This window comes from Eutrema salsugineum, unplaced genomic scaffold, assembly GCF_000478725.1.
Source record: "Eutrema salsugineum unplaced genomic scaffold, Eutsalg1_0 scaffold_14, whole genome shotgun sequence".
NCBI classification, from domain to species: domain Eukaryota; kingdom Viridiplantae; phylum Streptophyta; class Magnoliopsida; order Brassicales; family Brassicaceae; genus Eutrema; species Eutrema salsugineum.
In genome coordinates, this window is record NW_006256877.1 from 3,401,116 (window position 1) to 3,543,848 (window position 142,733).

The 142,733-nt window shown below is 35.4% G+C and overlaps 18 protein-coding genes and 1 non-coding gene across 21 annotated transcripts in view; 12 read left to right on the forward strand and 7 right to left on the reverse strand.

Annotated features, from left to right (window-relative positions):
• Positions 1-16,438: 16,438 nt before the first annotated feature.
• LOC18022441 (cyclin-dependent protein kinase inhibitor SMR6) lies at positions 16,439-17,253 on the reverse strand. The gene has a single exon (XM_006405428.2). The coding sequence runs from the start codon at positions 17,003-17,005 to the stop codon at positions 16,685-16,687; it is 321 nt and encodes a 106-aa protein (XP_006405491.1). The 5' UTR covers positions 17,006-17,253; the 3' UTR covers positions 16,439-16,684.
• Positions 17,254-42,067: 24,814 nt separating this feature from the next.
• On the forward strand, positions 42,068-51,645 carry LOC18022442 (microtubule-associated protein futsch). The gene is given in 14 exon segments (XM_024159016.1): positions 42,068-42,322; positions 42,840-42,893; positions 42,895-42,997; positions 43,086-43,267; positions 43,357-43,509; positions 43,590-44,021; positions 44,112-44,378; positions 44,608-45,504; positions 45,586-45,876; positions 45,969-47,288; positions 47,550-50,474; positions 50,571-50,663; positions 50,771-50,902; positions 51,022-51,645. Coding segments are annotated over 14 exon segments (7,353 nt in total). The 5' UTR covers positions 42,068-42,277; the 3' UTR covers positions 51,481-51,645.
• Positions 51,646-55,294: 3,649 nt separating this feature from the next.
• On the forward strand, positions 55,295-59,361 carry LOC18022443 (transcription factor MYB115). Its single transcript, XM_006405430.2, has 4 exons — positions 55,295-55,398; positions 55,548-55,674; positions 55,981-56,448; positions 58,888-59,361. Exons 1-4 carry the CDS (start codon positions 55,295-55,297, stop codon positions 59,359-59,361), a joined length of 1,173 nt encoding a protein of 390 aa, XP_006405493.2.
• Positions 59,362-61,592: 2,231 nt separating this feature from the next.
• LOC18022444 (oleosin 21.2 kDa) lies at positions 61,593-62,973 on the forward strand. The gene is made up of 2 exons (XM_006405431.2): positions 61,593-61,850; positions 62,369-62,973. The coding sequence occupies exons 1-2, from the start codon at positions 61,692-61,694 to the stop codon at positions 62,804-62,806; spliced, it is 597 nt and encodes a 198-aa protein (XP_006405494.1). The 5' UTR covers positions 61,593-61,691; the 3' UTR covers positions 62,807-62,973.
• A 138-nt stretch (positions 62,974-63,111) lies between these two features.
• Positions 63,112-64,851, reverse strand: LOC18022445 (pentatricopeptide repeat-containing protein At5g40410, mitochondrial). The gene has a single exon (XM_006405432.1). The coding sequence runs from the start codon at positions 64,849-64,851 to the stop codon at positions 63,112-63,114; it is 1,740 nt and encodes a 579-aa protein (XP_006405495.1).
• An 84-nt stretch (positions 64,852-64,935) lies between these two features.
• LOC18022446 (mitogen-activated protein kinase kinase 3) lies at positions 64,936-67,845 on the reverse strand. 2 transcript variants are annotated; one of them, XM_006405434.2, is made up of 10 exons: positions 67,739-67,845; positions 67,416-67,529; positions 67,067-67,324; positions 66,747-66,965; positions 66,491-66,628; positions 66,230-66,397; positions 66,025-66,138; positions 65,728-65,835; positions 65,549-65,640; positions 64,936-65,445 (listed from the first exon to the last, which is right to left on the reverse strand). In XM_006405434.2, exons 2-10 carry the CDS (start codon positions 67,515-67,517, stop codon positions 65,085-65,087), a joined length of 1,560 nt encoding a protein of 519 aa, XP_006405497.1. In that variant the 5' UTR covers positions 67,518-67,529; positions 67,739-67,845; the 3' UTR covers positions 64,936-65,084. The 2 variants fall into 2 exon arrangements, with proteins under 2 accessions (XP_006405497.1, XP_006405496.1); XM_006405433.2 differs by having other exon boundaries at positions 67,697-67,837.
• LOC18022447 (pentatricopeptide repeat-containing protein At5g40400) lies at positions 67,066-70,199 on the reverse strand. Its single transcript, XM_024158854.1, is given in 5 exon segments — positions 67,066-67,324; positions 67,416-67,529; positions 67,697-67,857; positions 68,012-69,975; positions 69,978-70,199. Coding segments are annotated over 3 exon segments (2,052 nt in total). The 5' UTR covers positions 70,054-70,199; the 3' UTR covers positions 67,066-67,324; positions 67,416-67,529; positions 67,697-67,845.
• On the forward strand, positions 69,981-70,101 carry LOC112088759. The gene has a single exon (XR_002900696.1). It is a non-coding gene; the product is annotated as a U6atac minor spliceosomal RNA (small nuclear RNA).
• A 1,592-nt stretch (positions 70,200-71,791) lies between the features above and the next one.
• On the reverse strand, positions 71,792-75,713 carry LOC18022448 (probable galactinol--sucrose galactosyltransferase 5). The gene is made up of 5 exons (XM_006405436.2): positions 74,652-75,713; positions 73,776-74,151; positions 73,516-73,693; positions 72,987-73,354; positions 71,792-72,557 (listed from the first exon to the last, which is right to left on the reverse strand). Exons 1-5 carry the CDS (start codon positions 75,506-75,508, stop codon positions 72,000-72,002), a joined length of 2,337 nt encoding a protein of 778 aa, XP_006405499.1. The 5' UTR covers positions 75,509-75,713; the 3' UTR covers positions 71,792-71,999.
• A 4,014-nt stretch (positions 75,714-79,727) lies between these two features.
• LOC112088578 (putative cytochrome c oxidase subunit 5C-4) lies at positions 79,728-81,003 on the forward strand. Its single transcript, XM_024158984.1, has 2 exons — positions 79,728-79,855; positions 80,560-81,003. Exon 2 carries the CDS (start codon positions 80,570-80,572, stop codon positions 80,765-80,767), a length of 198 nt encoding a protein of 65 aa, XP_024014752.1. The 5' UTR covers positions 79,728-79,855; positions 80,560-80,569; the 3' UTR covers positions 80,768-81,003.
• Positions 81,004-81,079: 76 nt separating this feature from the next.
• LOC18022449 (cysteine-rich receptor-like protein kinase 42) lies at positions 81,080-83,921 on the reverse strand. Its single transcript, XM_006405437.2, has 6 exons — positions 83,145-83,921; positions 82,899-83,012; positions 82,337-82,687; positions 81,972-82,212; positions 81,741-81,885; positions 81,080-81,653 (listed from the first exon to the last, which is right to left on the reverse strand). Exons 1-6 carry the CDS (start codon positions 83,866-83,868, stop codon positions 81,291-81,293), a joined length of 1,938 nt encoding a protein of 645 aa, XP_006405500.1. The 5' UTR covers positions 83,869-83,921; the 3' UTR covers positions 81,080-81,290.
• A 3,432-nt stretch (positions 83,922-87,353) lies between these two features.
• LOC18022450 lies at positions 87,354-89,014 on the forward strand. Its single transcript, XM_006405438.2, has one exon. It carries the CDS (start codon positions 87,354-87,356, stop codon positions 88,986-88,988), a length of 1,635 nt encoding a protein of 544 aa, XP_006405501.2. The 3' UTR covers positions 88,989-89,014.
• Positions 89,015-102,227: 13,213 nt separating this feature from the next.
• LOC18022451 (F-box/kelch-repeat protein At5g49000) lies at positions 102,228-103,431 on the forward strand. The gene is given in 3 exon segments (XM_024158886.1): positions 102,228-102,979; positions 102,981-103,132; positions 103,134-103,431. Coding segments are annotated over 3 exon segments (1,176 nt in total). The 5' UTR covers positions 102,228-102,253.
• An 11,244-nt stretch (positions 103,432-114,675) lies between these two features.
• On the forward strand, positions 114,676-116,356 carry LOC18022452 (glutaredoxin-C2). Its single transcript, XM_006405440.2, has 4 exons — positions 114,676-114,883; positions 115,167-115,255; positions 115,818-115,916; positions 116,024-116,356. The coding sequence occupies exons 1-4, from the start codon at positions 114,828-114,830 to the stop codon at positions 116,104-116,106; spliced, it is 327 nt and encodes a 108-aa protein (XP_006405503.1). The 5' UTR covers positions 114,676-114,827; the 3' UTR covers positions 116,107-116,356.
• A 425-nt stretch (positions 116,357-116,781) lies between these two features.
• LOC18022453 lies at positions 116,782-118,283 on the reverse strand. The gene is made up of 3 exons (XM_024158611.1): positions 117,636-118,283; positions 116,994-117,551; positions 116,782-116,877 (listed from the first exon to the last, which is right to left on the reverse strand). The coding sequence occupies exons 1-3, from the start codon at positions 118,281-118,283 to the stop codon at positions 116,782-116,784; spliced, it is 1,302 nt and encodes a 433-aa protein (XP_024014379.1).
• A 3,099-nt stretch (positions 118,284-121,382) lies between these two features.
• Positions 121,383-124,211, forward strand: LOC18022454 (transcription factor MYB24). The gene is made up of 3 exons (XM_006405442.2): positions 121,383-121,530; positions 122,634-122,763; positions 123,845-124,211. Exons 1-3 carry the CDS (start codon positions 121,383-121,385, stop codon positions 124,209-124,211), a joined length of 645 nt encoding a protein of 214 aa, XP_006405505.1.
• Positions 124,212-133,637: 9,426 nt separating this feature from the next.
• On the forward strand, positions 133,638-137,236 carry LOC18022455 (glutamic acid-rich protein). Of its 2 annotated transcripts, none has more exons than XM_006405443.2 (2): positions 133,638-133,831; positions 134,007-137,236. In XM_006405443.2, the coding sequence occupies exon 2, from the start codon at positions 134,017-134,019 to the stop codon at positions 137,002-137,004; it is 2,988 nt and encodes a 995-aa protein (XP_006405506.1). In that variant the 5' UTR covers positions 133,638-133,831; positions 134,007-134,016; the 3' UTR covers positions 137,005-137,236. The 2 variants fall into 2 exon arrangements, with proteins under 2 accessions (XP_006405506.1, XP_024014366.1); XM_024158598.1 differs by having other exon boundaries at positions 133,640-133,831; positions 134,011-137,236.
• A 221-nt stretch (positions 137,237-137,457) lies between these two features.
• On the forward strand, positions 137,458-140,183 carry LOC18022456 (zinc finger CCCH domain-containing protein 59). The gene is made up of 7 exons (XM_006405444.2): positions 137,458-138,597; positions 138,685-138,870; positions 139,001-139,102; positions 139,207-139,359; positions 139,463-139,642; positions 139,746-139,843; positions 139,940-140,183. The coding sequence occupies exons 1-7, from the start codon at positions 138,055-138,057 to the stop codon at positions 140,070-140,072; spliced, it is 1,395 nt and encodes a 464-aa protein (XP_006405507.1). The 5' UTR covers positions 137,458-138,054; the 3' UTR covers positions 140,073-140,183.
• A 1,720-nt stretch (positions 140,184-141,903) lies between these two features.
• LOC18022457 overlaps positions 141,904-142,733 on the forward strand; it is a 1,181-nt gene continuing 351 nt past the window's right edge. Inside the window, exon 1 of the mRNA XM_006405445.2 lies at positions 141,904-142,733. This exon is cut by the window's right edge and continues 351 nt beyond it. Coding sequence (XP_006405508.1) covers positions 142,114-142,733 — 620 coding nt within the window. The 5' untranslated portion in view covers positions 141,904-142,113.

Below are 142,733 nucleotides of genomic sequence, written 5' to 3' on the forward strand. Positions count from 1 at the left end.
AAAGTAGATATTTTGATCAAAATGATTTCATGGAAGCTGTAGTTGGAACTCGGCCTTCATATGCGTATGGAGAAGCATTCTTTTTTGGAAGAGAATTGCTCTCTCTTAAAGGTCTGAAAATGATGGTAGGCAATGGTAAGTCTTTGAGAGTAAGGAGCAGGTTTGGTCGCATCCTGCTATGCTTAAAATCAAAGCTTTTTTTATGGAGAGTTTTATGTCGAGCCCTTCTTGTGAGTTGTGAGATTAATATTGAGTAAGAATATATTCGTAGGAATGATGTAAAGAAGTGGAAAGCCCCTGGTGAATTTTGGGTTCAATGCAATGTAGGGGTCCCTTTGTTCTAAGGAAAAGAAGTTGATAGGCTGCGTATGGGTTCTAAGAAATTCGGAAGGAAGGGTCACCATCCAGTTTAAACTCGTATTTGGGGTTATTAATTAAGTTGGGCTTTTGGGTCCAAAAACACCAATGTACAGATATGAATTTGAATTATCCAGAACTGACATTTTTTCTTCTATGATTCTTTTTTTTCTTTGGTGGATTAACAATTTCTAGCGTAATTGACCAATTTTTCATTTATCTATCTATTCTATTAAAACAGAAGCATTTTTAGTGCTTATTTCCAAACACAAATAAAAAATTTTAAAATATTTTATATTATATTATATTTCAAAATTTAGTTATTAATTTAAATATTATTAAATTTCCTTAAATATAGGTTATATTTAATTTAAATTTCAAATTATTTGAAATTTATTTAATTAATTTTAATTACGAAAATCTAGATTCAATTTAATATAAAATTTTAGAAAAAATTATAAATAAATTTATTACGAAAATTTAGATAATAATTTTAGTTACTTGAGAATTCTTTGAATACAGATTATATTTAATTTAAATAAAATTTTCAAAATAACATAAATGGTAAATGAATATCTTATTGTATTTTATCATAATCAATCGGTCCAAAGTATAAAATATTCAATATTAATAAATATTTATATTATGTGTGAGCCAAAACTCGCACAACCAAAAATTTGCTAAAGAAAACCTTAAGGGATCGGAAACTTCTAGGGTTTATCACAAGAACAGTAAGATCGAAAGAACAGTAAGATCGAAAGAATGTTTTTATTGCTGTGAAAGTGTGTAGGTCTTATTGCTTAGGGTTGCAAAAGTTACCGAATGAATTACATACATTGTCTATTTATACTAACTTTCTAAACCGCCTAGCCGAGAATCTCGGGAGAGATTTTAGGAATATTTTCTTATCGCTTCGTGCGGCCACCGCCTCGAAGCATCGCCTAGGGTTTTTATGGGCTTTCTTCCTTCAAGGCTTCGGTTCGGCCCACTTTCCCTTGTGCACAGCTCGGCCCATCTTCTCTTATGCACGGTGCGGCCTATCTCCTCTTATGCACGGCGCGGCCCATCTTTGCACGGCGCGGCCCATCTTTCCTTATTCATGGCTCGGCCCATACTTTCTTCCTCCTCACGGCTCATGCGCGGCTCGGCACTTATTTGATGGATCGCCGGTTCTCCCTGCCAGATCGGCTCTCCAATGTTCTTGAGATGGTTTAAACCGATTGGGGTGAAACCGACCCCAACAGTTAGCCCCCAGCTCGTCAGTTTCGGAGGCGAGAGTGACGAGATTTATCATTCCGTATCAAGAACAAGATTGTCGAGCCGTTATGGAGGCGAGGCGACCGACATGAGGAACAATGCCGAGCTGTTTTGGCAGAAGTTGTGCCGAGGCGTTCTGGCATAGGCAACACCGAGCCGCGTTCCAAGGTGTCGGCGAGGCGTTTTTCTTAGTAACGCCGAGCCGTGTTTCGCGGTGCGACGAGGAGTCTACGTTAATGACGCCGAGCCATGTATCAAGATAGCGACGAGGCGTCTGTGTAAATAATGTCGAGCCGTGTTTCAGGGTAACGACGAGGCGTTTTTTCTAAGAAAGTTGTCGAGCCGTGTTTTCAAGATAACGACGAGGCGTTTACGTCAGTAATGCTGAACCGTGTTTCAAGGTAACGACGAGGCGTTTATGTGTCAGTAATGTCGAGCCGTGTTTCAAGGTAACGACGAGGCATTTGTTCTAAGAGAGTTGTCGAGCCGTTTCGCGTCAACAATAACGACGAGGCGTTGTTATGAAATTGTCGAGCCGTGACGACAAAGCACGGCTCGGTTCACACAGCTTGATGAGATATCCTTGGGAAAGAGTGTAAGCGAGGCGATTTGATAACGGGGACAGGCGAACTGTTTTTCCCAGAGTTTCTTTTAAAATGACAAGGTGTTTTTTTGAAAACTGTGTCGAGCTGAATAAACGACGAACCGTTTTCCGAAAACTGTGCCGAGCCGAATAAGCGACGAGGCGTTTTGCAAAAATTGTGCCGTTCTTAATGACAAGACGCCCATAGTGCTACGGTGCGCAGAAAGACCTAAAGCTTTTCCAGAAAATACAATGCCGAGGCGTGTTAGATATTGTCGGGGGAGAGTGTTACGCCGACGCACGTGATCTAGATACGGCTTGTTACTGGATTAAGTCAAAAGATGCCAAACCGACAAAGTCAAAAGATGCATAGACGACAAGGCAAGACAGTGCCTAGAAGATGAGCCGAGACGATGGCTAGGACACAAGGCAAGAGGATTCCTAGGCGACGAGGCAAGATGACGCCTAGCCGACGAGCCGAGATGATGGCTAGGCGACAATGCAAGAGGATGCCTAGCTGCCGAGCCGAGTTAACGGCTAGGCGACAAGACAAGAGCATGCCTAGGCGACGAGATAAGATGATGCCTAGGCCCACGAGGCAAGATGACGCCTAGCATACGAGCCGAGATAGAGGTGATAATCGGGCCTTTTGTCCGCGGGCCAGGCCCGTTAAGGCCCTAATGGACGCGGGCTTGGACAACATATATTTTGCCCAATAAGAAGTGGGCTTTATGGGTTGATCCGCTGCGGATCGCGGATTAAACGGGTCAACCCGTTGCGGACATGCGGGTATGTGGGTTGACCCGCAAATATATATATGTCAAAGAAAAAAAACGTTTCAGAAAAAATTAAGATATTTTGTTACTACTAGAATCTCTTATAACTTAATTAAAAACCCTAAATATAGCAGCCAAGCAGGAAACTCAAAAGTTAAAAAACCAGAATATTAAAATTGAACAAAGCTTCTCAGTTCTCCCATCAAAGACAACATCTGCTTCTAGTCAATTATTTGCAGAAAACAAAATTCAACAGTTCAGTCACCTTTGTAATGGTAAGTTGTTTATTTTTTTAATATTGTTTATGTTTTATCAATTTTATAGAATCTGCCATGCTTATATAAGTTTTTGCAGTAACTAAAATTGAATTCTCGATGTATAATTCTTTTTAATGTATCTTGCATACTCTATATATATTCATAGGTTTCTCAATCAATAAAATTATAGAATTCCATAAACTTCATATGGTAAACCCTAAACCTTATAAATCTTCAATAAAATTAAAGATTAATTTTCAGCCCGCGGGCTAGTCCGTTTACCCATTGGGCTTGGCGGGGCGGGCTTGGACATAATTTTTTTGTCCGCAATCTTAGCGGGCCAGCCCATCAAAGACCGCAAAAATAAAAATCTGCAGCGGATGTTGCCCGTTGGGCGCGGGCTGGCCCGTTTGACACCCCTAAGCCGAGATGATGGCTAGGCGACAATGCAAGAGTATGCCTAGCTGCCGAGCCGAGTTAACGGCTAGGCGACAAGGCAAGAGGATGCCTAGGCGACGAGGCAAGATGACGCCTAGCCGACGAGCCGAGATGATGGCTAGGCGACAATGCAAGAGGATGCCTAGCTGCCAAGCCGAGTTAACGGCTAGGCGACAAGGCAAGAGGATGCCTAGGCGACGAGGCAAGATGACGCCTAGCCGACGAGCCGAGATGATATGTCTAGGCGACAATGCAAGAGGATGCCTAGCTGCCGAGCCGAGTTAACGGCTAGGCGACAAGGCAAGAGGATGCCTAGGCGACGAGATAAGATGATGCCTAGGCAACAAACCAAGATGACGCCTAGCCGACGAGCCGAGATGATGGCTAGGCGACAATGCAAGAGGATGCCTAGTTGCCGAGCTGAGTTAACGGCTAGGCGACAAGGCAAGAGGATGCCTAGGCGACGAGGCAAGATGACGCCTAGCCGACGAGCCGAGATGATGCATGGACGACGAGGCGTCTTCGTTTAGACGACGCCGAGCCGTGTTTAGCGATAACGAAGAGGCGATTTTCATTGGCAATGCCGAGCCGTGTTTAATGATAACGACGAGGCGATTTTCATTGGCAATGCCGAGCCGTGTTTAATGATAACGGCGAGGTGATTTTCATTGGCAATGACGAGCCGTGTTTAATGATAACGGCGAGGCGTTTTCATTAGATGATGCCAAGCCGTGTATAACGACAAAGCGTTTTCATTATATGGTGCCGAGCCGTGTATAACGACGAGGCGTTTTGTTTTTTATTAACCAAAGATGATTTCGGGCCGTTCATTGAGATTTATCCATTCTATCACTGAGAGAGGTCCTCATTGAGGTGAGCTGTTTTAGATTGTTTTGAGAAAGAATCTCCAACTAACGCCGAAGTATTTTTCAAGTAAGTTATGTGTTTTATAGGCCTTGTTCTCTTTGAGAGACTGATCGTTCGTGAGGAAGACTCGGGCGTTGCAGCCAAAGTGTTTAGCTTGAGCCTGTTTTTTCTTGCCGAGGCGTTAGCCCAAGGTTTCTCATTGACGAGGCAAAAGTTCAAGAGGATATAGTGTTCTCTTTGGAATATGACTATAGACCGGCGTTCCCGAGAGGGTGAGTGTGTTTTGCCGGGTTTTAAGAGTTCACTTCGGTTTTAGAGAAAGCGATGTAGTCTCGACTTATAATCTCGTGTGCGATAGTGAACTGTGGCGACCGATACGTTTTTGGTCTGAAATTTGTATAACACGCTTAAATTTTATCCATAGAGGATGTAACTTGCACCCTCGTCCTAGGAAAGGTGGTAAAAGTCCGTTTGGAGAACTTTGTATTTGTTGTCCCGTTATGGCCAGCAACGAGACGAGGCGTACGGTGTTTGGATACCAAAGTAGAACTTTGCCGAAGCAATGCATGATCAATGAAAATAAAGTGCTTTGTAAAACAAGTAAAATGTTTAGCCGACGTAAAACAAGTGAATAAAAGACTAGCCGAAGCGAAAGTAAGTGAATGAAAGTTAGCCGAAGTGAAAGCAAGTGAACGAAAAAAAAATGAAGTGAAATAAATCTAGAGATACCTGACTTGACGAGCTAAAAATTTAAGAAATGGTGTAAGTATGGTGTATACGTACCTACTCCCTCTCTCCCCCCCTTTTTAGGAAGGGGGACAGCTGAACCTGTCCGAGGACGGGCTGCCCACGTACCCTTTGCAGGGATCAAGCTGTTCTGTAGTTCATGCTGGTCGTGGTGCATCCTTAGTGATAGTATTTCTTCAGATCCAGAGTTAAAATCAAGCTCCGGATTGCTGCTTTCGTCGCTTCGTACTGCTCGTCTAAATTCTTTATTTCTTCCTCATTCACGATAAAGTCTGATGATCGATACAGAGCGTCCTGAATTGTTTGCGGCGTGTTCAGCGTCATCTCCCTTCGAAACTCTGATTTGTACCATAGGGATCGTTTTAGGGCTTCAAGGGCGGCCTTGTCACTTATTCCTTCTACTTTGGACACAACAGCTTTGAACCTTGCCATGTAATCCCAAAGTGGTTCATTAGGTCCTTGAGATAACGTCCATAGATCGGCGTCGGAGGTGCCTCGGTCCGTGAACATCGAGTACTGCTTCAAGAACAAGACGGAGAGCTGTTGATCAAATTACGTTCTTGCCTTGAGAACCATTCTAGTGCGGCCCCTTTGAGATGCTCTACAAACAGAAGACAATAACCGGCGTCTTTTTCTTGCTTGGTCAGATTGGCAGAGTTCCTCGTGAAGGCTCGTCCCATTGCTATGCGGAACGTCGTGATATGAGCTTTCGGGTCGGTGGTTCCTTCATAGAAAGGGATCCTGACTTTTCCGGGCTCGGGGATCCTAGCCTCTGTGATCCTCGTCGTGAACGGGGTTCTTTTAGTTTCCTCGAGAATTCGATCAATCTCCGACACGGCACTTGTCGTATTATGCACTTGAGATTTCATGGCGCGTATCTCTGCCACTGTCCGAACCATTGAGGCTCGCAACTCTTCGATCTCCAAGGTCTGCGTGCGGGTCATTCTCCTAGGTGCGTGAGGTCGATCCTGGTCTTCTCTCCTCGGCTCGTCTTTGCGCTCCGCCTGCTCAATCTATTGGAGGTTTTCTTCTTCTTCAGTCGGGTTGACGCCGCGAGCCGGATCGGTGATTTCGTTAGTCCGGACACCGTTTAGTGCCGAGGCGAGCTCTTCTTGGCTTATTCGCCGAGCCGAGCTGTTTTGTTGCGAGTTCGTGGTTCCATCGTTCTGCTGGGCATCCACGTCAATCGCGTCATTCTCCTCTTCGCCGGCTCGTCGCCTTGAGTTTCGATGGAGTGGAGGCGGCTCGGTCATGTTTACTCGGGTTGCTGCGGGAGTCTGTTCGCCGAGGGGACGAAACATGGGTGGAGCCAAGGGGTTTCTCGTGGCGCTCCCTGAGGCCTCTGCAGGCGTTGAGAAGTCGAAGCGTCTCCGGATTCCTTCCATCGGGTCGGGAATTTCGGCTCTCCAAGTTGGGTGTTGTTGCTCAGCCGCCATCGCGTCGAGCCTCTCCGTAATCACCTCGTTTCTTTTGTCCTGCTCGTCGATTTTCTTCATCAACGCAGCCATCATGTTTCGCATCTCCTCTTGGGTTTCGGTCGTCGCCGTCGTTGTGCCTGATGCTGGAGCGTCCTTCTCCACGCCGTTATCGTTGTTGTTGTTATCGTCGAGGGTGTTGCTCGCCATGTTCTTCAGATCTTAAAGTCTTGTCGATTTAGAGTAAGAAAGTTTCGATTCCCCACAGACGGCGCCAAATTGTGTGAACCAAAATTCGCACAACCAAAAATTTGTTAAGGAAAAACTTAAGGGATCGGAAACTTCTAGGGTTTATCGCAAGAACAGTAAGATCGAAAGAAGGTTTTTATTGCTGTGAAAGTGTGTAGGTCTTATTGCTTAGGGTTGCAAAAGTTACCGAATGAATTACATACATTGTATATTTATACTAACTTTCTAAACCGCCTAGCCGAGAATCTCAGGAGAGATTTTAGGAATATTTCCTTATCGCTTCGTGCGGCCACCGCCTCGAGGCATCGCCTAGGGTTTTTATGGGCTTTCTTCCTTCAAGGCTTCGGTTCGGCCCACTTTCCCTTGTGCACAGCTCGGCCCATCTTCTCTTATGCACGGCGCGGCCTATCTCCTCTTATGCACGGCGCGGCCCATCTTTGCACGGCGCGGCCCATCTTTCCTTATTCATGGCTCGGCCCATACTTTCTTCCTCCTCACGGCTCGGCCCATTTGAGTTTGGCCAACTCCCCTCATGCGCGGCTCGACCCTTATTTGATGGCGATTCGGTTCTCCCTGCCAGATCGGCTCTCCAATGTTCTTGAGATGGTTTAAACCGATTGGGGTGAAACCGACCCCAACATATTATACAATAATATGATGGAACAAGTTAGAGTTATGTATTTATAATTACAGTCTTATTCGGATTAGTTTGTCAAAACATGTAAAATATTAAAAAGTAATTTGAGATAATTAAACGGATCGGTTAGCCAATTCATAGATATATAGATTGTTTATGTGTAAATTTAAATTTACAAGATAACAAAGTTCATAATTAACATTATATCAATATATACTTAATTCACTCATATCTTTATTCTACTAATATAGAAATTTATACTTTTCAAAGTTAAAACATGATAACAAAATTTTGATTTAAAAAGAAATAAATAATAAAATGAAATTTTATTAAAAAATTTTATATTAGAAATAAAGATAAAAAATTCTCGTGTGGATGCACGGAGTTAGAATCTAGTGTCTCTTATTATATGAATTCTACTAAAATTTAAAGGAATGCAAATTCAAATTTTTAGAGAAGTCCAAAGAAGTAGTTAATTCCGGTGATTTTTATTCTCTAAAGTTTCAACCATTAGCATCCAAAATATTTATTTATTTGTTTTTTTAGGCAGAAAGCTCTATGAATTCTTTTTTTGGATAAATGTCAAATTTCATACCACTTTTTGATTTTTTTTATAGATGATATAGAGATATAACAAAAAAAGTAGAACACCGAAATCTACTACAAATGAAAACCGACAAAAAACAACAGAAATATAAAATAGAATAAAGAACAGAAAATGAGACAAAGAAGATAAAACCGAAGCAAAATAAGATGAGAAATCAGTAATCATATGCTAAAACATGTACCATCATGTCTTTGCCGCAGCTCAAATAATTGGAGTTTACATCATAGTTGCCACTAGCATTTTTCTGAGGCGTCCTCCAACCGCCGAAAGAAGATACTTATAACTTTTTTGAGAATTGACGCAATTTTCAAAATGTGTAACAGATTAGATTACAACTGTGAAATTTTAGATATAAATTTTAAAATTAAGTATACTTCTTTTTACATTATTTAAGTATAGATAAAATAATTTGTTTGTTACAATATAGAAATGTGTTCATCGTTTACTTATTATTTTCAGAAAAAAATATGATAAACTGATGAAATTTATTTTGTGATATTGAAATATTAAAATAGTATTTCTAAGAAAAAAAATGTCTTTTCGTTTCATGTTAACAATACTTAGAATGCAATTTTTTATGTAACAAAAATGTCAAAAACGAAAATGCACATTTCAAATTTAAACATCCTCTTCCTGTCGCTCAAATGTAAACATATTTGTTGAGTTTTATTTATTTTATATATAAGTAGAAAAAAAGGATTTTTAATAAATTTGCGGCGTCATATGTGACGAATGACTCGTCTCAACATTCATGAAAGTCATTAAAATTACAAAATGGATCCACATGATGATGTGTCATTTCTCTTCTGCAAGTGGGTCAATTCAGACAGACACGTGTTGCTGACGATGACGCGGACCAAACTCCCACACAAACACAGCTCAGCCGCCACAAACAAAGCCCGCTTTTCCCGGGCTGACTCTCTTCGCGCCCAAATATTCGATTTTCTTCTTCTTTTTTTTTTTAATCTCGATTTCGTTTTTTTTGTAGTTTCAGGGGTTTTTTTTTCTCTTCAATTTTCCCGCCATAATTAGCGGGCAGGACGGGCAGGTGAAGTCAAAACCGCGTTAAAGGAGAAGAGTGGACAAAAAAGTCATTTGCTTTATTAAACTAATTGTTTTAAGGCAAATTAAAGATTTGTACGGGAACTATATTTTATTAGTAGTAATAATCACACGCTTTTTAAGAGATGTTATGTTTTAAAACTAAAGCAAACCGGCTTCTGGATAACCTGATCAATGGTTCACAATTTCATATATACACGGCTGGTTCACAATTTCATATATACACCGAGCCGTGCTTACCATGTAGTAAAAAAGGTTTTCGCCTCAAACCCCCAAAATATGTTAATTTTTCAGGGCCCCCATTTTCTTAAGAGGTGGTTAAGTGGTTTATGGTTGACATGATGTCCTTTTTACATAAGATGTTTTCTTATTTTTGTTTATAAGAGAGAGAAAAAGGAATAGATATAGGAAATAGATTAGGATTACCTTCTCCCAATAGTTTTAGGAAATTGATTAAGATTTGTTTAGATTATCGGCTTTATAACATCCTAAAATAAGACTAAAACCCTAAAGCCCAAGAAAAAAAAAATTCATAGATTGCTTATCAGATATTGCTGACGATTCCAGTTTCAGTTATCTTGGCTGAAAGAAGTTTTTCAAAGTTGAAGTTGATAAAGTTTTAGTTGCGATCAACTATGTCACAAGAAAGATTGAATGGCTTATCTATCATATCTATAGAAAGAAAACTAGTTAAGGATCTCGATTATGAGAGTTTGGTGAAAAAAGTTTATTGAAAAAGAAGGAAGAAAGATTATGTCTTAATTAGTTGTTTTAGATTAAAATTTTATTTTTGAATATTTTATATGATTTTAAAATTATATTATATTTTTTTGTTAGAAAACCTTTTTTAAAAATAAAAAATGCTCTATTTTTTAGTTTGCCTTAAGTCCCTATAAACCTTCGCACGGCACTGTATATACACACATAAATTTTATAATATTACGTTCTATTCGTGGTTTGTATTATTGTTGTAGAAAACAATTATGTGGTTGCACAGATTCTACTTTAATCCCAAAATCAAACCAAATAATTCAGTGGTATTCTCTGGGATTACTATCTGGTTTTATCATCTGTTATTAGCGGTTTATTTAAGTTTTTCTGGTTTGATTCGTTGAAACTTTTTAGTAATTGGATCATTGGTTTACAATCTAACCAGCCGGTTCAGATCAGGTTTAAAACAGAAATAACATTTATATTATTGGGGAGTTAAGTCATTACATCTACTCAAATATGCTACGGTACATGTCCTAGTTGATCTAATTAAAATGAGTTTAAAATATTATTTCAATTTTTTTACAGAATCTAGTTTCGGCCTTTCGGGCATAGGATACCTTTTGGCGGCCCATGTTACGTGTCCAGTGTCTTTTATTTTTAACCTACAAAACTGGGAAAAAAACTCATGCGTAAAAAAAAAAACCTTCACTTGCATTGGATTCGTTTTTTCTTTCACTTCTTATTAGTACTTAGTAGTACTATTATATGTATTTATGTACATAAAACGAATATTTTAGTACAAATATAGCCCGCATTCCCATTATTATCCCCTCGAAGTTTGCTTATTTATAGTTAGTAACAATATGATCTCAACAAGTATTACAAATACACATTAATTAAGAAAATGAATGTACATTTTTGTGTAGGAAATTTCAGATATATTAGTGACAAAGTTAAAGATTAACAAATGAATAATTTTGTTAATCGGCGAGATTTTCACTTTACCAATTAATAAGAGATGGGTTTGACGGTTAAATACTTTCTATTAATTTGTAAATTTCATAGTGAAGATCTTCTCCATCGATAGCCAAGTATAAACAATAAATGTTTTATCCATCGACAGCTAAATATTAACTTTATTAATTTGCTTACAGAAACAATAAGCATGTGTTTGGTAAAATCTTATCCATCGAGACGATAGCCGACTATAAACAATGTTTTTCAAATTTTATGCGGACCAGTGAAAATTAATAATGTATTTACATGAATATATAGGAGTAAGTGTATTTTGATGGTAAATAAGCGTTTTGAACGAAGGTTGACTATAATTTCATTATTTAATGGACGTCTTTTTTTTGGTGCATGCAGTTAATGTCCGTTTTAGATGGGATTTGGGCAACAAAAAGGTCAAAACATAGAAAATACACATCCCCAATTGATCATAAAGACGAGGGTTATTTAGTAAATACTCTAAGTGTTGAAAAAGGAGTTAAGTATGTATGACAAAACAAATACAAATTTCACACATGATCGCTTGCGCTAAATACTCTATTAAAGTAGTTGAGCAAGATTACTAATCTGAGATAAATGAATTTTATTAATATTGAAATATATAAGGAATTAATGGATATTGCTAGAGCTTAGAGCTAATAAAATCACATGTGTCACATTCTTATAGAAACAATTTAGGGTATTAAACGTAAAGTTTTTTTTTTCTATTTTGTTATTATTTATAAATGGCTATTATGCAACAACACCATGCTGATCAAAGTTCCCCAAGATTTATATAATAATAATCACAACTAAGTTTGATAGAAGTTTTATTTAATTAAATTTGATGTCTCTATTTTGTAATTAAAATATATGTAACACGTGTCAGTCATGAAATTATATTTTAATATGTGTAAAAAACTTCCAATTATATTTTGTCACGTGTAATTTTTTCTTTAGCTGTTAAAAGAATTTTATTAATTTTAGAAAATGTGATACTGTTATATCTTTAGATAAAATTACACAAACAAAGATCACAATGGGAAATTCATATTTGCAGGGCAATCAAAGATCAAACAAGTCACATCATGTTTACATGTCGAAGCTATGAGATTTCTTCATGTTATCCAAACACTCTGGATACAAGGATGGAGGATGATTTGGTTTGAAAGTGATAATTTGGAGTTAACAAACTTAATAAACAGTGGAGGTACAAATACTTAACTCAACAACATCCTATTTGATATAAGGCATTGGATATTGAAGCTGCCAATGTGCTCGTTGAATCATGTCAATCGTGAACATAACCAAGCAGCAGATCAATTAGCAAAACGTGCTCATTCCATTGATGTAATTTTTACATTATTAGATCGGCCACCTTCTTAGCTTGTAAACTTCTTGTATTTCCCGTTTACAATTTAATAATATAAATAGATGTTAAAAAAAAAACACAAACAAATTATTTATATATATAATATAATTTTTATTTTTGCTGATAATTTAGTTTATTTTTTATAAATCCGCATATACAATGAGTATGTGTTATATAGAAAATATGTTGTGAGTTATGTTTACATGTTTTGTTAAGATTAGAAATAATACTAAGAAGTTAGAGAGAGAAGGCATCATCGGACGCACGGCACAACTCAATGACACAACTTCTCCTTCGAATTGAAAAAGCCATTTAAACAATAAATATAATATAATTGGAATTGTATACTATTTAAATTGACGTTAAAAGTTTGAAGATTTCCACGTAAAATGGAGGGACGTGTTAAAAGTTGGTAAATTAAAATGAAAAAAATAGTTAGTATATATAATATTTTACATATGCAAAAGCTAATATATTAATGGTAAGAAAAATTTAGTTGGTGTATTAGAATTTTTTTTACATAATATACGGATTAAACTAAACAAAATCATTTCTGTCGTATATAATACCTTTTTCTTTTAAGAGATTTTTTGATTACCTAAACTTAATGGATTGGTCCCTGCAAAAGCACATGTATTGTTGATCATATCTATATAGACAGAGAACAAGTCACATATGTATGTCTTTGTCGAGAACCAAAACTTCGATGTACAAAAGAATAATAAAACCAAAATATAAAATTGTCTATTAATATGTCTGCACATCATGTCATCATGTTCTAACGAAATGGTCATATATATACACAAAATGGACAATACGAAAGTATCTAGAACATGAAGAATAAATTTTCAAAATGCATAAAACAATGTATAGAGAAGAAACAAACGTGATTAGTTAGAGCTAGTTAGAAGATGGTCATTTCGGATACGTCATTACGTTTGGGAAGAATGATCTATGAATTGTGAGATCATCACATAATTACATATATCATATTAGATTCTAAATATAAGATTGATCACCATTCTCTAGGCTAAAAAAAAATATGAATTGAAATCGTGAAATGTTTTGAACAGGAAAAAACATAATAGTAGATTACGGCTAATCAAACAGTTGTCGGTGCATAAGATATTGGATTCAAACCCTAAATCTGTTTACTTAGATATAAGTTTATTTTATGATATCAATCGAGGCATTTGCGTCTAAAAGTAAACACAAATGCTACTACATTTTTTATGGTGAAAAATTCTACCTCAATAAAATTAATAATACATATATATATATATTTATATAGTAGAAAGGAAATACAAATGGCAGCTTTACGATTAGAGGGATACACGTTACATTAAAAAAACTTTGTTCAAAAAAATAAATTAAAAAAGCTTTATCAAATATCCACATTAGTGACAGTAAACTGACAAATGTAAGCTATGTTTTTCTTTTGTTTGTTCTAGACAAATGTAAGGTCTAGAATTATGCAGTTGCTACAGTTTTGGTCTAAGCTTGCTTAAAAATTTATCTTAATTCCTTTCATAATAATTTTAACACTTCTTTAGTATCACTTTTTGGATTTGATTGAACTCTAATTCATTCTTCATTTTACTTAAAATTAACATGATCTTAAGTAATTAGTTTTGAAAAATGTTTCTCTGTGTTTTTTTTTTTTTTGGATTGATACAAAGAGAATTGAACAAAAACATTATTCAATTATACATGTGTTGGGAACCATATGTATCTCGCAACGACCTATTTTTGTCTATCCAGACATTTTTAATGTAATAGGATATCAGCCAGAACTTTTTAAAAATAACCGCATATTGTTATGAAATGAAACCATGGACCCTTCATCATAGTTCCACAAACGATTAATTACTCGCTCGATTTTCTCCACTCAACATTCTAAACAACAATATATCATATTTGGCGGACACGGTAATACAACTCATCGACACAATTTCTTCTTTATTCTTATTTTTCAAATCAACAAGATTAATTCGCAGCAGAATCACTTGGTCGGCACCACCAATCTCCTTTCCTCCAAACACAAAAACAAAGATGGATCGTAGGAGAAGCACAACGTGATGTTATTAATTCTTCTTTCTGGCTCATCTTTAATTTGGAGATAACAAAATAACTGGTTTTGTTTCTAAAACTCTTTTTGGGACTTCTATTGTAAACAATTGTTACACAAAATGTAAAATTTCAAAAAAAAAAGAACTTGATAATTGATCCTCATTTCTCCATTAATCTACTTCACATGGCAGTATAAATACTAAGTTACTAAATATTTTGAATTGAATGCAAAAACATAAGACTGACTTTAGTGTTGGTATAGCGGATTCAGTTGACAAAATTAAAATATTCAAAGAAAGAATATTAATGCACTAGTTCCTTAATATTTCAAGTCATGGCGGTGAAATATAAACTCGTTCACAAGAATGACCCAAACTCGTCGAATGCAGTCGTCATAGACTCATCATATTCAAGTATTTTTTTGTCCAACCCTCTAATTCAAAAAAAAAAAAAAAAAAAAAACACGAGATTGGTCGCTGTCGCGTAAAGGAACAAAACAAGGCCTTAAGTCCCACATTGGATTCTCCTATCGCACCGCTATTCTCTGAACCCTATTTTGTCCTTTTCAATTTTCATGACTTCAATCCACAAGAACACAACAAAGAGAGTGAGAATTAGTGATTTACATGCAACACATAAATTTAATACTATGTGTGCTCCCCAATACTACTGGTGCGTAGCATGAATAATTACTAATCATAATGTTTTAGCCGTTTATTAAAATAATTTATAAATAAAGTTTTGGCAAAGTAGTCAATAATATAAAGAGAGATTAGTGAGTGTGCAATTGTGCACGTAAAAAGCTCCTTAACCTGAAAAAAAAGGAGAATCGCATTTGTTATTGGATGACTTTAGAAGAGGCCTCCTTAAAAAGAAGCATGCACTGGAATTCTTCCGAATCCTTTTAAGTCATAAAATAAACCTTCCATGCATGTGTGCATTATAAAAGTGTTCATTTTTCTTCTCCTTTTTAAATGGTTTCAACCATATAATTTATCTTTTTCTTTAAATAAACATATGATTTTATAGATCCCAACATATTATTTGTTAATGAGAACTATCTTGTCCCACATCTAGAACCTTTGATAAAGTAAAGCCGTAATTACATGTACATATTAGATTTGCTGAGAAATACCTTCGTTTGAGACTTTTGTATATGAAAAAAAAAATTTGTATGAATTTTCAAACATTGGGACAGCAATCTTATGATACTTAATTATTTATTAATTTCTTAATATCATATAGATTTCTGTTTATTGGGGAAAAAACTAGAAGTATCGTACGGTTCAATCTAAATTTAAACTATACCCAAAAAAAAACAATCCAAAAGCTGATCAACGTCATTGTGTTCCATCAAAAAGTTGATATGAACTAAAAAGAATAAAATAAACCGATTGAAACTATATTCTTTTTAAAAATTCAAAAATCAGAACCGAAACTGAATGAAAACACTTACAAGTACATAGTGTAACACTAACAAATATGTACAGAACTACAGACACATAACTAGTCTAATATTACAATTGGTAGGCCAAAATAATTTCAACCTAGCTATGAGCATATCGAATTTCTTACGTCAAAATGACATAGATCAATAAACGAGTACAGAGGAAGACAAAGGCTTTGACGTGTGGACTTCTTCTCTTGTGTGAAATTATTGGTAACTTTACTAATATTATATTCGTGGTTGAGGTTATTGGTAAGATTTGCTCACGTCACTTCCTCTCCGGTCTTCATAGGCAATTAGGCATAATTGTCTAAATTCAAATTAGTATTTTTCAACTGTGCACTCAAATTTGTGCATACATATGTATAGCCAGAATATTCATGAAACCGAGACATAGCTAGAACCAAATGTGATGAGCTATATATGGAATTAAATCTAATTTAGAAGCTAGCCATTATCATCATTAGATTCACATCTTTGTAATATGGATTTTCATTTATAAATTATAATAATTATAACAAAAAGAAAAATAGAAACTAGTCTTCAAGAAAATAATTGAACTAAGTGATGATATACATAGATAGAACTAAATGTGATGAACAAATTATGTAATTAAGCTAATTTAGAGTCTGACCATTATCATCATTAGATTCACATCTTTGTACACTAAACTCTCTTTCATAACAAACAAAAAAAATAACTAAAAAGCTAAGAGAACAAACTGAATATTGAAATCCAAACACTCTTAAAAAACCTAACTACTAATATTGTAACCGAAGTTTCATGGCATGTAATTAAAAACAAACTCAAAAACTCACTAAAATGTTTACTTTTGTTATTTAACGGCGCCGTAAAAACACCGTCTCTAAATCACGAGGAGGCGTAAAGAACTCTCTAACGGCGTTACTCCGACATTTTAACGCCGACCGTCGTTTCCTAGGCGTTGGTGGACATTTCAATTTCTCCGGTATCTTTGCTTCCTTCGCCGTCGGCGTCATCGAACATTCTTCCTCTTCTTCAACTCCGGCTTCGATCTCCGGCGCTCTGAGTTTCGTCTTCACCGGTTTCAACGATGCCCGAATCGAAATTCCGGCGATAACCCATTTCTTCCCGTCGGTATCTAAACCTCCGTCTAATTGAGATTTCTTCGAAAAACCCATATCTTTAACTAACTCTAACCAAGATAAAAAAACAGAGTAAAAAAAAGTAAGAAGAAGATAAAAACAGAGACTTGTTTCCACTTGCTTAGGAAACACGACGACTGGAGAAATTAGAAAAGATATAATATATTCTTTGAATCAAATGATAAGAAGAGGAATCGGAATAAGGAACATGAACAAAAATGGTTAGAGAGAATGGAAGGAAAGTGGGAAAATGATAAAACTTGTGGTTGGTCAATTTTGTGTGTGTGAAAGGGAGAAAGATTTTTTTTTTAAGAGAAGAGGGAATATAAAATGAGGGGAAAATTTATGATAAAGAGAGCTTTAAATAGTCGGAAAAAATATTCTGTCTTTGACGTTTTGCAAATGCCGACTCTGATCAGGAGAAAAATAAAAGGGGGAGTTTTTGAAGAAGATGAAGAAAAAGGGGTATACTTGGAAATTTAAAAAGAATAAACTTTAGTTGCCCGAGAAAAAATTACGGGCAGTCTCTGAATCACCGTCTTTTTTTGGCGCCATAATTTGAGAGTTTTGGTTCGCAACGGCTCTTTTTCGCGCCTTTGATTGTGTTTTATTGATTTCCGATTTTGCCCTTAATATCTGTTTTGGAAGATGGATTTTATTTTCCCGCGAAATTTAATAAGCCGGGCCTGGGCTTGATCCGCTCGACACACCTACTTCGAATATGTTATTTTATAACGGTAATCGACTTTTGTGATACACTAGATATACCTAATATTTTTTGAATTTCACAAAAGTTTCACATACAACCTACTTCGAAGATTAAGAGTATATAATTTCATTTGTCCATCGACTCTACCTTCATAAACAGAACAACATATATGCACGCTCGAATTTGGAAAATAAGGCTATCACTTTAATAGATTATAAGTTATCACATTCAGCGTATTTAGAACCAAATTTGGTTAGGGGTAAAATTTTATAAATAAAAAAAATAATAAGTTGAAGGCAATATTTTATTTTTTACCACTAAATTAAAATTATTAAAATTAAATTAAATTAAATTATTTTAAAAAATAAACTAACATATGACACCATATAATGCTTATTACCTTCGCCCCTGATCACACTGCTCATTTGTGTATAAAGTCGTATATATACGGAATACGGTGATTGGTGACTTGTAAAACTATATGTGACTCCACAAAAATGAAGATCCATGACACTTGAAGTAGAAGTTGTTTCATTTTAAATCCTTCAATCAAAGACTGATATAATTTTTAAATAAAATCACAGTTTCTTTAAGATTATACTATATGTATAAATAAATAAATAAATGTTTTTGACAAAAATAGTCCTATATTTTTTCCTTGGAGAAAAATATGATGTTATCAAATCTATTGTTCAGGTTTGCGATTGGCTATTTGATAAAGATTTGAGCCATTCTTTATTTCTTTATGCTAAAAAAGTGATCAATATTCAATTATTAGGCGGTAGAATGAATGGACCCTTGAGAGATGTGAATGGTGAAAGAGACAAGTTGAACTTGAAGATCGGGACTAGCTAGGGTTGACATGGTGTCACATATACATTAGAGTTATGCGCATTCAAAACGTTATGAAATCACAAGATGTACAAATGGAGAATAATAATTTTGAAATATACAAAAACTGAACTTGATGGCGTATATGTAGATCATAATGGACCCACAAAAGAGCCGGCCCTTATCTATTTTAGTGTGGAAGAAATGGGACCCTTTTGCTTTGCTAATTCTATTATTTACTTATCCAATGTGACCAAAGGTCCAACCCAATAAATTCTCGATAATCTCTCATCTACTACTATTGTATTCAATTCGGTTATTTTGATCTATGAGGATTTTTATTTTATGATATACAAAACTGAATCTAAAGTGTGCCAGATAAGGATGATTCACAAGTTTGAGTTGTTTTTCAAGTAATTTCACATTTTTTTAGTTTAATTTTCCTTCCGATATCTCCCTCTCGACAGTTTTCCGTCATTTATGTTTAGAAGATATACCAACTAAAATTACAAATCGCTCCAATGTTTTTTCTTCACTTAGTACTATGAAAAATCATACTTTAGTTAGCGAACCATAAACTGTTCTATAAGAGTTTACTTTGTAAAACCGGTGAAACAGAGACTTGTGTAGCACACGATAGAATTGCAAAAAACCTTTTGCCTTTTATTAGAAATTGCTTAGACAATCTATTCAAGATCTGTCTAATCAGAATTACACGATCTTGCTTAACAAGCAACTCGACACTGACCAATTCCTAATCTACCCAAGTATAACCCAACAACAGTTGTGTTGCACACACTTAGAACACTCACCAAGAAACCTAATCCTCTCTCTAGTTTTCTTGTGAACTCTCTCAATAATTCTTCTAAAGTGCTAACCCAATCCCTAGGTTAGACTCCCGTATATATACCACTTTGCATTACACAGCTAGTGAATATACACTTTCCTTTTGTTGAGATCTTCTATGATTCTTCAGTATCAGATCTTCCAAATATCCTTTCATCGCAATCCTGCTTGCTCCTCACGAAATCTCTTTGAGTCGTCCAATCAGTTACTGCCACGTCACTCTCACAAAGCTCTTCTGTCCACGTCATCTTTGTGTGTCACACACCATCCAAAACTTGGATCTTACATTCTCCCCCTTTTTGTCTGAATGTGTCAATTCAAGCTCCCTGCAAGAACCATGACCAAAACAGCACGCACACAAGCAATAGCCAAGCATACACACAAATCCAAGATAAGATCAAGGCAAGGCATCGTCATTCCAAATTCATCCATAAGTTCTTTAGAAAAAACGAGGAGAAAATAAGAGTCAAACACACACATGTGGTGCCAACATAACAACCAGAAAATTCAACCTAAACAACCAACAACATCAAAACAATGATAACTCAATCACTCGTCATCATCCCCCTCTTCCTCTTCCTGCTGCTCCCCCTCAGTGTCAGATTCCATAACAGGATCACATGACGAGGCCGATGTCCCATATTCTCCCCCTGCTTGAATGCACATTTAGAGAAAAAAAACAAGAGAGCACGGACCAAGAAGGAAAATCAAGAGCACTTACCTTTGAGACGTAGCTGAATGCGGCGTATCCAACGGGCAAGTTGATCGAGATCCGCAGCCATGGTGGGAAGAGTAGGCGAACCCTCATCCTCAGAACCTTTCCCAGCTTTCTTTTCCAAGGTGATCCGTAGAGGAAATCCTTGCATTGGTAGATCGCCACAATGTCCAGGAATGATGCGTTGAAACAGCAGCATCTGATGAATGAGGTTGGGGAACATCAGCTTGAGATTCACCGACTCCGGAGTACGCGCAATGGCGACGATCTGATCATACACCAGACGGCCAAAATTGAGCGGATGACCACGAATGAGAGAGGCCACGAACTTCACTCGATCCTTTACCATCGTGGTATGGTTGGAGGAAGGAATCCAATTCCTGCAACAGAGCTTGTAGAGAACCCCATACTCTGGTTTGAGATGTTTGGACGCAAACCCTTCCCACCGATGTTTCCTTTCACCGGAGACAACCTGGACAGCCTCAATATTCATCTGATCCCAGTCTCCAGTCGGAGAATTCTCATCCAACAGAAACATCCGATTGATGATATCAGGCGTGAACTCATACATCTCACCACGGATGAACACCAGATTAATCCCATTACGATACTCCAAATCCGGCAAATTGGCATAGAATTCGTGAACCACAGTAGGCCGATACGGTTCAACGTCCAGAACCGTGTAGGTCATGTTCACGGCATCCAAGAGGCGGCGCACTCCGACGAGCTGAGAGTCATCCAAAGGAAGAAACTTCTGGTCATGAAACGAACGAAGCCGGAGGGAATCATACCTCTCACGAGCGGCAGCGGAAGTAAAGTTGTCGCGAGAGTATCGAAGAGGACGAGCGAGCTCGGGTTGCATGTGGTCGCGAGCCAGCGTAGTCTCACGATTAGCGCGATAGCGAGACTCAAGATCGACATATGAGTTAGGAGGACCCTCTCGCTCATCACCAGACCCATCAAGCATCTCCTCATCACCAGATTCAGCAACGGGATTGGAGAACAGATCTGCAGGATCTTCGAAGTGCGGCGGAGGCTGAGAAGAACGACTGGAGTCGGAGCTGCGGTCTTCGTCATCAGACACGACGACGACAGACTTGCCATGGCGTTTGCTCGCCTTCTTCTTGGCAGATTGACGGCGGAGAGCGGAGGCAAGGGTGTCATTGTCATCAGGTTCCTGACGAGAGGCCGCAATTGCAGACTCCATCAGCTTGGAGGCTTGAGATCGTGTACGGCGAGACATAGATCGAGCTCAGAGATGGACACGGTGTGAAATTGGAGAGGATTGCGTCGCACACGGTTAGGGTTTGATGGCACACCAAACGTCAGCACAGCATATATTCAAGCGGGAAACTGTAGCATGACCTAACACACACTCAGAGACAAGATAAGCCCGATAACAATGGGCTAGAGGCCCAAAAAAAAAAATCCACAGAGTGACACAAACCCAAGCATGAGTAACATACAAGACATCACATAGAAACTGTGATCGAGTGACCCATGAACATCACTTAGGCACACCAACACCTAAACACCAAAATGCAGAATTAATGCGGAAAAAAAACTCTTATTTACAGCTCACATAAGGAGAGGTGATTACCAAAGGTGGCAGATTGAAGGAAAGAAGCAAGAAATCAACTCGTGAGCAAGTGAGGCAGCCATTCCTTCAGCTGAAGTGCTTTCACCTCACTCATTCTAAGCAGGAGATGTCCCGGTGCGATCCAGACGTTTATGGCAGATGGAATGAGGTTTGTGTGGAACACGGGTATGAGATAGATGAGTCACGTGTCCACTTCGCCATCGGATTCAGGGGGTACTATGCCATGACAACAACAAGGACATTTTGACCACACTGTGTTTAACATAGTGCATGTGCTGCGTACCCTTAGCCAAGGAGCATTCACACATCCTTTTTTTTTTTTTTTCGCAAGAGAGCATGAAGCATTAGTGGATTGTGTCCCAGTTGTTGTCACTGTCTATTCATTTGTGCTGCCATCCCTCAGTTGAGGCGCATTCACACACTACTGGAAACGACCCTTGACAGGCATAGAATTACTCCCCTTAGCACATGACACCCAGCCCATATCCATGTTCAACCATTCCTGTCAGTGATCATAACCAGACTGAAATGTGGTAGCATCTCAATCCAGTATGAGTGACGCTCATCATGGCAACGTATCAGCCTTGCACACGCCCTGGATTACACACAGACCATTCCCTGACACAGAACTTGCTCAACAAGAGGTGTTAACACAGACAAAACTGTACAAAAAAACATACACCTTGATAATCACCTCTACAGATATGAATTTAATGTTCACAGACTCCCAACGCCTTTCTAAGATACAGAAAAGTATTGAGATCAAGAGGTTTTGTGAAGATATCCGCAAGTTGGTGCTCAGATGCTACATGCTTGATGATGACAAGTTTCTCCTCAACTAAGTCCCTGACAAAATGATGCCTAATATCTACATGCTTGGTGCGAGAATGTTGGACATGATTTTTTGTCAGATCTATGGCACTTTTGTTATCACAATGCACAAGAAAAGGGTCATTTTGAATACCGTAGTCAGCCAGCATTTGTCGCATCCATAAGAGTTGTGTGCAACAGCTTCCAAGTGCAATGTATTCCGCCTCTGCTGTGGAAAGAGAGACGCAATTCTGTTTTTTACTGTGCCACGAAACCACATTGTTACCCAGAAAGAAACATCCTCCAGATGTGCTCTTCCGATCATCAAGACAACCTGCCCAATCTGCATCACAAAAGCCTGCAAGATTTGTGTTAGTCTCAGTGGTGTAAAACAAACCATAGTCCAGCGTACCTCGTACGTATTTGATGATTCGCTTGACCGCAGTCAAGTGTGACTGGCGAGGACATGCTTGGTAACGAGCACACAGACCCACGCTAAGACACAGATCAGGTCGGCTAGCTGTCAGATAAAGTAGGCTTCCGATCATTGCCCTGTAGAGCTTCTCACTCACTTTCTCACCTTCTTCATCTCTTGACAGTTTGCTGGTTGTACTCATTGGAGTTTTGGCAACTTTGCAGGTCTCCATCTCGAATCTCTTGACCAGGTTTCGAGCATATGTGCTTTGAGACACAAAAATCCCATCCTTGGATTGTTTAACCTGAAGGCCAAGAAAGTAGCTCAGCTCTCCAACCATGCTCATTTGAAACTCCTTTGTCATGATTTTGACAAAGGTATCCACAAGGTCTTGGTGGGTTCCTCCAAAAATGATGTCATCAACATATATTTGAACCACCAGAAGCTCAGACCTCTCAACTTTAATGAACAGGGTGTTATCAACACTTCCCCTCAGATATCCAGCACGAAGAAGAAACTGAGTGAGTCTCTCATACCATGCCCTTGGAGCCTGTTTCAATCCATATAAGGCTCTCTTCAGCTTGTATACATGGTTTGGAAACTGTGGATCTTTGAAGCCTTTAGGTTGAGCCACATATACCTCTTCCTGCAGAATCCCATTGAGAAAGGCACTCTTCACATCCATCTGGTAGAGCTTGATTTTGAGTTTACATGCGATCCCAAAGAGTAACTGAATGGATTCAAGGCGTGCCACAGGAGCAAATGTTTCATCGAAGTCAACTCCCTCTATCTGAGAATACCCCTGAGCAACCTGTCTTGCCTTGTTTCGAATGACATTCCCATCTTCATCAGTTTTATTTTTGAAGATCCATTTAGTACCAACAACATTCACGTGGGATGGTTTTGGAACTAGATCCCAGACATCTAGTCGAACAAACTGCTCTAACTCCTCATGACATGCAGCTACCCAGAATTCATCATTCAAGGCTTCGATCACCGTACTTGGTTCAACAAAGGAGATGAAACAAGCCAATTTTGCCAGCTCTTTGAAATCAATCTTCTTACCACGTGTGACTCTTCTCTCATCCAGGTTACCAATTAGATCGTTTGGAGAGTGATTTCTATGAACCTGAACTGGGACTTGAGGTTCGTCAGCCACCTCTACATCTTGAATCACTTCATCCTTGGTGTCCTCGATAAGGCTCTCCTCTACATGAACTTCTGAGTCACACAATGGAACAGAGGCAATCTCATCCACAGAATAACTGCTTTTGTCATCAAAGACAACATTGATGGCATCAGAAATCATTCTGGTACGTTGATTGTAGACTCGAAAGGCTCTGCTATGTGTCGAATAACCAAGGAACATACCTACATCACTTCTGGAATCAAACTTTCCCAGATTGTCTTTGTCATTAAGTATGTAACACACACACCCAAACACATGAAAGTAGTTCACATTCGGTGTTCGACCATTCCAGATTTCATATGGAGTAGTCTTGGTCCCTGGCTTCACATAGACTCGATTGATGATGTAACATGCCGTATTAATGGCCTCAGCCCAGAATCTAGTTGGAACATTATTACCCAGCATCATGGCCCTTGCCATCTCTTGCAAAGTCCGATTCTTTCTTTCAACTACCCCATTCTGCTGTGGGGTTCTTGGGGCAGAGTATTGATGTCGGATTCCCTGGCTGTTGCAGAATTGTTCAAACAGCTCATTCTGGAACTCCCCTCCATAGTCGCTTCTAATTTGCACAATGTTTCCTTTCTCAGTTTTGAGCTGAAGAGCCAAGATCTTGAAGCTATTGGTTGCTTCAGATTTTTCACGCAGAAACCTCACCCAGGTAAATCTTGAGAAGTCGTCAACCAATACAAAAATGTATCTTCTTCCTCCAATGCTCTCAGTCTGAACAGGACCCATTAGATCCATATGGATGAGTTCGAGAACTTTCTTTGACCTGATTTCGGAGACTGCCTTGTGTTGTACCTTAATCTGTTTCCCACGGTTGCATGCTTCACACACACTATCTCCTGGAGCACCCAGTTCTGGTATTCCTCTTATTGCCTCAGCTTTTACAAGACGACTTAGTCCATGAGTGTTTATATGACCGAGTCTCTTGTGCCACAGTTCCATGTGTGATTCTCTTGCTGAAAGACATTGATCGGACTGACTCCACATGTAACAATTATTCCCTGACCTGATGCCCAGAAGAACAATGTTTCCATTTTCATCCACTGCTTTGCAATCCACACGGGTGAAGATAACTTTAAGCCCTTCGTCACACAATTGGCTCACACTGATGAGATTTGCTTTGAGACCGCGGACATAGAAAACATTCAGGAGTTGGGGTTGATCGTCTCTCTCCAAGTTCCCTACTCCTTGTATTTTTCCTTGTCCTCCATCACCGAATGTAACATTTCCAGCTTTGACAATGCTGATTGTGTCAAACAGGTCACAATTCCCGGTCATGTGTCTTGAACATCCACTTTCAAAGTACCAAGCATCACCTACATGTCCTTGAGATGACGTGTAGGCCACATTGGCTATGTGGTTGGTTTATTCAAACTGAATTCGTGCAAGATTGCACACAACTACAGCTGTTACCTCCTTTGAAGCGGAATTACAAACCACTTCTGCAACCCCTTCTTCTTGAGCATGATCAAAGACAACTTCTGCAGGTATTGTTCTTGGTGACGGTGTTCCATACAGATCGCGCTTGTCAATCCACACTTTACCCCATTGCTTAGGCTCCAGATACGCACCATTTCGTCTCCATGCGCTTCTGATCTTGTTCCTGAACTTGTAGCATCTGAATTTTTTGTGCCCTGGTTTCTTGCAGAAGAAACAGCATGGTTTGGTGTGTTTAGCACGTTTCACAGGAACTTGATTGGCATCCGTACCTTGATGTGCCTTCTGAGTCTGATTCGCTTGAGGATGATTCTCCTTAACCTGTACCAAGCTTTCTCCAATAGGCTCAGGTTCCACTTGGACAGGCTCACTTCGGGATGTACCTCCATGGACAAAGTTAGACATGTTTCCATATGCAGTTCCACTGTTCCCAACAGCACCTTCATATCCCAGACCCCAGTTCTTCTTGGGAGGTAAGCCCATGGAAAGGATTTGATCAAGATTCTCCGCACCTGTGTTCAACATCCTTATCTTTTTATGATTTTCAGTTAGTTGGGACTGAAGATTGATGCTCTTATCTTTTTCTAGCCTGCAAACTTCCCTCAAATTCTCGAGTTTAATTTCCAGTTCCTGATTCTTGATTTTTTCAGCCTTCAGAGCATCTAAATTGATTTTCTCATCTTTGAGATTCTCAATTTTCTCCAAGACATCCTCCACTGGATCTTTCTCCATTTCAAGGATGTTAATTTGCGCTTTCATCATTGCCTTATCCTTTATCAGCTGAAGATTATCTTTGCTCAGCTGAACCCAGTTGTCATACAGTTTTTGGTATTCAACCTTGGCATCAAACTCCACATCCTCATCGTCACTTTCTGAGTCCATGACCTGCTAAATCTCTTCCTTGTCGTCCTTGTCACCAGTCGCCACAAATGCAACAAAGTTCAGCATTTGATTTTCGTCATCTTCTTCCTCTTCACTTTCAGACTCAGACTCACCCAAGGCCACGAGTGATTTCTCTTTTGATCTGGATCCATTTGGACATTCACTTCGCATATGGCCAAAACCTCTGCATTCAGTACACTTAAGTTCTTTCCGCTTAGTTAGTGGACATTCATTTCTGAAATGTCCATAACCTTCGCACTCATGACACTGCATCTCCTTTTTCCTACCTGTTCGATCCCCATCAGAACGGAAGTTGCGAGAGTTTCCTCTGTCTGAATCAGTTTTCTGAAACCTGGAGGACTTGTTCTGTCCTTTCTCTACCCGTTTCAGCATTTTATTGAAGTTCTTAGCTAACAGACTTAGCTGCTCCTCCATCTGACTCACTCTGTCATTTTCAGTTGTAGCTGCAAATGCCAGATCTTTCTGTTTGACCTTTTCATCTGCCGTAGCTTCCAATTCTTCGGCCTTGAGCATGCCAACCAGCGTGTCAAACTTCATGTCATCTGAATCCATGGAATACTTTACCACTGTCTTCTGTGCTGCATACTTAGGTGGAAGACATCGGAGGAGCTTCTTGACAAGCTTTTTGTCTTTGTACTTTTTCCCAAGAACAAACGCTTCATTTGCAAGAGTGCTGATCTTTGTGGTGAAACTAGTGATCGACTCATCCTTTTCCATCCTGAGATTTTCGAATTGAGAAGCCAGATGATCCAGTCTCGATCGCTTCACACTCGTATCTCCCTCAAAATGATTCACCAGTATATCCCATGCTTCCTTAGCAGATGAGCACCCTTGTATCAGACTGAATTCATCCAGCTCAACTGCTTCACAGATAGCATAGATGGCCTTCGAGTTGAATTTTGAAGCATTCTTCTCAACATCTGTCCATGTGTTCTTTGGTTTGGGGTAGTTCTTAGTGATTCCATCGTCGCCGACTGTAGCAATAACCAGAGCAGTCCACCCTTCTTCCACTGCAGTCCATGCATCCTCATTAATTCCTCGGATCACATGCCTCATGCGAGCTTTCCAGTGACCAAAGTTTCCAGCATCAAGACGCAGTGGTTTCTGCACAGCAATATACTTAGTAGTCTCCATTTCGTCCTCAGACCTCCACCTGTAAGAAGGCGTTAAGCCTAAAGGTGTTCCGCTCTGCTACCAAATGTAAAACCGGTGAAACAGAGACTTGTGTAGCACACGATAGAATTGCAAAAAACCTTTTGCCTTTTATTAGAAATTGCTTAGACAATCTATTCAAGATCTGGCTAATCAGAATTACACGACCTTGCTTGTTAGCAACTCGACACTGACCAATTCCTAATCTACCCAAGTATAACCCAACAACAGTTGTGCTGCACACACTTAGAACACTCACCAAGAAACCTAATCCTCTCTCTAGTTTTCTTGTGAACTCTCTCAATAATTCTTCTAAAGTGCTAACCCAATCCCTAGGTTAGACTCCCGTATATATACCACTTTGCATTACACAGCTAGTGAATATACACTTTCCTTTTGTTGAGATCTTCTATGATTCTTCAGTATCAGATCTTCCAAATATCCTTTCATCGCAATCCTGCTTGCTCCTCACAAAATCTCTTTGAGTCATCCAATCAGTTACTGCCACGTCACTCTCACAAAGCTCTTCTGTCCACGTCATCTTTGTGTGTCACACACCATCCAAAACTTGGATCTTACATACTTACTAATTATTACTTTTTCTAAGTTTTCTTGCATGCACCACTATTTTCACGTTATTCCGAAGGTGTGAGTTCATAGTGTTTCACTCTTGTCCATATTCAGTGTCCATATTACGTCCTGATCGCTCGTCTCTAACCCACGTATTTTATCCTAAAACTCAATATATGTAAATCACTAGGATTTTTTTTTATGTGCTTTATTATTTTCGCTTGGTACCAAAATCATTTTCCTACATTTCATCCCTTTTGAAATTACTATGTGAGGTGTTACCAACTTTTATTTTTATTTTTTTCGTATACATTCTATTGAAAATAATTTAAGAGCAATGTACTGTATGTATCGCGTGAAGATCATTTTTAACTATGAAGTAAAGTTTGAAAGAAAAATTCTCTGAATGTCGATGTTATTCTTAGTGTATTCTCTTTATATGTTTAAATAAATTTTTATTGTGTAGGTGTAAAGTGTGAGTTAAACAAAAACGAAATGAAAACTTGAAATTTTTATGTTTATTTCTCAAAAGCTTAACCATTACATTGTTCATAGAGAGGTTTATATAGCAAAATGTGAAAACCCTAAAATACTACACGACAATGAAACTACACGACATCATCTCCCATGCTTAATGCATTAAAACGGTTCTGCAGCAAGACTCCTTTTTCCGGTTTTGTAGCTGGCTCTTCCGTACTCTTGTCTGCTTTTACAAAAGCAGAGTAATCCTTGTTACCGTTATACAGAGTTTGAGGATACTGGGCTTGGCTGGGCTTTACGTTTATATCATAGCCCACTGATGTCAGGTTGATCGTGTGGGCTTCGCTTATGTCTTGTTTGTGACCTTCTGAGTGAGGCAGAAGTTTATCTGTACTGTTGTTAATACACCCCTTCAAACTTGGGGTTGGAGGGATATCCACACCAAGTTTGTACCGAAGCTCACAAAACTGCTCTTGAGCTAAAGACTTAGTGAAAATATCGGCAAGCTGGAGATGTCGTGGAACATGTTTAACCACCAAAGCCCCATGAGCAACTCGCTCTCTGACATAGTGAAAGTTCACATCAAAATGCTTAGATCGTGAATGTAAAGCTGGATTTGCAGTGAGGTACACTGCAGACAAGTTGTCACAGTAGAGTTCCGGTGTCTCAGGTTGAGTATGACCAGTGACTTGAAGTAAAGAACTGATCCATTTGAGTTCCGTGGCAGCAATGGACAGGGTTCTATATTCAGCTTCTGTTGATGGTCGTGAAACCGTAGGATGTCTTTTGGCTGACCAAAAAATGATGTTATCACCAAGAAAGGTACAAAAACCACCTGTGGACCTCCTTGTTTCTTTACACCCTGCCCAATCACTATCGCTGTTGGCTCGAAGAGTGGAGTCTGTGTTGGCATTGAGATTGATTCCCATTTGCGAAGTCCCTTTCAGATATCTTAGGATCTGCTTGAGAAGACTAAAATCAGCCATTGTAGAAGAGTGCATTTTCTGAAAAACCAAGTTGACACTGAATTGAATATCTGGACGTGTTAACGTTAAGTACTGCAGCTTCCCTGCGAGACTTCGAAAGTTTTTGGGATCAGTAAATGGGATATCTTGACCAGACACTATGTCGAGCTGCAGAGGTAATGGTGTTGGCATTGGTGCATAGTCTGCCATACCAGCTGTGGTTAGAAGGTCCAATGTATACTTTTCTTGACACAGGAAAAGACCTTCTGAGTGAAATGAGCTTGTATACCGAGAAAATAATGCAGAGCTCCCATATCTTTCATTCTAAATTCAGTACTCAGTTGATCGAGAAGTTGATGTATTAAATCATTGTTGTTACCGGTCAGTATCATGTCATCATCATAGAGGAGTAGTAGAATGATATCATCGCCTTGAATGTAGAAAAAAAGTGATGGATCAGGAATGCTGCAAATGAACCCAAACTTGAGCAAGAAGGTGCTGAAACGATCAAACCATGCTCGTGGTGCTTGCTTGAGGCCATAGATTGCTTTTTTAAGTTTGCAAACATAATCCGGCCTATCTTGATCTTCAAATCCTGGTGGTTGAACCATATAGACTGTTTCTTTTAAATCACCATGGAGAAAAGCATTTTGAACATCTAATTGCTTGATGTCCCAATTCTGAGTACCTGCAGTGTGGAGAACAGTTCGAATGGTTGCAGTTGGAACCACAGGGCTAAATGTCTCAAGAAAATCTATCTCTTCTTCCTGATCATAGCCTTTAGCTACTAAACGAGCTTTTTGTCTGTCAAGAGATCCGTCTGACTTCAACTTAGTTTTATAAATCCACCTGCAGCCAAGAATGTTGTCTGCTAAGTGAGGAGGAATGAGGTCCCATGTATCAGTTTCTTTTAGAGTGCCATGTTCAACTCCCATTGCAGCGGTCCAATTAGGATCCTTTAGAGCTGACTTCACCGTTTTTGGCTCAGGGTAAACATCTTTAACAGTAAACAACACAGATCGAGGGTTTGGTTTAGCAATGCCAGCTTTTGCTCGGGTGATCATAGGATGATCATTGTGTAAAGGTTGTAATGACACGAGAGTCTCAAGATGAAAAGGAACACCCCCTGAGTCCTGCAATAGAGGTGATGGCTCACTGCGGTTACTTTGAGTATTTGTAGAACGAGTTGTAGAAGATTCTGCAGTCATAGTACGAGAAGGAGATGGAGTAGCCTGTGAGGAATCTGTCCTCCCTGGAGTAGTGTGATGACTGTTGCCAATAGGAACAGGATCACAGCCTGCCGTACACTCAGAACCATCAACTACCCTGGGAGTAGACTCCAATGTGAACTGAACAGCAGATGTAGCAGGGACTGCATACGCAGTATCAGTTGCAGGAGTGGAAGATGTTTCAAAAGATGGAAGCCAGGGAGAAGTGTGTAAAGGAGGTGAGTCAGGTTGAAGACGAATGGGGGCTTGAGCAAAAGGAAATATTAGCTCATCAAACAGCACATGTCTGCTAATATAGACTCGACCAGTTGGAATATGCAAACATCTATAACCTTTATACTTCTCATTGTATCCAAGGAAAACACAAGGAAGAGATTTTGGATCAAACTTGGTTTTGTTGTAAGGACGAAGGTAGGGATAGCACAGACAACCAAAAACTCTTAGAGCCGTATATACTGGTGGCTTGAGATATAAACATTCATAGGGACTCTTGTGACCATCAAGAGCTGTGATCGGTAGAAGATTTCCCAAGAAACTTGCTGTAAAGAAAGCTTCAACCCAAAGCTTCTGTGGTGCTTTGCTGTGAAAAAGCATGGACAGACCTAACTCAGTAATATGTATGTGTTTTCTTTCAACAAGTCCATTCTGTTGTGGCGTGTGTGGGCATGAAAGAAGATGTCTAATACCCTGAGACTGTAAGTGAGTTAAGAAGGGAGTGCTGATGAATTCACCTCCCCCATCACTCTGAAAAGTTTGTATCTTATGTTGTAACTGATTCTCAACAAGTGCTTGAAACTTAAGAAACACCGAGAAGAACTCAGATTTGCTTTTAAGAGGATAAAACCAGGTGAATCTTGAGAAATTGTCAACAAAGATAACATAAAAGCGAAACCCTTGAGTCGAAGTTACAGGAGAAGGACCCCATAGATCACTGTGAACTCGCTCTAGAGGTTTAGTGGCTACATACTCAGAAGATAAAAAAGGAAGCCTAGAAAATTTTCCCATTTGACAAGCCTCACACAGATGAGAGGATGCCTAATTCACGAAAATCAAACTACTGTTTGTAAGCCGCTGAAGGATCTCCTTATTCGGATGACCAAGTCTTTGATGCCACACTTCAAAGCTTGCACCTTGTTGCCGGTTTGAGTAGAAGGCAAAGCATTTGGGATTCTCCAGCACATACAAGTCATCACGTCTGCTGCCTTGGGTTAGTGTCTGCTTTGTTTTCTTGTCCTTAACAACCACAGAGGTAGAGTCAAAGATAAATTCACACGGGTAGTCTGAGGTTAGCTTGGAGACAGATAATAGAGACTTAGCAATACCCGGACAAAAAATAACATCAGCAAGAGGTAAAGTACCTTGAGATGAAGGCAGAACAGCTGACCCAATGTGCGTGATAGGGAGGAAGTCTCCATTGCCAACAACAACTGAGTCGTTACCTGTATAAAGATGACCCTGAGACAAGTGTGATGGTGAGTTGGTGACATGGGAAGTGGCGCCCGTGTCAGGGTACCATTCCTGTCCTGAAGACTGATTTCCATCCGAAACTTTCATTGCAGCTAGAGCATTGTGCAGAGTTGAAGAGGAATAAGCTTGATCGAAGCGTTTGTAACAATCCAATGCAGCATATCCATATTTGCCACAGATTTGACAAGTTGGTCTTGCGTCTTGAGAACCAGATGGAAACTGTTGTTGGAAACCCCTTCCTCGGGTGGAGTAAGAGCCTCTTCCTCTGTAGTTATTTCCTCTGTAGTTGCCTCGACCTCGGTTGTACGAGAACCCTGTTTGTTGCTCGGTTTGCTCTTTGTGACCTTCTGATTTTTATGATTGAAAGGCTAAGTGTGGTGTGACAGAATTGGAGGCAGCAACATATGATTGAAGCTTCTCATCAAACCCCATCAACTTATGAACCACATCTTCAAGCGAGCATCCATATTGAGAGTCTATAGAGTTCTCAATGAAGATGACTATGGGGTCATAGTCTCGACCTAAGCCTCTCAAAATGCCATAAATCTTTTCCTGCTCTGAGATGGGCGCTCCTACAGCTTCCAGTTGGTCACAGAGATCTTTGACTTCAGCCAAATACACAGATAATGGTCTATCTCCTTTGACCCTAGTTTGTATTCTACTCTGAATATTCAGCTTGCGAGTAAGAGAGACCCGATTGTATTTTTGAGCCAAAGAAAACCAGACATCTTGAGCCGTCCTCAGACCAAAGACAGATCTTAGAGCTTCCTCAGATAGTGAGCCAAAAATCCAACCCATAACCGTCTGATAATTCTGAATCCAGACAAGAAGTTCAGGATTTGGTACCTCAGATCTCATGTTCCCAAACATGACTGTAGTCGTAGCTGATGGTCGTGGTGTTCCTCCGGTGACATGACCCACAAGACACTGAATGGACAACCAGATCTCCATTTGTGACTTCCACATAAGATAGTTGGTGGTTGAGAGGCGCAGAGTCACGAACTGAGTAATGTTTACCGGTGACGAGTGGGGTTGAGGTGTCTGTAGTTGAACCGTAGGAACCTGAGGCATTGTTGGTGTGAACGTTGGAGCTCGGAGAGGCGGTGGAGCAGTCGTGTCTGGCGTTGGTAACACTCGATCTGCAGACATATTAGCTCGATCTTGGCCCTGTGTATTTCTTGTTGGAGCCGGTGGAGTCGGAGCTGGTGTAACTCCTGGAGAGTGTGAAGGGGTAGACTGAATGTTCGCGTCGCTTGCCATTCTTGTCGTCGGAGCCGTCGTGGCTCTGATACCATGTGAGTTAGACAAAAACGAAATGAAAACTTGAAACTTTTATGTTTATTTCTCAAAAGCTTAACCATTACATTGTTCATAGAGAGGTTTATATAGCAAAATGTGAAAACCCTAGAATACTACACGACAATGAAACTACACGTCATCATCTCCCATGCTTAATGCATTAAAACGGTTCTGCAGCAAGACTCCTTTTCCCGATCTTGTAGCTGGCTCCTCCGTACTCTTGTCTGCTTTTACAAAAGCAGAGTAATCCTTGTTACCGTTATACAGAGTTTGAGGATACTGGGCTTGGCTGGGCTTTACGTTTATATCATGGCCCACTGATGTCAGGTTGATCGTGTGGGCTTCGCTTGTGTCTTGTTTGTGACCTTCTGAGTGAGGCAGAAGTTTATCTGTATTGTTGTTAATATAAAGATTATGTTAATTTGACCACTATATATTATAGTCTCTTATTCAAAGAAAACCGTAATAATACAATATTCTATTCAATTATATTCGATATGATTTATTATACCCATCTATCTTTATATAAACAATATATATATATATATATGTATATATATATATATATATTATTTTCAATTTCTTTCAAAATGTATTAACCAAAGAGATCATGACAAACTTGACAAAGGAAAAAGCACTGAGGTAAAAATGAAGATTCCGACGAAAAAGGTGGCAGAGACAAATCTACGTGAAGCAAATAAAAGAGGCAATTATAATGTAATGCTCTTTTTTTTAGGTCATCCCTTAATCTGATTCATACACTGTCCAACATAAAGACAATCGTTTGTGTAGTTGCGGGTTTTAGTTTCAGTTTAAAGTCTTTAATCTTTAAACCAAACCAAAATGACCAAAATGACCATAAGATCTATGAATGCTCAAGCAAAATCTACTGTCCAGAGGGAAAGTATGAGATTAGCTGAGCCTGATTTGGGTTCTAATAAGTTTGCCTCCTTGATTTCTCATGAAGAAGGAAAAGACTCGTCTGATTCAGAAAATAATTCGGATTCGATGGATCTTATGACACCTTCGGAGAAGAGAATTTTTCGAGAAAGACCGGTGAAACCATCAACAAAGGCTAAGGAGATGAATTGGCAGTCCACAGGTCGTGGACGTGGAAACCGAGGACGTGGAAATCGAGGTGGTCGCGGCTAATTGTCTTTTATCCTGAGCACTAAAGTCAATCAAAGCGAAAGATTTGATTGTATATGGGTTCATTTTATGTACCATACACTTTTTCTCTTCTTTTTATCCGCTTTCTAAAAATTGTATGAATTCGGTCATAGTTTGTAACGGTTCTTCTTTTCTTAAATAAAGATTGGTTAAAAAAAAAAAAAAATGACCAACCCTACATCGAGTACTTATGACTTAATAGACTTAGATATTTCAAAATTAATCGCTAAGGAAAACAGTCCTTACATGTCAAAAATGGAAACTATTTGATTTTCATTTGTGATTTTGTTTCTAACCATCTATGCAAGTATCATTATTGGTGAACCCAAAATTAATTTCGTTGCAAATTTGGATCCTTTAAACGAATCGAGATCATTTTCTTTTCGAAATTTTATCACACACGGACAAACCAACCAATCGTATACGCAATATAAGTTATACGAAATTAAAGATAGCTACATGCCTACATCACACCAAAGCATATTCCATTGTATATTAATTTGCATGCCTTTATGATATATCACTACCTTAAATTTATTATTGGTATAGAGTGGCAAAAGCAAACTTGGAATTATCTCGATCATCTTCTTTTGGGACGGCGACGTAAGGCTAAGAACAATAATTTTCGGTTTGGTCGGTTTGATTGGAGCCTCCTTTTATCAATTTGCATATACATTTATTAATTTAATTTTCAGTAATAGCAGTTTTATTTTGTTCAACGGTATAGCATATATTAAGGTCATACAATATACACGGATACGATAGACCCACTTTGATGTTTATATGCAGATGTAATACATCAGGATCGAGTCTTATTAACACCCTTTAACCAAAAAAGAAGAAGAAGAAGTTGTATCAGTATTACCACTAGATCAATAGCTGCACGTTTTTTTTAAGAAGAAATATATATATATATAAAATACCACTAATTTATGCATACTTTGCAAAGGTATCACAATTGTTTTTACAAATTACTCTAATAAAGTTGATAGAAATAACTAAAAATAAATAAATACGTATCAACCATCAAAATAGTAGAAAATGTTCAAAAATACAATTTTGGAAAACTTTTTTTCGAAAAATTATATATATGAAAATAGGAGAACTCTCTCCATAGTTTGCCACATCAGCAATTGAGAAGCTGACTCATATCCTTTCACATAATTATTAAATCATAAATTTTAAAAAGAAAAGTCAAAAACTAATTAATACCACTAGTTTTAACATAACTTTTCTTTTTAATGTTTATCTCATATATATTTATGCTCTTCATTATTAAGTTACATTAAAATTAAGGTTTTCCACATTCCTAATAAAAAAAATATTTCTAACTTTTTGGTATTCGTCTAAGATTTTTTAATAATTTTTGTACTAACTTGATACTTTTTCTTCCGGCTTATCCTCATCATGAACGGTTTTTTCGAATCTTCTTCTATGAAAAAATGTAAAGATGTAGTGTTTTCTTCATTCAAAGATTTTGCAGTTTTTATGGGTCAACTATGATATTATTATAACTGCATTTCATTGTGAAACATTAAGTATGAGGTGGTTTTTGCAGAATCATGGTAATTATGCATGTCATAAATATGAGAACATTAAAAATCAGAAGTAATTATATGCTTCCAAGCAATTCAACCCAACAAAATGTGGCTTTTATCTACGTCTTTTTTATTCATATCATATTTATGATTTTTAGAATAGTAAAATAATTTTCCTACATACCCTAATTCCAATTCTTAAAAAAAAAAACTAATACCAAACAATCAAATAAATTATGACATTCTTATAATTAACTATATATATATATCAACACAAACATATTTTTAAATATGTGAAACAAAATCTGCGGGTATGCGCAGTTACAAGCCTAATATCATTAAAAGAAATTAAATTATTTCCAAATGACCATCTTAAAACTTGCCTTTATGAAATTTTATAGATTTTCTGCATTTTCAAACTAATTACTACATTTTCCACAGCTCTCTCAATAAATTCCACCCTAAACAAATTGAGTAATTAAATAATTAAGGTACATCTCTCAATAAAGCAGCTAGTTATTTTGTATTAGAATTTAGAAATCTCTACAATTCGCCTGGTTAATCCTAACAAGATGTTTTCACTTCTGATTAAATCTTGTTTTCACTTCTTTATGATCCAAGATCTCACAATGATTTCAAACTGTCAAAATCTAGTTTATCTTTTGTGATTATTGTAATCATTTTCATTAATATTAGAAAAATCTTGTAAACATTAAAAAATTAATGTTGCTTTTTTAATCAATCCTGCTTTTTTTAACCGACGTTAAATCATTGTGTTTATATGTACTTTAAATATGAGGTTCTATGAAAGTTAGACCAAATATTAATTTTAGATATTTTAATTTGGAACAATTATTTTAGATATTTTAATTTGGAATAATTATTTTAAGAAACATGATATATTATGAAATTTGGATTAGCTCGTTAGATAAAATTAAATTATTAAACTATGATCTACTAAACTAACCGATTTTATTGCAAAAACATTATTTAAAATTAAAAAGGCAAATATGTGAAGCATATCTCCATTTGGCGGTGCAAGGATATAGTTAAATTCGCCAAAGCTTCAGACTTAATTCCTCTATCGAATAATCGAGTTGCTCGTGAAGTATTTCATATATATCTTTTTTTTTTTTTTGAGAAAAGGCTTTATTTCATATATATCTTATACTTCAAAGATATATAAATCGAGTTGCGAAGTTACTTAGTTACATATAAAGATCTTGAAAACATTATTCTACAAAAACAACATTTCGAAAATGTTATTACAAAATTTGCGTGGACGAGGGGCTTAATAACATCACCTGTTTAAAAAATTCTTAATATCATCTGCATAATAATGAAGTTTCGTTTGTCGGTAAATTATATTTTTAGTATTAGATACATGCTAAATTTTTGTATGGACCCTGAAAGAATTAATAAATATTCTTTATTTGATAATCCCTAAATAATATCTACTGTAGTGAACATATTAGTGACTCATTCAAGTCTTTAAACTTTTTTTAATGGTTTTTGTCCAGATTAAAAGTGTGTTGATCCAGCTTTATGCTCGTCGTGATTTAAATATAGAAAGCATATATTATACAAGTTGTGGATAATTGGGTCGGTCCTCCTAATGGCGGCCAGCTTTTTTTTTGAAATTGAAATGGACGCTGTCTTATTAACATTTGCAGAAGAATCCACTAACGTTGTGATCAATGATGATGATGTGATTTAATTCATAATTATTGCTACCTTACAGTTTCTTTTAGAAAAGAAAATATGATCACAGCAATCTAATTTTTATTATTACCCTGTACAATATATTTATGCAGAACTTAGTTTATGATGAAAGGAAACAAAACAAAGAGCAGACAGGTTAATCACAAAATACTTTACTCAATTTTCTGAATTTGAATTAATTGCGTTTAGTCACAAGAATAAATCACTTTGGGAAAAAACCAATTTTCTACTATGTGGCATAGATTAAGCTTAAAATCATGAATATGCACGAAAGGTTAGATACCAGAAGAAATCAGGATATATTTGTATTCGATCCATATTCAACGGGTAATAGATCTCGTTATTTGTATTTGATCTTAACATCATGAATATTTTTCCGATTTTGGATATTTGAATATCATGAATAATATCTGAATGAATCTAGTATTCTGTGTCTGATCTTAATTGTGAATTTCTATTTTTGTGGTTAAGAAATCATATGAAGTAACCTATCATTTCACTTTTTCACTTTCTTTTGTTGGCAAATTTTATCATCTATTATATTAAAATAATAGAAGCACATTTAGTACTTGCTTCCAAACATTCCTAATTTTTTTTAAAGTGTTTAAAAATAATTTTAATAATTATTTATATTTAATTTCGAAAATTAGTTATTAATTTAAATATTTTTAGAGTTCCTTAAATTTAAGTAATTTAGATTTGATTTGATTTGATTAAAAATAAAAAATCAGATATTAATTTAGATTTGATTTAAAAATTCTAATTTAAATAATTTCTATACTATTAAACATTTTTATCAAAAATATCTAGAATTTTTGAAAAAAAAATTCACATATGAAAAATAATGATCATATTTGAAATATAAAATATTTATAATGATGTAAATGATATGATATTTATGTTGCTTATATAATATATTTACGATTATGATTTATTTACAAATTAATAATAAAATAATAAGTAAAATTCAAATGTATAATTTAAATATTAAAAATATATTTTTTAAAATTCATAGAACTAAAAATATATATAAAAACCCGGGTTAAAAATATTTTGGTAACTAAAATCACTAATTTTGAATTATACATGTATATCGAAAATATATTTTTCATACAAAATCAAAACATAAAAAATTAAAAATTATTGCATACACTATAATGTGGTTTGAAAAACCAGTTGTACACTCCCTTCGTTGATTAAATTTTAGAAAACTATAATGCTAAATAATACTGTTTATACATCTCAAACTTTTAACAAATAATTATATTATACGGTAATATGAACGGAAAAGTTAGAATTATGTTTTTATAATAGTTCATTATGAATTAATATTAGTGGATGGGTTAAAATTATGTTTTTATAATTATAATTAATTTTAATACTATAAAAATATATCTAAACACAAAAATCAATATTTTCACTTATTAAAAAATATATTTATAAAACTAATTATATCTAAACTCAAAAACACAAATTATATTATAAAATTCGTTAAACAATAAAAAATATTCTCGTGCAGATGCACGGGGTTAGAATCTAGTTTTTTTAAAGAGAAGTACAGTATTACGAATTCACGATCCGTCAATAACAACCATGCAGTAATTAAGTGTGCATGCATTAATTTTTTTTCTGATAGTACGTAGCAAAATTAATTTATACTGTCTTTTATTTTCAAATTTTGTATATTTGTCATTAAAAATTCTAAACTTATAAAACCAAATCAGATTTCAAATCAAAGGTTTGTACAGCTTTTTGTTGAACTTTTTATTTTGGGTTTAACAACGGTTAATATAATTACTAAAAAATATGTGTTTAATAACATAGGTTTGAATCATATAATAAGATGTATGTCTTATTTAAATAAATAGGTATATTGTAAGTTAATTTTTTTGTGGCTTCATGTAAGAAACAACTTTTAAAATTTTCGAGAACATTCTTGTTGTAGTTAGGATACTCTAGGATATAACTAAATACTTTGTTAGTTTGTCGGATGAAACTATCAAATGTTCAATCTTACATAATGTTGTAAAAGTCCAGAATTTGTGAAATATTATATAAAAAGTAAGGATTAATCTATCTATCGCTAATTAGTTTTGAGTTGGAAATCCATAAATTCATATTTAACATGATATCAAAGCCATCCGATTTTGGGCTTTTTCTGTAAATGTTTTTTTCTACAAATTTTCACGCTTCAATTCTGATTGGTTTGAGCGTGAGGGAAAATTTTGTGAAAATGTCACATTGGTAGTTGGAAAATTTATGAAATATTATATAAAGGATAAAGACCAATCCACTTATCGCCAATAAGTTTTGAATTAGAAACCCATAAAATCATATTTAACATGGTACCTGATCTTTGGGTCCTCTCCAGTTGGGTCTCCCAGGAGATGGCTCTAATACAAAGTTAAATAAGAGTTTATGGACTTCCAACTCAAAATCAATTGGTAATGAGTATATTAACTCTTAATCTTTTATATACTACTTACCGATATGTAATTTTCATAACACATGATAAGTTCCGAACGTTGATTAATGTCTTAACAGAATTTTGAATATTGATTTTTATTCAATTTTATAATATAAAAGAAGATGCATTAATAACAGTATATTATAGTCACAAATTACAAAAAATTGTTTAATTTGTTAAATATTTTTTTCAACTATATACTTATTTGTGTAGTGATTTCCTTACGTGTCACGCTCACAACGAATTTCACACATTTTCGCTTACGTGTCAGCTTCAGAATGAGTTTCGACTGCAAAAAGATTGTTTAGCCCTATTTAGCAATTACATGTTAATTTTTAATTGGTTCCTAACTAATGATATGTCAAAAATAACTTAAAACAAACCGGTTTAAATTAATTCCATAGTCAACCAAAGCGTTTTTGAAATTATATAAAACAAAAAATTAGATTTTTTTTTTAAAACATTTTTCTAAAAAAAAATTTATATCTCTGAGTGTTTAGCATTTCTTATGTTTTCAAAATTTAGAATGTTAAAAGAAACAAAAATGGAATCTATTTAAAAGCTATAGAATGTCATTTTTAAAATTATATAAAACCAAAATTTAGAAAAAAATTTAAAAAATATTTTACAGCGAGTTTCACAGTTTTTCGCTTACGTGTCAGCTCTAAAATGAATTTTGGCTATAAATAGATCATTTAGCCCTATTTTTGCAATTACGTGTCACTTTTTGATAAAATTAAAACAAATTAACAAAAATGTTTTTTTTTATAAAAAAAAATAAAATTTACATTTTACCATTTCTTATGTTTTCGAAATTTCGAAAAAAACTAACAAAAATGTTAAAAGAAACAAAAATGGAAATTATTTAAAAAATAATCGAATGTCATTTCAAAACAAACAAAATCTGAAATTAAAAAAAAAACTCTAATAAAAAAGTTAATATATATATATATATATATTTAACTAATGGAATGACGATATTTGTGATGTTTAAAACACATAAAACAGTGATCATAATCGAATAAGTTCATACGAACCTTCAAAAAATTACGTCTAAAATATAGAACAGTGATCAAAAGATCTCAAAACTATTTAAACTAAATTATTTGGATACTACTATGTTTTTATTTACTCTTTTTTCTTTTATACTGTTTTCACGATAATGTCTTCCAACATTAAAATACAAGGAAATCTAACAAACAAATATACTCAAAAATAAAAAAACAAATAAATCCAAACTACTATTACATTTTCAAACAATCAAATAGAAATTATGTCAATCCGCGCGAGGCGCGGAAAAGTTAACTAGTATTATATATGCAAGCGATGTTTTTCTCTCAAAATGATATATTATTTCTTTCTTTTATTATGTATTTTTTTTTTCAAAATATATTACCTTTTTGCTAGAAAAATATGATAATTTATGATTTTGTTCTATTTTTGTGATTGCCTTTCAGAGAATAATAAAGCTGTAATTGAGGATCCTACCAATTGCATGTGGAATGATAAATCAAAAGGCCCACCAAAAAGATTAATCTAAAAGCCAACTCAGCCAACCCCATTGAACAATTGTGCTTCGTTTTGTCACTATTCATCATCTACCTGTCTTCTCACTGACTTCAAATCTTTTTTCTTCGTATAATATCAAGTGATCATATATTATATATCTGTTTTCATGTGTAATATAATCTGGTGATTCAGAATCAGTACTTACAGTAGGTTTCTTGCAGAGAAAACAACTGTTCGAACCCTAAACCTCTAAAATCATATTGCTTCCCTGCATGAAAGATGGAAACTGGAGTTGTCATCATCCAAGAACCAGTCTTGAAAAAGGTATGATGATGATGATTTATGATACATATATATCCTCTTTCTCTCTTTCACTCTATTTTAGAATTTTGATTTTACAACTAGGCTAGATTATTATAACTTTCTATATTGGGTGATCAGTAAGTTTAATTAAAATGAAAAAGTATGTTTCCTTTTTTTTCTTTTGCAGTCTGATGATTGAAAACTTTAAAATGATGTTAGAGATCTTGAAAACAAGATTATGTAAAATCTGTAATCTGTTTTACTCTCTGGCTACAGATTGTGTATTTTAAAACACCTTTTTATCCATACACACAGAAAAGATAGATCTTACAAGAACTTGATCAGTGTCTGAGAATTGCATCTGAAAGTTGATAATTTTCAATACAAACTTTTCTGACTTAAAAGATAAAATCTACGATTTGGGATATGTCTGATCATAGTTTTGTTTCAAGTTTTTGGATTAAGGCTCTGTATAGAGCAGATTTGTGATAATCTGAAATTAAACGTTTTGAGATATTAACATGTTTCTTATATGCAGACAAGTGTTGAAGAAGCTCCTGCAGGAGTGATACTTGACCACTCATCCATGGAAAGTAGGTAAGGCAAACCTGAGTACTGTTCTTGATGATGAGATCACAAGCCGAGATTGCAGAAACAATATTATTTCGGGAGAAGCAGATGTTGTAAATGGTTCAGGTAATCGAGCAAGAAACTGCCACACATTCAGAATGTTTCAAAGTTCTTGCATGAAAATTTATGCTCTAAAACTGTTCTATATGATCAGGGAATAAAGAACGCGAGAGATCAGAACTCGAAAAAAGAGAAGCCATAAAGACTAATTCGGTTGTAGAAGACAGTAAGATCGTTAAAGAGAAAGCTAGTGAGACAGATGATTCTGAGATAGTCTTAAGTGATGTGATTTCAGAGAAGGAGATAGAAGATGATCTTACCCGTAAACAAGAAGAGGTATTTTTTTAAGTTCCTTGACGTTCAAACATGAGAGATGCTCAAAATTCACTGAGATAGTATTAAATATTCTGTTCTGTTTTGTGCAGGTAAGTATCGAAAAGCCAATAATAGAAGAAGATCAAACTGAAACCAAACACTCACCAGAGCAAGAAGAGAAGATAAGTACCAACTCTAAGGTATTGAATGATACTGCACCAGTTAAAGTCGATGAAGACAACGTAAAGAAGAGCTTACTCTCGGTAAGTGTCTCGTTTTTACGTTGCTCATGTGTTTTCCATGTTCTCTATCTTCAGAACTAAGAAACTGTAATCTATTGCAGACTGATCAAATAAAAGAAGAAAAAGATTCAAGAACTGTTGAGACATCTGTAAATGGAACAGAAGCTGAGCACAATGCAACGGTTTCTGTAGAAGACATTCCAAGAAACAGTGAGAACATTGTGAAAGAAACAGCTCCAGAAGAGACAACAACAACAACAACAACAACAAATGCTGAAACTGCAGAAAAAGCCCTTTTTGAAGAGGAAAAAGATGCAGAACCGAGGCCGGATGCAAAAGAAAAAGATGAAACAGAGATCGTTAGTAATGAAGAAACTACATCTCATCAATCTGAAATATTGAAAGGAGATGATCGACAGAAGGAGACTGCAGAACCAGTGGAAACAATCAAAAACTCAGACGATTCAGGGCAAGTCTCAAGTGAAGTGACTGTAGACCATAAGGAAGAGGACACAAACCGAAAAAAAGAAGAGGTTTTATATTGATTCCTCCAAGCTTAAGATCAGTTTTGAGCAAAAACTTGTTTCAGACAATTAACACTACTTTTATCTTTTCCTGTGCAGGTGCTAGGAAGTCTAACAGTTACCGAAACGCCGACAATACAAGGAGAAGACACTGCATTGAAAGCTTTAAAGGATAATGAGGAACCTGAACATGTGTTGGTAAGAGACATACCACAAGCTGAGACTTCAACAGTACAAGAATCTGCAATCTTGAAGACTTTGGAGACGAAAACTGATGAAACAGCTGCAGAACCGAGTTTGGACCTGAAAGATGATAAAGAACATGAGGAAGCAGAGACGGTAAAGACCATCGTATCATCTGAGGAGGTAAGGAAATTTATCTTCATAGATATTAAGAACCATTAATGTAGAAGTTAATTAGTCAACGGCTTGAGTTTGTTATGTTTGTTAAGGACAAAACTACTTTTGTCTTAATTTATCAAACCTGAAAAAACAGAAGAGGTTTTAATCTTAATTTTCTCAAAGCTAAAGATCAGATTTTAGCAAAACTCATTTCAGAAAACGTAATAAACTCTATCTATCTTTTTGTCTGCAGGTGCAAGAAAGTATTCCGGTAATCAAGCCGCCACAAGTCTCACCAAAAGAACTTGAGGAAGAAGAAGATCAAAGCTCCAAAGATACTGAAGGAGATGAACATGTCTTGGGGAGAAACATGCCACAGAGTGAGATATTTGTAACTAAAGCTGAGACTTTGGAGACCAAAGAAGATACAGAGCCGATTATGGACCTGAAAGAGGATAAAGAACAAGAGAAAACAGAGAAACTTGAAGAAATTCCATCAGATCTTGCGTTGAAGGTTGATAAAACGGAGCTAAAGGATGAAAAGATAAAGGTAGATAAAGTTGATGGAGCTCAGACTATGGAGCAACAGAGAGGCTTAGACGTGAATGAGTCAGAGGCAGAGCCAATTGATGGAAACAGAACCGATGAAACAGAGGAAAGCCAAGTTGAAAAATTGGTTTCTCTTCCGGATGTATCAGAGGCCAAAAGCAAAGATGTAGCACTGCATCAAGAAGATCAAGAGGAAGGTTCCTATGGATTTGAGACAAAAGGTAGTGAGCTTGGAGAAAAATTAGTCATGGAAGAAAGGAGTGTGACTGATCTGACTCCTCTGCAAGAAGAATCATGCCTGAGAAACATGCAAGAAAACGAAACAAAAGTGGAGAAAGAAAAAATAGACAAGCATGAACTAGCAAATGAAGAAGTTTCTAATGACCAGCAGAGTCTTTTGGAAGAAAATTCTGATGAAGTTTCATCTGCAGCACCTTCAGGTGAGGCTGTTGTTGAAACCAAAAAGATTGAAGACATAAAAGCGAATGAAGAAGAAGAACAAGTAGGAGACAAGATCCAGAAAACTGTTGAGACTGTTAAAACAGTTGATGTCGAACCTGTAAAGTTTAATGAAGACGAAATAGAGGAGAGCTCAAACTCGGTAAGTTTTCAGTTTTACATTATTCCCTGCGTTTTTTGCGTTCTCCTATCAGCAGAACTAATAAAGCGTACTCTAATGCAGACCCGTGAACAGATACAGAAAAAGAGCGTGGATAAAGAGAATGTACCAATAGGTGAGACTAATGAAGTAAATGAAGAAAAAGCTTCAAGAACTGCTGAGACCTCTGTAAACGGAACAGAGGTTGAGCATAACGCAGCGGTTTCAGTAGAAGAAATCTCGAAGAACACTGTGAATGAAACAACTCCAGAACGAGTGGAAGCAATCAAAAGTTCAGACGATGCAGAGAAAATATCACATGAAGTGAGTGGAGACAAAAAAAAAGAAGAGGACATAACACGAAAAACAAAAGAGGTTTTGTCTCAGTTCCTCAAACAGATAGATCAGATTCGAGCAAAACATGTTTCAGCCAAGAGTATTTCAACTATCCATCCTTTTCCGTGCAGGTGCAAGAAAGTCCTACGGTAATCTCAATACAAGGAGAGAACATCGACTTGAAAGCTTCAAAGGATACTGAGGACCATGAACATGTGTTGGTAAGAGATATGCCACAGTTTGAGACCCTTGTAATTGAAGCTGAGGCTGTAGATGCTTCAAAAGTCCAAGAAGCTGCAATTTCGAAGACTTTGGAGACCACAACTAATGAAACAGACGCAGGCCAAGAGACAAAAGAAGACAAAGAACCGAGCCTGGACCTGACAGAGGAGGTGGAAGATGACGAGACAATGGTAGATAAAGTTGATGGAACTCAAACTACGGAGGAACAGAGAGGCCTAGACTTGTATGAGCCAGAGGCAGGGCAAATTGATCTAAACAGAACCGATGAAACAGAGGAAAGCCAAGTTGAAAAGCTAGTTTCTCTTCCGGATGTAGAATCGGTTGAGAAGATGCAGAAGCCATCTCCGGAGTCTCATTCTGAAGTATCAGAGGAAACAAGCACAACTGTCGATGAAAAGATCGAAGAAAAACCACAAGGAGAAGACTTAACACTGCATCAAGAAAGTCAAGAGGAAGCTTCATATGGGTTAGAGACAAAAGAAGAGACTCCATTAGTAGCAGAAAGTAGTGGCCTTGGAGTAAAAGCCCAGGAAGAAGAATCATGCTTGCCAAAAGAAACAGAGTTGCAGAAAGAGAGAACAGAGAAGCATGAACCAATAAATGAAGTTCCTAATGACCAGCATAGTCTTGTGGAAGAAAAATCTGAATACATTGAAGACATAGAAGCGAAAGAGGAAGAAGAAGTAGCAGATAAAATCCAAAAAAGTCTTGAGACTATCGAAATAGCAGAACCTCATAGTTCATTGCCATTATATTCAGAGGAGCAAGATCATGAAGCTGCTTCCGAGAAGATAGATGACAAAAAAGTGAAGGAGGAAGAACCGATAGTCCAAACATTAAGTGAGGAAGATGTAACAAAAAGCCATGAGAGACAAGAAGAAGTTTCTAAGACTGGAGATACAACAGTCGTTAAAGAGGAGCAGACTCAAGCGGTGGAAAAAGTCAAAGATGAGCAAAAAAATGTTACATCAACAACAAATGGGGAAAAAAAAGCAAATGAATCTGCAACTGAAGCTGAGACTGTAGACGCTTCAACAGTACAAGATGCTGCAATTTTGAAGACTTTGGAGAACACAACTAATGAATCAGAGGCAGTTCATAGCCCAATTGGTGGAGAAGAAGAAGACATAAAATCGAGTCTGGACTTGAAAGAGGATAAAGAACAAGAGGAAACAGAGACGGTTAAGACTGTCATCTTATCTGATGAGGTAAGGATATGAATCTCCGTATATATTGTTGGTTCTTTGTGTGTGTGATATTGATTCAAAATCAATGGCATGAGTTTTTGGTTACGGCCAAAACTACTTTTTTCACTCTAGAGCTAACTCAAGTTTACTCTACAAGCTTCTGAATCGGTTGCATCTAATAATGAAAATTCATATTTTATAATTGAAAGCTCTTAATCTTCTCGCCTGTTCTTGTATTCAAAGTCTCTGCATTCCTAAAAATTTGTTTATTTCAATGAACAGGTGAGATCGTCTGAGAGCCAGGGAAGAGAAGAATCTGTTGAGGTCAAACCTAAGGAGATTGTTCAAGACGAGAGCACTCATGAGAAGGTTGAGAATCTTCTTGATGTACCATCCCTAGAACCTTCTTCTAAAGTATCTGAGGAAACAAGCAAAGCCGTAGATGAGAAGATCAATGAAAAACTAGAAGAAGAAGTGACACTGCATCAAGAAGGTCAAGAGGAAGGTCCTGGTGGGTTAGAGACAAAAGAAGAGACAATTTCATTTCCACAAAGTACTGAGCTCAGAGAAAAATCACAGGAAGAAGATTCATACCCGTCAAATGAGCAAGAAAAAGAAACAAAGTTACAGGATGAGCAAATAGAGAAGCATGAATCAGCAAGTGAAGAAGATACTAATGCACATCAGACTCCTGTGGAAGAAAATTCTGATAAAGTTACACAAGTTTCATCTGAGACCGTAGTTGAAGCTGAAAAGATAGAGAAAAGTCTTGAGACTGTTGAAACAGATGAGCCTCATAGTTCATTTCCGTCATCTCCAGAGGAACATGGGAGTGTTGCAAAATGTGAGAAGATAGAAGACGGAAAAGAGAAGGAGACAGAACCGATGGGAGATATGACCGAGAAAGGTCCTGATATTTCTGGAACAAGAGATCTGAAATCTAGATCACATGGAACAGAGTCCTCTGAATTGGTTACAGAATTTGAGGAACAGAAGCCGAAGCAAGTCAAAGAGGTTCTTGAAGGGGAAAGAAAGGAAGTCGATGAGACAAAAGCAGAAAGACTTCCTTCAAGTGAAAACATTCCACAAGAGGCTCTCTCTGATGTTGTGGCGCTCCAAACAAAAAGAGAAGACGATGGAACAGAAAGCCACGAGAGGCAAGAGGACCTTTCTAAAGCTGTAGAGACGAAAGAAACAATGGTTGCACAAGAAGACCATACAAGAGATATTGGAACTTCTTTGACAGAAAAAGGTTCTATGAATCAGACTCAACAGGAAAAACAAGTCAACGAGGAATGCTCCAGATATGAGAAGGAAGAGGTCAGTTTAACAGAAAAGGAACAAACAGAGAAAGAAGATGATAAACATGTTGATTCTTCAGAGAAATATGATAGTGAGACTCAGCTTGCAGAAACAAAGAAAGAAGATGAAGACAGAACTGTGGTTTTAGATGGTTCAGGTACCTCAAAGACATCAGAAAATGTATGCATCAAAGAAGAAGAGTTTGAGAATCTTGAAGCTCCAAAGCTAGAGGAGTCAAAAGAAAACAAGAGCCATGAAATTTCTGGAACCATCAAAGCAATAGAAGCTAAGGGTGATCAGTCTCTAGCAGTTGAAACACCAGAGGCAAATCAGACTCCATCCTTTGTTTCAGAACTAGAAGACAAAATTCCAAAGCAAATTGAGGACATTCATGAAGAAGAAACAAAGGAAACACAAGATTTACAAGTTGTGGTTGATCGGAATCTTCCAGTTGAAACATCACAGAAAGAGCAGACTCCGACCTTGATTTCAGAACATGATGAACTGCAGACTTCAAAGAAAGTTGAGGAGATTCATCAAGAAGAAACAAAGGCACACAAGTTGCAAGAAGAAGAAAATCTCCCTACCGAAATTGTTCCAAGAGAATTCAGAGAAGATTCAGTTTCCACATTGGCTTCTGGAGAAGACGATCAAGTGACTGTGCAAGAAGGTGATTGTGCAGGTGACAAGAAAGAGGAAAAAGATGTTTCTGCAGAAACAAAAGAGAGTGGAGGAGAAACAAAACCAAAAGAACCAGAAGTGGAAAGAGCAGAAAATTCAGATGATCAGATTGAGACTTCAACTAAAGTCACAAAGCTAGAAGATGAAGATACAAAGACTACGGATACTGAATTGCCACAATATCTGGAGAATGCATGCCTGAAGCAGGAGGAGTCAAAGGAGCTCGGAGATGAGACTAGCTCAACTCTTCCAGTTGTTGGAATCTTGAAAGAACTCCAAAATACCTTAGAGACTGAGAGAGAAGTCAATGACTCCTCACCATTGGGAGAAAAAAAGATAATAGAGCCAACTGAACAACTACAAGAGACAGATGATGCTGATGCTGAATCAAGTGTGAATGATCTGCATTCATGCAAGGCTGAACCAGAAACCCTGGAGAAGAATCTTGTTACTGATATGAGCGAGCCAGTATCTGAAGAAAAAAATGATAAGAAAGTCATGGAGGAATCCTCAGCTTCTGAGATAATAGAAGCAAACATGCTACAACTTGATGAAACTGGGGAAGCTGAAAAAATTCAGGAAGAGGACATTCTTGCAGGAAAACCTCTTCCAGTTGAAGAGTTCAAGTTGCAAGAGGAACATAAAGAAGCAGAAAAGGTACAAGACGGCATAAGCAGAGAGTTTGAAGTTATTGTCGAAGACAAATTAAAAGACGAAACTAAGGAGATTGCAGAGTGCAAGGAAGAAACTCCAGCTGGTCTTGTAGTCACATCAGAGAAGCAGATCACAGTGCCACCGAGTGAAGCTGAGAAAGAATCAAATGAAGAACATGTTGAATCTCAAGCGATATTAGATGATACAAAGAGAAACAACGAAGAGGTTAATGCAGATAAATCTCTCACAAAAGAAGCACTAGATAAACTTCAAGTTCCATCCTCAGCAGAACTGAAACCAAGTGAACTCATCACAAGCGAAAACGTCCAAGTGCAAGATCAGTCCAAGGAATTTGAACAAGAGAAGAAGTCGAGTGGTCTCACACATGTCCAGGAAGATAGTGGTAAAAATGCTAAACTAGAAGTTCTTGATGATGAAATAAGAGGTGATGGCCATGATTCAGTTGTAACAAGAAAGGAAGAAACAGGCTCAACAGAGGAGAAGAGGGAGGCTGATTATGTGAACACAGAGCCGGAAGATGATATCAAACATGGAGTTTCTGCAGAAGAGGTAATATCTATAGCAAAGAAACATAAGAATATTAGTTATACTATGATTCTACTAATTGTCTTGTGTTGCTAAACAAGTTTTTTATTGACAATGCAGAGGAACAACTCGTGTGAAAAGACTGACCGTGAAGCAACAGAAGATAAATATCAAGAGAAGACTGCTATCAAGGAAGAGATCAAAGAAGAAGAGGTCTGACAAAGAAACTATTCAGTAGTTTTTTGCTTTTGTTTCACAATCATCTATAATCCAAGAGATACTTGCAGAAAAATAATATTGAAGAAACCATGTTTTTGCAGAAGGAAACAACGCAGGAAAGTTTCAACAGTATGAAGAACACAGATGATGCAACAGAGAAAACAAAACCTGAGATTCTGGAGACCGAAAACTTGTCTTCTGTCAGTGACAACACACAAGACAAATCATTAAAGGTAAGTGAATGTTTCTTTGGTCTCATCATCCTATTCTTTTGCATAACTAAATGACACAAACTCTTCCAAGTCACAAGAAAATTCCTCCAAACAAATAATATTTATCTTCATTTTTGCAGCAAAAAGATGAAGTTCCAAACCAGCAGAAAGATGATGATGTTCCAAAGGTAGAGAATCTAAAGATTGCAGAAGAATTGCAGCAAAAAGATGGAGAATTTGACAAAAACAAAGAACCTGAACCAACAGTGAAAGAACCGGCAAGGAAATCATTATCTGACCTCATCCAAAAAGTGAAAGGAACAAGCAATATTGAAGATAATACAACAAAACCACATATCGAAGAAGATCCCAAAACAGAGGAAGAAGATGAGGATGAAGATGAGCATAAAGATGATAAAACAAGTCCAGATTCTATTGTGATGGTTGAAGCTAAAGATACTGTTAGCATTACCAAAACCAATAACAAGAAATCACAAGGCATTCTCTCTGGAGTTGGTTCAAAGGTAAAGCATTCAATTTCAAAGGTGAAGAAAGCACTCACTGGGAAGTCTTCTCAATCAACAAAGCAGTCTCTATAATGTGTTTTTTTTTGTTTTGTTTTCTGGTTTGTTGATTGTTTTGATTGGTTTTTGTGAATATCACAGATTTGTTTATGTGTTTTTTTTTGTTCGTTTTCAATAAAGTGCAGAATGAATTGGTGTGGCTACATTTTCATATGTTTGAGAAAAAATGATTATATATAAGAACAGAAAAACAACACAACAAGAAGATAGTGCATTCCAAGAATTCAAAGAAAAGAATTAGTAAAGAGAAAAGAGATTGCTACCTCGTTTTTTATCTTTCCTGATCGCAAAACGCATTTAAGGGATTTTGAAAGTTGTTTTATACTTTCTCGTCAAACATATAAGAAAAGGGTAACAAGAAAAACAAAAATGATCTAACATAGTGTTATATGGCAAGGCCCAATAAACAAATCTCGAAGGAAGAAGAAACATAATAATAGACAATATCTTATTTAATATTCGTTAACAAAGTAAGTTATTTACTTATTTGTGATTTTTTTTACAAGTTCAATTTATAAGCAAAACAATAGAAATGTGGTATTTTCTTATAAAATACTAAACATATTTAAATTTATTTCTTTAATGAAATTTTTTAACATCGTTAAAATATATTTAAGAAGAGATATATTATTGCTATATTTTTTCACAGAAATATGTTAGAATGAACAATTATTTTTCCAGTGGTAGACATTGAAACTCACTGAATTCAAAGGTTTAATTGGGTAGTTGCGTGTTATATATCAATGGACCCAAAATTATATGAAACAAAAAAACATTTGATACTTAACAATTATAACAGAAATAAAAACTACCTAAAAGAGAATAATCAGTTACATGTTTAACATATATAGAAGATATTGAAATTTCTCCAATCATCATCATTTGTGGCCCTATGTCATTTCTTGTTCAATGGCTACTGTGTTATTTAATAAAACTTGAATTAAAGTAATTTTTTGTGATAACCATAAAATAGATCAAAATTAATAAAATAAAATGTTTATAGAGAAAATAATCAAATATAATGAGTGGTCAAAAGTACAAATATAAACATATCTCTATCCTCTTTAACTCTTAATTCTTTTCCGTATCAAATTTTTGGTAATTTTTGTTTGTAATAGAAAAATTAATCATGGAATATAAAGAGAAACTAGTTTTTTTTTAGCAGAAACGTGAAATTGATTTAATTTATATGAAATGATCATAGCAAGAAACACATTAGAGAGAAGAAGTTAAAGAAAGAGAACAGAAAAGTGTCTAAATGAGAGGCCATTTTGGCATTATATGTTTAGTTACATGACCATGTAGATTAAATAGTCATAGGGTGTATTAAATTGTTTTGTGCCACTTGTTTGTAAGTCGACCAAATTTTTAATATTTTCATAACTCACAGTTGTCAAAAAACTAAATTTATTACCTTTTAAATGGTTTTTACCTTTTTTCAAACTAATTTTTTAAAGAATCTAATGTTTATATACATACATATATATATATATATTGAAATTCAGAACCAAAGATTTTTTCCTTTTTTGCTAATTTTTTTCTAGGATTTTGTGTAATATTTTTGTTTTTTTTCTTTTTACATTTCTAAATTCAAGAAAAATATTTCTTTAATTCTTATCCAAATCTAAATTGATTTTTCATTTTTAAAATAAATTATTATAATTTTCATGAATCTGAGTTGATGTTGAAATGAATTTCTTGTTAAATATCACTAATAAAAATTTCATCAGAAATAACACTCACCATTATCTTAATGATGATGATTTCACTTAAATACAGAAAGATTATCCTAATTCTTTCAACGAAAATGTAGGACAACTTTTCATGAATTAAATGGTTTCTTCAACTAATTTTTATTGGTATTTTTGATCATTTTTACCAAAATCCAAGACTATTAATCAATAATAATGAATATTTTGGTTAACCATTGTACCAAAAGGGGCTTCCACTTTTAAAATGAACTTATAAATGATATTTATTTTCACAAAAATATGTTATTATGAACAATTCTTTTCTAGTTGGTAGATTAAAAACTCACTATATTCAAAAGTTTGAGTTACTAATTGATTCCAAAGTGTTATATATTGATGGACCCAAAATGATATGAAGCAAAAAACATGTGTACTTAAAAAAGTCTAAAAAGAAAATAAAAATTACCTAATGGAGAAAATAAATCGATTACATGTCTAACATGTGTAAAAAATATTGAATTTTCTCCATTTGTTTGTGGTCCTATATCATCTCTCTTTTACTGGTTAATGTAAAACTCTAATTATGGTAAATTTGTGTGATAATATAAAACGGGTCAAAATTAATAAAATAATATTTTTAGAGAAAATAATTAATTTAATAAATAGTCAAAAATACAAAATGGTGCCACTCTTTAATTAACTGTAATTAGAGTTTTATTATGAAAATTAACTAAATTATAATTTCAAAATGGTGTCACTCTTTAGATTTGAAAGAATGGAAAACTATTAATTTATATGATAAACACTAAATAGAACAAAACTGCATTTTTTATATTGTGTCTATATAAAATGATGTGTTTTCAGTTTACACTTAGAATCACTTATCAACTTTTTGAGTAATTTTGTAATAGAAAGTTTATATCATGATATAACCCAAAAAAACTAATTTTTTTAGCAGGAGAAATTGGTTCAATATGTATATGAAATGATCAAAGCAAAAAACACATCAGAAAGAAAGAGTTTTTTTTTGGAAATAAACATAAAAAAGAAAACAGAAAATGTGTAACGAAGAGAAAATTTTGGCATTTTAAAGTTAACTATTTATAGTTACATGACCATATAGATTAAAGGGTCCTTCGGTGTATTAAATTGTTTCCCCCCATTTGTTTGTAGAGTCAATTGACCAAATTTTTATTCATTAATAACTCATTATTGTCGAAGAACTAAATTTATTACTTCTAAATAACTTTTATTTTTTTTATTTTTAAACTACTTTTTAAAAGAATACGATATTTATATATATATATATATATATTGATTTCTGGACCACAGTTTCTTCTACTTTTGCTAAATTCTTTTCAAAGATTTTGGGTAGCTTTTATTTATATGGTTTTCCATTTCTTCCTTCCATATTTACAAAATCAAGCAAAATATTTTTTGGATTTCATACCCAGATCTAAACTGATTTTTTTGTTTTGTTTGAAAAAATTACTATAGTTTTTATGAATCGAGTGGGTGTTGATATGGATTTTTCGATGAATATCTCCAACAAAGATTTCATCATAAATACTGCTCACCATTCTCTAAATGATGATTTCTCTTACGTACACAAAAATTATCCTAATTTTTTCGATGATAATTCAGGCCAAGTTTTCCTAAGTGGATGGTCTCATCAACCAATTCTTACCGAATTTTCCGATCACTTTCACCAAAATCTGATTTCATTGATCTCAAACCAAAATAACGATTCCCTCAATCAAACTTTAGTTACTACTCAAAATCTTCCGGTTTCCAATCTTCCTACAGTTGAAATACCTTCAAAATATCCATTCATAGGTATTGATTCATATTCAGGAATCGACAATTCTGAAGAGCCTATGAATAACATAGCGAACAACAACACAAATTTTATGACCTACAACACCGCAATCTCTGAAGAACCTAGGGGTATATTCAGCAATTTTCATGATTTTCAGGGAAAAATTATGTGGGATGATACCATACACAACAATGGGCTCATAAATAGTGGTTATGGACCAACTTTTAATAAGTTTATGGTTGAATCTCATCCAATTGATTTTCCAGTGAATAACGGTATAAAAAGCACAACCAGAGAGGACATGAGTGGAGGTCCAGTAATGATACAAGCTAATCAAGAGAAGAATAAGAAAGTGGTGATGAAAAATAAACATTTGAAGAAAGCTAACATCACCACAGGGAAATGGACTCTTTTAGAGGACACGTAAGTTTTATTTTTTTTTATTTATATACAGAAAATCTAAAAACAAAATTATTTTGTTACATCCTCGAATTTCTCACATATTTTTTATATTAAATACTTTTTAGATAATGTTATAATATTTTAATGTGTTGTGACATGTAAATATATAGTAAATTAAAAGAACTTGTGGAGATTTATGGAACAAAGAAATGGGGAATGATCGCAAAGATGGTCGGAGGACGATTAGGAAAACAATGCAGAGAGAGGTGGCACAACCATCTTCGTCCTAACATCAAGGTGATCTTTTTTTCTCGAATTATTTACTGTTTTTAAGTATTTATTTCTTTATGTGAAGCATGTGTTTGAGTATATAAGCATATACACAACTCATATTGTGCTCGTGTATATATCCATGAGTAAACATGCATGATCTTCCTCCTTTTTTGGTCAAAATAATTATTTTTTATGTAAGTAACTTTTAAAACAAAACTTTGAATTCTATCAATTTTATCCTGCTTCCAACAGTCAAAACTCATAAGAATATAATTTAAACATTATTTATATTTATACATTCAATCATATTTAACTAATATGTTATTTTAGATGGATGCTTGGACTAAAGAAGAAGATCAAATATTGATTGAAGCTCACAAGGTTGTTGGAAACAAATGGACTGAGATTGCCCAGCAACTTCCCGGACGAAGTGAAAATTCTATTAAGAACCACTGGAATTCCACAATACGTCGGATGAACTTGATGAAAGCTAAACAAAATCATGAAAATGCAAATAACATCCTCGAAAACTACATTGGGGGTGTCACAATCAACAATGATTCTCTCAATGCTATTAAAACTGCTGGTATAGTAGAAAACACTAAGGATGATGAGAAGAGGAATTTGAGCTTGGGTGTTACAACACAACCCACTGCACTGGTGGTAGATGAGTCATCAACATCAACATCAGTTACTGTTCCGGAGCTAGCAACAATTTCATGGGATGATTATATCGATCAACTTTGCGAATCTGTAGATGATCCTCTGATGTTTATGCAAGGATTGGAAAATGGTCTGGTAAACTAAATTTCTCTTTATCATCTCAGGTGATATATCTATCTATCATTTTAACAAACATATATGTGATTGTTATGTGGTATGTTATTTGAATAAAAGACCAATTAAGTATATTCATCTTGTAGTTTTTTTTATTTAAGTATTTTCATTTCACAAGGATATGCATACTTAACCCTTATATTGAATGAGAATTGCATTTTTTTGTGTAATATGGTTTCCGGATCAGCATTTTTTCTATTTATAAATATAGTTATCAAATTTTTTTGATTAGCTATTTTTTCTCTTCAAAATTTTCGTATAGGTGTTTTGAAAATGTGTAAGACAAACTTAACCTTTTTTCTGAAGAAGTAATCCAACAAAAACATTGTATTGTTCTATAGTTTAAAAGATAAACTGCATCACTTCTATAAGTTTAGTTTTTAAACTTAAAAATGTGTTGTTGTGTTTTCATAGGCCAATATAGACAGGACATGTCCCAATCATCTCCTCCATGTCCAAGATTATATTTTTGAGTTCAATACAATTGATATGAAGAAAGACAAACAAAACAAAGATATTTATTAAAAAACAAAAATTCAAAATACTGCAGCAAAAATATGCAGATTGTGAGAACTCCAAATGCGTTATTTCATAAGTTAAAGAATCTGATACATTACTTAGTACAAAATATTCATTGAATTTAAAACTGTTAAATATTATACTTAGTACAAAATTATCTAGGAGAAGCACTATAGCATTTTAAGACCAAAAATAATTATTCATGCATATCAAAACCCAAAACAAAATATTACACATATATATATATATATATATATATATATATTCATAAAAATTTAGAGATAAAGAGAAACTTTTACATGTTTACCACGTGTTACTAAATAAAAAATACCATATATCAGCTATTTTGTAAACCAACACTCTATAAACAGAAAAAAAGTTATGACTAATGCGTATAAAGAATTACTTAAATAAATTTGATTAAAAAAAAATTAGAGAGAGATAAAACGTTTACATGTCTACCATGTGTTACTGAATGTAACAAGTACTATATATGAGCCATTTTGTAAACCAACATTCTATAAACCAAAAAATATGATTTGATGCATATCAAAACCAGAAAGGAAACTATTATCCTAAAAAATGATTTATAATATTTTAGAGAGGAAAGAATTTTTTTACATGCATTCTACATATTTTCAATTTGTTAATGGATTTTTTCAATAATTATAATTAAGGGACTCTATAATTAATGGTTACAAAGATAAAGATAAAGAAGGAGTTTGAGAAAGATATATAGAGTTAAACATACACTAAAACTAATGAACTAGCTTTTAAAAATAATTAAAGCTATGAAGGAGCTAGAGAAATAGCCCATTAAAGGTCTCTAGTTGTGTGATCAAACTTAGATTAGAAGAGGCTTGGTTAAGTCATTTGAAATTTAAAATTCTGTTGAAGAGATTCCATAGTGATTTTAATTTATAGGTCTTAAGATGTTCTAATGTTTCTCTTAGATAATTTAATCACGAATAAGATATAAGATCAAAAGATACATATTAATGAATCTAGTCCAAATATGAATGGTTTTCAATCTATGAAGCTTGAAGGAGTATTCATGATGAGACCATTTTTGAGCAATAAATGCATCTTTTCCAATATGTTTAGACGGACTTCTACAAACAATCTCATTTGCTCGGTGGAAACTACAATTTGGCTTCATTTACGCCCCCATCCATTCCCCCCCCCCATCCCAACAAAAGCAAACAATCGCAAGTTTTTGCTTTTCATGATCTTAAATAATTGAACGATGTAGCAAACAAAATTTCACTTTTTCCATCAAGTATCGAACTTCAAAAACAATTTTAATCATTCCTTAAATTTGATAACAGGAATCTTTTTCTTGACTAATTTTCCTGAAGAAGTGAAAATAATCTTATCATTTCTAAAGAACTCTAGAAAACAAAACCTAAAAATATGTTTAGAATGTAAAAGATATGATAATCTCTTATTCAATTCTGCAATATTCACTTTCTTTAATTAGCCTCTTCTAGAGTCTTCTCTCTCGACTCTGTATATATATGTATTCTCTGTCAATATTCCTCGATAAGAAAATATCATTTCATACATGGTATCAGAGCGGGTGTTACCCTAATCTCAATTTTTCGTTTCTTTTCTCTTGGCTGCCGCCTCTCTTTTTGTCTCTCTTCTTCTTCTTCTTCTTCTCCTTATTCACCTCCTTCTTCTTTAACCAGCCAAAGTGTGTTGACATCATGTCCACCACATCCGCCGAAACAGTGAACACCATTGCCCAATCTCTTCTCAACGTGAACATGATCAATGTCACAAAACTAACATCGAGCAATTACCTGATGTGGAGCCTTCAAATTAACACTCTTCTCGACGGCTACGAACTCGCTGAGTATCTCGACGGATCCACTCCAGACACCAACGGTCACTGTCAATGGCACGACAAACCCTTATCCTGATTTCACCTTCTGGAAACGCCAAGACAGGTTGATTTTCAGCGGTCTCATCGGCACTATCTCAGTCACCATCCAGCCTCTTGTCTCCAAAGCCAAAACTTCTGCAGACATATGGCGGACACTTGCTGATACATACGCTAAACCCAGCAGAGGGCACTCCCAGCAACTACGTCTTCAACTCAAAATCTGGACCAAAGGTACGAAGACCATCGACGAGTACGTGCAAGGTCTCACCACAAGGTTCGACCAACTGGCAATTCTGGAAAAACCCATTGATGCTGAAGACCAGCTTGAGTACATTCTCGCCGGGTTACTTAACGACTACAAGGTCATTGCTGATCAACTTGAAGGTCGCGATGTTACACCGTCGATCACCGAAGTACACGAGAAGCTTCTCAACAAAGAAGCCAAATTGTTGTATGTTGCTGCGTAATCCTCTTCAACACCAGTCACAGCCAACGTAACAACCAATAAACCTCATGGAAGAAACCAATCGAGCCATAACCAGAAGTACCAACAGCAGTGGAATCGCAACAACAACAACAACTCTCGTGACAACAGAGGATCTCGTGGATATCAAGAAGGATATCAAGGCAAGTGTCAGCTGTGTGGAGTATACGGTCATAGCGCAAAGCGATGCAACCAACTCAACCAACAGTATCAAGCCCCTCACAACAATCCGGTGGCATCACAATACCCACCTTGGCAACCTCGCGCAAATCTCGCAATGGGAGCTCCCAATCCACACTCTGTCTGGCTCATGGATAGCGGTGCCACCCATCACATGACCAGTGACCTTAGCAACCTTTCTCTTCATCAGCCTTATCAGGGCAACGATGCAGTGCTCATTGGTGACGACTTCAGTTTGAACATAACTCACACCGGTTCCCTTTCTATCCCCTCTCAATCTCGAAACTTTACTTTAAATAATGTCTTATGTGTTCCACACATTCATAAAAATCTCATTTCTGTATACCATTTATGCAACTCTAACAAAGTTTCTGTTGAATTCTTCCCTGTTCACTTCCAGATGAATGATCTGACTTCGGGAATCCCATTACTCCAAGGGAAAACTAATGGTGATCTCTATGAGTGGCCAGTCTCTCCAACTACTCTCAAATCTTTCTTTGCAATATCTGCACCAAAAACCACTATTGATGATTGGCATAATCGCTTAGGACATCCAGCACCTTCTATTCTTAAAACTATTGCATCTTATTCTATTCCTGTTTCGAATACTAAGTTCCAAAATACTATGCTCGGATTGCTCTATTAATAAAAGTCATAAGTTACCATTTGCTATTACTTCCATTTCTTCGTCTAGACCTCTTGAATTTATCTTTACAGATGTCTGGACTTCACCTGTGATCTCTGTGGACAATTACAAATATTATCTTGTCTTTGTTGACCATATTACACGATATTCTTGGTTTTATCCTCTGAAAACAAAATCGCAGGTCCGTGAGATGTTTATTCCCTTCAAGGAGTTAGTAGAAAATCGATTCAAGGAGAAAATTGATACTTTATACTCAGACAATGGTGGTGAGTTCGTCGCACTCAAATCATTTCTCTCCAATGCTGGAATTGCCACTATACATCTCCGCCTCATACACCAGAACACAACAGCATATCGGAGAGGAAACATCGCCACATCGTCGAAACCGGTCTCACTCTCCTCACCCATGCTAGAATGCCTTCATCGTACTGGACCTATGCGTTTGCGACGTCCGTTTACCTTATCAATCGGTTACCTTCACCTGTCATCAACATGGATTCTCCGTATCAAAAGTTGTTCGGTGAAAATCCCAATTACGACAAATTTCGTATCTTTAGGTGTCTTTGCTTCCCATGGCTCAGACCTTACACCAACCATAAGCTCGAGAACCGGTCTACTCTGTGTGTATTCGTCGGCTATTCCATCACCCAAAGCGCTTATTTATGTCTGCAACCAAGTTCCGGACGAGTTTACATTTTTGACGAAAAAGTATATCCGTTTCAGAATTCTAAAAACTCACCTCTTCTTATTCCATCACCTCTTACTACATATTCTCCCCTAGTCTTTATGATTCCTGTTACCCTGCAGGTACCAGCGACCATTCAATCGTTCGAGACGCAGCCGACGGCAGTCGTTCTCCACCACCAACTTCGCAACGCGATAAATTTGGATTAATTAGATTCAGTATAAGCGTTATTTTTAAATTTAAAAGAAAAAAAATTTGAACATGTCTATACGCGATAAATTAGTTTTTAATGTTTTGTATTAGTATATAACTTTTTCGTACTAAAAATGGCATGCATGAAAACTGCATGAAAACTACATTCACTTAATCTGATGAATCTTTGTATTTATATTTTTATTGTACAAGTTTAGATCTTTAAAAAAAAAATCTTCAAACAACTTCAAATTAAAGTACATGCATAGGTGTGTTTTCTTTTTTTTTTTCAACAGGTGTGTTTTCTTTTGTCTTGTTTTAAATTTGTGTCAGCGGAATAAGCGAAAACATCTTTTAAATCTCGTGAAAAAAAATTATAAAATAAAAAACTTGAAAAGAAAGAAAAGTGTTGAAACTTGGAAATCATGCAAAGCCACACCTCTACTACTCTAACATCTCACCGTCTTAGGTGTCCTCTTCTCATCACTCCATCTCTGTCTATAAAAAAACTTTCTCAAAACTTTCTAATCTTATTACAAAGTTAATTAAGAACAAAAAGAAGATAGAAGTATAAGTATTAGACATTTTGCTCAATTTTATCTTCTACTTAATGGCGGATACGCATCGCGTTGATCGTACTGATAGGCACTTGCAATTTCAATCACCATATGAAGGTGGCCGAGTTCATCTTCAGTATGAAGGTGGTGGCGGTTATGGTCCCGGCGGTTACAAGAGCATGATGCCCGAAAGTGGCCCAACTACCACTCAAGTAACGTTTATCTTTACTTCTTCATTTTTGATAAATACATCTTCATGTGTATACAAAGTTATTGAGATGATTCTTAGGATCAAACGAGACTCTGTTTTAAAATTAATCAGAGAACAAAGTAGACTATCTTGAAATAGATCGGAATTTACTGTTTTTTTACAAATTATGATGATGATTTTGACGCGGCAAATTGGTCAATTTATATATACATAAGATCTTAATAATATGATTGTTCATTAAATGTAATTGCTGAAAATGTCACCTGAAATGGACCGACTCATATAGTTACATGCGTATTCCTTTTCTAGATCTTTATTATTGTTAAATGAACATAATTTCTGAAATGACACCCAAAAGTTGTCTGACTGGTATAGTTACAAATTCATGTACTACCTCTTCTTAAACTGATTCTTATGATTGTTAATTAATATATTTTTGTTAAGCTCATGTATAAAATTGTTACCTGCATGATATATTAATAATGGTGGTTAATTAAATATCATTATTCATTTGTAAAGGTGTTATCTCTTTTGGTGGGAGTCCCTGTCGTCGGTTCGCTGCTTGCCTTAGCCGGTTTACTTTTAGCTGGTTCAGTGATCGGTTTGATGGTCGCTTTACCGCTTTTCCTTCTCTTCAGCCCGGTTTTAGTCCCAGCGGCTCTAACCATCGGGCTTGCGATGACGGGCTTCTTGGCCTCGGGAATGTTTGGTCTAACTGGACTTAGCTCGATCTCGTGGGTCATGAACTATCTTCGTGGGACCAGAAAGAGTGTGCCTGAGCAATTGGACTATGCTAAGAGCAGAATGGCTGATGCGGTTGGCTACGCTGGACAGAAAGGCAAAGAAATGGGCCAGTTTGTGAAGAATAAGGCCCAAGATGCTAAACAGTATGATATTTCTTCCAAGACCCATGATACTACTAAGGGTCATGAGACTACCCAGAAGACAGTAGTTTGATGAGGTTCTGTTTCAGTGGTAGTTTATCTATCTGCATTTTCAGGGTTTTTTTTTGTTTTTGGTTTTCTAAAATCAAGAATCGTGATGTGTCTGTGTTTCTGTAAGCATGAAGGATCATAAGTGTTTGTGGTAATATTTTGAATGTTCAAGAGTTTCTCTATTCTCTATGTCAGAAATGTTTATATACAATATGATAAATTAGAATAAATAAAAACTGCAACACTATTGAACGTTTATGTGTACGTAATTTATATACAGATAAAAAGAGTGAAACTGAACACTGAAAAGATGAGAGAATTGGGAAACTACCAATAATCTCTGCAAGAGCAAGAACCTTCTGAGAAATGGTGAAACCTCTTAGAATCTCTAATAATGAGTCTCCTTTCCTCCATCAAAGATATTGCTTTAGCTGTTTCATGACAATCTCCACATATTCTAAGATTCTTCCTTATGATTATTGGCTCCATAGGATTAATCACCAAAAGCCCAAACGCCATTGCAATCTTCTCGCTATGTTGATTGATCATTTCCTCTTTCACATCTTCATCTACATCATGCAATACAAACTCTGTTCTTGGTTTAAATCCCAATTCATTCGTCATCTTCTTTCTAATCTCTGTAAGCTTCTTCTGTATCCTCTCTGCCTCAGGATGAGACCAGTCTCCAACAACAAACTTATGAATCTTATTACCATGTTCAATGTAACTACACCCTGAAGCTCTTACAAGACCTTTATGTTTCATCAGATTCCTTATTCTTGAAGCATCTTTCCATAGACCAGAAGCCGAATAGATATTTGATAGCATTATGTAGTTTCTCCCAACACAAGGTTCCAACTCAAACAATCTCTCTGCGGCTTCTTCACCGAGTTTGGTATCTCCATAAACTCTACAAGCACCAAGCAAAGCTCCCCAAACACCAGAACTCGGCTCCATTGGCATCTCTTTGATCAATCTATAAGCTTCCTGAAGAAGCCCGGATCGACCCATGAGATCAACCATACATGAGTAGTGATCTAACCTCGGCTCAATCCCATATCTTCTCGACATTGTTTCGAAATAAACCTTCCCTTCGTCGACAAGACCTGAGTGACTACAAGCACTCAACAAGTGAGTGAAGGTTACATGATCAGGACTTACACCATTGTCAACCATAAGCTCAAATTGCTTTATTGCGTCTCTTCCATACCCATGAGTGGCATAAGCAGCAAGCATTGCTGTCCACGCCATGCTATCTCGAGATTTCATCTCCAGAAAAACCTTAGACGAATCCTCCAACCTCCCAAGTTTTGCATACAAATCTAACAAAGCCGTCGTTATACACTTGTTTTCACTAAACCCACAAAGCAAGATCAGCCCTTGAATCCCTTGCGCCAGTTTCACTACCCCAATAGCTTCACATACACGAAGAACAGCCAGAAAAGCGGCTTGATCAGGCTTATTCCCAACCTCTCTGCTCATGTTGAAGTAAGCCAGACCTTCTTCAGCTAACCCATTTTGCAAGTGAATCACAATCATCGTGTTCCACGAAACCAAATTCTTTACACTCGAACCCTCAAACAGTTTGCATGATGAAGCCAAATCTCCAGTCTTTCCATACCAATTGATAAGAGCATTCACAGCTTTCACTTCCTCAAGCACACCCGATTTCATCACCAGCCCGTGAACGCAACGTCCTTCTTCTCTACTTCTCTCATGAACACAAACCGATAAAATCGACAAAAACGTAACTTCATTGGGTCTAAAACCAAAACCCACCTCAGATCTCATCCTAGATAATGCCTTGAAACATTTTCCCAGATAACCTCTCCTTGAATACCCAGATATCAAAGAGTTCCACGAGACTAAGTCTCTCTCAGGCATTTCGTCGAACAGCTTCTCTGCGCAAACTTCATGACCCAATCTCAAGTAACATCCAACAAGCTGGTCCCCAATGAATCCATGGCGGTAAATCACAGTCTTCACTACTTTACAATGAAGCAAACGACATTTGTAAATGGAGACGCAAGAGGCTATAGAATCGATCAGTGACGTAACATTCGCCATCTAAAAACTCCAACAATCATACAAAGGAGCAGAAGCTCGTTCTTGAACAAAACTACTAAGTCAATAACAAATCAAGAAATGAGAATTATAAATTAGAATTTAGTAATAATATCTTTAATAGTTTCAGAACATGTAGAAGAAGCTGATAATTACTACATACTTTCAGTTAAATAATTACAGTTTATACACTAGAAAACAACATTTTTTCTTCTTCTCATGTGTGGATTATAATCTTAATTTGTAATATAAAGCTCTTGCTTAGCAATAAAATACCGACCAATAAGATCACCAGATTCCACCACAAACTGTTCTTGAAATCGACCAACGCGTCTGGTTCCGAGATCGAACCCGAGATCTTTGAAACTCGGAAGCCCTTCTGCTTGAACTCCATCACCACAAATCAAGAACTGGTTTCCGACAATGAACGAACCAGTTGCTCGAATCATGACTCCACCATTGCCATGAGGCTTGCACTGAAGCTTCTCAACAACATGAACGAGTTTCTCACTCGGCAAATCTCCTGCTAATGTGTTACGAATGTTTGATAATGCCGAGAAGATTTCTGTTGATCCTGTGTGATGTTTTCCAGAAAAACTGCAAAAAAAAAAGTTTTGAACTTTATCTGGTTTTGGATTTGCACATCTCTATGATATTAATATGCTTTAATTTGCATTGAAAATTGTGGGAATTTGGTTACCTGAAAACGGAAGTTTCAGTGTAGAGAGATTTTGTGTGGTGCCAAAGATCATCAAATCCATCAAAGAGGGAGTAATAATGTATGGTGAGCATCTGAACATAGACGCAATAAGATCCATTAACGTTAAGTTTAATTTGGCATTTACTAATTGAGAAAAAGTATTAAACCATCATACTTACATCTGCTATATCTTTCAATCTCTGAGTTGGATCAAAGATGCTTTGAACAAAACTCACCAAATCTACTCTTTCCTTCTCATGCTTTGTGATAAAAGGATGTGACAGAAGCTGTTCAAGATAAAGAGGAAACACCACCATCAGAACTGAATCTTAGTTGCAGATACAAAGAAAAGCACCGAAATTTCAACAAATCTTGCTCATTATTAAAGAGAAACAAAGAAAAGCACCAAACATTGAACCAAATCTCGCTTTAAGCACTGATTTTCTCGGTAAAGTACTGAACTTGTAAATACCAACCTGATCAGCTGTTGGTCTAGCTTCTGCATCCTTCTGGAGGCAAGCATCAATGAAGGAACAGAACTCTGGTGAAAATTCTTGTTTTGACGGTGTCGGTGATGGATCATCCAAGATCTTCCGATCACATAACACAGAAACGACAAAGATTTTAGTGTATACTATTACTAGTTTATCAAAGAAAAGATTTGGACCAAGTTGATTTTACCTGCAACATAAGATTAACAGGCCCTTCATTAGCTATATACGGAAACTCTCCAGTTCCGCATTCAAAAAGAGCAAGACCAAGGCTCCATATATCAGCTGGATAAGAATAATTGTCATTCCTAATCCGCTCTGGTGACATGTAGGTGACAGTTCCTACAAAAGTAGCACACTTTGCAACCACCATTTTCGGATAATATAAGTTAGAAAACTCAGAAATTTTTATTGGATTCATAAGGGTTTAAGCGTGGATTCCATCACTAACCATAGCCATTGAGTTCTCGAGACCAGCACTTATGCCAAAATCAGTTATCTTTGGTTCCCCTTTGAGATTTACAAGCAGATTAGCAGGTTTGATGTCTCTGTGGACAAGATGTCTAACTCCATGCAAGTAGCTCAATCCCTTGTAACAAAATCGCATCATCCAAGAATGAATTTATATACACATAACACAATAAACAATTGCAGCCTTAATATTTTTTGGATATATTGTACATTAGAGAGAGTTTAAGTATCTTTACTTGCAAAAGTTTTTGGAACATTGATGACAGAACCGGCTCAGGTATCTTCTTTGTTACTTTTAAGATATCTGCAAGAGATCCTCCATCCATGTATTCAAGAGCTATGCTGATTTGTCCTGAGTCTGGACTATAAAACGCTCCGTGAAAATCCACAAGTCCTTCGTGACAAGGAGCTTCACACAATGTCCGTATCTCTGTAAGCAGTTGCTGTCTTTTCTCCTGCAGAGCTCAAACCAAATCAGTAAACATTCAAAAGCGAAAAACATTATGAAGGGATTCACATGTTTTCTTGGATCAAGAAAGAAAGAGACTACATTTACCCTTTCGAAGATATTAATTTTCTTCAAAGCTAGAATTCTATGATTCGGGATATGAATCGCGCGTTGAACAACGCTGCTAGCACCGCTTCCTATAGCTCCAAAAACCCGCATTTCATGAGAAGCACATTGATATGTGGTCTCACAACTTTCTGATTCATCCACATGAGAAGAAGATGTACATTTTTGTAACCCGAGCTCGTTAAAGTTGTAAACTCCATATGATCTACTAAGCAAATTAACTGTTCCACCATCTGATAACTTGAAAATACAAAAAACAAAAATGAAAACTTTAAGAAACACAAGAAAGCGTGAATGACTTTACTTCACTATGAATACACAAGAAACTTACTAAATATGAATCGTTTGGGTCTAACGATGAGGATGAAGAAAAACCCTTCTCGGCATCAAACAATGGAGAAAGCTTCTTCTTTAGCTCTTCCAATGCCGCCATGAAAACTTTTTTCTGTCACACAAGAAAAAAAACAACCAAACAATGTTGCAACAAGTTAAATTAGGCAACTTTTTCTTTGCCAATTTCAAAAATTCGGAAACTTTAAAACTATCTTAGTCAATAAAGTCAATTTCTTTCTTAAGGAACATGAACCAAACGAAAAAATACAAAATTTTCACCGATTTCTTAAGGATCTGCAACTATTGACAACGAGCCGAGACCTGGTTGTTCTTCTCTGGAATTGATTTGAGATTGAATCGGTTGCTTCTTTCCTCAGTGCTGTTATTAATCTCTGCAATTTTTCGTCGGCTTCGATCGCTACATTTCCTCACCGTTCATTCTGATTATTTTTGGGTAAAATTGTAATGAGATAGTTGTTGAAGGGCTTTTTAGTAATTCCAAAAACTAAACCGGTATGACAATAGAAACTCAATCTAATCTATAAGGAAAGTTCGAGAACCGTATTACAAAAATTACCGGTTTAAATTTCTTACATCAAAATCGTCTCGTTGGTTCAAACATTGGATCATGTACATACAACTTAAGCTGTTTGGAACAAACCCAACTCTCTGCATTCTTTCCTGAAGCTCTAACACCTTCTTGTATCCACTTGCCGTTTCACAAATCGATTTCACAAGCAAATTGTAACTCTCTGTGTCAAAGATTCCAAACTCCATAGCAAAGAAACCCAATAAACTCTCAGCTTTAGCGAAATCTAATTCCTTGCAGTATCCATTAACCAAGGCCTCGCATATACAAGAATCCGGTTTCATTTCACAATCAAGCATTTCCGTCATCAAAGACTCGGCTTCCCGGTTCCTACCAATCCTACACAAGCAGACAATAAGTGCTCGGTATGTCTTGACATCAAGTACTTGATTCTGGCTTGTCAGTTTCTCTTTTAGAAGCAACGCCTCTTCGATCGCATCACAACGGGACAAAGACTCGATTAAGTTGTTGTAAGTCTCTGGTTTAGCTTCGTGACCTTCCTCTTCGCTGGTTCTTTCCAACAGATGCTTTGCTGCAAATGGTTTACCTTCCCGGCATAAACTCTCTATCAGAAAGCTGCAAACTTCAAATGGGATACTAACCTTTAACCTTCTAAGCTCAACAACGAAATTAACAGCTGCAAGTAACCGTCTTTCTCTAACATATCCTTCCACTATAACCTTACAAGCGAACCTATCCGGAACAATGCTATTCCCAAGCATCTTGTGCAAGAGCTTCTTTGATTGTTCCATCAATCCTTCTTTGCAATAAGCATAGATAAGAGTGTTGTAAGAGATACCGTCAGGAGTAATTCCTCTGTCTATCATCCTTTGGAACGTCTGGTGAGCTTCTCTGACTCTCCCTTCTTTACAAAGACCTTTGATAAGCGACGTGTAGGTAACTAAATCAGGCACAACACGACGCCGATACATGATCTTGTACAGATAAAACGCTTCTTTCAACTTTCTTCTTCTACAATAACTACTCACTAACGTGTTGTAAGTAACCAAATCAGGCTCGAACCCTTCTTCTTCCATCTTCTCCAAGAAGTCATTAACCTCGTTGAAGTTCGAATCGTTGCAGAACACGTTGGTAAGGATGTTGAACGTATGCGTGTTGGGATGGATTCCGACTCTACACATGACGCGATACACATCCCAACAATCCTCCATCAAATCCAGTTTCAGCAAACCATTCAAGAGATGATTACAAGTGACGACACTAACACGAAAACCGGAATCAATCACTTTTCGAAACGCAGAGAAACCTTGTTCTACCAAACCCAGTTTTAGGTAACCCTTGACAAGCATATCGAAAACAACAGGATCCCAATTGCATTCATCAGTAGACGAAACCAAAACGCTAAACACATCATCTTCTTCATCTAACTCAATCGTTTCACAGAGGAATTGCATAGCCAAAGGAAACTTCTTTGAACAAGCAAGAACGTGAAGCAACAAACAGTAGTTATTAACATTTGGTCTCTTACCCAAATCGAATTTAACCCAATTGAAGAATGCAAGAGCTCGAGGAGCATCTGACTGAAACCTAAGCAAAACCCTAGAAATTTCACGGTCTCCCAAGTGAGGAATCAGCGACTTTACCTCGTCACGAAAGTTGGATAAGACGAAATCACGCTGATTGAGAGTCGAACAGATGACATCGACGATTCGATTAGGGTTTTGAGTCTGGGGAAGTAAGTTGTAGAGCGGATTGAGGATTGGCTTTGGTGAATTATCGCATCGCGGAATTAACTGCAAAGAAGAAGAAGAAGAAGAGAAATCTCGTTGGAGAAGAGAAGCAGCTATAGCTGATACTCGCTTCATAAACGAAAACAGCGACGAAAGCGAAACGAGAGAGAGAGAGCACAAAGAAAGAAGAAAATGAAATTTGAAAATGTTAAGATTTGTCCCACATCGGAGGTTGTGTCTTGATTTTTAAAGTATATATATAATAAGAAAAGCAACAACGAGTGTGTTCGTAGAAAGGAGAGATGGTTGGCATCTCCTCTGACAGAGACGGGATTGACCTTCGGGTCCGAACACATTTCGGTTAAGGCTCTCCACTTTCGAGTGGATCTATACCAATTTTTTTTTGTTTTTATTGTATTGAGCTAAGACGTAATAACATAAATCTATCTCAGTTTCAATTTCTTTAATCATTTTTGTATTGGGCTAAGAATTGATAACATAATCATGCGACTTCAACTTTTTTGAAGACACCCTGTTAAGCCTCTCCACTTTCGGGTGGATCTAAAACCAAAACTTTTTGGAGTTTTTTCCTTCTCTATTGGACATTTGTTCTATTAGCCTAGAAACTATCAATTGTTAAAAATTTGAGACAATTTTATGATTTGTTTTGTTCACTAATAACGTCATATTTAGAAATAACACTAATAACCAAAACCAAACTTATATAACTGTAACCAAAGACAAAATTGATCGCCACAGGACCTTTGATGACTAAAGATATATCATCTACTTTTGCAAGATAGATAAACCACCATTAATTCAAGTTTTCTTAAAACTAAAACTACAGCAAAATCAAAAAACCAAAAACTCAAAAACTAAAATCTGAAAACCAAAAACCAAAAGCCAAAAACTAAAATCTAAAAACTATTCAAACATTCATGGCTTTAGTACCTAAACTAAAAAATCTAATTCAAGTTCTCAAATCAAAACTCAGACTCAATAAAAAATTATAAACTAAATTCTCTAAAAAAGTTTTACCATTATGATAAATAGTACAAACCTAAGAAATAACTTCAGACATTTGTTAGGTTTTGAGCATCCATCATTTTTTCCATGGTGTTTCTGGTTCCTAGAGGCTTCTAAGCTTGAATTGGATCTCATCCTTTAAGGATGAAAATCTCACTGTTGCCTCTTTCTCTTTCTCTTTCTCTCACAAAATTCAGAAATCTTGATGCACTTGTTCATATTTTTTGCTAATTCAATACCATCCTATAAACAGTACGTAATTAGTGCAAAAATAACTGGTAGTTGAATTTTTGTGAAATATGAAAATATGTATTTATGTTATGCATTGTTATTAGCCTTGTTTATGGTTTTTGAAATAGTTTTTAGTTTTTCTTTTTCAGAAAAGCAATTTATTATCCAATCAAAATTTTGGTCAAAGTGATTCCCTAATTCTCTAATTCAATTATTTATAAAGCATTTTAAGTACATTTTCTTTTCTTCTGCTTCTCTTCATCTTCATCGTCTCAATAATCAGCTTCTCTTTTTTCATTGTCTCAATTTTCAGCTTCTCCTTCTTCATCATATTTCAGTACTTTTCTACCTTCCACCAACATATTCATCAACTTATCCAAAGTTTCATCACCTCCCTGCTGTCCTTCTTTTCTATTTTCCACCCATTTCCACCAACTTTTCCAAAGTTTATTTTCCTCCTTCATCATTTTGTTCTTTTCTAATCTCTCACCAAATTTATCACCAATTTTTTCCAAAGTTTCTACTTTTACTCGAGCTAGACAATTTTAGTCTAGTCATTTGATTCACACATCCAAGAGATTTTTTCTTTATTTCTCTAGAAGCAGCAAGATTGCAAACAGATTTCTTAATCCAGTCTCTTTTCTTTAATATATACCCTTTTTCCACCAGGTAAAAAAAAAAACTTAGATTCACATTATGTCCAAATAATTTCTTTTATTTTTGAGACACTTAAATTGAAAACTTAATAGTAGGTTAAAGATTCAAATTCTCAGCGAAGCAACAAAACGATCAAAAGTAAGATTCGATGACATTGAAAATCAAGATAAACTTAACGGAAACGGAAAATAGTATATTTCATAAATAAATATGAAAATATTAGGGGCAGTACAAATCCCACCACTGAAATCAAAGATATCCTCACTTAAGTTAAAACCAATAACTTATACCCTAACGGGTACATCTTAGTTCACTCTCAGAAACCATATAAAAACCGGCACGGAGTTCATAAGGAGTTTAGAAAACAAAATAAGCAACTTCCAAAACTCTAGAACAAATACTCAATAGAAGACAAACCCTCTGGACCAGACCAAGGCACTTGAACCATCACCATTGAATCTTCATACCCAAACTCAACAACTTCACCATCAATTTTGCAGCTCACAGGTTCACACGATGCATAAACCCTAAATTCTCCAGCACCACGAACTCCGATCTCAACAGATTCACCATGATACACCAAAGATCGAATCGCACCGCTAGTGTTTAGCATGTTAACCAATCCGATGGGAGCAAACCGGACAGAATTGCCATCAATGGTGACAACAGGAGAAACAGTTATGAGCTCAAACTTGAAAGGCTCCAAAGTGAGCTCGAGATCGTCTTTTGGTCCAGACAACACGAGCTTCTTGGATTGAGACAAGAACAAAGCAAACTCTTCAACGTTTTCAACCGAGATTGGGTTGTTCCCACTGTTCCATTCAACGTCCTTAGGTCTTGTTGTGGCGGTTATCGTCTTGGAGCATTGAGAGAAGCATTGGTTGCGTCTTGTTTCTTGGCACCATCCTCCTCCTTGACAGTTGAATACTCCGATAACTCCAGTGTACTATTTGAAGAAGAAAAGACACAAAACAAGAAAAAAAAGATTGTTATGAATATAAAACAGAAACTTGCGTACAAAGAAACAAGTCAAATCAGATGAACTCAAAAGCACCATTGAATTTCAAGTTAAACACTTTTTCAGTCCATAACCTGAAAATTTTGATCCTTATGATTCTAACAAAACCTCTCATAGCTCAAGTTTTATTATGGACTATTGTTTATCCCAATAAGTCTATTTAACAACAGTTTGGACCCAATAACAAGTATAAGTTAGCTACAAAGATTATAATCCTCTAAGAGTCTATGACCACTTTTGAAATCAATATTAGCTCATTAGTCATTAGGGAGGTTATAATGGACTCCATTTACCAAAAAGATGCTAATTAGGCTATATAAAAGGGGCTAATAATGGTTCATTAATTAGCTTAATTACCTTGTTCAAGTTCCAAATCTTGAGCATGGTTTTGCCATCATGAAGAGGGTCTTCAAAGAGACGGTCACGAGTCGGGAGAGCATAGTACTCGCACCTCAAAATCGAACCGTCGGGCAAAACGAGCCGCTTCAAGAGATCGAAATCGTGCTGGCCCACACAATCGCTGATGTAAATAGGCCCACCAGAAATGGCCCGAGAAGCTGCATGGAACTCAGCACAAGGATGTGTGGACTGAAACATGTCCCAATCAGGCTGGATAAAATTTCCCATCCAGAGACTGTTGTATGCGCAATGAACCATGTGACATCCTTGTAGCCAAAACGTTCCGTTTGGATCGCCTGATGGATCCGTGCACCAAAAGTCATCACCTAATTCCAACATTAAATCCAATTAAATCATTTCTTTATATATATATATTAGTATTAAAATTTATAAATCATATATAGTCCTAATAACCAAATAAAATAAAATATTTATTTAGTTGTAAAAATGTAGCCTTTTTTAATTTTTAGGTTTTTTGAAGACTTACCAACACGGCCTAGAGAGATGGCTTGGGTTCCAAGGAACATGAAGTCATTACAGTGCTCCATGCTGGCAATAACGCCGTTACCGTTAAAATGCTTATTCACTGACGACGTTAACGCCTTGAAGTAAGATTTGGCCAAGTCAACTCTCCCGCCGTATTTCTCGCACAACATCTCCAAAATCTACAATTTAAAAAAAAAAATCAAAAAAGCCACGTGGTGTGTTTTAAAGCAAAAAAGATAACGAACTCTGACAGAAACTTACGTGGATGACGTCAACTTTAACGCCGTCAATACCGACGTTTTGGAGATGAGAGTGAAGACCCTCGTAAAACTCATTGGCCAAGTCCGGCGAGACGAGTCCAATTCCGGTCTCGACGATCTTATCTACGGCGAGATCTTCCATCGTGAGTTTAAGTCCCGGCGAGAGTTCTGGCCGGATAATAGTTGACGGCGGAAGAGTCGGAGCTCCGGGACGGAGACCTCCCCAGTAACCGCAAAGTGCGTGCCAGACGTAGATGTAATCAACGGTGGAGAATTCTTCTTTTAGATCTCTCACGAAAGCTTTCATTCCGACGTCGTTTTCATCTTTTGGAGATACGTAATCTCTGAACTTGTAGTTCTCTTGAAATTTCAGAAGCCTAGAAAAATCAGATTTAACCAGTGGTTAGGATTTTAAAAAACAAACCAAAATCTCGGTTATAGAATCCGGTTCAATTAGCCAACACAAAATCTCGAACAAATTATGGTTAAAAATCAAGAAAATCCGGTTTCAACCAATTTATACGATATCAAACCGAGAATATAATCAGATTCAATTAAACCAAGCTAAGCTCCATTTAACATGGTTAAACCAAATTAAACCCTTTAAAACAACACAAAATAAAGATAAGTTATAAAGATGCAAACCTACTTAAGATTTCAGTGAGGTTAAACCAACAAAAGATTCGGTTGAGATTTGGTGTTGGTTATTATCAAACCAAATCGATTTACACCAGTTTAAACTAGTGTAAGGATTTGAAAACCAATATAATCAGATTGGATAAATGACTAAAACCAAACTAAACCGTTTCAAACAAGACAAAATAATTTAAAAATCACGATAATAATCAAATTGAAGAGTAAACCGAAATAAACCAACCTGCAAGGCATTTGCTCACCGGCGACGGTACAAGTCATCCCTTCAACATCGATATCATCGGAATCATGCCCAATCGATTGCCAACCGTCGTCGATTAACACCAGTCCCGGCGGACAACCGCCGTCGACGAGACACTTAACCCCCTTATGAACTCCGTCGGGATTCACCGTCAAATAAAACGCATCCCACGTGCACCAGCCGAATTTATCGACGATTCCCGGCGGCGATTTCTCTTCCAAAAGCTTGAAAGTGTTCAGATGAACCCTAATCACTTTCATCGCGTCTTTCACGAGCTTAAACGGATCATCTCCGGCGTGAAGGTACACAATCTGACGAAACTCCGACCCGGTTACTTGGGTCGACCCGGATTCGACACAGACCGCGACGTCGTCGTCTTCTCCGGATAGGAAAGATGAACGGAAGGAGCCTTCTAGAAGCGGTAGCAGAAGAACATAAGGACGACCCGACCCAGAATCCGATTCGAGGATGATGATTTGTGTCTCGTTCTCGATGTCGGATCCGTTTGACCCGACCCAGTGAGTCGTCCACCAAACCTTGAAACGGAATATGCTCATGAATCGAATATCCCTGAGTTTCCCGATGGATGCCACGTGTCGGGTTTTGGGCTCGCCGTCGAAGTTGAAACCGACGAATGAACCGGCGGAGACGTTGATCGGCTCGCCGTCTTTATCGGTTGAGTAAGGTGAAGTGGTGAGAGTGACATTAACCGGTACATCGGTTAAGACGACTTGACCATTGGCTAAGAGATTGGAATTCTCTAAATGGAAAAGAGGCTTTCCGGTGAAGTCAATACCGTTGACTCTAGTATCGGACTTGATTACGCTCGGTGGAGTCATTTTTCCCGATGAAGTTTAAAGCTTTTTGGATAAAGATTGAAAGAGATTTTTCGGTTTTGGATTAGGACAAGGAGAGAAGAAAGTATTTATAGAGATTATGAGTCTTGAAAACTTTCCCAATTCTTGCTGATTTGATGAGATTATGGATCGGAATAAAGTTTGGAAATGTTCGTATACTTATAGATTTCATATGTCGACATGTAAGGAATGTGTAAGAAATTGAAACCTTATTCTCTCAATATTTCGTATATTTTTTAAGTATACTTATTTTCTATATTCTATTTTGATATATTTGTTTTGTTTCTTTCGAAATCTTGGATGTGGGGTTGCTTTGATTTGGCACCTTTAGATTTGGTCGTTGGTAATTAATAAGAGAATAAATAAAATATTATATACATGGTTCTCGTAGCATGGCTTTTGAACCATTTTTTAAAATGTTTCCTTCTTATATATTGCATCATAATTGCGACTTTAATTCACCTACCGACAAATGTTACTTTCACAATTTCACTCATCGTCCAATGACAAGAAATAAATATTCATTCATTTTTATTTTGATATATGGAAATTTGAGCAAGAAATGTGACAAATGACAATACCTTTTTTTTTGTTACCTAAACTAGGGAATCCATAATGTTTTCGGAAGGGATAACTTTATTGCCTAAATCTTCAACTGATTCGGATGTTCAATGTTTTGATGTGCTTACAGAAAATAGTTGACTGACTGAAATCATCACATTCCTTTTTTGGTATCAATAAATAAGATTTCCGGATTTGATAAGGTTTTGTAGTTAATTTTATGTCCTCTTTGATTTAAGGAAATGGATTAGAATTTTTCCTCTTTTTTGTTTTTATTCTTATTCAGTTTCCTGTGTTAGATGTTGAAAAATATAGCAAAATGTGGTCCGGTTTTAGAAAGACTACTCGGTTTGGTTTAGCTCAATACAGTTTCAATCTTAATACATCTTGTTCTTTTGTAATCCTTCAAAAAATATTGGTAGTAAATTGTTTGGTACCATTACACATTATTGATTTTAGAAACTCGTAAAATGTTTTAAGTTATCGATTCAATATGTAATGAGTGATGTAAGAATCCGATTATCGATAATTTAACAGATTGTTAGGATTACAAGTTCAGTTTCTCAACACTGGTGGGTGAATGGCAAAATAATAGCTAAACCCTTGTGTACCTCCTCTTTCTCGTCACTCGTGTATATGTTAAATTGTTAATAGAATTATTCAGTTTCACAATTATGTAATGCATTTTATAAGCATTGACATTTTTTTTAAAAAAAAGAAAGAAATAAGTGATAACAGAGACGTTTTTCTAAATGAAATTGAGAGTTGGAAAATGTTAGAATTGGTTGAGATGACATGTGACAAAGAGGCAGGTCAGGTAACTTGAAGGATTGTTCTCACTCCTCAGCTAAGCAAGAACATTCAAAGTACTTGTTTTTTAATGGGGCTTGTGCCACGTATTATTTAGTTCGCTCGATCTGGTCTCCTTTTTGTAATAAACAAACCGACCAAACGATTAGGTCAAAGTCGATATGGTTTCCGCTTTGAAAACCGTTTTTATTTGTCAAAGAAATGGACATAAGATCTTAAAAAATAAGCCAACACTTATATAAAAACTTATGACTCAAGAAATCCAACGGTCGTGTGAAGCAGTTGCATTTCTATTTCTTGCACCGACTAAATTGCTACTAGTTTACACTTTTTATTCGTACCAGACAAAATTATCCTACCAAATTACAGGATAACTGGACAACAAAAAAAGGTTAAAATTTTAAAATACGCTTAATGAGTAAAGAAATCCAACGGTGGTCATGTGAAGCAGGTACATTTCTATTTCTTGCACCGAATAAACAGAGTTTACACTTTTATTATCACAAAAAAAGAGATATTAGTTTACACCTTTTTATTGGGACAAGAACGAGTACCTAGCTAACGCTGCATCTACCAAATTACATGATAGTTGAAGAAAAATATAGGTCTAAGTATTTAATATTAAAGTATACCATTTTCTTAGATCTGACGGTTATATTTATGTTTTACTGAATTAATATTTAATCTTAGGGTTTAAAATTTAGTTCTAAGAGTTTAGCCTTTTGGAAGTTAGAGTTTATGATTTAATTTTGTTTTTTATATTTAATTTTTTAGAATAATTTTTTAATTTATTAAAACATGAAACGTATTCCTTTATATAGTTTCGATATAAAATGTAGATTATTCTCATGATAACCCTCTCCTTGATTTTTACCCCAAAAATAAAATTTAATCTAATGATAGTATTGTAAAGTTTTTTTCATACGAAATTTCAGATTTTCGTTTATAATTTTATTTAATACTAGAACCAAAGAAATGCATAAAATCGACTAGTAGTTTAAAAAAAAATCGTGAACGTATGCTAACATTGGTAAATAATATATTATAAAACTATTTTGAGATATCTTTGTAGTAAGTAACATGGTCTCTTCGCAAAGTCCCCAAAATCCATGTGAATTACGCTATAAGAGGAGGTTTTCATGTGGATAACTCAACTTTGCTAATAAAATTAAATAACAATATTTATATTAAATGGATATCTTCCACTCAATAGCTTCCACCTATAATGACTGAAATCTACATATAAAATATTCAATAATATTAAACTAAAATCTTGAAAATTTGGTATTGAATTTTTTGAGATAAGATATACAAAATTATAATCGTACTCTCCTTAACTTGTCTAGCTAAAACTAAAATTACCTGTCCATTGCTCAATTCCAAAAGAAAGTAGTAAAAAGTATATACCATCCCCCAAATAAAAGTCCCAATATTAGACGTGTCATGTAACAACTGCACTCAGGATGTTCCAACAAGTATCAACCTTTGCTGGGCGGTGAGATATTAACAATTTAAAGTTTTGATTCTTTTGAACACAAATGTCATAATTCTTCTTTTATATCTTTTGATTAGTGTTTATAGTAATTATTTAATTATCCTTTTCGTAAAGGTTCGTTAGAAAGTTAAAGCGATAGGTTCAGGAAACGCGTCTTATCCAAAGTTTGGTGGGTTTTTTTAATCTCATTGGTGGAGAGATACTAAGTGTCCAAACAAATTCACCTAGCTGAAGTGTATGTAATGAGACCGACTCTACAAAAAGAAAAAAGAAACTCTGTTCTTAGAGACGTCATGCAGTTCTTTAATTATTTTACTAAACAGCACTTAGTCCTTCTATGAAGAAATTTAAATATAAGCATACAGAGTTGTCCCTCAGCCCATTTAAATAAAAGCATAGATATATCTCTTCATTGGGCCGTATACTTTGATCTACGTATGTTGAAGAATGGTGAAAACTGCTCGAGTTATGCAGGAAAAACTGGTTCCATGACACAAATTTTGATGGACTCATATATTAGTAGTAGGACAGGATGCAGAACGCATATTTTCGGTTTTTTAATACCAAGATAATCCAAACAATTATAATTTTGACTAATCTTTTAAAATAAATGTAATTCGTTGAATCGTTTATTTGAATATTTTAATAGATCTAAAACATATCACTATTAATTCAATTAACCTAGAGTAGTTAGATAGTTCAATATTTGTATGGAATCGTAATAATCTAACTCTGCATGGAAAGTTGGAAACCATTCAACTAGTAGAAAATAACTAACCCATTATTACTTATTTGAATTTTAGATTTTATTAGTACCATATTTTTGATTATATTCGTTTTGGAGTTAGTTGAATATATTTTTTAAAATTTTTAATATTCGATCCATGTCTAATCTAATTTATACAACTTATTAAAAGGTTATAAACTTTGTAAAACAAAAATTGTGAAAAATCAAAAATTAACCGTTGGTTGAAGTTTTGTTAGATTTTTTTCTTTTTTGTCGAACTTAAACGAAACACTTTGCAAAACTCTAAATCTTAGTATTTTGTGGTTTATTATTCATCTAGTATATAAGTAAATTAGTATCTGTTTTGTTATGTAAAATTACAAAGTCTTTTGAGACGGATCAAAGTGTATAACGGATGGAGATTTTCACAGCTCTGATAAATATAGTGACATCTACGACCAAAAAGATAAAAAAATACTAGCCAAGCAGCTCAAACTTCTTACACACGTTGCTCCCATTCGTTGACGTGTATTAACACTTGTCATAAAGGGAGCTCATAACTTTTCGTGACAGTGAAAGAAAAAAAATATACTTCATCATCGAATCTTCAATCTTAACCGTTGTTCCAGGACCTAAAGACTTGAAGCTTCTCTGTTTTTTTCCACTTTTTTTAATAACAAAACTTCTCTGTTTTTCTTTGCCCAAAGGATATCATTTCTCTGGTTTCAAGCTACAGGTGTGGCTTATGATTCTCCTTTTTTGCTTTCATAGATAATATTCAGATTTATTTTCCTCGAAACTAGTACAAGTTTTCTTGCATGATTGTATAATACTACCATCTCTGTGCAAAAAAAAATCGTTTTACGTTTGCGTTTGTATATATATTATCTACTGTTTTTAATAAACTCACAATTTCAATCATCTAAACACATTTTTTCTTACTAATTTTCTAATGTTTGCGTTTGGCTGAATTTTGCAAAATATTTTAAGAACGAAGAACAGAATTTCAAAAGTTCAATATATATATATATATATATATAATATTTATCTCATACGACATGCAAAATTGAAGTTTAAAGCGATGTTATAGTTAACTGACTAGCTAGGAAAAAAAAACTTCTAGGAATTTATAACTTGGAAATACAAATGCAAATAAGACAATTTAACCGTAGTTCTTGGGTGTTGCCGTGCTGGTTTGCGTTTAAGTTTGCCATCTGATCATAACAAAACTCGATCATTAGTAGTTGCAAACATCTGTTTATGTTTTTGACGTTCGCAAGAAAATCTGGAAAATGTTTGAAGTTTCAAAATGTGAGGTTTTTCTTAAACGTCTGTTTAAACTTAAACGCTAATCCCCAAATCAACGCCAAAGTACATTTTCAGAAAAATGGAATTTACTAAGTTTTGTTATAGCACTGACGAAAATGAATATTTACCTAGGAATTCTGAAATGGCGAATGTTCCAAAGATCGGAAAGGCTGTTTATAAGGGACCAAGCATAGTGAAAGAGATAATATATGGAGTCGCACTAGGCCTTGCGGCTGGAGGGCTGTGGAAAATGCATCATTGGAACAACCAAAGAAGAACGAGAGAGTTCTATGATTTGCTAGAGAAGGGAGATATCAGTGTTGTCGTGGAAGACGAGTAGTATTTGTGTATGTTTCTTGGTTTCTTTTATCTTACGGTATATATAAGTATATTTGAATGTGGATGCATAACCATCTTAAACATTGAATAATTGAAAGCGGTGCCTTTGTATGGTTGTTAAAGAGAGATAATGAGTGATCCTCTAGTACATGGAGAGTGTCTTATCCATCACCGATGTGAATTTTGGTTGTCGAAGTTGTTTCTTAATGCAGGAAGGGATTTATTATATCTTATAGTTATAGGAGTTCAAGATCAAGAACAAAAAGGAATGCGTTTGGTTTCGTTTCAGGGTATGTTTTTTTCTCAAAAAAATGTTATAAAACAATGGGAATCTTATGAAATGTTAGTTGTTTTCTTGATGAAAGATATATTGTTAAACCACTTGAATTTAAGAGTGTTATATACAGATCTATTGATATATTCATATGTTAGATTACCTCGGTAATGCATTCGTCGCATGAATTTTGGTATACATATCGGACCTCCTCAAGAAATGGTGAAACATTCAGGGAAAACAAAAATCCTTAATTCCTACGATGAGTTGTAGAAGTTTCTGAAGAGGTATAAGAAGCTTGATCGGTTTTGACCATCGTAGTGCTATTGGTGCTACAAGATATAGAACTACTGCATTCTTGGTCTGTAGTTAGAGAGCTAATCCTCAGGAAAGGAGGATTGGTTGGAGATGGAATAGGGTAATCTCTCTCGGTTAACATAAGGATAACTTCTTCCATCGACGGTCTCAGCGATGGAGAAGCTTGTGCGCATAACAGTCCAACGCAAAGAACTTTACAAGCTTCTGCTTCGCTGCATTGTGCTTGAAGTAACTCTTCCTTAAGACATGGGTCTAGGGCTTCTACCAATCTATTCAGTCTATACAAGTTCCAGACCTAGAAACATGAAACGACGACAGTGAGTTTAGACCCTAAAATTTTGGTTTTTATTTTGATGAATATGGGTTTTCGGGGGAATCTTACTCTTTGTAGGAGATGACCAGCCCCTGGCACAAAAACATTGTTTCTTGTTCCACAAGCAATCTCGAGAACAAGAACTCCGTAGCTATAAACATCAGCTTTCTCCGTTAATTGTCCTCTAACAACATACTCTGGAGCCATGTAACCTCTGTAGAAAGTAACAACAACTCAGTTTAGAATATTTTAATCTACCGATTCAAAACCATCTCCGGTTCAGTGGTTTTAGTAGCTTACAGGGTTCCAGCGATGCCAGTGCTAAGATGAGTTTTGTCCAGACCGAGACATCGAGCCAAACCGAAATCCGCGATCTTGGGATTGAGCTGATCGTCTAGAAGAACATTACTAGTTTTAATGTCTCGATGAATAATCCTAACCGGAGAGCCGTCACCTCCGTGTAGGTAAGCCAATCCTTCCGCTGCTCCAAGGATTATGTTTAGCCTAACGCACCAGTTTAAAACCTTACTTTTGCTTTCATCTGAAAAGTCCCAAGAAATCATTTGTTAGACACTATGTTTCAAAACATTAGATTCTTTTTCATATTTCTAGAAACACTTTCACAAGAACGAATCTATAAAATTAAGAAACATTGCAAGGCTTACCAAACAGAAAGTTGTCGAGGCTTTTGTTAGCGACGTACTCGTAGACCAAGAGACTCTCCGGTCCTTCAATGCTACAACCAAGAAGCTTGACGAGGTTCTTATGTTGGATTCCACTGATGAGATTCACTTCGTTGAAAAATTCTTCTACCCATTCTCTTGTGTTGAAGACTAATCTCTTCACGGCCACGTTCTTGCCATTTGGGAGAACTCCCAAGAAAACGGTGCCGTTTCCTCCTTGCCCTAGTGTTTTCTTGGGGCTAAAGTAATCTGTTGCCTTCTCTAAAGTCTCGTACTTGAACTTCGTCTTTGAGTTCTTGAACTTTTTTGAAACTAGACCCAAGTTTCTTTTTTCTAAATAAATTAACGAAATTAAGCATAAGACAATTATGATACAGAAAATATACAGTAAAAGTTGAGGTATTTTGGACCCAGTATCATCTGATATGATATGCCCAATCGAATTAACGAATGTTTCTAATGCACATACCTAAACAAAATCATTTATTAAGAAAACGAATGTTTCTATATACGGAGAAAACATGCATGTGATCAAAATGTGTACCTTGTTTGGTCTTTGAAACTTTGACAATAATGACATAAGTTGCCAATAGAACGAGCATGACGAATGCTGACATGGTCAATACAATAGCCACAATGACCCCTTTGTTATGAATCCCTACAATACATTACATTATATATATTTTTTTTTTTTTGTGAAATCTAGCCAAAATAAACTGAAAATGTGTGAAAAGAAAAGATTATAGAATTTATAATAAGCTAAAGTTTGATAGAAAAAGTAAAATCTTACCATGTCGATCATTATTATAGAATTTGTGATCAGAGTATCTAAGAAAACAACCACTGTTCATAGCTCTGCCTTCTCTCCTCGAAACGCACCGTTTCACTTCTCCGACAGCTTTCTCCAGACAGACCCTACACTCTTCTCTTCCCAAACTCTCCCAACACTGCGCAAGCGCGTGGACCCCACTCTCCCCGGCGACTCCGAAACCACCGCGTCTAACGGCGGCTCTCGCGGCGGTTTCCGAGACGCGGAATCCGAACTGAGGATCCAAAACGGTGTCGTTGCTGCACGAGTATCTATCCGACGCGGCGGAGATAGACTCGCCGTAGAACTCGTAAGTCTCGTAGCGGAGGAAACAGCCGTCGAGGAAGATCCTCGCGGAGGAGGAAGGGAGGCAGCGAGGGAGGCGCGTGCGTGCGATGGCGTAGCAGAGCTGACAATCGGACGGTGAGAGATCGTTGTGGCACTGAACCATCGCGAAAACCGACGGCGTGGAGTTTATGGATTGAGTTGCGAAACGGCGTGTAGTTAGTTTCAGGGAGAGTGATTGCATGTCGTCGACGAAAGTTGGAATGTAGTTTGGATCGGCGGAGGAGTTGTTGCGTTTGCCGCAGTAGAGACCGGCCACGGCGGTTCTTGGATCGGAGGAGGAATACGAGAAAGGGATAAAGCATAGTGAATATAGAACGACGGCGTTTTGAAACTGTGTGGTTTTTGTGAGGGAATACATTTCTTTTGTTTTTTTTTTTTCAAATCTTTTTGTTGTTGTGCTTACTGCTAGCTATGGTGTTTGGTGTTTGAATAAACTGTATTTAAAAAGAGACAGAGACATATATATGTCTATTTATTTCAATTAATGTATGCAAACTATAGTATGGTTTTCAGAATTTATTTCTAAAATTAATTATACGACTATTAAATTTTTCAAAAAAAAAAAAATTGTAAAATACTTTTTACAATTTAATTAACCATTAATTTCGAATATTTTTTTCATCAGTTTAAAAGTTTTTAAAATTGTTATAATAATTGTTACAATTCAACTAGACTATCATGCCCAAAATTTGGTCTTAACAAACATTCAAAACTGTAGAAGTTCTATTAGTCCAGTAGTTGACAAATAGTTCATTAATGTGTTTACACCAGAAAATGTGGAGTTATATTTTAAAAGATGTGTTTTCTGCAAATTTGTTTTCACAAATTTATAAGGAAATTCTTAGCATAGTGCAAGTGAAGAACCGGTATGTTCATTATAATAATGCTCTTGTAATTTTACATAATCTGTATCAGTGTTATAAAACAAACATTCGAATATTAGACTGATTTCGACATAAATACTGTCCAAAAATACGTTTACTCGAAAAATTTGAAACGGATAAACGAAAAAAAAGAAAGAAAAAATGGATATCCGCTCCGTGATCTATGACACGACACAAGCATTGAGCTTCTCAAATTAAATGCATAGTGTAATCATCTACCTAACTATAAAACATATATGCGAGTGATTTAATTAAGAAGATAATGAACGAATGGATACAGATAAATGAAAGGGACATAGAAAAGAATCCTCGATTTAAGGCGATGATGAAAAAAACCGTGTACAGTTGTAAAAGTCTTAGGTCCCAATACATTCATACTAGTTTTGGATCATGGGAATTTTTTTAAAAAAATAACACTCACACATTGTCTAAAAAAGATTATTGTTATTCTTTGCTTGAATCTGTAAGTAAGATATAGGGTTTATATTTTCTAAAATTACCATGTATTTTTTTTTGTAAACTATTAATAAATCTAGAACGAGCCACGTAGACAATTAACAGTCATGCGAATTGAGAAATTAACAGTAATGCGAATTGAGAAGAAACAAGTACACACTGATTAATAAATGGACCGTCATAGTTTATTTGTCGGTGGCTAACTCGTCGGACGGGTGGGGTAGGGTTAGGTTGGGTGCAGCAAATTCAATAGTCTTCGCCTCAATTCCTGACTTGGTTCGTACTCATCGGAATACAACATTACATATGACACTTATAAATATTTGCCGTCAAATGTAAATGAATATTTTTCTTCAAAACAAAAATGTATATGACCGCCATGCTCAATTTGGGAAATTATTTGGATGGTAAAAGTGTACATGGCGTTTTCTATGGTATCGAAAATTAAAAACCAACTTGTTCGGTTCGATTCGATTAGGTTTTGTACGTTTGCTTTACGTTTCAATTTAACTCGTTGTTGCATGTATCTAAACTGTTCGAACGAATTTGAAACGATTCCATATTTCCACATGGTTATTATTACATCCAAAAGCTACTTATTAACATACACACGTACGTAAAGATGTTGGTTGTTGTTCTCTTCTTGAATTAGCATTGCAGCGAGTCATAACTTTATCGTTAATAACTTTTATTTTGGTTAACATCCGTGTTAATAACTATGTGGAGAGTGAATGATATATTTCCATTTTCTCAAGTTTTATATCGTTCTTTCTATATCAATAATAACCAAGGGATTTATTCTCCTTCGTATTGTTCTTTTTGTATCAATAATAGTAGGTAGAAATATCCAAGAATTCGTTACAAAAAAAAAGAAATATCCAAGAATAAAATTTTAACTTACAATTACAGCTTTACAGTTGAAAATGATATACATTTGAAATTTATACTTCTGAAATTTTCATTCGTATTGCTTTTTATGTTACTAAATTAAAATTATAGAATAAACTAATTTAGCTATAAAATATAAAACTCTTAGATTCAAAGTTCAATAATGTTTTTTGTAGTGAATACTTTTTACCCTAAATTAACTATAAATAAAATTCAAACATTATGTTTGGGTCCTATTTCCTATTAAGAGTTTAAGTTTTTCTCCATTCAATTGAGTCATTATAATATTTAATTTGTGGTATTATAGAAAGTTTAAACTAGTAATACTAAATTCAGATAAAAACTTAAAATGTGTTATATATATATGTAATTTTATATCATGCCTAACGTATATATTTAATTTATTACTATTAAATTTAGAAAAAGCGAGTATATAGTTTTTGCAAAATTACTTCGATATATCTATCTTATTATATAAATGAGAATGATTAAAAGTTAGTAACTCGTTATAATGATATGTGTCAAGTGAATCGATAAGATTTTGAAATATGTTTCATGAATGTATGATTATATTTCTAACAAATCTTATTAAAAAAGAATTTTTTTTTATAATTGGTTCCTAATCATAAAGAGTAAAACAAAAAAACTATAGTTTATCAAAAAAAAATTATTTCAGTTTAGTATAAGGAAAACTAAACAATAGATTATAAATTTACAACCAAAAAGAAATTCTAGAATTGGTGAAAAAAATCAAGAAATAAAAATCAAAATTTATAAGAAAAAAAAACTATATTTCAGTTTAAGATAAGAGAAATTAAACAATAAATTATAAATTCACAACTAATATGTTATTTGCTAATCTTTTTAGTTCATAAGCTACATGTAATTAAGTTTTTACTTCATACTACTCATGCTAGGTTTATACAGAAAATGGTTATTATTATATTAGTATAATTATGTATAATAATTTAGATTTAATTATTGTAGTCCCATTATTTTGTGTTTGAATAATATTATAGTTGTTGATAATTTATTTTTAAATTTATATATTAAATATTTTAATGTTTGATCTCATTTTGTTTCTATTTTATTTTTTATAAAATTTAAAATATTAAATTATAAACCCGCATATGCAGATACTTATCTAGTAATAATAAAAGAATATTGATTTATATGAAATAAGAATCTCTGTTAACTATGGGGTCATTCGATACGCAAAGAACTCGTCTCTTTACTGTAAAAGCTAAGTATCTGTTAGTTTTGAGTATCAAATAGGTATAATAACAAAAGAATATTAATTTATATGAAATAAGAATCTAACTATGGGGTCATTCGCTACGCAAAAGACTCGTCTCTTTAATTTACAGTAAAGGTATCCGTTAGTTTTGAGAATCAAATAGGTATCTAATGTTCCAATTCAAGCCACAATAAACTATAAAATTTATGTAGTATGATGTACATAAGAGACTAATTAATCTCTTATTCCTGTTTTTATTTTATTGTTCATTTAAAACATACAACACATCTCCTGCAAAAGAAGAAGAAGAAAGAAAGCAAAACTTCTTCTTAAAAAAAAAACAGAAAGGGGTAAGAAGAAAGTTGCAACATGGCAACAATGGAAGAAATAGATCTAAACCTATGCACCTTTCACGATTCACCTCTAAAATCTACAAAAACCTCATCAAAATGTGAAGCGTGTTATGAAGATCACCACGACAACAAGCAAGGCTACAAGTGTGATTTCTGCGAATTTTATGTCCACGAGGAATGCATCAACACCAGCATTCCATCTCGTCATAAACACCCTCTCAAGCTTAGAGGGAAACAAGGTGATTTATCGTGTTGTCTATGTGAAACCGAATTGTCAGTTACAATGTTTTATCATTGCTCAAAATGTTCTTTCCGTATATGTGTTCCTTGTGCGAGAAAACCTTTGATGATTCACCAATATAAGGCCCACAAGCATGAACTCCACCAAATACCAATAAATATCTCCTTCACTTGTGAGGCGTGTGGGCTGCTCAGTACAGGTTACCCTTATATTTGTCATCAGTGTTGTTTCATCATCCATCGAGCATGCATCTTCTTACCACGTGTGATATACATCAATTACCACGACCACCGTATCTCTTATGTTTCTTCTCTTGGCCCGGGGAAGTGGACTTGTGGGGTATGCGATGAGAGTGTTAATGGAGAGTACGGAGCATTTTCTTGCTTGGTTTGCTCTTTTACTGTTCATTCGAATTGTGCAACAAAGTGGAACGTTTGGGATGGGAGAGAACTCGAAGGGGTACTCGAAGAAGAAGATGAAAAAGAAGAAAGCAAGCCATTCCAAGTGATAGATCAAAACCTAATCAAACATTTTAGCCATGAACACAATTTGAAGATGTCAGTACCTCGTGAGGAGGAAGATAAACGTTGTTATGCATGCACCCTTCCCTTATATTCTGAATTGTGCTACAAATGTACACAATGTGGTTTCATTCTCCATGATGCATGTGCTAATCTCCCTCGTAAGAAAAGGTACTTTTTTTTCACGGAAAGACTTACATTGTGCCACAAAGATCACGGCCATTACTTTAGAAACTTTTTCTTTTGTGAAGCTTGTAAACGTTATTGCAACGGTTTCTCGTATAGTACTGATAGTGAGGACAGATATGCAATTGATGTGCGATGTGCTTCAATGTCTATTCCATTCAAACATGAAAGCCATCCACATTGGTTGGTCTTATGTTATGCCGAAAGCCAAGAAGAAGTGATGAGGTGTGAAGGTTGTGACTTGTATAATTGGTATATTCTACGTTGCAAGGGTAATGTTGATTGTGGCGGGATATATTTATGCTTCACATGCGTTACACTACCCACATTGGTTAGACACGGATACGATAACCATCCTCTGTCCTTATATTACGGTGATAAAAATGTGAGTTCTACATATTGGTGCGGAATATGCGAAGAGGAAATCAATTCAAAGACTTGGTTTTACAATTGCAATGATTGTGGTTCCACTCTTCATACCAAATGTGTATTTAAAAATCTAATACGTTCATCAAGACCTGGATACAGTTCAATAATGGGAAACTTGAGGAATGTATATTTCATTCCGAATAATCGTCTCTCTCGACCGATTTGCTTCTTATGTAAGACCCGATGTGTGGATGATTTGGTTCTAAATATGGAGGAAACAAAGTTATTCCTATGCTATTCTTGTAGCTTTTCGTTGTATCAAGGAACTTTATCGCTAGAGTGAACTAAAAGTACATGCAACAAGTGTATTGCGACGACTAGTATTGAAATTATTTTCTAGAATATATAGTATCATGATTCTATTATTTCCACTGTAATGTAATTATAAATATGAAAACTGTATTAATAAAATAATCTTCACAGAGAAATTAAAAAAAAAACGTAGTCTCTTTCAAATAAACAATTAAGCACCCTCTCAAACTCACAAAAAATACTTATGTGTTTTGATAATACTTAATTAGTACAGTAGCAACACACTACAAGAAAGATCGGGTTTTACGTCGGCATATATCGACGTAAAATCGACGTAAAACAGCATTTACGTCGAATTAACGACGAAAAAAAATTCGTCGTAAAACGATCGTCGTAAAACCAAAATCGTCGTAAAATCATCGTAAAATTACCAACTCCGGAAAATCGTCGTAAAATCGTCGGAAACTATTCGTCGTAAATGCGACGTAAAATTTCCAACGGAAGTACAACGAAAGAACTCCAACATAAAAACGACGTAAAATCGATGTAAAATTACATCGATTTAACAACGATTAGGAGACGAACAATTTCAATTAAGGGAAACTAATTTTTTAATTGTCGATGTTAAATCGTCGTAAATTTTCGACGTAAATTCGACGTAAACTTATTCGACGTAAATTCGTCGTTAAATATTCGACGTTAGATCGACGTAAATTTACGACGAATTTACGTCGATTTATAAATTAAATATTTAATTCGATTTTAATTTAATTAATGAATTTTGAAAATAATAAAAAATTAAAAATAGAAAAAAAACAATTTAAATTCAAAAATAATTTATAAATAAAAAAAAATTTAATACAAATTGTTTTTTACAAAAAAACCTAATCTACAATGTGATTTCGTAATCGTCGAGGTTCAGATCGACGTCACGAGGAGGCTCTCCGTCTTGGCCGCCCGTCGCTGCTGGACCGTCGTTTCCCGTCTGCACTACCGGAGCCGAAGACTGACCCTGCGTCTGCTGGTCCGATGGTCCAGTACCGGAAGTACCACCGGTCTCAAAGACCCCTCGTGCTCGCTGTTGCCTCGCTCGGATTGCGGTGGCCAACTGCGGAACCGCTTCCGCAATGATGTCGAAGAGACCGTGCATCTCGGTGAGCTCCTGCTTCTGGGCCACTTGCTCATGCCTGAGAGTGGTGATCTCAGCATTGGCCGTAGCAAGCTCCTGGCGAAGCTGAACGGATCCTCCTGCGTGCGGAATCCGGAAGCCGAGGCGGCAGGACAGTCTCTAATAGAGCCCATCCCTAAGGTTCGGCCCTTCTTCTTCGGAGCAACCTACAAATAGAAAATAAAAACGTTAATTATTTATTAAGTAATAAATATAATAAATTTTTAAAAAATTTGAAATAGATCATACCTCCTCGAAAATCTGGTCTTGCTCAGCGACGGTCAACGGTACTTGGATAGTACCGTCAGGTGTGGCCTGGGTCTCCCGCTCGGCGATCCGCTGCATAGCGGCATTGTAGATCTCCTCGGACCGAGCGTCGACAAAGGTCCCGTCCCTCTTCCGGTGAGTGGTCTCGAAGAGCTTCGTCATTGGAGGTAGTTCTCCTCCGTTCTCCTCGGCCTACGAATTAGTAAACATTAGTGAAAAATATTTAATAAATTATAGCAATAAATAAAATTAAATTAAAATAATAATTACTTACCATCATGAGACGTGTTCCCGCAAAAGATATTTGGCCAGAAGTGTGCGGGGTCACTAACTTCTCACCAGTCACCGGATCGACCCGGTTTCGGACGGCCAAACACTTAGCAGCGGTGGTTTGGGCATGCGGGTCCAGCCAGTACGCCTTCAACCCGTTCCAACAGGTAGTGGACATGGAGCTCGGCTTTGCGTCGTCGCCGTCGGTCTCCCATTTCCGCTTTCAATCGGAAACGGTGTTGACTAGGCGTTTCTGCGCCTTCAGCCGGAAAGCTTCGCGGACCGTCTCGTTGATCCCGATGTCCCAGTTCCACCGTTGCTGCAAAAGAAAACAAAAAATTAGATAAATAATATAAAAGTAAGATTAATTGAATTTTACTACAATTTAAAATGATATAAATAATATTTAAAAAATATTACGTACTGCAAAGCACTTGTACCAGGTGTCGAACGTCTCTTGCGACACCTTGCTCCAATTGTAGTGTGGCTCCACGAAATGACTCTTAATTGTGTCGGAAACGCTCCGACCGACACAATTATCCAAACTAAACCTATGAAACAAAAAAAAACTTATTACATTAATATTTAAGTAAATTAAAACATTAATTTAAAAAAATATAAAAAACTAAAAAGTTTACTTACCAATAAGAGCCCGGTTCCGCTTTTCCGGGAACCAGACGTCGTAAAGCCCCCCGTCCCGGTAGGGCTAGTAAATCCTCAACCGTAAACTGGGCATACGGATGAGGAGGAGCGGGTACCGGTTCGGCAGCCGGCGGTGGAGGTGGTGGTGGAGGCGATGGTGGAGGCGGTGGTGGAGACGGCTCCGCGGTATTCGGAACCTCGGAGGCTCCGGAAGATGAAGGGACATCGGTCCCGGTGTTTCCCGAGGCAGACGCCCGGGAAGAGTGTCCGTCCGCCATGAAATTGATGTAATGCGTCCTCCGTCGAGTCATCGTCTGCAAAACCGATAAAATTTTATTTTTCAAGTTAATTACAATTAATTTTTAATTACGATCCTAAATCTAAGAAATTCCGATCCTAAATCTAACAAATTCCGAGCCTAAACTAATTCCCGACCTAAACCGTTTGAATTTCTAAACTATTTAATAATAAAATAATTTAAAGTAATTAAAAAAAATAATTACCTTTTTTTTGCGTCAAAAAGAGGAGGAATGCAAGAGAGGACGAAGCAGAGAGAGAAGAAGGAGAGATAAGCGACGAAATGAGGAAGGGGTGAGGTACTATATATAGAATTTATATTCGTCGTAAATTCGACGTAATAGTTACGTCGAATTTACGACGAATCCGTCGTAAATTCGTCGCAAAGGTCCCACCGTATAACAAAGCGAATAAGACAAACACACGTGGCTGTATCTGGGCTTTGCGACGATTTTACGATGATCCGTGTTATTTGTCGTAAAATAGTCGTAATGTTACGACGATTTTACGACGAATCGTATAAATCATAAAAATTTAAGACGGCTGTGTATCCACAAATCGTCGTAATTTGTCGTAATATTACGACGAATTTACGACGAATTATACCAAAACTGATGAATTATGCAACTCAATTCTGTTACATATATCAGGTAAGTCCATCCGTGATTTAACGCTGTCTTTGGTTCTTCCTTGGACGTTCAAAACAGTATGCATGATGTTATCGAAAAAATTCTTCTCAATATGCATAACATCAAGATTGTGTCTAAGCAAATGATCTTTCCAGTAAGGCAGATCCCAAAATATACTTTTCTTGTGCCAATTGTGATGAACCCCATATCCGTCAGGCATATTCGCAGGAGTGTGCCAATTTCCTCCAAGGGGGACCGTTTCAAGTCCACCCCAATGATCTATTTGCGCTTCAAGCTCTACTCCAGTTAGGTACACTGGTGGAGGGAGACGAACCAATTTGTTCTTTATAAACAAACATCTATTTCTTCTATATTGATGGTTTGGTGGTAAAAACCGACGGTGGCAATCAAACCAACAGGTTTTCCTACCATGTTTAAGCTGAAATGCATCAGTCCTATGAAGACAATAAGGACATGATAACCTCCCATGCGTTGTCCAACCTGATAGCATTCCGTATGCCGGGAAATCGCTTATTGTCCACATAAGCACCGCTCGCATCGTAAAATTTTTACCACTCGAACAGTCATATGTTCGTACTCCAACATGCCACAACTGGTTTAACTCATGTATGAGTGGTTGCAAAAACACATCAAGGGCCCGCTTCGGGTGATTTGGACCAGGGACTAATATACTTAGAAACAAAAACTCTCTTTGCATGCACATATCTGGAGGAAGGTTATATGGCGTAAGAATCACAGGCCATAATGAATATTGCCTACCAGACATACCAAATGGACTAAACCCGTCAGTGCAAAGACCAAGATAAACATTTCTCTTAGACCTAGCAAAGTCTGGATGTACGGTGTTAAAATGTTTCCAAGATTTCCCGTCAGACGGGTGAGTCATTTTGCCATCTGTTTGTGAATGTTCCGCATGCCATCTCATCGACGCAGCTGTCCGTTCGGATTGATATAGTCTTTTTAACCTATCAGTGATAGGAAGATACCACATTCGTTGGTAAGGAATCTTCTTACGCCCAGCAATTTGCGGTCTATATCTTGGCTTTTGGCAGAAACGACATTCTTCAAGCTTCTCATCATCTCTCCAAAAAAACATACAATTATCAACACAAACATCAATCATCTCAGAAGGCAATCCAAGACTAAAAACCAGCTTCTGAATTTCATAATACGTTTCAGCAGCCAAATTATCATCTGGCAAATACTCTTTAATAAGATCTGCCCAATCGTTCATGCAAACTTCAGATAGATTGTGATCAGTTTTTATTGTCATCATCCGAGCTGCCAATGATAATTTTGATAAACCTTCCCTACATCCCTCGTACAGAGGCTGTTTTGCTGCGTTTAACATATCATAAAAGCGTTTCGCATCTGCATTGGGCTCCTCAACAGTATCAGCATGTGTTTCATGAAATGCATCAGTAATCATTTCATGCATCCTATCATGATCTTCACCCTGAACTTGACTACTTTGATAATCATTGGACGCTTCAAAATCCACATGTTCTTGATGATTACTACTACTCCGTGCAACCATCTGACCACTACTTTGACCATATCCCTCTCCATGCTGATACCAAATAAAGTATTGGGGCATGAACCCTCTATTCAATAAATGCTGCCAGACAGTGTCAATAAGAATATGTTTCCTATTTTTGCATTTCACACAAGGACAATACATTTTGCCGCTTTCAATTACAGTTTCCAGAAGGCCGGCTTGGTACATGAATATTTCCAATCCGTTTTTGAAGTCTTCAGTCAACGACCCATCACCATTTTTGGGCGTATACATCCACTTTCGTAGATCGTATATAGACATTTCAAAAACAAATATTTGACTTTTTGTTTCTGAAATTTGATAGAAATTTCAACTACTAAAAATTTTACTTAAACATTCAAAGACTCAAAAAATTTGTGTCTTTATATGTTTTTTTGGTTGATGGAATAATGAGAGAAGAAAGGGTATATATAGAATTTTTTGTTTGGTTACCAACATATTACCATTGCATATTTACATCAAATTTACGTCGAAATAAAATTTACATCACATTTACATTGATTTTACGTCAACTACAAGATAGAGGACAATTCGTCGTATTATCGATGTAAATATTACGACAAGATTACGACGAAATAAAATTCGTTCTTTATTCGTCGTAATATCGTCGTAACATTACGACGATTTTACGAGGGTTATTTTTTACGTCGAATTTACGACGAAATTTTCTATCGTCGTAAATACGACGTAATGTCGTCGTAAATTTACGACGACTACGAATCGTCGTAAATAATTCGACGGAAAAGCCCCTCTTTCTTGTATTTCTTGTAGTGACATTTCTTTATCCTTGGGCTTTGATGTTAGATAGGTTTTTTATAAAAAAATATTTTTTAGTGACTTCTGGCACTTATCATCTATGTGTTATGTGTAGAATTGTTCTTTATAGATTGTTGTTATTGTGGATTACTTAAAATATGGTATTATATTGAAGTGGGATCCTTCGAACGAGTAAGAACAGTGCCATGGAACCAAAGTAAACATTGTGAGAAAGATTTCTAGTATAACATTAACGCATATGGTGAAAAGAAGAAAAACGATACCTCAAAACTTCTTTAAATTATTTCTTATATTAGATGTTCCTATTTAGTGATCATACAAATTAAACGTTTCTATGCCAAAAACAGTTATTCCATTGAGCTGCTTGGTCGAAGATTTGCTTCTGTTTCCCGTACACAACAACAATCATTGTATCCATGTACTTCAGATGGCCTACAAACCGAGATATTATAACCTAGCCTCAGTGCCCGGCACTGTAGATCACAATACCGTCCACAATTTCTAATTGGTCCCTTACATAAGACATTTGGACTGTACGCGTTTGTTTGTTCTGCAAAATGATAAAGATAAGTTAGAAAGTAATATATTGTGTAGAATATATATATATATATATATAATACTTACCTGTAATGACCAACAACAAAATTATTGCGATGGTACAAACAAGAATTAAAGATCTGGCCTTGTCCATGTTTTTGAAGTATTTATTGGTTTGTATAACGTGTTGTAAATATTTTCTTTTGTTTTGGTGTTGATGAATTTGGTTGAGATCTAATAGGTCTTTATATAGCTAATTGGTGATATGAGTTCCTAGCTAAGATAAATTGGATACAGTACCAAATTTATTCTTCTTGAAATTTTGACTAGAAATGAATTCTTGAAAATTGGACTAGAGCTTTATTACCAAGTAAGTTTGGTCTAAAATTAAATTTAGGACAGACTATATGTACTATTTGATCTGGCATATAGTAAATTTGGTAGAAAAATTATTCAAATGATATAAGACTTTGACTATTTGTATGGAAATAATTAAAAAATTACAACAATAAATTAAAACACATGTATAGTAAATCTATCGCTAAATGAAAATTATTCAAATGATATAAGAATTTTCGACATAAACTACGTATTTCTCATCTGAAAAGATGACGTATTTCTAATATTAAATTTAAACTAAACATTATTCACATTATTCATTTTTATTTAGTGATAAAAATACGAGTATGTGTTGATATATTTAATATATGTAAAAATTTAATTTGGCATCTAGAGAGTTTTTCCTATCAGTTTACATTTGATATGTTTTTTTAGTTTTTGTTCTAATCTTAAATGTCTTTTATGATACTTGTATGATATCTACTAAAAATATCTTGATATCTTTTGAAAACTTTTTGCATTTAATGATTCCGATTGGTAACACTGTGTAGTAGTATAATGGTGAAAAATATAATTAAGCTGTAAAATGATTAATGAAAAATTGCGGAATGATTGATAAAAAATTATGGAATGAAAAAATTTGGTGTGATTGGAAAAGTTTCGTTGAAACATGGAATATAAGTTTCCAATGAAATTCCTACGTGGGTTTGCTTTTCCCTTGAAGTTTATATCCACTTTTTAAAACGTTTGTATCCTGGGTAATTTTTGATAATACAGTCGAGATTTACTTAGTTACAAAAATAATAAAAAGAATTTTTAATAGCATAATTTAAATCGTCTGGACTGAGACTTATTTAATTTAATAAATTACGGTAAGTTGAATTCCTTAATTAAAACTTCACAAGAGGAGAAAGTTGAAATCAGCTAAATGAATAAAGAGCAAAGAAGAAGAAGAACAGAGAATCATTTCTAGATGAAGAAGATGAATCAATGACAAGAAGAAGCAAAGTCAACGATGGGAAAAGAAGAAGTCTAAGAAGACTTGTGTTGTGACTAGAGATCATGACAAAACTTAGTTAGTTAAGAAGCAATAAGCCATTAGTTTGGTTATGCAAATAAGAAAGAGTGTTTTGTTGGTTAAAGCTAGCTAAGAACTAAAGTAGAGTGGTTAGGAGTTGTCGAGAGTTGTTAATTAGTGTATAACTTTGCTTGTAAAACTAGTCTAGTAACTAGAGGCAAGGAGTAATGGTAGTAGTTAATCTACTATAAGTATGTGTGTGTGATGTTATGGAAAGTATCGATTGATCCATCTATGAAAATGTAGTCATTAAAGCTTTTTCTCTCTAAAGTTCATCTTGTTATCACTTATAAAAACCAAACACCAAACAAAGAGTGAAACAGAGACCTAGAGAGAATGAGAGTATGAGAGAAAAAGAGAGTGAGAGATCTAAAGAAGAGAAACAAAGAGAATGAGAGAAAGAGAGTAAGAACCTGAGTGTTCAAAGACAAATAGAGAATGTGAGAATGTCAACAGTTAAGCTAGCATCCATGCCGGTTAGATACTTGGGCTTGCCTCTCATGCATCGGAAACTGAGAAGACTGACATATCTACTCTCTTTGACAAAATCAATGCCAAACTTAACTCCTGGTCTGCGAGATGTCTGTCTTTCTCAGGAAGACTGCAGCTTCTCTCGTCGGTTATTTATGGGCTTGTCAACTTCTGGTTATCGGCATTTATGTTGCCTAAAGGCAGCCTCAAGCGCATTGAAATGATTTGTAATGTTTTTCTCTGGTCTGCGGATTCTTCTAAGCGTGGAGCATCGAAAATTTGTTGGAAGACTTGCTGCTTACCAAAGTGTCTTCGGGATTTTCGCGTGTGGAATCAGGTTCTGAACCTTAAACTCATTTGGATTCTATTCAATAGCAGTGGTTCTGTTTGGGTCGCTTGGACTAAGGCTCATATGTTAAAGGAAGACTGCTTTTGGGGAACTACAGCTAAACAACACTGCTCTTGGATTTGGAATGCAATTCTCTCTCTAAGGCCCCTTGCCAAAAACCTAATTGAGTGCGATATTAGAAATGGCAGGTCTGCAAGTTTTTGGTTCGATTCTTGGACCAGTCTAGGTGATGCAACCATGATAACAGCAATCACATCTTTGATCTATCAACAAATGATCCAATTCAAATCAAGCCCAAAATCTCAAGAAATTTCTATAAAAAAATCAGATCATGGATATATCAAGAAGTTGTCTAGATACAAAATATTCATCTCCATTAAATCTGATAGCTAAATTTGTGGAAGAAGACCATAAAGTTAATTTAGCTGATTTTTCTCCTCTTTTTATTTAAATTGTGCATAATTTTCTCTTGTAATTAATTTCTTTGACTTTGAAGGTCTTGTAAATGAGCCTATAAAACCTCATCACTTGTCATTGTAAAAATATATACAGATTTTTGGAAAAAATAAAAAGAAAGAATTTTCTCTCTAAAGCTTAGGCTTTGTTTTTGTTTATCTAAGTAAGGTGGGATTCCTTTACTTAGTAAACATTAAATCTATGTCTCTTGTGTGAGATACCTTGAGACTAGGTTTGTGAACTCATCACAAGGGCTTTCACACCCTTGAGTGGCGTTCTTCGATCCACCATCATCGTTCTATCAATCCGCTGCTTGAAGATCTGTTTATCCGAAGTCATATAAGTCATTGACAGCTCTGTGCTTGTATCATTTTGGTATCAGAGCTAAAAGCTCCTATCCATCAGGTTGTATCCATCCAATCTTATTTATCTATCAATCAGAGGTTTAAAGATTTGTTCATCTGAATCATATAAGCCCTTGACAGCTTGGTGCTTGTATCATTTTTGGTGTTCTTCCAACCTCTATTATTTTTATTTTCTTTTGTTTTATTAAAAAAAAAAAACTAAATCCACAAAATTGTTTTGTTTTGTTTTCTGAATATTTTTTTCATTTGAAAATTTAAAAAAAAAGAGAAATTTGCAGTTTATTTATTTATTTTGTTTAAAAAAAAATCATAAAAATTCCAAAAGAAATTGTTTTCACTTTGTTTCGTTTTTATGAATTCAAAAAAAAAAACAAAAGTAAAATTTTCAACTATTTTTAAATTATCCTAAAAAAAACAAAAAGTTTCTGTTATTTTTAAATTATTTTCATCATTAAAAAAAAGTTTTGTTATAATTATTTCACTCTGTTTTCTTAATTCAAAAAAAAAAAAATGTCAAAACCAAGGCCACAACATCACCAAGTTGAAACGGTTTTGAGGACAAAACATTTTGAAGGAGAGAATGATGCAACCATGATAACAGCAATCACATTTTTGATCTATCAACAAATGATCCAATTCAAATCAAGCCCAAAATCTCAAGAAATTTCTATAAGAAAATTAGACCATGGATATATCAAGAAGTTGTCTAGATACAAAGTATTCATCTCCATTAAATCTGATAGCTAAATTTGTGGAAGAAGACCATAAAGTTAATTTAGCTGATTTTTCTCCTCTTTTTATTTAAATTGTGCATAATTTTCTCTTGTAATTAATTTCTTTGACTTTGAAGGTCTTGTAAATGAGCCTATAAAACCTCATCACTTGTCATTGTAAAAATATATACAGATTTTTGGAAAAAATAGAAAGAAAGAGTTTTCTCTCTAAAGCTTAGGCTTTGTTTTTGTTTATCTAAGTAAGGTGGGATTCTTTTACTTAGTAAACATTAAATCTATGTCTCTTGTGTGAGATACCTTGAGACTAGGTTTGTGAACTCATCACAAGGGCTTTCACACCCTTGAGTGGCGTTCTTCGATCCACCATCATCGTTCTATCAATCCGCTGCTTGAAGATCTGTTTATCCGATGTCATATAAGTCATTGACAGCTCTGTGCTTGTATCACTAGGTCCTCTCATTGAGATCACTGGCCCTGAGGGTCCTAGCAAAATGGGCATTCCTCTTCACTCGTCTGTGACTGATGCTTGCTCTCACAACCGCTGGACTCTCCCTTCAGCCAGGACAAGGGACCCATCTCTTTTGGCTATCTGAAACTCCATTATTGATCTTCCAATCCCGAACCCTGCTCAGGGCGAGGATGTGTTTCTTTGGGGTGCTGAAGGTTCAAGGACCGCCAACTTCAGCACAAGCAGAACCTGGGACATCCTTAGACCGCGAGAGGATATAAAAATCTGGTGGAAAGCGGTGTGGTTTAAGCGAGCTACTCCGAAACATGCCTTCACTTTTTGGACGGCAAACTATGACAGACTTCCTCTGAAAACAAAGATGGTCAGATGGGGTATCAATATCTCTTCCATTTGCAGTCTTTGTGATAGAGAGGATGAGACCAGAGACCATTTGTTCTTCCACTGCTCTTATTCAGATGCCGTGTGGAGCAAGTGCCTCCGACGATTAGGATCTTCTACCATCTCCTTCTCTAATTGGCAGTCCATGGTCACTTGGTCGCTGCAGGTCACACCAAGGTCCTCCTCTACTCTGAAGAAACTGGTGGCTCAGGCTACAATCTACTTACTTTGGCGCGAGCGTAACAAACGACATCATGACGGCCTACCATCCTCTGCAAATCAGTTCTTCGACTAACTGGATAGACTGATCAGAGACACTCTTCTGGCGCACCGATCCCGGCATAACTGCAGGGGTCTTCTTTCTCTCTGGTTCAAGTACCACTACTTCTCCTTGCTCCGTTGTAACCTCTAATTTGATCTATTCCAAAGCCTTTTTCTTTTTTTTAGGCTATTGGAATAACTGCTAATGTAATATGTAAACCCTCAAGTTCCATAGGTAATATAATTTAAATTTTATATATAAAAAAAAACAGTTAAGCATCCATTACCGAGATAAATTCTGGCAAGAAAAAAAATTCTAAAGTGAAGTCTACTCAAATCCCTAAATTTTTGTGAAACGGCGATTTCGTACCAAAGTATGTCGTCCCCATTTATCCTGAAACAGTAGCTTGTGTATTTTGTAAGGAGTCTATTGAGACATAGAACCATCTGTTCTTCACATTTACTCGCATGGAGAACAGAAAACCACTCACTCAAAACTTTCTGGCTTTGAAGTATACAAAAAATTAAGCCGACACTCTTGTTTTCTTTGTCGATAAATCACAAGCCAAGGCTCCAAGCTGTGGTTGTTTCTCTGGTGATAATCTTTTCAGATAACAATTCACTCCATTTTGTGAGAGAGGAACGACATAAGATATGGTGACCCCACTATTCACCCTCCTCAACGCACCAGGAACAAAGACAAACAAATCCACAACAGATTGTCGTTGATTCGAAGTAGTGGGTGATGCCAGATACAACAAAGAGATGCAGCTTTGGTTTGATACTCAATGAAATCTTTACACTCTTTTTTCTAGCTTTAAACTAGCAATAGACAATTTTCAAAATTTGTTGTATTTTTTTGTAAAAAAAAAGAGTTTTTTGATTGACTAAAATTTTACATTCTTTTCCAAAAAAAGAAGAGAAAAGGATATTTGTTGTTATTCTTTTGTTGAGTTAGCGTTGCAATGACAATCTGTTTTGATAATACTTAATTCAGTGGCAACATTTCTTTATCTTTGGGGTTCATGTTAGATAGATTTATTTTCTTATATAAATTCTTTGTTTAGTGATTATCATCCCAATCCGAAACCAAACGATCGCTAGATGTTTGCAATTCAAAGTAAGAAAAAAAAAATGATAAAAACAATTACTAGAGGTCTGATCTAAGAAATATTTGTGTTATGTAAACACTATGAGACATATTTCTTTTTGTCAAAGACTATGAGACATATTTCTAGTATAGCGCATACGGTGAAAAAAAAAATACCTTATAACTTCTTTCAAGTATTTCTTATATTAGAAGTTCTTATTTAGTGATCATACAAAATTAAACTGTACCAAAAACAATTTAGTTGTTCGATGCTGTTTGTTCAAAGATTTGCTTCTTTGTTGGTACACAACAACAATTCTTATCGGCTCCACCACCGCCAAAAGTTTCACAACGCCAGATGCTATAACCTTGCGACTCACATTTTTCGTTACAATGCTGATCACAATCGGTAAGTGGTCCATTACAGAAGACATCTTGACCGCTAGCGCTTGTTTGTTCTGCAAAATAATAAAGACTGTAGTTAGAAAAACTGTATTGTATAAAACAATATAAATATATATGAATACATATGTGTATATATACCTGTAATGACCAACAACAAAATCATTGCGATGGTACTAACAACAACTAAAGATCTGTTCTTGTCCATTTTTTATTTTGAAGTAATCGTTTGTGTTGTGTAGTGTGTTGTAAATATTTTCATGAATTGTTGAGATCTAATAGGTCTTTATATAGCTAATTTGTGATATGATTTTCAAACTAAAATATAACGGCCGGTGAAAATTATATGCGGATACGTTGAACCAACTCATTATTCTTAATAGTTTGACTAGAAATGAATTCTTGAAAATTTGACTAGAGATTTGTTACCAAGTAAATTTGATAGGAGATTAAGTTTAAGACTGACTATATGGGTTTTTTTTTTTCTTGCGGTTTATATCCACTTTTAAAATTAATTGTTTGTATCTTGGGTAATTTTTTGATAATTAATACAATGAATCGCCAACAATTACAGTTGAGATTTTACTTTGTCACAAAAATAATAAAGCATTGGGCTGGAGGCCTATTTAGATTAATAAATTGAGGCCCATTTGGGTATAAACCTCACGCGAGAATTCTCCTTCAGAGTTTTGATCAAACCCCTGAAACTGCGATTTTCACCGACGAATCTCACTGCTAATGTCGTCGCCGTCTAGATCTTCCGGCGAAGAGCCACTGACTAAGAAGACGAAGAGGACGACTCCGTCGCCGGAACTCTCACATACGCGGCGGCGGCGGCAATCGAGCCCGATTCCGTCACTTCCTAATGACTTGCTGTTGAGCTGCTTCGCACGCATCTCTAGATTGTATTACCCGACTCTCTCCCTCGTCTCCAAGAGCTTTCGATGTCTCCTTTCTTCGCCTGAGTTTCACCAGACCCGATCCCTCTCAGGCCGCACCGAGAGTTGTCTCTATGTGTGCTTACTCGACTCTAACCCTCGCTGGTTCACTCTCTTTCAGAAACCTAAGCGAAACAAGGAGAAGAATTCAAGTGGCAAACTTTTGGCCCCAATCCCAATTCCAAAATCCCCTGAAGTTCAATGGCAATGTGTTGTTTCAATTGGTTCTAACATCTACGCCATTGGAGGACAAGTCAGAGGCTTTCCCTCTTCCGACATATGGGTTTTAGATTGCCATTGTCACGCTTGGCGCAAAGCTCCAAGCATGCGTGTGGAGCGAGATTCTCCAGCAGCCAATGTCTTTGATGGAAAGATATATGTAGCAGGAGGCTGCAAAGACTACGATTCCTCTACTTGAATGGAGATTTTCGATCCAAAGACACAAACTTGGGAGCCTGTGATGTGCCCTCTTGCAGATAAATGTATCAGTAGTATATGCAGGAGCGCAGTGATTGAAGGAGTAATCTATTACATTTTTAGGATTCTATTACACGTTTAGGGATAAGGGTGTGGCTTACAAGCCAAAGGAAGACAAATGGGAAGTGATAGGAGGAGTGTCTTTGGTTTTAGGATGGGATCATTATTATTGTGTGATCGATAACGTACTTTATTGTTATGCTTATCAAATGGTATGATTCTAAGAGACATTACTGGGTGAATATGAAAGGTTTGAGAGGACGGCTTGAATTTCCTAGTTATGGCTGTGTTAAACTGGCGGATTATGGTGGGAAGCTTGCTGTTTTGTGGACTCAGTTCTTTCGTTCTGGCGGCTGCAATAAGAAGAGGATTTGGTGTGCTGTGATTGTGCTTGAAAGACGCAGCAGTGAGGAGATTTGGGGAACGGTTGAGTGGCATGATCATGTTCTTACAGTCCCCAACTCATATAGACTCGAGTTTGGTCTTGCTGCTACTGTTTGATGAATCGACTCTGTAGTGTGAACATTTTGAGTGATGCTGATACTCTGGTAGTGGATTAGTTTAGTTTGTTGCTGGAGACTATAACCAAGTTCCTTATAAAAACACTGTTTTCTGCATATGCATAGGAAAGAACAAGTGTAACAAGATGCACAACTGGAGAGGGTTGGGTCGTGTGGTGAACAGAACTCCTTGTTCTATTTGGTTGCTTCTTAGACCACTTAACGGGTGGTTTTACAAAGATTCTTACCAATTAAAATAAAGAATAAATAAAAAAAATAAGAGAGAGGGTTGTAGAGTATCTACATGTGTCTCATTATTACTTTTTAATTTTAAAATTAAAATTTAATTATATAATTATATTATATTAAAATATTAATATTTATTTGTTTATATACCCAAAATGAATATTTTACCATTGGAGGTCTTAAAATCTTATAAAATCAATGAATATGGCTTTCTTTTTCACCAGCGCAAGCTCGCAACAAAAAATTCTGTTTATGGCAAACATTTATTAAAGTTGTTTCGGAAAGGTTTTGTTCCTAAATAAGATTTATCTGCCTTTTTTGGTGTTTCCAGTTTAGTTTCTTTTTTATGCACTTTTGGTTGCATAACGCAGGATTTTTTAAATTCTAAGTGAGCCAACTGAGGAAAGTTCATATAGCTAATTTGTGATATGGATTTCAAACTAAAATATAACGGCCGCTGAAAATTGATCTGCGGATACGTTGAACCAACTCATTCTTCAAGAAATTTTGACTAGAAATGAATTTTTGAAAATTTGAATAGAGATTTATTACCTAGTAAGTTTGATAGGAGATTAAATTTAGGACTGACTATATGGGTTCGCTTTTATTTCTTGCCGTTTATATCCACTTTTTAAATTAAATGTTTGTATCCTAAGTAATTTTTGATAATTAATAATTTAATACAATGAATCAACCAGATAATCTGAAATTTTTCTTTGTCACAAAAAGAATAAAACGAAATTCATTGTACTTTTAATGGCATAATTTAAAAATATAGCATGAGACCTATTTAGATTAATGTATTTGATGGAAAGATATATCTAGCAGGAGGCTGCAAAGACTGGGATTCTTCCAATTGGATAGAGGTTTTCGATCCAAAAACATAGACTTGGGTTTTTGGCAGTAGAGTACACAAAAGCGCAGGGGTTGAAGGAGGAAGAATCTACTACATATTTGAGAGTGAGTGTGTGGCTTACAAGCCAAAGGAAGATAAATGGAAAGTTACAGGTGGGCTGACTTATCTTGAATTCAGAAATATATTTTTTTTCTGGGATTATTCGAAGGTAACACTTGATGCGAGACCAAATCAATGTGTGAACTGCAATACATATGCTAGCGTCAAGGAAGATATGAAAAAAATAACCCTTTTCTCTGAAAAAAGTTATAGAATTTCATTTTTTTAATCAGCAACTACTAGAAACAGAGAGATATGGTTAGCCTCATCAATTCCCTTGTGATAGGCCACAAGACGCCTGAAAGCAAAACCATAAGAAAAGAATCAGCAAAATGAAGGAAATTTTCCAGTAAAAACTAAATTGAAAGTTCGAGCAGAACTAGATGACGATCCTGATCCGATAGATGTCTTGACCCCAATAGGGAAAAGAATTCTTCGCGAGAGGCCCGTTAAACCGTCGGAAAAGGTTAAGGAGCAATGGCAAATCGTAAATGGTGGACGTGGTAACCGTGGTCGCGGTCGCGGTCGTCGCGGTAAAAGAGGTGGTCGTGGCTAATTGATAGGTAACTTATTCGAAGCGGAAGATTCGGGTAATATCTAATTCATGACTTGAATTCTAATCTTTACTTTTTCTGTAATCTTTTTATGGCCTCGTCCATGCTTTGTAAGCTATTTTAATTTGAATAAATAAATATGTTATTAAAAAAAAAAAAAAAAAAATTGAAAGAAACAAAAATTACTCCCTCTGTTCAGAATTATTTGATGTTTTAGAAGGTTTTTTTTGTTCAGAATTATTTGATGTTCTCACTTTTCAATGCAAAATTTAATGAATTTTTATAGTTTTTGACCTTTTATATTCTGCAGATTGTTTTTTTATTGGCTGAATGATATTTAAATGAATTATAAATAATATTTTTAGTATAGGAAAAATAAAAATTAAATGAATCCTTAAACTGTGTGCAAAAACCTTAAACATCAAATAATTCTGAACAGAGGGAGTATTAAACAGCTTCCCTTATTACCATTTGCAGCAACCCATCACGAATATATCAGAATACTCTCTCGGATTGTAAAGGGTAGAAAATTCTTAATCACCCAAAGCAAACTTCTTATCATGATGATTCCCCATATTGATCGGCTCCTAAACACCCAAATTTTGTGACTCAAACAATCAAACACAATATCTAGAAACAAACCAAAACAAATAACTTGACAACTCTATGGAAGTGCATCGCAAACAATTTGTTTCTTTCACAAGTTACAAAATTTGACAAAACGAACAGAGTCAAGGTAATGAAAGAGTATAAGTACATACCTCTAAGATGCTTCGAAAGAGAGAGACACCAACAATATACTCAAACAATTGTCGACACAGCTTTGAAAACAACCAAATTTGATTACTTAAAGGCGAGAGCTTCAGATCCTCTTTCTAAACACTAAAACCACCAAATTTATAATTTTTTCTTTATTAATTTAAAAGGTAATAACGCCATAGAAAAGGATAGCTAAGCTAAACCCAAACTGAACAAAATATCCCAACGATGGAAAGAAGCCTCAAATGCCAAGAAAAGTCAAACTGAATAACATTAACATTCAAAAGAATTAAGAAATCAATAAATTGTAGAGCAAAAAAAGCAATAAATTGAAGAAGATTAAGAATTTAAAATTTTTTATAAAAATGACTAGAAATACTTTTATTTATTTAAATATGAAATTTTATACCAATTTTTGATTTGTGACGGTTGTTACAAAAACAACTTAGAAAAAAAAACAAAAGCTACAAACAATCATTACAAACAGAAAACAAAAACTAACAAAGAAACTGAACAAGCTATGCACATGCCATAACATACCCAAAAAATACCCAACAAAAAACACTGATATTAAACACCTAAGCTTGGACATTTGCGTTGTTTCTAAAGTTCTTAAAAACTCGAGTCTTCGTCATCTTGAACCAATGAACTGGGTATAACTGAAATCACACTTGAAGTCAACCCTTGCGATATAACCTGCCCCTACTGTAGGACAAGATTTTGCATGATGGTATGTTTCCAATTTTACAGTAATCGATATTTGTTAACAACTATTTATCTGACTAAATTTTTTTGTTCTTAGTGCAACGAAGAATGACACATCCCTTCTACATGTGTTGCCAGCATTTCGTGGATCCACCTGGCTGAGAAATGGTGTAAAGAAACTGATGTTCCCGCTAAGTTTCTCGTTTGCTATCAGCGAATGAATACTATGGATGAGGTTAGAAGCCTCTTACATTTATTTATGTACTTTATTATTGTAAGTATGCTCATGTTTTTTTTCTTATTTTTTGCGTGTGTGTTTTACAGCTTCATCAAAAGTTAAGCAGCTTAAGAAGTCACTTTGAATATCAACTTCCTGCAATATTCTGCAACCTATTTGAGGTATTCGATGAGGTAAGGATTAACATATATATGTTGCTTTATTTCTCAGTTTTTTCTGTCTTATGTCAACTAATATATGATGTTTTAATCCTCAGATATTCAACATCATAAACTTCCGTCGCTGGATGAATGTTTTGGTGATTTTTGAATCCTCTTTGGCATCGTCTGTTGCTTCTACATTGCCGGGAGTGGAGTCTAGCTTTGATAAACTTTGGGAGCAGTTGCCTTGGGCAAAAAAACAGAACAACGATATACCTTGGGAGGAAGAAACAGAGAGAAGGAAGCTTGATGACGCTAGATCAATATTACCCTCATAGAATTATGTGTATTACTTTGATTTATATTTGTATATATATATATACTCACCAGAGAATCCAACCTCAAGCATTGATCTGCTATTTTAAACAATTCATTGCTGTTATATAATACATTGAAAATTTTCTCTGTTTACTCTAGAGATTAGTTTAGGTTTTGAATCCAAGTATAGGTTTTGTTCATGACCACATATCCTCGAAAATATATTTTTTTCTGGGATTATTCGAAGGTAACACTTACACTTAGATGAGAGAGCAAATCAATGTGTGAAATGCAATACATATGCTAGCGTCAAGGAAAATATGAAAAAAACAACTCTTTTCTCTGAAGAAAGTTATAGAATTTCATTTTTTCATTTTAATCAGCAACGACTAAAAACAGAGAGATATGGTTAGCAAAGCCATAAGAAAAGAATCAGCAAAACGAAGGAAAATTTCCAGTAAAAACTAAATTGGAAGAAACAAAAATTATTAAACAGCTTCCCTTATTATCATTTGCAGCAACCCAACACGAATATATCAGAATACTCTCTCGGATTGCAAAGAGGAGAAAGATTTTAATCACCCAAAACGAACTTCTTATCATGATGATTCCCCATATTGGTCTTGATGATGGCTCCTAAACACCCAAATTTTGTGACTCAAATAATCAAACACAATAACTAGAGACAAACCAAAAAAAATAACCAAATTTGTTTCTTTCACAAGTTACCAAATGACAAAACAAACAGATTCAAGGTAATGAAAGAGTACAAGTACATACCTCTCTAAGTTGCTTCGAAAGAGAGAGAGACCAACAATGTACTCAAACAATTGTCGACACAACTTTGAAGACACCCAAATTTGATTACTTAAGGAGAGAGCTTCAACTCCTCTTTCTTTCCAGTAAGCATGATCAGTAGAACTACGTGCATTAATTTGATTCTAATTTGTGTATATATACTCACCAGAGAGTCCAAACTCAATCATTGTCCTGCTATTTTGAATAATTCATTGCTGTTTTCTCTGTTTTACATTAATTGGAAATTTTCTCTGTTTTCTCTAGAGATCAGAGTATAGGTGTTCAATCCAGTTATGGTTTTTGTTCATGAACACATATCCCCGAGAATTTCTTTATTTTCTTTGGAATTATTCGAAGGAAGCACTTGATGAGAGAGAAAATTAATGTGTGAATTGCAATACAAATCCTAGCGTCAAGGAAGGTATGATTGTGATGTGCTCAAGTGAATAATACATTACTGACATGATCTGCAAAAATTCCCAAAACCGAGTTCAAAAGCTCGAGCTTTGCTCCATGGAACGCAGATAATCTGGTGCAGAGGATATATATGGCTTGCTTGTTTTTGAAGGAGACAGTTTGCAGATACACTCTCAATTACATCAAAAGGTCTCCAATTGTTCATAACTAAGTTTGAATTCTCTATAAAGTTATCTCTATATTGTATGTATAACAATGTTACTTGTTCTGAAATTAATAAGAAAAAGAAAGGAATATAGCTTATCAATGTTTGAAAGGCAATACAAAGACTCTAGTTTAATTCCACATGAACCTACCTTCGTTCTACATAAAAATGATATGATGTGCTCAAGTGAATACATTACTTAGTCGATCTGAGACTGTTTCCATAGCTTTCGTTTTGTTGTTTGTTGTCCTGTTTCCTCCACCATTACTAGTCTTTGCACTCCACAAGCGTGAGTGTATGTACTGCTTTGAAGAGTTTACTGTCAGCTCTCCGTGCCACAGGAGCCAAATGTTTCGATATCCAAGACTTCAACGATGCAAGAGAAGGTGCCACCATGTACAACTTGAGACCACTAGGCACTAGCAGCTACATGATCAAGCCGATGCCATGCGATCTCACTGATTTTCCTTCTTTATTTGTGGCTCAAAACATGAATCATCCCCAACATCGGCAACAAAATATAGCCCCACTCTCTGCTGTTGAATAAGATCCAAGTGAATGCTTTCAAGGATATGGACTTTTAGTCTTTAGGCATTGATCGTTTTCTACAACGTTGTCTTCATAGTACCAATAAGGGTTCTCCACCAGAAACAGAATCCTCTAGAATGTTGATCTTCATTAGGGACATTTAGAACAAATATACAGCAAAGATCCACAATAATTTCCTTCAATAGGAGGCAGTTTCTGAGTTTCTTCGATAAACTTGATGATCGGCGAAGACTCCTGGACATTTTTTGTCTTCTGCTTGTGTAGTACTCAATCTCTGGTTACAACATAAAACCCTAGTTCTAGTTAAGAGAACGAGTGCTCTCTGTATACACCAAAAACAAAAACTAATAGAAAAAAGAAAATCATATTTCTGTTATAACACATATCATATATGGACTCTTATACCGGCCCATTAGGCCCATCAAAGCATTGTACTTAACCTAGATTCCCTATGTACTCTATATATACATTCCAGTGATTAATAAAGTTTCTAAGTTTTCACAACACGTTATCAGCACGATAAGACTCTCTGAGCGAAAAACCCTAATAAATCCGGCCACCACCAAAACCCTAAAAGCAAGTCGAAGCTTAAAAGACGCATATCTTCCAAACCGTGAGGAACCAGAAGACGATCTACATATCAAATCGAAGCCCTCGACGAGACGAATCTACTGGTGAAAACCGTTTGTCGATCCAACGTCGGACGCGCCCTCACGCACACTTATAGTACACGACGATCAACCGAAAAAAAAAATAACCAGATCCGAGGTTTTCCTTCTTCAACCAGCAGCTTCTCCAGTTTTGGTGATCAATCCTTGGAATTTGTAACGGCTAACTGAGGTCTATTAGCTCCCAGTTTCATTAGCCTGTCAGAAATCCAAAGGTGGAAAAGCACACCAGCAAATGGAAACCATAGTCGTAGATAGTGGATCCAGCCACACTATCTTAAGAAACAAAAGTTACTTCATAAACCTAACCTATCAAACCGCAAATATTAGCACCATCGCGGGTCCCTCAAACCTTATCGAAGGATATGGCCATGCCTATGTGTTGCTATCAAATGGCACACAACTTGAAATACCAGATGCTCTATATTCTCCTAGTTCGAAGAGAAATCTTCTGAGCTTCAAGGATATAAGACAAAATGGTTTCCACATAGAAACCCAAGGTCAAGGGAACAAAGAATCCCTCCTAGTCACTAAAACCGTAGACGGCCATAAACAAATCCTCGAAACCATACCCGTGCTCTCTACTGGACTTTACCATGCTAAAGTCAGTATGATTGAAGCTAATACCACTCTCAAAGCCCGGTTTACTGATTATACTATTTGGCACGACCGGCTCGGTCATCCCGGTGCAAATATGATGCGTAAACTAATTCAAAACTCTCAAGGGCATACCCTCAAAGAAAACCGAGCTTATCCTCAACACCTCATGTGCACAGCTTGTTCTCAAGGCAAATTGATCACTCGGCCTTCACCAGTTAAAAATCTCTAAACAAACACTTCATTTCCTAGAAAGAATCCAGGGCGATATCTGTGGACCTATACATCCATCTTCCGGACCATTCCGGTACTTCATGGTCCTTATAGACGCATCGACCCGTTGGTCATATGTTTGTCTCTTGTCCTCTCGGAACCAAGCCGTCGCTAGGTTCTTGGCCCAAATCATAAAATTGCGGGCCCATTTCCCTGACTTCCCACTAAAGACTATCCGCCTTGACAATGCTGGTGAATTTACCTCACAAGCGTTTAATGACTACTGTATGGCCATGGGGGTAACCGTGGAACATCCTGTAGCACATGTCCATACTCAAAATGGATTGGCTGAATCATTCATTAAACGCATTCAATGGATAGCCCGACCATTACTCATGAGATCAAAGCTCCCGGCCTCAGCATGGGGACATGCAGTATTACATGCTGCTGAACTCATACGCATCCGGCCATCTAGTGAACACAAATATTCCCCATCCCAACTACTCTCGGGTCATGAGCCAGACATCTCCCATCTCAAAACATTTGGGTGTTCAGTATATGTACCCATTGCTCCACCACATCGAACCAAAATGGGACCTCAAAGAAGGATGGGAATATATGTTGGTTTTGACTCTCCCACCATCATAAGATATCTCGAGCCAACCACTGGAGATCTCTTCAAGGCCAGATATGCGGATTGCCAATTCGATGAATCGGTATATCCCTCTTAAGGTGGTGAGACAAACAAGCTGGTCAAAGATCTTTCATGGAATCAAACATCATTAAATTGGCAAGATCCTCGGACTCTAGAATGTGATTCAGAGATCCAAAAGATTATTCATTATCAAAAGCTAGCTAATCAATTGCCAGATTCCTTTGCTGACCCGACCAAAGTAACCAAATCGTACATCCCAGCTTGTAATGCACCAGTACGAATAGCTGTCCCAACGGGACAGACCCAAGTTACTACAGAGTCTGCACCACGTCTCAAACGGGGCAGACCTCTCGGTTCCAAAGATAAGAATCCCCGGAAATCAAAGAAAGGTGCAATAACCGAAACCGGGATTCCTGCAATATCAGACATAGCCGCGGCTGAGACTCAATCTAATGAACCCTCAATGGAAGTTCGGGACGCCGAATCTCCAGGTTCAGAAGATAACAATGAGATCTCCATCAATTACAATATGTCCGGAATACAATGGAATCGAAAAGAAGTCGACTTAAATGCACTCTTTGCATACAAAGTAGCACTTGATGTTGCGCTCACGCAAGAGGATCTAGAACCCACGTCAATAACACAGTGTACACATCGAACAGATTGGCTAAAAATGGAAAGAAGCCATAAACGTGGAGTTAAAGAGTCTCAAACTCAGAAACGTGTTCGGTCCGATCATCCGGACCCCATCACACATCAAGCCAGTGGGCCACAAATGGGTCTTTGTGCGCAAAAGGAACGAACTCGGTGAAGTCGTTCGATACAAAGCACGGCTTGTAGCACAAGGATTCTCACAGAGACCCGGAATCGATTATGAGGAGACTTATTCTCCAGTGGTGGATGCAACAACATTCCGATTCCTCATAAGTCTGGCCATAAGAGAAAATCTTGATCTGCGGTTAATGGATGTTGTAACCGCATATCTCTATGGGCCCCTGGACAACGAAATATATATGAGACTCCCAGATGGCATTGAACTAAAAGACAAAAATGCATCTCGAGATCAATACTGCATCAGGCTGAACAAATCCTTGTATGGACTGAAACAAAGTGGGCGTATGTGGTACAACCGCCTCAGCGATTACCTCATCAAAGAAGGCTACAAAAATGACCCCATCAGTCCATGCATCTTCATCAAGAAGTACTCAAACAAAGGATTTGTAATCATAGCAGTATACGTGGATGATCTAAACATCCTCGGAACATCTGGTGAGATCTCCCAAACAGTCGACTGCTTAAAAGCAGAATTCAAAATGAAAGACCTAGGCAAAACAAAGTACTGTTTGGGATTACAACTTGAGTACATCAAAGGAGGAATCCTTGTGCATCAATCGGCTTATATCGAAAAGGTACTCAAGCGATTTAATATGGACCAAGCTCACCCATTGACCAGCCCAATGGTAGTTAGAAGCTTAAGTGATGACCCTCTTGGTCCCAAAAAGGATGATGAAGAAATCCTTGGTCCTGAAAAGCCATACCTCAGTGCTGTAGGAGCGTTAATGTACCTGGCTAGTCACACTAGACCAGACATATGTTTCGCCGTGAACCTCCTCGCTCGATATAGTTCATCTCCAACTCAGAGGCACTGGAACGGTATAAAACATCTCCTAAGATACCTTCGAGGTACTCAAGACTTAGGACTCTTCTATACTAACCAAAATAAAGATGGGTTAGTCGGCTTCGCCGATGCAGGATATCTATCAGATCCGCACACTGCCAAGTCTCAAACTGGCTACGTTTTTACGCATGGAGGAACAGCCATCTCTTGGAGATCAATGAAGCAGACACTCACTGCCACTTCATCAAACCATGCTGAAATCCTAGCCATTCATGAGGCTAATAGGGAATGCGTCTGGCTGCGCTCCATGACTCAGCACATCCGCAGAGATTGTGGTATGGACGAAGACACACAGCCCACGGTGATGTATGAAGACAACGCGGCATGCATAGCTCAGCTCAAGGAAGGATATATCAAAGGAGATCGGACGAAGCACATTCTACCGAAGTTCTTCTCAACCTCAGACTGGCAGAAGGACGGCACTCTCAGCGTTCAGCAGGTCCGATCCAGTGATAATTCAGCTGACCTCTTCACCAAATCATTGCCTACTTCAACACACCGGAAGCTCGTCAAACAGATAGGAATGTATAGACTTAGAGATCTGCAGTGATGCTACAATCAGGGGGAGTAATGCGTGTTGTACTCTTTTTCCTTCACCATGGTTTTGTCCCACTGGGTTTTTCCTGGTAAGGTTTTAATGAGGCAACATTCCCCAGCGCATTATCGAGATCCTGATTGAGTAGCTGGCCCGGTTCACTCATCCAAGGGAGAGTGTTATAACACATATCATATATGGACTCTTATACCGGCCCATTAGGCCCATCAAGGCATTGTACTTAACCTAGATTCCCTATGTACTCTATATATACATTCCAGTGATTAATAAACTTTCTAAGTTTTCACAACAATTTCGTTTTTAGTTTTTTTGTTATATACATAAATTAAACTAATAAATATTATAAATTAAAAAATTAATATCGATAAACTAATAAATATTATAAATTAATAATTTAAGTTGAACTAGTTTATAATATAATACAATTTGATAAAATAATAATATAATAATTTTAACAAAATTTTTATATAAATATATGATCCCGTTAATATTATAAATTAATAACTATTAAAAACAAAATCTGATATAAATATATAAATGAAAAAAATTATTAAAATATGAGTTTAGTAATGTTTTTTATTTTTTTTAAATTATTTTTTTTGTAACTCATTTTTAGTTTTAAAAAGAATTTTTTAAAAATTATAATCTCTAAAAAGAAAAATCTTGTTTAAAATTAACAACAAAAAAAATTAAATTTATAAATTAATAACTCTATAAATTAATAAAATATCAAAATTTTAACATTAATTTATAGTTTTATATAAAATTTTCTTATTTTTGAAATAAAAATATTTGCAAAATTCAAGTATGTCCTTTAAAAATTTTTTTGGCAGACCAAGCAGAGACATTCACCAACCTGACGGCGAGGAAAAAATATATTATAAAACGACGGCCCAATAGAAAGCCCAATAAAATAATAATATCGTAATTTGAAGTCAAGATAAAATAAAATAACCAATTCAAAAATCGACGGCTAATATTTAACAAACGTTTCATTTCTCTGACTTCATTTCCCTACTTCAAATTACGATCTGGTTTTTTATAAATAACAGATTCGCTTCCTTTCTTTCTCACAATATTCTTTTGTTCTCCTAAAAACCAGATCGATACAAACAAAGCGAATTTTAGGTTTCTCTCTAGAAGAAGATGGCGATGCAGAAGGCTAAAGAGATCGTTTCCAGCAATGCCGTCGTTGTTTTCAGGTCCTTCTCTCCTCTCGATTCTTCAATTTTCACGCGTTTCTCTCGAATTATGTCATTGGGTTGTTTGTTTTGTGAACATATTGGTATCTTCGATTCGAATCTGAGAGTCTGTTCTTCTTTTATATCGCTGTGATTGTATGTTTTAACACAAATCTGCATTGAAATGTTTGCGATTAAGCATCGATCGATGAATCTAGACGCTTTTGTGTACCAAGGGAGCATATGCGTATGTTAGTTTTTTTCGAGTAATCTGATCGGTTTTATTATGCCCTTGGAATTGCAGCAAGTCGTATTGTCCATTCTGTGTGAAAGTGAAGGAGCTTTTGCAGAAATTGGGAGCTAAATTCATAGCCGTTGAGCTCGACAAAGAAAGTATGAATTTACCAATGCTTCAATCATAATTTCATTTCATTTTCTTGATGTTTCTGAATTGTTTGAATTGTTGTCTTGTTTTGTGTACCGAGACCCAGAGTTAGGTATTTTGATTCAAGTATAGGCTTTGATTATGAACCCACCACATAAGATTTGCCTTCTTTCTCTGGAGTTTGAGTTTTGATAAGTATACGTTTTGTTCATGATCCTGCCGAAGAAATTTTCTCTGCTTTCTCTTGAGAGTCGAGTTTTGGTTTTTGATCCAAGTATATGCTTTGTTGATAAAAATAACGATTTCTCTGTTTTCTCTTGAAAAATTCGAGTTTATGTTTTTTTTTAAAGCTAAGTTTAGGTTTTGGTTCTGAACCCATTGTCCAAGATTTCTGTGCTTTGTGTGGGATCTCATCATGATGTGAATGTGACTCTATTAGCCACAAATATTTAAAAGTTACAGGAAACATTATTATTACCATCAATGAGCTATGTATATTGCTTTGATTCAGATTTGTATAGACTCACCAGAGAATCAAGACTCAAGCATTGTTCATGTTGTGTAATATAGGTGATGGTGGCAGCATTCAAGCAGCTCTTGGAGAATGGACAGGACAACGCACCGTGCCGAATGTGTTTATTGGAGGAAAACACATCGGTGGCTGCGATGGTAAGAAAAAACAGAGCAATTCCATTCAAAGTGTTGTTCTTTGGTGGATCTTTGGTTTCGTTTTTTTTTTAATATCTTAAAACCATATGATTGTATTGTTCTTGTAGCAACAATGGGCATGCACAGTAGCGGCAAGTTGGTTCCTCTGTTGACTGAAGCTGGAGCTATCGCTGCAACGACATCTGCTTAAAGAGCAAATCCGTTTGGGATTTGCTTCTATGAGGAATAATAAGATTTTGAGTCAGCAATAAGAACTTGTTTTTGTCTTCAACTTAAATCCAAAATAACAAACAGTCTGAAAATGTTTTAAGAGTGTCCTTATGTCGAAGTCAAGTCGGCTTTGAACTTCTAATTCATTATGTCAAATTACAGATTATGTTATCATCTTCTGGATATTGCTTTCATTCTCGTTACATATTTTTACGATGAGAGGTTATTTATAGTCTTTGCGGAAACAAAAACCAGTTAGTTTAGTCACCTTAATGACAAAAAAACAAATTTTTTTGCATAAAGCTACATTTTGTATTTTTGGCATAAGATTATTTCGAAAGTACTTTATGTGTTTCGAGATATTTGCGTAAGTATTATTATGGTTTTTGGCTTTTTGCCAATCTGTGATGCCTATAGTTATATATAAAAAAAAGGAATGATAAGACAATAAAATGTATTTTTGAATGCATTAAGCCATAAAAATGGATAGAGGATTAGAGCATTAAGCTCAAACTAAAAACATAAAGAAAAAAAAGCCTTATGAAAATAGAAGAATAGAAAGAGAATCTAGATAAAAAAAATAATAATTCAAGAACTAAAAGATGTAAGACATATTCCTCAGAAACAGACATAATCTTCAGTTTGTGTTTGGCGTTCAAGTTTCTTCCTTTGGTTTCTTCACGAGCAAGTATGAAAGACCATTAGTCAATGCAGAGGACGAGATCAAGGAAGCTCTAAGAATGCTGATGAGCTGCAATAGAACAGCAAGATGAAGAATATTTAAAACTTTAATCATTTAGGCAATTTAGATAATACCAAAGAGGCAAAGACCAAAAACAGTAAAAGAAGGCAATATTAAAAGCATACCTCTGCTCTGGAAATGCTAATCTGATGCTCCTCTAGATCACTGAAGTCTACCTGCATCTTCTTCAACAAGCCAATGGTCGAAGTTGAATTCATCGGAGTTATAGTCAGATCATTAGACACAATGAACTTTGTGTTTCTCTTCATAAACCCACTACCACGTATTGATGAAGTTCCAGGCTTTACTTTTGGATTATCTGGAAACACTTTCACAATTTTTTTACCTTCCGACACCAGAGGGCTTCTGCACAAATTTCCGATACATCCCAAAAGAGTATCATCATTAGACTGTTTAGACAACGAGTAGGCCAACTCAAGAGGGAAAATCAGAAAACTGAGAAGAGAATCAACGAAGTCTTCATTGCACTCAGCATAAATAATCTCCCAATCAAGCTTTCTAACAAATACTTTCACAGAATACGCACTGCTTGGCTCTACACGTCCTGTTTTTTGAACAGGAGAGGATAGCATTTTGAGCTTCCTTGTCATGCAAGGTATCCCGAGGAATGCGCATGTCAAGGGAGTTTCCGAAGTGAATAAACATCCCAAAAGAGTCAGCACCTAGATTTAGACAAGATTAGATGTTAGTATCTAGCCTTATGTACTACAATGAGTAAAAGGAACAAAGACAAGAATCCAAAGTACCTCTTCGAACCCTACATCAAGTAGGGTTTCGCGCAGATCCTTAAAACCAAGATACCCTATATCATGAAGAACTTTCATGACAGCACTAATAGAGTTCAACGTCACGTTCAGATCATCAGTCACAATGAATGACGATCTGCAACTGACAAACACTCCATGTTCACTGTTTCCTATCACTTCTCCAGCTTGGTCTTCTTCTGGGACCAGAATCTGACTGCTCATCAGAGCTCCACAACTACATCTTGAGGTGTTAAAATTGCTGTACACATTGCTGCATAAGTTATCTTTCTTAAGGAAGTTTGCGCACATAAAGAACTTTGTGGCATCAGTATCACCCATGTTCAGCTTGAGCCTTCTGCAATGAACCTCCTTGCTACTCTTCGGATTCAGTAACATACTCTTGCAGGCTTCAGTCTCAAAATGTTCGATGCCCATATCTGCAACACTTCTGCTAAGGTTTCTGTAACAGCCTAGGACGACTGTCTGAAATTTTTTATGATTCTCCAACAAGCTAGCAATCTTACCCATTGGGAGAGACATAAGACTGATGAGCACATCAACAAAATCCTGATCTGCCTCAGCCAAAACAACTTTGTTTATCTTCTCATCAATGAGAAGTTTCAAGCTAAACGTTGCACTTTTAGCCATGAGAGGCTTAGAAAAGCAGAGTAAAACCAGAAGAGAAAGGAAAAAGAAATTAGGAATCAACTGAGAGTCAGAGACTTTAGGTATCTCAAAAATTTGCCACTATATATGTTTATATAGAAGAACCAGCGATAATGAATCTGAAGAGGTTTCAAAACGGTTTTTGAATGTAATTAATGAACCCTAGGAGTCATAACCTTTTAAGCTTCCTCGCGACCTATCAATGCTTGGAAATCGAGACTTAATATTTGGAACTTGGAATCTAAATTCCCAAAGATATTGCTAAATGAGCAATTACGACTCCACTGATCAGTAAATCCTCATTTTCAGATTCAATGAATTTTTTAACCATTCGGCTAGAATGTAAATTATTCCATCAGAATGGTCATAAACCATTTTATTGTGTATATATAATATTATCTCACATAGTATTTGGCCGAAAATATTAAACAAAATCGAATATATCTTAAAGTATCCGGGCATTGGGGTGTGATAGGTCATATAATTTTTGTTATTTTTGATTATGTTAATCATAGATTTTTCAAAAGTGTCGGTTCTTAAATAGGGATATCGATACCTATAAAATGCATAGTTTGATAATATTTCAGCGATAGAAAAGTTGGAAATTTAGAAGATTTTGAGTAGTAACGTAAATTTAATTGAAGGTATCGTAATTTTGGTTTGGAATTTATCTTATCAGATTTTGGTGATAATGATTAGAAAGTACCAGTCATTATCGATGGAAGAGACCATCCATCATTATCGATGGAAGAGACCATCCATCATCAATAAAATAATGGAGAACGACTGAGTGTTAGTTAATAGTTATGATGAAATCTTTTTTTTTTTTTGGTTAAAAGTTATGATGAAATCTTCATTGGAGACATTAACGAGAAATTGTTTTAACACCAACCCAAATCAAACTAGACGATGATTACATGTTAAAATAAAATGGAAACACAGATCAGATATTTCATTTCCAAAATTTATTCGTTTTAATTGATTATAACACTTCCAAACGGCTAGTTTGATGGCTATCAATCGAACTTTAGATTGATAAAAAAAAATTCACTTTTTTCAGTCTGAAAAAATAAATCTTACGCGCCTAAGACGGAAATTGATAAACAATTCCACTTAGTTAACTGAGAGCCGCAAAATGAGTTTCTTTGTAATCGGCTAAGAGTAGTACTATTATTGGTTGATGGGGCAAATCAAGTGCCCTTCCATAAATGGAAAATTATTAATCGTGCTTTATTTGATATTTAATTATGACTCACTGATAAAGCTTGAACTTGATGAATGTTTTGAAAATTTCTGATTAGTCAATTAGATATAATAAAAGTATTGGTTTTATACAAATAAATATGGCGTTTGTCATCCACTCGTTCTTGTGTTTAACTCCGCTAAATCGAAAATCAAAATTGTACTAAAAATTAAACTGAAATTACGGTTTAACTCTTTTTAATTAGCAATATTTAACTAAATCCAGAACAAAGAAAAAATTACGAATTTCTAACTAAATCTTTTGATTTGAGTAACTAGAAAGGTCCAGTCAATAATATTGTTTTACTAACAAAGTTGGTCGACAGAAATAATAATGATTACTAAAAGGCCCAAAGATATCATCTCTTCTATGATCAAAGAGAATGAGACTTGGAATGGTATAGTCAAATCAAAGACATTTCATTTTCAATCCAATATACCAAACCGAAAACTCAAAAATAATTTTGAATAAAAAAAGAATCAAATGCAACTTCTAAAATTTTGATATACATTTTGATATATTAAGTGGTTATACCTCTCTCTTTTTTTTTTAACGTTATTAAGTGACTTATACATCCTCCACATTTTCCTTTTTTTTCCAATAGCTTATAAAATATGGTCATAAAACCTAACATAATAGTATATTTTTTTCTTTCTATTATTTAACACAATTTAAAGCGTAAGATTTAACTGTTGTTTAGAAATAAATCGCACAAATGATTCATATATTTTCATACAAATATCAAAGAAAATATTTCTTGTTTTGTTAACTAAGAACTAAGAAGTTGAAAACTTTCGATATATTTCGACAAAAAAAAACGGTATATATAGTTGCTAAAATCTGAAATTAACTTTTGATAGCATATGTGGATTAATAATTTCACAATAAGTAAATCAATTTCCTTAAAACATAATTCAATTCGACAGCACTGAAATATTGAAATATGATATATTCTATCACTAATCCCATTTGGACATCGATCGATTGCAATATAGGAAATAATTTATAATTTATTACATAACTGAAACATTTAACATTGCTTGTAGTAGTTGTAGAAATCAAAAGATGACCAAATTAAATAAACTTTATCGCTGTTAAATGTAATTAAGATCATCATGAATATCCTTTTCTATGGATAAAGGTAAATCATCTATATATGTACATATCTACTTCAAATGCACCAACGATTTTTATTTTGTTGTAATTACTAGATAAATATTAGACGTTTGATTCATGATCTCTTAATATAATGACCAAAACAGATTAATTATGTCATATCGAGATTCGAACTTGTGGGCGTGAAAAGTTTAATCCCTTTCCCTAGCTAGAATACCAATAGACCTGCATATGCGGGTTGGAGTGCACAAAAAATCAGTTATTAATCATACTCATATATAAACCATATAAGCACAGTCTAAACAGTTACATAAAGACTCGTGTACATCGAAGATTGATTATGCGATCATGTACGCACATACATGTTTATATATGCATGTGATAGATCAAGATAGATATCATACTATATGATCATAGTTAGGTTTTGAAGCTATATAGCTCATGTGTTATTAAAATTTACAAAATAAAAGTTAAAACGAAAACAAGTGTGGTTAATTAATATCTTTAATCTTTATAGTAATAAATCACTAAGATTTTTTAGATTGTTATAACGCGTTACATTTGAGAATCCTTCTCTATAAAAGCAATAGCTACTTGCCCACCACCACAAAATATCAACTATCTCTCTCACTTTCAATACTCTCCCTTTCTATTTCTCTCTCTATAAAATATCTTCATCTATCAATATTAGTTATAGTAGATAAGAGTATATAATCATAAAAATGGAGAAAAGAGGAAGTAGTGGCGGGTCGGGATCAGGAGATGCAGAGGTGAGAAAAGGGCCATGGACGATGGAAGAAGATTTGATTCTCATCAATTATATCGCCAATCATGGTGAAGGTGTTTGGAACTCTCTCGCCAAATCCGCAGGTGATGGAATTTCTTCTCTCTCTCTCTCTCTCTCTCTCTCTCTCTCTCTCTGTGTGTGTGTGTGTATATATATATATATATTATATATATCACAATTGGCAATAAATCTCCAATTTGTCATCCATGTATGTATAAGATCATATACGTATATATATATATATATATGTGTGTGTGTTGATAAGCTAGGGCTTGGTCTTCACATGCGATGATATTAGGTTTTAATCTCTGTATGATTCCACTGTTTGATATGAAAAGCACGTAGGAACTCTAATATCACAGGTTTTCTGTACACAATCGATCTAAAAATGAATTAAGATAGAGTTTTGTTTTTCATATGAAAAAGATTATTACAAGTTTTCTTGGGACAATCACTTACCAATTTATTGCATGCATATCTATTTACTGGATTTAACAAAACTATCTACAGCTGATTGAAATCTGCCTAAATAGATCTCTGTTTTGTGCATTGATCAACAGATCTTGTCGATTCGGAAATTGTTCTCTAACTTTATATATACCCACAAGCAATTAGTTATATAACTTTTGTTGAACCAATTTTGTTTTGAACAATTTAGTTATATAACTTATACTGACCTAACTTGCAAAGGTTTATAAAATTGATTTATACGTAAAATCTATATAAAAAATATAGGTTAGTCTAAATATATAAACTTCATGTATCTTATTATCTACGTATGTAAATAAACATGACGGAGTTTATATACGCATAGATTTGTCAACTAAACTATTTTTTTTTCAAGAAGACACAATCTAATAATAAAATAAAAAAAGACACAAACTAATTTGTCCGGTTGGAATTGTTACCATAATCTGGTAAAATTAATGTTAGAGTTTATACTTTCACTGATTCACTGGTTTTTGTATTTATAAAATTAAAGAAATAAACAATATACTATCAGTTTTTTATTGTCAAACATTGGTTTAAAAAATCAGTTCTTTTTTCTTTCCAAATAACCAAAAAACAGAGTAAACCACTTAAAAATGACTTTATAATGTTTAGAACAAGTTTATTTTTATACTTTTATCAATTAAAGAATATATACGCATGCATGCACTTTGATTATAATATACATGTATTGTAGGTCTAAAACGCACCGGAAAAAGTTGCCGGCTCCGGTGGCTGAACTATCTCCGACCAGATGTACGGCGGGGAAATATCACAGCAGAAGAACAGCTCATCATCATGGAACTTCATGCCAAATGGGGAAATAGGTTAGCATTTTGTTTATATATACCTAAATAAATTCTGAAACAATAAGGTTATATATATGAACAACGGCCAAAGAGAGAAGCAAAGCTAAATGTTCGAACTTTGGATCGGCTTGATATATATTATTGAGGCTAAAGACTGAAAGGTTCATAAAAAAAGACATCAAAACAAGAGATTAGGTGACGAAGCCAAACATATTGGTGGGTGTAACAAAACTTTCCAATTCTTTTCAGCGATTTGTTTCAATATCCACATGTGTCAATATTTCCTCACCACAAACATTCAAACCTCACGCTGATTCTCCCAAAACTCGTGATTCTATTTCGTTGTAAGAATAAAAAAAGCATATTCAAGAAATTTTCAATAAATAGCGTTATGACCCCAAAATAAAACTTTATAGTATATAGCGTTTGTTAAAGGGAAAAAGTAGCATATTCACATTCTTAATTATGAAAAACTGTCACATATATAATTTTTTAGCTCAATAAATTCATTTTCTTAAGAATGCGATATATTTTTATTTTTTGCAATGTTAACTCTCTTTTAGAACTTTATATATATACTATTTATAAAATTTCAAAGTAAGAAAATAACTAAATATTGGTATATGCACAATTCTAATTGTTGCATGTTAAGAAGATTATTTCTTATTTGATTTTTATTCTTAAGAACATCACATGGATTTTATTTGATTATTCTTAGAAACATCACATGAATATATACATATATATACACACAAAGACATGTACCAAATACATCTATATAAAAAAAATCAATGCAAAAAATATATAGAATAGTATCATCTATGTGTATACAGACACATAAAAGTGATGGATACCGAAAGTTAGATAATCCATACCATATATAATAAAAGCGTTTGTCTAACGAAGCTTACATAATCTCACTGCAAAAAAAAAAGAAACAAATGCCAACCTTAATATTTTGATCAATGTAGCTAGATATATAGGTGATCACTTCTAAGTTCTAATATAAACATTTGTTCATCATAACACACATGGCTGTAAAAAAAAATATATACACCTACTAACTCGTGATGACTGAATTATTCTTAATTATGATTAGGTGGTCGAAAATTGCAAAGCATTTACCAGGAAGAACCGATAACGAGATAAAGAATTTTTGGAGGACCAAAATCCAGAAATATATCATCAAGCAAGGAGAAACGACTAACGTTGGATCACAAAGCTCAGAGATGATAAACGATCGTGCAACAAGCACGAGCCACGTCTTGAATGCTCAAGAAACGATGGACATATATTCTCCATTGACGTCGTATCAACAAACCAACAATACTGATCATCAGTTTAACTACGGCAATTATGTGCCTTCGTCGGATTCGATCATGATGCCATTAGCAGTTGATCAATCCGAAGAAAACTGTTGGAGCGTAGATGATCTTTGGCCCATGCATTTATTTGGTGGTAATTAATTAATTAGTTATTTTAGACCTTATATTTTCCGAAGAGGGTTATATAATTCTATAAACAGATATGAGAGTACTAAATGGGGTTGCCTTATTAGGTAAGTACTTGAGGTAAGAAAAAAAAAAGAAAAAAAAAAGTACTTGAGGTAAGGTGGGAGATTTATAAATCCATTCTATATATAACTCGTATTTACTGTATTTTATACTTTATAGCACCGATTCGACGTTATACATAAATAAAGCCACGGATCGGATAATATATACTTTATATTTTACATATTTTAAAAATAATTGGGTACTGCATGCTTTATTGTTATAGAATGTTCGTTTGATGTATGTACAAGAACACCCTTAATTCAATATTTATCATGATTTCATTTGTTAACATATTATGTATTTTATAAGTTTTGTAAATTAATTCTTGAGAATGTTATCGTCAGAAGAGATAGGATCTAATCGGGACTTCGGTGTACGTAACTTCTAATATATAACATTTTAGAAGTCAAACTCTGGGTTATATCGTCCAATTAGAGCATATGTCACTACTTATACATTCAAAAGTTTATCCATTTTTAAATTATTTTAATATGATAATTTTAAGGAATTATATAGATATGTTATGTTTTTAAAATTTAAAACTAACTCAATAATACAATAGTATTAAATAATTCGCTAAGTTTGACTTCTAAAATGTTATATATTAACATTAAAAAGTTATGTTTTATTATTTTACTATTTTGGTGTTGTAGAATTTGTTTATACTTTTAGTCATTGCAAATGATTTAAACCCATATATACCTATTAAATTTTGAATATCCAATCAATCCCTATCGTTTCTTAGAGTAATAATATGAATTGGCCATCTATCTCAAATAGATAGTTTAAATTCAAATATCGTTACTTAACGCATGTCCATAGTGTAAATTTAGAAACATTTGCCTACAATTTTTTTTAAGAAAAAATAAAAGCCTACTAGTTTACCTATTTTATTTGTGCACCCTTTCCATTGCAAAGCCTTAAAAGATAGAAATTTTAAATTTTTAGCGAAATTCTTCGAAGATTATTTTGCCAAATTTAGAAGCTAATTAAAGAGTAAAATAAAATACTGAAACAAAATTTGGATTAGATATTATTTTTTTTCGTCATTATATCTTTTTTGTGATTTTTTTCTTCTATAAATTAGTTCATATCGGGTCTCTATTAACTTAGGCACGGGTTTGATATAATTCATAATTGATTCGGGTGGATATACATGTACATGTACATGTGGATGAATGAAAGCAAATGGCACATGATGGGTAAGATTCATGAACATGCGTAACCTAACCAACCTATAGTCATAGAACATGTGTCACATAGGACTATAGGTAGCCTTTATACATACCATTCCCCACTTCAATTGTTAACCTTATTCCACCATTGTAGGGGTGGGCGCGGACCAGATATCATGGAATTTGGAGATATTCGTGATCCGTTACCCTCCGTCTGAATAATCATTTTTTCTATTCGTATACACTTCGTAGTTATCCGAATATCTATTTTCTGAATATCTGTCAAAAATCTGAATATTTATCGGATATCCGATTCGCTCCATAAAAATATTTAAATAATAATAAATGTAAATAAAAATTAAAAAAATTCAAAATTTAGCTAAAAAGACAATATTTTCTTTAAAAAATATTTTTTTCTTAACTTATTAAATTTAATATTTATAATAATCAAATTTATAAACAAAAACTCATAAAAATTATATTTATATATAATAATTATACACTTTATATGAATTATTATCTATATATATATATTTATACCGGAGCGGAGCAGATATCTGTCTTAATTTTTTTTAGTATTTGTGATTTGCTCCGTTTATAACGGATAATGAATTTTACTATTTGTTTTGTTCCATAAAATTATGGATATCCAAATTTTTCGGATCGAATCGAGACGAATAACAGATCGAATCAAATATGACGGATATTTTGCCCAGCCCTACACCATTGTATCCCAATATTGTGCATGCATGACCATATAACATGTACAAGTACCCAACTTCTCTTTGAACCGAAACCACAATAAACCATATTCTATCAATTCAATAAATATTTGATATAAAACTTCAAAACCTCAAATACTTAAAAGTATAAGAATTTACAGTTGGTTTAATACTGGTCTAGCTGGTTTAGATCATGATTAATTTTTATTTAGCTTGATCATGTATTATATATATATATTATTTTTTTCTCAAAAAATGTGTATATATATATATATATTGTATACGCGGAAATAATTGATGAGGAATAATTCAGTTTTTACTTTCGACCTCTCTACTACATCCAGTATATAAAAGTTTTTTTTGCATTAGAGAAAGAAAAGAAAGACTCGATAATGAAGCAACATTTTAAATAATCGATCCATGGAAATAATAGCAGTAAAATTAAGCAGGTGTTGAATAAGTGTGTGTTGATGTATGTTCAATACTGTTGGTACGGAATTAAAAAAGCGTTTAAATTGTTGCAATTCATATCAGAAAGCTAGAAGAACTACCGTGTAGATTGATTTGAGTTTTAGCCTCATGAAATCGAATTTCAATAATTAATTTGAATTTTACTCCAAATTTTTTTTACTATTAAGAACAAAAATTCTGACCATTTTATTAGTGGACGACAATAAATTAGGTAAGGGGGTGAGTTCAATATAGTAAGACGGCATATGTAGTTAAGGTTTACCAAACTTTTTGCTTTTAGTCAAGAAAGTCCCTAATTTGTCCCAAAAGCTCCAGTTTCTTCTTCTATATCAATTGCCTATAATATATATATAGCCAAATAAATTTGTAGATATTGAAATGTTCTGATTGCATATACACACATTTATTTTATAAATATAGTGTCATCATCTTAAATGAGAGATGAGTCCAAGTCAAGTTATTTGTTGCATCTATGTTTTTGTTTGTTAACTAAGATGTTTAAGACCTGAAACCCAAAATTTCTTCGGACTATAGAGTAGTTGTTGGTATTCGAAATCGTGATCTTGAAAAAATCTTCTTTTAAATCCTCAGTTAGACATCTATGGTTTTGTTTTTCGTTTTACTCATGCAGAGTTAAAATGATCTCTTTATGATTTGGGTTTGGATTGAAATGTTTTATAAAAACAGATAGGTTTTTCACTTATTATTTGAGTACACAAAACCCCTAACAATGGCAGCCATAGATGTAATTTAAGTTACACAACCTAGATTTGGATGAGTAGAGAAAGTAGAGGCATTGGTTTAGTGATAATTTGTTGTCATCACACCAAGAGACTCGAATCTCAACCAATGTTTCCATATTGACAAGAAGAAAGAAAAACTATAAAGTAGACAAACCGTTGATATATCACGTCCAAAGAGAATTGATCACCTCATGACCAAGTTGCTTATAGTGTTTAGATTGTATAGCATTCATATTCTATCTGAATCTAGAACTTATGCTCAATCGTTTTGGCCCATGCTCAATCGTATTATATATATGCTAGTAGAAGATAAAAACATCGAAGCCTTTCTTTTGAATAGTTTTTGAATTAGGCCGCATGTCTTATTAAAATTGTACACATGTTTTTCATGTGAAAATTGTATAAAACGATCACATGGCGGGTCGGTCACAAGACTCACAACTTACAATTGGGTATTATTTGAAACGTGAATGAATTTGACTTTCATCTTTATATTATACGAGATCCAAATATACTGACCGTAGGCCGCGTATACTATTTACTGGTAGCAATAATATAGTACAATAGCTACTGAATATGCTGTATAAAATCTTTTAAGATGAAAATCTGCTTGTTAAAAAAAAAGTAAGGAGTAAAGAGTACAAAAAAAAAAGAGAAATACAAAATACAAAACATTCTTAAAAATGGGAAGCTATTTCTTTTTGTGTGTACTTATTAAGTCACAAAACTTAGATTTGGATGAGTAGAGAGTAGTGGCATTGGTTTATAATCAATGTTCTCATCACATCAAAATTTTTGAATTGTATTGAACTGAGCATTTGTGAGATTTTAAGTAGAGACTTTGGGAAGTGTATTGGACTAAAGAAGTTGTGATGATTTGGTTTAAAATTCTCTGAAATTCTGTATAAAATCATGGGATTTGAACCTTTGTATTTTTAACTAAGATATTTCGCCAAATTACTTGAAATCACTAAAATCTCAGTGCTTAAAACATTTTCAATAACAGTGGATTATAAGAGACATTTACAAGTTTTATATCCAATAATATTGGATTTTAGAATATTTTTTTAAAATCCATGTTTGAATAACATAAGATTTGTCATTTTAATTCAAATCACTTCAAATGCTCAGTTCAATACACCCTCCTTTAATGATTTCAAGAAATTTTACAGGAGTTTCTTAGTTAAAAATAGAAAGACCTAAATTCCATAGTTTTATGTGGGATTGCAAAAAATTTCAAACCAAATCATAAGAACTTCCTTAAATTCACCGAAAATTATCAAAAGTCTTATTAATTCTCAAGTCACACTCTGCTAAAAATGCTAAAAATCTAAACAAATCGTTGATATTAGATTTCACGTCCAAAGAGAATGGTACAACCCACATGATCAAAAACATATGCTTAAAAACATATCGTTTGAGTCATCTTCAATCGTAATATATATTCTCTCTGTTTTACAAAGAGTGTCGTTCTGACATTTTTCACACAAATTAAGAAATAAGATAAAATATCTTTTATACTCTTATTAATTTGCAGAAAATGATTCTTAGAATTATATTTATAATTAATTTTTTAAATTTATTGAGGTTAAAAATGGTATTTTATGTTAAAAATTACATTGGAATTCTAAAACGACATTTTTTTTGAAATAAAAAAAAGTGTTAGAACGACACTCTTTGTAAAACGGAGGGAGTATGAATTATAGAAAATGTTATGTAAAAAAACATTCGAGCTTTTCTTTTGAATGGCTATGGAATTAGGCTGCATGTCTTTTTAATCTTGCGCACATGTTTTTCGTGTGAACATCTTCCATGTGCAATATAATTGAAAACATCACATGGTGGGTCGGTCACAGCTTAAAATTGAGTATTATTGAAAACGTGGATGAATTTGACTTTTCATTTTTTTTCTTTCTTAAGTAATACCAAAAACATATTTACAATGTTTCATCCAAAACATATTGGTAAGGCTGAAAAGGACTTGAAAAATTCGATGAAAAATTCGACAAAATTTGATGAAGCATAGAGCAATCTCAGTCAAATTCCTCTTATACTTTGCCAACAGTCTTGTCGATGATACCAATAAGGTTGGTTCAATGGTGATAACCATTCTGATATCTCCTCTCATTTATGAATTGTATACTTTTGTTCTTCTCTTTATTTTTAACACTACAAATGATCCTCTATTACCATCTATCATTGGTTCTTGGCCTCGCTTATACTTTACTGTATAATCTATATACTATATATCCAAGTTATGTTCACGTCCATAGTTGGAGTTTGTGTTAAACGCGATCCTCCACGCATTTGAAAGGTGATGAAATACATCCAATTTAGGATACGATTACCCAAATTCCGAGTCATCCCATTAAATTTCTATGTATAATAGTTCTTGAGTCTTTAGAAAAAAAATAGCATACCACTGTCTCAATCAATCTTGATCTCTTTTTGATGATGAAAGTTTATATACTGTCACCGTTGGAATTCCTAAAAATAACTCTGGATTTAAAGATAATTATATCTTATATATTTTTAAAAAACAACATTCATAGTTATTTATGACTAGACCACATAATTTCATTCAAAATATCTTAATTATCAAGTTACATTTTAATGAAAATTAAATACTTGAATCAATTGTATAGAGCAAGCTCTTTTTAACCAGTTGATTATCACAAGCCTGTACAAAAATACATACGCAATACATAATTATAATACTAAGTATAAACACAAATCTAGTTTTATAAAAATAACTAGCGAATTATCATGTTTACAATCACTTTCTAAATACCATGGTCAGTTGAACAAAGTAAAGATACAATATTTCCTTTAATAGTTAATTTTTCAAAATGAATAGTATTGTGAATATGAACAAATCAAACTAGAAGAAAATCGAAAAAACACAGAAAAGAATTGTAAATTAAGACAAACATCTATTTTTTTTATTAATTATGTAAATGAATTAATTAAAAATCTTAATATCTTGTATTTATAGCAAAATAAAATCTGATTCGTTATTCCATTTAGTAAAAGATTTTCAAATCTAATAAGAAACCGTACTGAACCTCACACTTTTCTAAGTGAATCTGTTACATTTTTAATTCGTTCAAACATGATCTCGTTAACACATTTCTTTGATGCAAATATAGTTCTAAAGGACTTTCAATAAAGCCAAAATCGACCTTCAGTTCAATAGCTCGAAAAAAAGACTATTTTTATTATTAATTGTGTGAATAAATTAATTATAAATTTTAATATCATGTATTTATAGCAAAAAAATCTGATTTCTTATTCCACTTGGTAAAAGATTCCCAAGTTTAATAAGAAACTGTTGATATACTCAAAGTTTAATCTCTAAGCTACTCTGCAAGAGCACATATGTGCAGTTGTAGTATGTAGAGGTCGAATCACAGAGACAAGAGATCACTCAATAAACTTTATAGAGATCGAATTACGCTAAGCAGAAATATTGGAAATAATTAGCAATGCAACAGAAATAAACTAAGTAGCAGTAAAAACGGTTTGTAAGATTCAGATGGATGGAGATTAGGTCTAGGGCGTTTTTCAGGAGATCAATGAATGCAGATCAATCGATTAGTCAGGGTTCAGGTTTAAGCATGGTTCTTGAACTCGAAACACAGAATTATAATTAACCAACTTCCGTTGTGAGAATTATCTAAGTTAAAATCCTAGAATTCCAAATTCCTTTGCAAATCCTACAGATTTAAACTAGCTTTAATGCACAAGTTCGATATGTTCACAAAGTATCTAAACCAAATTCCTTTGCGAATAGCTACTTTGCTCACACTAGGTTCTTTCCAGTTATTCAATTACACTTCCGTGTCAATTAAGCAACCTAAAATCTAAGTTCTAGGTGATCAGTCCAGAATTAGCATTAAGAACAACCTAAGATGAAGAACTAACAGATACGAACCCTAACTAGCGAGTTAATAAAACATTCAAAGAAAACCCTAATTAAACCCTAAACCTAACAGGTGATCTACTCAGACATGATTATTGGAACAACAAACATGATGAATAGAAAGCAATAGATTAAATCGAAATAGATAAAGGGGTTCGAAATCTTCTCTCTAAACGGACAGAGTTCAGACTTGTCTTCCCTAGCTCTCAAAATCGCCCAAGCAAAAACTCAGAGTATCTATCTCTCAAAAATCTAAAGTATCGATAAAAAGGGAATAAAAATCCTATATATATATATCTAAAACACGTTCTAGGCCTTCTTGGAATTATTTGGGAACTTCTGGGCCCAACTCCTTCTTCAAACAGGAAACAAAATCGTCTTTTCCTTATTTATTTGACAAGTGTCGAGCATCACTCTCCATGGTGTCGAGCAACACTAAAGCACAAAATCTATCCTTGACGAATTTGATCCTGATTAAGCTCCAAAGTGCTCCAAAATCTCCAGTTAAGCTCCAAACGTACCTAAGACCTGTAAAGACTCCAAAAGACTCGAAAAACACTAGAAAGACTCTATAAATAAGACTTATACCATGGTCAAAAACCATAAAAACCATGATATATCAATTGTACTGAACCCCACACTTTTCTAAGTGAATCCGTTACATTTTTAACTCGTTCAAACATGATCCCTTTAACACATTTCTTTGATGCGAGTCTGGTTCTAAAAAACTTTCAATGAAGCCAAAATCGACCATCAGTCCAATAGCTCGAAAAAATGACTAATTTTTATTTATTAATTGAGTGAACTAATTACAAATCTTAATATTTTGTATTTATAGAAAAAAAATCTGATTCCTTATTCCACTTGGTAAAAGATTCCCAAGTCTAATAAAACACCGTAGTGAACCCCACACTTTTCTAAGTGAATCCGTTACATTTTTTTTTTTTAATTTGTTGCGAGTATGGTTCCAAAAGACTTTCAATGAAGCCAAAATCGACCATCCGTCCAATAACTCGAAAAAATGATTATTTTTTTTAATTAATTATGTGAATGAATTCATAACAAATCTTAATATCTTGTATTTATAGCAAAAAAAATCAGATTTCTTATTCCACTTGGTAAAAGATTTCCAAGTCTAATAAGAAACCATATTGAACCCACATTTTTCTAAGTGAATCCGTTACATTTTTTAAACTCGTTGAAACATAATTTTTTTAACACATTTCTTTGTTGCGAGTCTGATTCTAAAAGACTTTCAATGAAGCCAAAATCAACCATCGGTCCAATAAATTTTTTTTTTTTTATGAATTGTGTGAATGAATTAATTATAAATCTTAATATTTTGTATTTCTTGTTTTATAGCAAAAAAATCTGATTTCTTTAATGAAGTCAAAATCAATCATCAATCTAATAACTAGAAAAAAAATATTTTTTATTATTAATTGTGTTAATGAATTAATTACAAATCTTAATATTTTGTATTTTTAGCAAAAAAAATCGGATTCTTTTATCCACTTGGTAAATATTTTCTCAAGTCTAATAAAAAATCATACTGAATCCCACACTTTTTAAATAAATTTATCACATATTTTTAACTGGTTCAAGCATGATCTTTTTAACACATTTCTTTATCACCAAAAGCAACAGATATAATATAAACTTACTCATACTGGCAAATTAATGTAGGATCCGAAGGAAAAAAAAAAGACTAATCAGTTAGCACTAAATTTAGATAACTTAACAGTTAGACAAAAAAAAAAAAGATAACTTAACAGGATTAAATAAAATTAGATATTGTTGTAATAAAGTTTTGGGCCACCTATCATACATATCCATCATATTAAAAACGGCAAATACATGTGTCGTTTCAGATGCCAACTTCGGAATCACTCAGCTTTTACTGCCGCAAATTATTAGCCGTCCAAGAAAGTGACAGCTGTCGAACATCGGAAGCATGTGACGCGTTCCTCAATCTCATATCCTCAGTCTCGTCAAAACGCGCGTGTTATCTATCCTCCATTAGATATCCTCCACGTAAGAATCTGAATACTGACGAATCGCATACTAACGTGAGTAACTAGCGAATATGTTTTAATTTTGTACTCGCGGAGCTGTCGCTTAGATTTGTAGTCTCTTTGTGGCGTGAAAGCGACAGGCGATTAAATGTTGTAAAATTTTGAGTCAAAAAACAATTAAAAACGTTGTCTTATTCTCGTGGCAAAAAAGGCAGATAAGTAACCAAAGAAAAAAAAGAAGGTGTTAATTACGAAAATACCCTTTTTATGTGTCTTAATTTTTTCAGAAAGGGAAAAAACAAATTTGCGCCGCGTTGAAGCTCATAGTTTTTTCATTTCGTCTTTCAAAATCCAGAGAAAGAGAAAGAGAACAAAAATGAGATTCTGAAAAGACGGTATCTTCTTCTCTCTTTGATTTTGTTCTTACAAGGAAATCTCAAGGATTCGCTGCTCGAAAAGTTGTTGTTTTCTCTCGAGCTAAGGTGATTATCAAATTTTTTACTTGTTCTTCTGTGTAATATTTTGATTTTCAGAAACCCTAATTTATAAAGTTTTGATTTTTGTGGATATGTTCGTTCGTGTAGGTCGGTTTGATTTTATTTCAGATCAGTTTGTCGTTTTCTGATTTTTTTTTTTCTCTGATTTTCTCGGGAAAAGTTAGGAAAATATGGAAATGGAAGTTGTTTTGGGAATCGGAGAGGAAGCAAAACCTAAAGCTTGTACATCAGAAATTGGATCAGCTAAACAACAACACGACTCAGGTGAGAAAACCCTAGAAGAGAACGGTGTTAGGGTTCCTGAAAACGGAGAGCAAGAGGTTTTGGGAGATTATGTTTATGATGATGACAACAAATCCAAGGAAAACGTTGTTGTTGAGACGGGTTCTGGAGCTGTTGAAGATTGTGTAATGAATGGAGTTTCGTCTCTGCTGAAACTGAAGCAAGATGTCAGTGACGAGGATAAGGAGATTGGTGGAGACGAAGCTGAAGATGGTGAAGAAGATGAAGAAGAAGAAGAAGAAGAAGAAGAAGAAGAAGAGGAGCATGGATACAATGTTGGAGATTTTGTTTGGGGCAAAATCAAGAATCATCCATGGTGGCCAGGTCAGATTTACGATTCATCAGAAGCTTCAGATTTGGCTTTGAAGATAAAGCAAAAGGGAAAGCTGCTTGTTGCGTATTTTGGAGACAGGACATTTGCTTGGTGTGGTCCATCGCAGTTGAAACCGTTTGCAGAGAGTTTTAAAGAGTGTTCAAAGATGAGCAGTTCGAAGGTGTTCCTAAGTGCAGTGGAAGAAGCTGTAGGAGAAATGGGAAGACACATTGACCGTTTACTGAAATGTGATTGTGAAGAGGAAAAGCGCAAGTTCGAGAACCCTGAAGTTAAGAACGCTGGGATAAAAGAAGGCGTCCTTGTTCATGACGTGAGAAGAGAGATGATTTCGTCTTTGCTGGTTGGGAAACCTGAAGGGATTCTTGAAGATGTTAGAGGATTTGCAGAGACTGTTAGTTTTAATGGGTTGCTTGAGCTCGAGATTCTGAAAAGGAAGGTATCTGCGTTCTATCGGTCTAAAAGAGGATATGGCTTGACCGAGTACACTGAGCCACAATCTGTCCCAGGGCTTGAAGACAAGAACAATGATGATGATGATGATGATGATGATGAAGACGAGGTCATTGATGATGAGATTAAAGGTTCGAGCAAAGAAGAAGAAGAAGAAGAAGCGTTGGAACCTGGAGAGTCTCTTCAGAGATCGTTAGAGAAGTGTTCTGGGTTTCCTGATCATAGGCTGCAACACAGAAGGAAGCAAAAGAGCATTGCTGAAATATTGGAGAATGAGTCGGCTGCTAAGGTGAGATTTGAGACTGAACCAGAGGATGGAGATGTAAAGTCGAGTGGGAAAAAGGTAAAACGCCGTGATGAAGCTAAGAATGAGCTTGCAACTGTAACCACCACCACACCGAGGAGGAGAAGAACGAGTGAAGTTTCTACAATCGAAGACAGTGGTCACAAGCAAGTGGGAGAAAATAGCAAAGGCAAATCTGTTTCAAGGAAGAGGAAGAAAAGGGATGTGGATGATGATGATGATGATGGGGGTGGAGACAGAGAAGAAACTGAGAAAAAGGAGAATTCGGATGATGCAACAGAGAATGATTCAACTCCGTTAGCTTCACTGCGAAAAAGGGTCAGGGTTGATGCTTCAAGTGCTGGAAATGGCGAGACCTCCACACAAACGACAAAGAGAGAGAGGAAGAAGAGCAAGTATCTTTCGCCAGAGTACTTATCAGATTTTTCATCGAAAAGGAGGAAAAGGAGCAAAATCGAATCTGAATCTTCCAAAGTTTCAAGTCAGAGCCAAGTAAGTCAGAGCCAAGTAGGAGAGACCAATGCTAGTGAAAGCCTCGTGCCAGTGGAAGAGGATAATAAACCTTGCGAATCATTATTATTGGAGAATGGTGTAGCTCATCAAGAACTGTCAGAGGAACTTTGTAACGCCGTCGATTTTCTGAGATTGGGAGCTACGCCTGAGGAAATTCGGGATCTAATTCGTGTAGCTGCTCTTGGTACACAATATCCGAAAGACAGTAGCTCAAGAGACATGGTAAGAGAGTTCATGTCCATCTACAGAAGCTTCACATATCATGAGGGTGCCAATAGCAAGCTATTAGGGAGTTATAATAGTCCAGATACAGACAAGGAAGAGCTGAATGGGACTGGCAAAGCTGAGAGTAAAGGAAAAGAGATAAAAGATAGGAAGCGTAAAGCGAAGCTGCAAACAGAGGAGATTGAGCAAGTTGGAAAAGAAGAAGAGAATGAGACAGACAAGCCTGAGACGACGAAGAAAGAGAGAAAACCGAAGACACCGAAATCAAAGAAGCAAGCGGATGAAGAAGAAGAAGTAGCCCGCCAAGAGTCGAGTGAGACAACAAAGAAAGAGAGAAAGCGTAAGAAGCCTGAATCAGTGAAGCAAGCGGATGAAAAAGAAGAAACCTTGAAAGAGTCAAATGAACCAACGAAGAAAGAGAGAAAACGTAAGAAGCAAGCGGATGAGGAAGAAGAAACCTTGAAAGAGTCAAAGAAGAAAGAGAGAAAAGCTAAGAAGCCTAAATATGAGGAAGAGGAAACGCCGAATGAGACTGAGAAACCCGAGAAGAAGAAGAAGAAAAGAGAGGGAAAGTCGAAAGTGGATAAGGAAAAGAAAGAAACTGAGGAGGAGTTTTCAGGAGCTGAGCTTCTTGTTACATTTGGTCCTGGTTCGAGCTTGCCTAAGAAAGAAGAGCTGATTGAAATCTACGAAAAGTTTGGAGCTTTGGATGAAGAGAGAACTAATATGCTCGACAACAACTTCTGTGCCCGTGTCGCCTTCGTGAACATAGCTGATGGTGAAACAGCCTTCGAGTCCTCACAAGAGAAATGTCCATTTGCTTCTACTTCCACAGTTAAATTCAGACTCAAGTATCCCAACGAGAGAGCAGAAGAGAAGAAAGCTGAAGCTGAAGTTGCAGAGGCAGCAACGGAGATGGAGAATTTGAAGAAGAAGCTGGAGGAGATGATAACATTAGTGGATGAATCGAAAGCAGGAATGACTACAGAAGTGAAAGTGAAACTTGAAGAAGAGATGGTTATTTGGCTCGAGAAAGTAAGGAAGATGTGATCGTCTTAGGATTATGTCTTATATGTTTTGTTGGTTGAGAATCTTCAGGACACTTTTTTACAGGTTTTAGGATATTTAAGGTTTCTGCAAAACCAAAAAAAAAACAAAACTATTTTCAGAAGTTGATGATACCATGATCTTGTCATAATCATAGGTTAGAAGTAGATTGATGGTTTTGTCTTGTCGTAGACTTTTAAAGTTAATCAAATTTGAGACTAAAACCCTTTCAATGGCTTTTGGTATATAACATTCTCTTGAGAGTTGAGCCCATAGATAAAAGCTAACGCAAAACAATCCGTAGGTTGTTGTATAACCAAAAATTAACTTACGGGTTTGTGGCCCACGTAATAATGGGCCATAGTAATGGCCCATTTAGAAAATACACCTCCACGCTCGTCTATATATTATTATTACCCACCTCTCTAACAAGGCAACAGCTTATTTATACGAGTCGTTCCTTTTTCTTCGTCGTCAAAAAAATTCTTTTTTTTTCTCTATAAAGAATTGAAAAGCGTTCCCGATTCGAAGATCTCTACGTTCGTTTGATCTCTCAGGTTTGCTTCTACTTTGACTACGGATCTCCGCGATTATGATGATTTCTTCGTGCTTTCAATTTGGGTTTCTGCGTCTTCTGGATCTTCGTCCTCCTATTCGCATCGATTACCCAGGAAGCTAGGGTTTCACCGATAAGGATGATGGAATATGATCTGATTTATACCTCTCTTCTTGGGTTTAGTTGTTGTTATAGTTAGGGTTTTTATTTCGGTTGAAATCGTCGAACCATGTGGTTTCTTGTGAGTCGATACTACATCGATCATGTATGGCCTCTCTGGAATTGAAGGAATGTTTCGGTTCTTAGTCTCGTTAGATTAGGGTTCTGAATATGGAGATAAAATTTAAGTGGTTACTTTTTTTCTTCTGTGGACGTGATGCTCTACGATACTTGGAGTTTTGTTAACATGAACTTGGGGTATCAGAGGATTGGAGCTTTTGATCTTCTTCTTACTCCTTCGAAACGTGTTACCCTTCTGAGAGTTTCTGTGGATCATCATGGATGAAGCAACAAAGCTCGAATCTGTGGTTCAGTCTGCTAAAGTTAGTTGTTTTCTCAATGTCTATAGTATGAATCATAAGGCGCTAAGGAGATACTCAAACGGAAGGACTTTTGGAGTGGAAAGGCAACAAGATTTCGCAGCAGATATAGCTCCGAGAAGACCATATGTTCCTTATGAAAACAGAGTGAACAAAGGTCCGAATAAGAGGTCAAGGAATCTGGTTTGGACGGCATCAGAAGGCAACAGGCCAAGGAAGAATGATAACACCAATGAGTCAGTGAAATCACCAGTTTCAGGCACAGGACATTGTGTGTCGAATCAGCCAAGGAAGAATGGTGCTAATGGGCCAAGAAGCTCATCTGTTTCAGGCACCAGAGGCTTGGGGTCGAGAGATAACGGCAGTCCCAAGTCTAGAGATTGTGTATGTAAGTATTGGAAAGCTGGAAACTGCAAGAATGGCGAGCTATGCCAGTTCTTACACTCTTGGTCTAGCTTACCTGGATTGGTTATGGTAGCTACTCTTGAAGGACACAAGAAGGTACGCTTAAGCTGTTTTTAATTGCTTTGTTACTCTTTACTAAATGGAAAACGTATTTTATTAACATGTTGATTGTTTTTCCTATAGGATCTGAAGGGGATTGCACTTCCTGTGGGTTCAGATAAACTCTTTTCAGCCAGTAGCGATGGTACATTGCGAATATGGGACTGTCATACTGGTCAGTGTGTTCATACAATCAACCTCCAGGCAGAAGCAGGGTCTTTAATCAGTGAAGGCCGTTGGGTTTTCCTTGGCTTGCCAAATGCTGTAAAGGTTAGTTTAAGGCATCTCTTAGCTCAAATACATTTTCAGTTATCCTAGTGCCATTCGTCTATAGTCATGAGTGGGATTTGTTGTGTTGGCTCTGGTCTCATAGTTCTTTTTTTTATCTACAATGCTGCAGGCTTTTAACGTCCAAACCAGTAAAGATTTGCATCTTAACGGAGTGGTTGGTCAGGTCCATGCTATGACTGTTGGAAATGGAATGCTTTTTGCTGGGACAAGTGTAAGCATCTTAACTCGATCTCTACTTTTATTAGTTCTCTCTGCTTCCCATTGTTGGATCTAAAGTAAGTTCCTTTTGGTTTTTTTTTCTTATTGGAATTGCAGTCTGGTAGCATATCTGTCTGGAAAGCTACTGAAACCGAATCTGATCCTTTCACGTACCTCACATCTCTCGAGGGACACCATAGTGGTCAAGTCACATGTTTTATTGTTGGAGGTCAGCGACTATACTCTGGTTCCGTGGATAAAACGATAAAGGTAAGAAGTGGCTTCTACTTATTGAATCAAGGTTTAAACATGTAAAAACTGACAATCTTATAGAATGCATTCTAATCAATACTATTTGCTGTAATTTTTTCAGGTGTGGGATCTCAACACGCTGCAATGTACAATGACCCTAAGGCAACATAGCGACACGATCACATCGCTCTTATGTTGGGATCAGTACCTGTTCTCGTCCTCCTTGGATGGAACCATAAAAATTTGGGCTTGTTCTGACAATGGCATCTTGAAAGTTACTAATACGCGCAGACAAGAACAGGTTAATTTTTGTATAACCTTTAGCACCATTCTCCTCATCACAACAACACAAACTTGGTCTTAACAAAAAGAACATTTCTATATTGTTTTATGGTTTGAAACAGAGTGTGCATGCTCTTTGTGGGATTAACGACGGAGATGGCAAACCGATCATGTTCTCCTCTTACCAAAACGGAACAGTCAGCATCGTCGATCTACCATCGTAAGTGAAGCTTCCTCCTAGAAGAGTATCTATAATTGTACTCCTACGCTAATCTTAATCATTTACTCATTCACTCTGTTTATGGGTTACAAACAGTTTTGAAGAAAGAGGAAAGATGTTTTCGACGCACACGATCGGCACAATCACAATTGGTCCTGAAGGATTGTTATTCAGTGGAGACAAGAGTGGGAAGCTGCGTGTTTGGAACTTAGCTGGCACCAAAGCTTAGCCGTTTAACATTTTTGAGAAAAAGAAATTTGATTTAATATGTACATACATAACATTTGTGGTCGAAATCAATGAAATGAGTTATATGAAAGTGTTCTTTTGTAATGTAATGGAATTGCCTCACCAACAGAATACTAAAAAGCACTACAATAATTTCAGTAAAGGAATGATCTTTGACGAAATTCAAATGCCAAGAGAGGAGAAAGAAAGACAGTAAGGATGGAGAAGTATAACCTATGATAAACACCGTTTTTAAAATCCGGCCAAGCTCGGTCGGTCAAGCCGATAAACATGTAATTCAGATAGAAATCTGTTACGGGGTTATATTTTAAAAACTTAAGACTTTCTGGACCCATTGAAACCCGACCAAAACCAATGAACACACGATCTAGTCGGTTCACGCAACTTCCCATTCTTGTCTCCAGAATCAAATCTTAAGTTTTTTTTTTTGGGGTCGAAAATGTTAAATAAGTTACGATATTGTGTACAACTTACACTAATTCCGGAACCTTTTAAGCCATCCACATGCAGCAAACATGCTTTTGGAACCGAACTTGAAAACCAAACAAAGTCGAGCCTGAGTGGTCTAACCTTTAGGAGTGCCTCATCATAGTGGATCCACATAGACACAAGTTACGATGTTACGTACAACTTACAATAGTTTCGTTTTCCAAAACACCACAAAAATTATAAAAACATATTTTTTCTTTTTTGTTAAAGCAAAAATTATAAAACATCCTTTGCTTTGTTTGTCGCTAATATTTTCATATTTAATGCCTAACCTTTATAAGTCAGGATTTATTGTTTACGGGTAATAACTGATTATAAATGTAAGTAACAATGAATTAATATTTTGTTCACAAAAAAACAATGAATTAATATTGTTAAAGACACATGTAATATGTGTGGTGGTGCAAGGACGAAAGAGTTGTTGGTAATTAGAATGAGTAATACGAATCCTCCTTAGATAGGAGAAAGTCGAATACTTGATTTGATTTTTAGATCAGAAAAAAAAAAGATCTATTTAGCTTCGACGAGAGCAAAAAATATTGCCGTAATATTGAGTAATTGAAGCAATCGAACCATCGTTTTTTAGAATAGAAATAATCGTAAGAATCCAAGTGTTCATGATTCTTTTTCTTTCGTCAGCAGTTACGTAATAATCCGATGTTTCCAAAGAATGATATTTAAATTTCATAAACAAACAACATTTTATTAGAGACGACCATAAGCATATGATTGATAATTATAAAAGTTTCCTTGCACCTCAAGCCTTCGTAATATATTGACGGATTAATTTTTAAAAGTACAGCTAGTTTTTAATAGTTTTTACTTTTTAGGAAAATTGGCATTGTTTAGTTTTGTACGTTAACAAACAAAAACATTAGCATGATGACTGATTTACATTTTTTCACGTTAAAAAATGTGATTATGCTATTTATACCATTTGGAATATTTATAGAAATCCTGTTACATACAATAAAAATTTTATGATTACTTTGCAAAAACTAAATTTAGTTATATTGTTATTCGCAACTACTTAAAAAAAAGGTTTAAGCAATTGTTTTTTTTTTCACAAGTTTCATCTATTGTTTACTTTAATTTCGCAAAAGAACCTATTAACTGTTTAACTGGATCCGGTTCTAGGTTATATTTGCGAAAGTAACAGTTGATTTCTCTATTTGTTGTTATTTTCGCACACGGAAACTAGAAAATTGATTACAAAATTGAAAAATTGTTAAAAGGTTATTCTTTCTAAAAGGTTATTCTTTCTAATGAAAGATGATATCTGATCAAATAGACATGGTACCACTTTTAGTAGCTAATCAGTAATCACACAATACAAAAGAGTCAAGTAGTACCTCATTGTCAACTACTTAATTAAAAATCTAATCTCCACCTAAACATCTGGATCCAAATTTAGCTTCTAGAAAGAAAGTCTTAACCTTGATGATGATACATATCACACCTTTTTCCCTTTAAATTTACACAAATTGCCATTTTTATGAGCCCACCAATTTTCTCCTATATATAATAACCCAATGAGACAAATCGAACACCATTACGGTGAAAAAGGAAAGCTTCACACAATGGAGAAAGAAGATGACAACACCTACACGGCGTCGTTTTGTCCTAGCTTTAGCAGTTACACTGGCGACGGACTCGCTGAAACCGCCGATCGAGTACGATCTGAGTTTTCCGATGAAGAATATTCCAACGGCGACGAGTTTGAATTCGTCAATGCTTTCTCCGGAGATCGCGGTTTCGTTTTTCCGATTTTCAATCAAATCCTCGCACCTAAACTCTCCGCCGCGAAATCGGACGGTGATAAAAACGAACCGTCGCGTGCGGCGGCGGCGGTTACGACTCAGCTTGGAGATCTATTACTCCGCGATCGCGAAGATCCGGCGCCGACACTGGTGTATTCATCATCGGAATCAGACGAAGAGGACGGAATCACGAGCGAGAGTTATTGTCCATGGACGCCGGAGAAATCACGAATCGGAGGTTGGAGAAAGAGCAAATCGACGGGATCGTCGTCGTCGTCGTCGCGACGGTGGAGAATTAAGGATTTGTTGAAGAGAAGTTACAGCGAAGGGAAACAATCGCTTAATTTTCTGAATTCGAATTCCAAAAACAGAGAAAGAAACAGAGACGAGTC

Bases quoted from the DNA above. Each gene is read 5' to 3' on its own strand.
- LOC18022454 (XM_006405442.2), top strand. From the start codon at position 121,383: ATGGAGAAAAGAGGAAGTAGTGGCGGGTCGGGATCAGGAGATGCAGAG. The intron at 121,531-122,633 runs GTGATGGAATTT...CATGTATTGTAG, and splicing joins CTCTCTCGCCAAATCCGCAG to GTCTAAAACGCACCGGAAAA. The intron at 122,764-123,844 runs GTTAGCATTTTG...AATTATGATTAG, and splicing joins CATGCCAAATGGGGAAATAG to GTGGTCGAAAATTGCAAAGC.
- LOC18022446 (XM_006405434.2), bottom strand. From the start codon at position 67,517: ATGGCGGCATTGGAAGAGCTAAAGAAGAAGCTTTCTCCATTGTTTGAT. The intron at 66,398-66,490 runs GTTAGTGATGGA...GTGGTTGCAAAG, and splicing joins TCGAGAACTCAATGGCTATG to TGTGCTACTTTTGTAGGAAC. The intron at 65,641-65,727 runs GTAAGTATGATG...GTCTATGTTCAG, and splicing joins GATTGAAAGATATAGCAGAT to ATGCTCACCATACATTATTA.
- LOC18022443 (XM_006405430.2), top strand. From the start codon at position 55,295: ATGATACAAGCTAATCAAGAGAAGAATAAGAAAGTGGTGATGAAAAAT. The intron at 55,675-55,980 runs GTGATCTTTTTT...ATGTTATTTTAG, and splicing joins ATCTTCGTCCTAACATCAAG to ATGGATGCTTGGACTAAAGA. The intron at 56,449-58,887 runs GTAAACTAAATT...GATCCACTCCAG, and splicing joins AAGGATTGGAAAATGGTCTG to ACACCAACGGTCACTGTCAA.
- LOC18022449 (XM_006405437.2), bottom strand. From the start codon at position 83,868: ATGTATTCCCTCACAAAAACCACACAGTTTCAAAACGCCGTCGTTCTA. The intron at 82,213-82,336 runs GTAAGCCTTGCA...GGGACTTTTCAG, and splicing joins CCTCGACAACTTTCTGTTTG to ATGAAAGCAAAAGTAAGGTT. The intron at 81,886-81,971 runs GTAAGCTACTAA...TACTTTCTACAG, and splicing joins ACTGGCATCGCTGGAACCCT to AGGTTACATGGCTCCAGAGT.
- LOC18022444 (XM_006405431.2), top strand. From the start codon at position 61,692: ATGGCGGATACGCATCGCGTTGATCGTACTGATAGGCACTTGCAATTT. The intron at 61,851-62,368 runs GTAACGTTTATC...TCATTTGTAAAG, and splicing joins GTGGCCCAACTACCACTCAA to GTGTTATCTCTTTTGGTGGG.
- LOC112088578 (XM_024158984.1), top strand. From the start codon at position 80,570: ATGGCGAATGTTCCAAAGATCGGAAAGGCTGTTTATAAGGGACCAAGC.
- LOC18022455 (XM_006405443.2), top strand. From the start codon at position 134,017: ATGGAAATGGAAGTTGTTTTGGGAATCGGAGAGGAAGCAAAACCTAAA.
- LOC18022456 (XM_006405444.2), top strand. From the start codon at position 138,055: ATGGATGAAGCAACAAAGCTCGAATCTGTGGTTCAGTCTGCTAAAGTT. The intron at 138,871-139,000 runs GTTAGTTTAAGG...ACAATGCTGCAG, and splicing joins GCTTGCCAAATGCTGTAAAG to GCTTTTAACGTCCAAACCAG. The intron at 139,643-139,745 runs GTTAATTTTTGT...GGTTTGAAACAG, and splicing joins ATACGCGCAGACAAGAACAG to AGTGTGCATGCTCTTTGTGG.
- LOC18022448 (XM_006405436.2), bottom strand. From the start codon at position 75,508: ATGACTCCACCGAGCGTAATCAAGTCCGATACTAGAGTCAACGGTATT. The intron at 73,694-73,775 runs GTAAGTTTCTGT...TTTAAATTGTAG, and splicing joins TTAAAGTTGACGTCATCCAC to ATTTTGGAGATGTTGTGCGA. The intron at 72,558-72,986 runs GTAATTAAGCTA...TTCTTCAAATAG, and splicing joins AGATTTGGAACTTGAACAAG to TACACTGGAGTTATCGGAGT.
- LOC18022450 (XM_006405438.2), top strand. From the start codon at position 87,354: ATGGAAGAAATAGATCTAAACCTATGCACCTTTCACGATTCACCTCTA.
- LOC18022453 (XM_024158611.1), bottom strand. From the start codon at position 118,283: ATGGCTAAAAGTGCAACGTTTAGCTTGAAACTTCTCATTGATGAGAAG. The intron at 117,552-117,635 runs GTACTTTGGATT...GTCTAAATCTAG, and splicing joins TTGATGTAGGGTTCGAAGAG to GTGCTGACTCTTTTGGGATG. The intron at 116,878-116,993 runs GTATGCTTTTAA...GTTCTATTGCAG, and splicing joins TTAGCATTTCCAGAGCAGAG to CTCATCAGCATTCTTAGAGC.
- LOC18022441 (XM_006405428.2), bottom strand. From the start codon at position 17,005: ATGGGTTTTTCGAAGAAATCTCAATTAGACGGAGGTTTAGATACCGAC.
- LOC18022445 (XM_006405432.1), bottom strand. From the start codon at position 64,851: ATGGCGAATGTTACGTCACTGATCGATTCTATAGCCTCTTGCGTCTCC.
- LOC18022452 (XM_006405440.2), top strand. From the start codon at position 114,828: ATGGCGATGCAGAAGGCTAAAGAGATCGTTTCCAGCAATGCCGTCGTT. The intron at 115,256-115,817 runs GTATGAATTTAC...TGTGTAATATAG, and splicing joins CGTTGAGCTCGACAAAGAAA to GTGATGGTGGCAGCATTCAA. The intron at 115,917-116,023 runs GTAAGAAAAAAC...TTGTTCTTGTAG, and splicing joins ACACATCGGTGGCTGCGATG to CAACAATGGGCATGCACAGT.